Raw genomic sequence first — 144179 nt, forward strand, 5'->3', positions numbered from 1 at the left:
GTTAGCTCTATATGTTAGCTTTATATGTTAGCCCTATATGTTAGCTTTATATGTTAGCTCTATATGTTAGCTTTATATGTTAGCTTTATATGTTAGCTTTATATGTTAGCCCTATATGTTAGCTTTATATGTTAGCTTTATATGTTAGCTTTATATGTTAGCTTTATATGTTAGCCCTATATGTTAGCTTTTTATGTTAGCTTTATATGTTTTCCCTATATGTTAGCTTTACAGGTTAGCTTTATATGTTAGCTTTATATGTTAGCTTTATATGTTAACTTTATGTTAGCTTTATATGTTATCTTTATATGTTAGCTTTATATGTTAGCTTTATATGTTTGCTTTATATGTTAGCTTTATATGTTAGCTTTACATGTTAGCTTTACATGTTAGCTTTATATGTTGGCTTTATATGTTAGATTTATATGTTAGCTTTATATGTTAGCCCTATATGTTAGCTTTATATGTTAGCTTTATATGCTAGCTTTATATGTTAGCTTTACAAGTTAGCTTTATATGTTAGCTTTATATGTTAGCTTTATATGTTAGCTTTATATGTTAGCTTTACAGGTTAGCTTTACAGGTTAGCTTTATATGTTAGCTTTATATGTTAGCTTTATATGTTAGCTTTATATGTTAGCTTTTTATGTTAGCTTTATATGTTATCCCTATATGTTAGCTTTACAGGTTAGCTTTATATGTTAGCTTTATATGTTAACTTTATATGTTAGCTTTATATGTTAGCTTTATATGTTAGCTTTATATGTTAGCTTTATATGTTAGCTTTATATGTTTGCTTTATATGTTAGCTTTATATGTTAGCTTTATATGTTAGCTTTACAGGTTAGCTTTATATGTTAGCTTTATATGTTAGCTTTATATGTTAGCTTTATATGTTAGCCCTATATGTTAGCTTTATATGTTAGCTTTATATGTTAGCTTTATATGTTAGCTCTATATGTTAGCTCTATATGTTAGCTCTATATGTTAGCTTTATATGTTAGCTTTATATGTTAGCTCTATATGTTAGCTCTATATGTTAGCTTTATATGTTAGCTCTATATGTTAGCTCTATATGTTAGCTTTATATGTTAGCCCTATATGTTAGCTTTATATGTTAGCTCTATATGTTAGCTTTATATGTTAGCTTTATATGTTAGCTTTATATGTTAGCCCTATATGTTAGCTTTATATGTTAGCTTTATATGTTAGCTTTATATGTTAGCTTTATATGTTAGCCCTATATGTTAGCTTTTTATGTTAGCTTTATATGTTATCCCTATATGTTAGCTTTACAGGTTAGCTTTATATGTTAGCTTTATATGTTAGCTTTATATGTTAACTTTATGTTAGCTTTATATGTTATCTTTATATGTTAGCTTTATATGTTAGCTTTATATGTTTGCTTTATATGTTAGCTTTATATGTTAGCTTTACATGTTAGCTTTACATGTTAGCTTTATATGTTGGCTTTATATGTTAGATTTATATGTTAGCTTTATATGTTAGCCCTATATGTTAGCTTTATATGTTAGCTTTATATGCTAGCTTTATATGTTAGCTTTACAAGTTAGCTTTATATGTTAGCTTTATATGTTAGCTTTATATGTTAGCTTTATATGTTAGCTTTACAGGTTAGCTTTACAGGTTAGCTTTATATGTTAGCTTTATATGTTAGCTTTATATGTTAGCCCTATATGTTAGCTTTATATGTTAGCTTTATATGTTAGCTTTATATGTTATCCCTATATGTTAGCTTTATATGTTAGCTTCATATGTTAGCTTTATATGTTAGCTTTACAGGTTAGCTTTATATGTTAGCTTTATATGTTAGCTTTATATGTTAACTTTATATGTTAGCCCTATATGTTAGCTTTATATGTTAGCTTTATATGTTAGCCCTATATGTTAGCTTTATATGTTAGCCCTATATGTTAGCTTTATATGTTAGCTTTATATGTTAGCCCTATATGTTAGATTTATATGTTAGCTTTACATGTTAGCTTTATATGTTGGCTTTATATGTTAGATTTATATGTTAGCTTTATATGTTAGCTTTACAGGTTAGCTTTACAGGTTAGCTTTATATGTTAGCTTTATATGTTAGCTTTATATGTTAGCCCTATATGTTAGCTTTATATGTTAGCTTTATATGTTAGCTTTATATGTTATCCCTATATGTTAGCTTTATATGTTAGCTTCATATGTTAGCTTTATATGTTAGCTTTACAGGTTAGCTTTATATGTTAGCTTTATATGTTAGCTTTATATGTTAACTTTATATGTTAGCCCTATATGTTAGCTTTATATGTTAGCTTTATATGTTAGCCCTATATGTTAGCTTTATATTTTAGCCCTATATGTTAGCTTTATATGTTAGCTTTATATGTTAGCCCTATATGTTAGATTTATATGTTAGCTTTACATGTTAGCTTTATATGTTGGCTTTATATGTTAGATTTATATGTTTGCTTTATATGTTAGCTTTACAAGTTAGCTTTATATGTTAGCTTTATATGTTAGCTTTATATGTTAGCTTTACAGGTTATTTTTATATGTTAGCTTTATATGTTAGCTTTATATATTAGCTTTATATGTTAGCTCTATATGTTAGCTTTATATGTTAGCTTTATATGTTAGCTCTATATGTTAGCTTTATATGTTAGCTTTATATGTTAGCTTTATATGTTGGCTTTATATGTTAGCTCTATATGTTAGCTTTATATGTTAGCTTTATATGTTAGCTCTATATGTTAGCTTTATATGTTAGCTCTATATGTTAGCCCTATATGCTAGCTTTATATGTTAGCTCTATATGTTAGCTCTATATGTTAGCTTTATATGTTAGCTTTATATGTTAGCTTTATATGTTAGCTTTATATGTTAGCTCTATATGTTAGCTTTATATGTTAGCTCTATATGTTAGCTTTATATGTTAGCTTTATATGTTAGCTCTATATGTTAGCTTTATATGTTAGCTCTATATGTTAGCTTTATATGTTAGCTTTATATGTTGGCTTTATATGTTAGCTCTATATGTTAGCTTTATATGTTAGCTTTATATGTTAGCTCTATATGTTAGCTTTATATGTTAGCTCTATATGTTAGCCCTATATGTTAGCTTTATATGTTAGCTTTATATGTTAGCTCTATATGTTAGCTTTATATGTTAGCTTTATATGTTAGCTTTATATGTTAGCTTTATATGTTAGCTCTATATGTTAGCTTTATATGTTAGCTTTATATGTTGGCTTTATATGTTAGCTCTATATGTTAGCTTTATATGTTAGCTTTATATGTTAGCTCTATATGTTAGCTTTATATGTTAGCTCTATATGTTAGCCCTATATGTTAGCTTTATATGTTAGCTTTATATGTTAGCTCTATATGTTAGCTTTATATGTTAGCTTTATATGTTAGCTTTATATGTTAGCTCTATATGTTAGCTCTATATGTTAGCTTTATATGTTAGCTCTATATGTTAGCTTTATATGTTAGCTCTATATGTTAGCTTTATATGTTAGCTCTATATGTTAGCTTTATATGTTAGCTCTATATGTTAGCTTTATATGTTAGCTTTATATGTTAGCTTTATATGTTAGCTCTATATGTTAGCTTTATATGTTAGCTCTATATGTTAGCTTTATATGTTAGCTCTATATGTTAGCTTTATATGTTAGCTTTATATGTTAGCTCTATATGTTAGCTTTATATGTTAGCTTTATATGTTAGCTTTATATGTTGGCTTTATATGTTAGCTCTATATGTTAGCTTTATATGTTAGCTTTATATGTTAGCTCTATATGTTAGCTTTATATGTTAGCTCTATATGTTAGCCCTATATGTTAGCTTTATATGTTAGCTTTATATGTTAGCTCTATATGTTAGCTCTATATGTTAGCTTTATATGTTAGCTTTATATGTTAGCTTTATATGTTAGCTTTATATGTTAGCTCTATATGTTAGCTTTATATGTTAGCTCTATATGTTAGCTTTATATGTTAGCTTTATATGTTAGCTCTATATGTTAGCTTTATATGTTAGCTCTATATGTTAGCTTTATATGTTAGCTCTATATGTTAGCTTTATATGTTAGCCCTATATGTTAGCTTTATATGTTAGCTTTATATGTTAGCTTTATATGTTAGCTTTATATGTTAGCTTTATATGTTAGCTTTTTATGTTAGCTTTATATGTTATCCCTATATGTTAGCTTTACAGGTTAGCTTTATATGTTAGCTTTATATGTTAACTTTATATGTTAGCTTTATATGTTAGCTTCATATGTTAGCTTTATATGTTAGCTTTATATGTTAGCTTTATATGTTTGCTTTATATGTTAGCTTTATATGTTAGCTTTATATGTTAGCTTTACAGGTTAGCTTTATATGTTAGCTTTATATGTTAGCTTTATATGTTAGCTTTATATGTTAGCCCTATATGTTAGCTTTATATGTTAGCTTTATATGTTAGCTTTATATGTTAGCTCTATATGTTAGCTCTATATGTTAGCTCTATATGTTAGCTTTATATGTTAGCTTTATATGTTAGCTCTATATGTTAGGTCTATATGTTAGCTTTATATGTTAGCTCTATATGTTAGCTCTATATGTTAGCTTTATATGTTAGCCCTATATGTTAGCTTTATATGTTAGCTCTATATGTTAGCTTTATATGTTAGCTTTATATGTTAGCTTTATATGTTAGCCCTATATGTTAGCTTTATATGTTAGCTTTATATGTTAGCTTTATATGTTAGCTTTATATGTTAGCCCTATATGTTAGCTTTTTATGTTAGCTCTATATGTTAGCTTTATATGTTAGCTTTATATGTTAGCTCTATATGTTAGGTCTATATGTTAGCTTTATATGTTAGCTCTATATGTTAGCTCTATATGTTAGCTTTATATGTTAGCCCTATATGTTAGCTTTATATGTTAGCTCTATATGTTAGCTTTATATGTTAGCTTTATATGTTAGCTTTATATGTTAGCCCTATATGTTAGCTTTATATGTTAGCTTTATATGTTAGCTTTATATGTTAGCTTTATATGTTAGCCCTATATGTTAGCTTTTTATGTTAGCTTTATATGTTATCCCTATATGTTAGCTTTACAGGTTAGCTTTATATGTTAGCTTTATATGTTAGCTTTATATGTTAACTTTATGTTAGCTTTATATGTTATCTTTATATGTTAGCTTTATATGTTAGCTTTATATGTTAGCTTTATATGTTAGCTTTATATGTTAGCTTTATATGTTAGCTTTACAGGTTAGCTTTACAGGTTAGCTTTATATGTTAGCTTTATATGTTAGCTTTATATGTTAGCCCTATATGTTAGCTTTATATGTTAGCTTTATATGTTAGCTTTATATGTTATCCCTATATGTTAGCTTTATATGTTAGCTTCATATGTTAGCTTTATATGTTAGCTTTACAGGTTAGCTTTATATGTTAGCTTTATATGTTAGCTTTATATGTTAACTTTATATGTTAGCCCTATATGTTAGCTTTATATGTTAGCTTTATATGTTAGCCCTATATGTTAGCTTTATATGTTAGCCCTATATGTTAGCTTTATATGTTAGCTTTATATGTTAGCCCTATATGTTAGATTTATATGTTAGCTTTACATGTTAGCTTTATATGTTGGCTTTATATGTTAGATTTATATGTTAGCTTTATATGTTAGCTTTACAGGTTAGCTTTACAGGTTAGCTTTATATGTTAGCTTTATATGTTAGCTTTATATGTTAGCCCTATATGTTAGCTTTATATGTTAGCTTTATATGTTAGCTTTATATGTTATCCCTATATGTTAGCTTTATATGTTAGCTTCATATGTTAGCTTTATATGTTAGCTTTACAGGTTAGCTTTATATGTTAGCTTTATATGTTAGCTTTATATGTTAACTTTATATGTTAGCCCTATATGTTAGCTTTATATGTTAGCTTTATATGTTAGCCCTATATGTTAGCTTTATATTTTAGCCCTATATGTTAGCTTTATATGTTAGCTTTATATGTTAGCCCTATATGTTAGATTTATATGTTAGCTTTACATGTTAGCTTTATATGTTGGCTTTATATGTTAGATTTATATGTTAGCTTTATATGTTAGCTTTACAAGTTAGCTTTATATGTTAGCTTTATATGTTAGCTTTATATGTTAGCTTTACAGGTTATTTTTATATGTTAGCTTTATATGTTAGCTTTATATATTAGCTTTATATGTTAGCTTTATATGTTAACTTTATATGTTAGCTTCATATGTTAGCTTTATATGTTAGCTTTATATGTTAGCTTTACAGGTTAGCTTTATATGTTAGCTTTATATGTTAGCTTTATATGTTAGCTTTATATGTTAGCTTAATATGTTAGCTTTATATGTTAGCTTTACATGTTAGCTTTATATGTTAGCTTCATATGTTAGCTTTATATGTTAGCTTTATATGTTAGCTTTACAGGTTAGCTTTATATGTTAGCTTTATATGTTAGCTTTATATGTTAGCTTTATATGTTAGCTTTATATGTTAGCTTTACAGGTTAGCTTTATATGTTAGCTTTATATGTTAGCTTTACATGTTAGCTTTATATGTTAGCTTTATATGTTGGCTTTATATGTTAGCTTTATATGTTAGCTTTATATGTTAGCTTTATTTGTTAGCTTTACAGGTTAGCTTTATATGTTAGCTTTATATGTTAGCTTTACAGGTTAGCTTTATATGCTAGCTTTATATGTTAGCTTTATATGTTAGCTTGTAGATGCTCTCACATTTCACGCGGCTGTTGTCAAATATAAAGCTACAGTCGTCACAAAACTTAGTGTCGGTGTAACTTTGTTGTGCTGTTGCATTAGCCGCTGCAGCTACGAAGTAAAAGCAGTAAAAGTTCACTTGTCGTAATATAAAGGTGTAACTTTGACCTCAGCATCAGCGCGATGTCTCATGCGGGTCATGGCCCTCAGTGGCGTCTGTCGGAGCGGGGTTAGCGAGCAGACGAGCTACAGTCAGTCTGCGGGTGTGGGCGGCTGTAGCTCTGCCCAGGTGAAGCGAGAGGGCCCCCCCCCCCCTGAGCTCCTGATCCAGAACCTTCTTAACATGGATCACACCGAAGTATTTAACGTCCTCAACATCTATGATCACAAAACTATCCACGGAGGTGTTTTGTTTGAGCGTTTTCTCCGTGTTCAGCTCGATGGCTTTGTTCTTCTCCACAGACGGTTTAGCATCGGAGCCGTGAGTCTATAAAAGCGTGTGGTCAGCGAACATCAAGACCTCCACGTCACCACAGATGGAAGGCGGGTCACTGATGTACGAACTGAAGAGCTGCGGCCCCAGAACAGGGCCTTGAGGTACGCCTGTGGTACAGTGAGTTTATCGTTTATTCTTACGCACTGGAAACGTCTGTCAGGCACGACTGAAACCGAATGACAGTGTTTGAGGAGAGATGTCCAGACTGGATTTGAAATAACAACAGACCAGAACAAAGATGTTCACATTTGTTTATTTATTTCCTTCGTCCGTCACATCAACACTTTATGAACCTTTACATGATGGGTTTCAATAACTGACAGTTCCTTTTTTAACCTCGTACCACCTGCCAAAACCAAATCCATCCTCTCCTCTGTGCCATTGTCGTCACTTTTTGTTTCCCTCATGTGTTTTTGTCACTTTTTTATTACTTTTTTGCTGGAATTTTGTCATTTTTTTGTTGAGTTTTTGTCATTTTTGTCGCTTCTTTTGGCGTTAGGTCACATGGGAGAGAGCGTTAGGTCACATGGGAGAGAGCGTTAGGTCACATGGGAGAGAGCGTTAGGTCACATGGGGGAGAGCGTTAGGTCACATGAGGGAGAGCGTTAGGTCACATGGGAGAGAGCGTTAGGTCACATGGGAGAGAGCGTTAGGTCACATGGGGGAGAGCGTTAGGTCACATGGGAGAGAGCGTTAGGTCACATGAGAGAGAGCGTTAGGTCACATGGGAGAGAGCGTTAGGTCACATGGGAGAGAGCGTTAGGTCACATGGGAGAGAGCGTTAGGTCACATGAGGGAGAGCGTTAGGTCACATGGGAGAGAGCGTTAGGTCACATGGGAGAGAGCGTTAGGTCACATGAGGGAGAGCGTTAGGTCACATGGGGGAGAGCGTTAGGTCACATGGGAGAGAGCGTTAGGTCACATGGGGAGAGCGTTAGGTCACATGAGGGAGAGCGTTAGGTCACATGGGAGAGAGCGTTAGGTCACATGGGAGAGAGCGTTAGGTCACATGGGGGAGAGCGTTAGGTCACATGGGGGAGAGCGTTAAGTCACATGGGAGAGAGCGTTAGGTCACATGGGAGAGAGCGTTAGGTCACATGGGGGAGAGCGTTAGGTCACATGAGGGAGAGCGTTAGGTCACATGGGAGAGAGCGTTAGGTCACATGGGAGAGAGCGTTAGGTCACATGGGGGAGAGCGTTAGGTCACATGGGAGAGAGCGTTAGGTCACATGGGAGAGAGCGTTAGGTCACATGGGAGAGAGCGTTAGGTCACATGGGGGAGAGCGTTAGGTCACATGGGGGAGAGCGTTAGGTCACATGGGAGAGAGCGTTAGGTCACATGGGGGAGAGCGTTAGGTCACATGGGGGAGAGCGTTAGGTCACATGGGAGAGAGCGTTAGGTCACATGGGAGAGAGCGTTAGGTCACATGGGAGAGAGCGTTAGGTCACATGGGAGAGAGCGTTAGGTCACATGGGGGAGAGCGTTAGGTCACATGAGGGAGAGCGTTAGGTCACATGGGGGAGAGCGTTAGGTCACATGGGGGAGAGCGTTAGGTCACATGGGAGAGAGCGTTAGGTCACATGGGAGAGAGCGTTAGGTCACATGGGGGAGAGCGTTAGGTCACATGGGGGAGAGCGTTAGGTCACATGGGGGAGAGCGTTAGGTCACATGGGGGAGAGCGTTAGGTCACATGGGGGAGAGCGTTAGGTCACATGGGGGAGAGCGTTAGGTCACATGGGAGAGAGCGTTAGGTCACATGGGGGAGAGCGTTAGGTCACATGGGGGAGAGCGTTAGGTCACATGGGGGAGAGCGTTAGGTCACATGGGGGAGAGCGTTAGGTCACATGGGGGAGAGCGTTAGGTCACATGGGAGAGAGCGTTAGGTCACATGGGAGAGAGCGTTAGGTCACATGGGGGAGAGCGTTAGGTCACATGAGGGAGAGCGTTAGGTCACATGAGAGAGAGCGTTAGGTCACATGGGAGAGAGCGTTAGGTCACATGAGAGAGAGCGTTAGGTCACATGGGGGAGAGCGTTAGGTCACATGGGAGAGAGCGTTAGGTCACATGGGGGAGAGCAGGAAGCCGCAGAAGTTGGTCTGGAATTTCTTGTGACCGGAGGAACTTCTCTGATCCGCCGGCATCACGTACACGGTGTCTCCCGCCTCCAGAGTTACCACGGCGACGGCGGTGGAGGTGTCCCGTATGGCGGGGTTGTTGGTCATCCCATAAACATAGGCCAGACCCCTGTTGTTAATCATCAGCCTCAGATGGATTAATTCGGTGTTGCCATTGGTGAACACGAAAATGTTGAAGACGTACAGGCCTTTGAGCGGCGCCGTGAAGTTTCCTGGAACACACAGGAACATCTCAGGATCTTCAGGACGTTCTCCATAACGACCATGAAGCCAGAGTTTAACAAACATCAGAAAAATGTGCAGCAAACATCGACAGTTACATCGGTTTGTCGTTAAAAAGAGAATTCTCCTGAACAGACGACAAAATGTAGAAACAAAAATGTTTTCCCGATTTTTCATTTTTCTTAATTTTTTGTTTTTTTAACAACTTTTTCTTTGCAACTTTTACACTTTTTTTTCTCAGAATGTTTCCCAATTTTTAAATATTTTCTCCCCATTTGAAAATATTTTTTCAAATTTTTCCTTATTTATTAATTAATATTTTCCTATTTTTTTCTGTGTTTCTTGACATTGGAAATAAACTCGATTTTGTAAGTTTCCATCACTTTGTCGCTCCAGCCTAATTCTGTTTAACATTTTGAGTTTAACCTCTTCACCCCCAGTTTGGCTTTACCCAAATCTAAAAGCCTCTGGAAAAAACGAGGATGAAAACACCCCAAGTGGCAAAAATGTGAGAAAAAAAATCAATAAAAAATATCAAAAAGTGACGACAACGGAAGGAAAAAGATCAATTTTTGCAGTTCTTAGTTTCCAAATGAGGCGTTAGTCTGGCCTATAGGCTGTGAACTTTCCAGTCATGGAGCTTTTAGATTTGGACAAAGGCGAGGGTTCAAAGGTCAACCTGATATTCTCACCTGTGTCAGCGCTGTAAGCCCCGCCCACGTTGGTCACAACCTGATCGTATTTGATCGGCTCGTTGAGTCTTAACGTGAAGTCAGTCACGGTGAAATGAACGTAGAACGCCACGGGAGAACCAGCTGAAGAACAAACACAGGCTTTATGTCAGATGCCCTCCCATCATGTGACCATAAACCAGCCCCAACACGACGCTTAAAGGCCCAGCTTTGAACCAAACATTCATTTCAGTTATAACGAGGTCACAAAATTAAACCTGACTCTGTCCAAAAGTTTTATTTCGCAGCTGAAAACTTATTTTTATATGAAAATATAAAATGACAGATACGATACATTTGTCTCATATTTACTTCATGTTCTTCTGATGATACTCACTCTGCAGCTGAGCCTGGCTGATCTCCAGGGCTTGGATTTGGTTCTTGAGGGCCTGGTCTTGGTTCTCCAGGTCTTGGACTCTGGTCTGGAGTTTGGTGACCATGGAGAGCAGGTCTGGGGTGTCCTGGCCCTCAGCCCCGTGGAGCCCACACAGGAACCCCCCCAGCAGCAGCAGCAGAGCAGTCTTCATCCTTCAGACCTGGTTAGACCGGCTTTGGGACTGAACTCTGCTGGGATTTGTTTTATACGAAAATCCGCCCAGGATGAACCCAAAGGAGGCAAAGGTTTATTGACCGATTGCTTCATTACAAACACTGGACTCATTTACTGTAAAAGCTCCGTCATGTTGTTGATCCACAGATTTTAAGTTTATGTTCGGTGTCGTGGACCCAGTAAAAGGCAGGGACAAAGGTGTTTAAAAAAAGGAAAGTTACTAAATTTAATGCTCAAAATATTAATAAAGGCTTACAAAAATAAGCAACAGACAAACTTACAAAAATTTGGGCCCAACTTAACAGTAACTGAACTCAAAACCAACTGACTGTAACAAAGGACCACAGTGCGTAAATAGGGGTGGAGTAAACCATAAAACCAACATAAGAGGGAGGTATAACACAAAGAAAACACAAACGTACTAAACTTAGCAAAACTTATCATAACAACCAAGTAAAGCAAACATAACTATAACTTAGCTCAAAATGATACGTGCAGATAAAGTAAGTTCAACCAACAGAATAACTGAATAAAACGTGTGACCCTTAGTGTTCCCCCTCCGTTCACTGTTATGGTACACTCCAAGGTTTCAAAATGGCCTCCAACCCCTCCAGCCAGTCTTTGTCTGCAGCACCTAAAAACAAAGACAAGTGTAAGTAAACAATTCAAACCAAATTAACTGAAGCCTCAAAATAAAGAAATGAATCAAATTAACATAATGTGTTGTCCTTTGTAACTAAGGTAAATTATAAACAAACAATACTAACACAAAATGGTGGCGGTAGAGGCATCCACCACATTCGGGCTAAACTGATGTTTTTCTGACAAATCGAGACTCTGCAGGTCAAAGTATTGATTTTACTCACAGTGGTCGAAGTGGAGATTTGGAGTGGAGTTAGGGCTGACCGGCCGTGACGTTAATGATCGGATAAGAGATTATAACAAGGAAGGTTCAAGAAGCGTTTGTATGTGAGCCTCCTCACAAAAATGATAGAAAAACAGCCTGAAAGTTCATGAACATGATATTGTTATACCAGGAGTAATTTGGCATCCGCACAGTAAAGGGAAGATTACTGCGCAGTAAAGTGAAGATTACTGCGCAGTAAAGTGAAGATTACTGCGCAGATTTCGAACTACTCCTGGTATTATTACGCCTTACAATATAGTCCCCCCTTTTATCCGCTTAGAAAATCCACATGGTTTAATTTAGTGTAATTATACTTTGTAGTGGAACACTTCACGTAACCATATTTAAATAGGGAAAACGTGGAAGAGCTTGGTAGCTTCTATCTTGACCTGTTTTGGAGCAACAAAAAAGTGACAAAAATTAAACAAAAATGTGACAAAAAATCAACAAAAAAGTGACAAAAATTCAACAAAAAAGTGACAAAAATTCAACAAAAAAGTGAAAAAAATTCAACTAAAATGTGACAAAAAATCAACAAAAAAGTGACAAAAATTTAAGCAAAGTGTGACAACCAAAAAAAAAAAACATAAAAAAGGTGACACAACACAGCAACAACGTGAGGAAAAAGATCAGTTTTGTGGGTCTTAGCTTTCAAATGAGGTGTTACACAGGCCTATATAATGGCCAAAGAGGACAGAAGGCATTTGGTTCAGGCGGGTGGTAATTAAGTCACATCTCACTGAGAGAAAGCACTCAGTACAAACAGAACAGTCCTGCTCATCCGACCTCACTTGCTCTGCTGGAGTCCCCCAAGGCTCAGTATTGGGGCCACTATTATTCAGTCAATAATTTACCCATGGTTTGTAACGCAGTAAAGATGCAGTTATATGCTCATGATACAGTTCTCTAAACTCATGCAAAATGCCCTGTTCCACCTGATGATGTCACCACGTGGAGGCTCTGCTTCAGCCCAGGCCTAACCAGCGGCCTCTGATGGACCACAACGCGCTGTTCCACCTGATGATGTCACCACGTGGAGGTTCTGAGTCACTGTATGTTTCTCCACTGTGGAATCAATAAAGGTCCGTTTAAACTTCTGCTGCTGTTTGTCGCCTTATTGACGAGCAGAGTTTAGGACTCGCCGTGCACAGGTGTTAAACATCACAGAGCACGGGCGCCACTCTGACCACGACATGGCTGACCGCCACCTCGCTCCACACAAGGTCATTATAGAATAACGTTTATGTTTTCAGAGTTATAGCAGTAACACTACTTAGACTTGGCATTAAAAAAGTGCACGTGATGTTACCAACTTCTGTCATTTATTAGGCCCGAGCAGCGGACACGCAGGACGAAAACGCAAGAATTCACGTAGCAAACGTGAACCGATGCACAAGTGACAGGGGTCAGACAGTAGTGCTCCGCGAGCTCTAATTTTGGGGGGGTCCGCGAGAGAAAATAATAAAAGATGGCTCTGTGGCGCCCCCTCAAACAGGCAGTTTACATTGACTCAATGGAGGAGCGGTCGCTAAAAAAATCATCGTACAAAAGTGACATTGGCCAGGGACATAGACCACGTCAGGACATGTCAAAAAATGATATTTTGACCCCGCCCTAAATGCTACAGGAAGTCGGCCATCTTGGCCAACATGTCCCAAACCCATGTGGCTTTCAAAATCATCATTTCTATTTTTTTTTTTTATTATTGGCCGTGGTCATGACAAGGCCGCAACTGAGAGGCCATTTTCAGCAAATTTCAAAGCCTCATATCTTTCACAGACTTTGTCAGATTGGAACGAACCCAATCCGGTGCACGTGCACATTCCCCACCTGGACCTAATGGTGTGCACACGCAGCCGCTGTCGCCAAAAATGACTTTTAAGTGGCTTCTAGGTGGCTTGTAAGTGGCTTGTAAGTGGCTTGTAAGTGGCTTGTAAGTGGCTTGTAAGTGGCTTGTAAGTGGCCCGCCCATCCTCCGTGAAAATAGCCAGAGTTCTTTGCCTTGCAGCATGTTGGACTCAGTTTCTCCTGAGATTCGTCAATTTTCCAAATTTCCCCCTTTATTCACAAAAGCCACAGGTTTAGACTCTCACAGACTTATACTAACCCTCTGTCAGCGACAGAAGTTTTAATTTGGACGTTTTTGGACTGTACAATCACAGGAAGTTCAGTCCGGCTGTTTCCTGTCCGCCTCTCTGTGTGTTCCTCGTACTATACGGTCTCACGAAAATATTGCTTCACATATCGAGGGAGCACCTCTCAACAAATCTTTGGGCAACCAGGGGAATTTACTCTAATTACAAAATGATTCAGTATATTATTGCCCAAACTGTAAACCCATTTTTGCAAATACACAACTGCGCTCTTTCATAAGATTAATGCAAAATCCGCTATATTGTTCACTCAGCCTGTGTGGCATCATTGGTAGAGTGCTGTCTCTCATGTCTCTCTCTTTTTTTCTTCTTTTTTTTCTTTTGGACTCTGCACTTACTGGGAAGAACAAAAATGTGACAAAAAATGACAAAAATGTGACAAAAATGACAAAAATGTGATGAAAAAATGACAAAAATTTGACAAAAATGTGACGAAAAAATGACAAAAATGTGACGAAAAAATTACAAAAAAGTGACAATAAAAAGGTTAAAAAAGTGACAAAAATTAGTTGAATTCCCAACAAAAAATGATGGAAAAAAAATCTGATGACGTGAGGAAAAAGATCTCTCGGTTGAGGCGGGAGTTAAGAGATTAACAAATTTTCCCACTTTAAAAAATTACGTTTGGTAAAGACTTTACAGTAAAGATAAGAATTGTTCTTTTTATCTAGTGTTTTTACTGCCTGCTTATAAAGTCTTTCTACAGGCACAGTGTGGTCTCGTTGGCCTGAGACCAGCTCGTCAAACAGTCATTAATATGCGAGAGAAATGTGGCATTTAGGTACAATTTTGAAGCATCAGTCGTTAAGTTATTTCTAGTTTTGTTCCTCAATTTCTTAACATGCTTTTTAAATGATAATTGGGAATCCACGGTGATGCCTAAATACTTGTATTCTTGCACCACTTGGAGTGCTTGCCCATCCACCAGAACTATTGGCTCGCTCTCTGTGGTTGCCAGGTTTGACAAACACAGACTCAGTTAGAGCCGACCGGCTGTGACACCAAGGTTTGTTTGGCCTGAGACGACACAACACGCAAAGAGCTCCTGATCCAGAACCTTTTTAACATGGATCACACCGAAGTATTTAACGTCCTCAACATCTATGATCACAAAACTATCCACGGAGGTGTTTTGTTTGAGCGTTTTCTCCGTGTTCAGCTCGATGGCTTTGTTCTTCTCCACAGACGGTTTAGCATCGGAGCCGTGAGTCTATAAAAGCGTGTGGTCAGCGAACATCAAGACCTCCACGTCACCACAGATGGAAGGCGGGTCACTGATGTACGAACTGAAGAGCTGCGGCCCCAGAACAGGGCCTTGAGGTACGCCTGTGGTACAGTGAGTTTATCGTTTATTCTTACGCACTGGAAACGTCTGTGAGGCACGACTGAAACCGAATGACAGTGTTTGAGGAGAGATGTCCAGACTGGATTTGAAATAACAACAGACCAGAACAAAGATGTTCACATTTGTTTATTTATTTCCTTCGTCCGTCACATCAACACTTTATGAACCTTTACATGATGGGTTTCAATAACTGACAGTTCCTTTTTTAACCTCTTACCACCCGCCAAAACCAAATCCATCCTCTCCTCTGTGCCATTGTCGTCCCTTTGTTTCCCTTATGTGTTTTTGTCACTTTTTTATTACTTTTTTGCTGGAATTTTGTTTGATTTTTGGAGAGCGTTTGGTCACATGGGAGAGAGCGTTAGGTCACATGGGAGAGAGCGTTAGGTCACATGGGAGAGAGCGTTAGGTCACATGGGAGAGAGCGTTAGGTCACATGGGGGAGAGCGTTAGGTCACATGTGGGAGAGCGTTAGGTCACATGGGAGAGAGCGTTAGGTCACATGGGAGAGAGCGTTAGGTCACATGGGGGAGAGCGTTAGGTCACATGGGAGAGAGCGTTAGGTCACATGGGAGAGAGCGTTAGGTCACATGGGGGAGAGCGTTAGGTCACATGGGAGAGAGCGTTAGGTCACATGGGGGAGAGCGTTAGGTCACATGGGGGAGAGCGTTAGGTCACATGGGGGAGAGCGTTAGGTCACATGGGGGAGAGCGTTAGGTCACATGGGGGAGAGCGTTAGGTCACATGGGAGAGAGCTAGGTCACATGGGGGAGAGCGTTAGGTCAAATGGGGGAGAGCGTTAGGTCACATGGGGGAGAGCGTTAGGTCAAATGGGAGAGAGCTAGGTCACATGGGGGAGAGCGTTAGGTCACATGGGGGAGAGCGTTAGGTCACATGGGAGAGAGCTAGGTCACATGGGGGAGAGCGTTAGGTCACATGGGAGAGAGCTAGGTCACATGGGGGAGAGCGTTAGGTCAAATGGGGGAGAGCGTTAGGTCACATGGGGGAGAGCGTTAGGTCACATGGGAGAGAGCTAGGTCACATGGGGGAGAGCGTTAGGTCACATGGGGGAGAGCGTTAGGTCACATGGGGGAGAGCGTTAGGTCACATGAGAGAGAGCGTTAGGTCACATGGGGGAGAGCGTTAGGTCACACTGGAGAGCGTTAGGTCACATGGGGGAGAGCGTTAGGTCACATGGGGGAGAGCGTTAGGTCACATGGGAGAGAGCGTTAGGTCACATGGGGGAGAGCGTTAGGTCACATGGGGGAGAGCAGGAAGCCGCAGAAGATGGTCTGGAATTCCTTGTGACCAGAGGAACTTTTCTGCTCCGCCGGCATCACGTACACGGTGTCTCCCGCCTCCAGAGTGTCCACGGCGACGGCAGTGGAGGTTTCCCGTATGTCGGGGTTGTTGGTCATCCCATAAACATAGGCCAGATACCTGTTGTTAACCATCAGCCTCAGATCGATTAATTCGGTGTTGCCAGTGGTGAACACGAAAATGGAGAAGACGTACAGGCCTTTGAGCGGCGCCGTGAAGTTTCCTGGAACACACAGGAACATCTCAGGATCTTCAGGACGTTCTCCATAACGACCATGACGCCAGAGGTTAACAAACGTCAGAAAAATGTGCAGCAAACATCGACAGTTACATCGGTTTGTTGTCAAAAAGAGAATTGTCCTGAACAGACGACAAAATGTAGAAAGAAACAAAAATGTTTTCCCAATTTTCCATTTTGAATTTTTTGTTTTTTAACAATTTTTTCTTTGCAACTTTTACACTTTTTTTTCTCCGAATTTTTCTGATTTTTAAAATATTTTCTCCCCATTTTAAAATATTTTTTTCACATTTTTCCTTAAATATTCATAATATTATCTATTATTCTGTATTTCTTGACATTGGAAATAAACTCGATTTTGTAAGTTTCCATCACTTTGTCGCTCCAGCCTAATTCTGTTTAACATTTTGACTAAACCCCCGGTTTGGCTTTACCCAAATCTAAAAGCCTCTGGAAAAAACGAGGATGAAAACGCCCCAAGTGGCAAAAATGTGACAAAAAAAATCAATAAAAAAGATCAAAAAGTGACGACAACGGAAGGAAAAAGATCAATTTTTGTAGTTCTTAGTTTTCAAATGAGACGTTAGTCTGGCCTATAGGCTGTGAACTTTCCAGTCATGGAGCTTTTAGATTTGGACAAAGGCGAGGGTTCAGAGGTCAACCTGATATTCTCACCTGTGTCAGTGCTGTAAGCCCCGCCCACGTTGGTCACAACCTGATCGTATTTGATCGGCTCGTTGAGTGTTAACGTGAAGCCATCCACGGTCAAATGAACGTAGAACGCCACGGGAGAACCAGCTGAAGAACAAACACAGGCTTTATGTCAGATGCCCTCCCATCATGTGACCATAAACCAGCCCCAACACGACGCTGAAAGGCCCAGCTTTGCACCAAACATTCATTTCAGTTATAACGAGGTCAAAATATAAAATGACAGATACGATACATTTGTCTCATATTTACTTCATGTTCTTCTGATGATACTCACTCTGCAGCTGAGCCTGGCTGATCTCCAGGGATTGGATTTGGTTCTTGAGGGCCTGGACTTCGCTCTGGTGGGTCTGGTCTTTCGTCTCCAGGTCTTGGGTCTGGTTCTTGAGGGCCTGGACTTCGGTCTGGTGGGTCTGGTCTTTCGTCTCCAGGTCTTGGATTTGGTTCTTGAGGGCCTGGACTTCGGTCTGGTGGGTCTGGTCTTTCGTCTCCAGGTCTTGGATTTGGGTCTTGAGGGCCTGGACTTCGGTCTGGTGGGTTTGGTCTTTCGTCTCCAGGGTTTGGATCTGGTTCTTGAGGGCCTGGTCTTGGGTCTTGAGGGACTGGACTTCGTTCTGCAGGGACTGAGCTTCGGTCTGGTTGAACTGGTCTTTCGTCTCCAGGGTTTGGACTCTGGTCTGGAGTTGGGTGATCATGGAGAGCAGGTCTGGGTCCTGGCCCTCAGCCCCGTGGAGCCCACACAGGAACCCCCCCAGCAGCAGCAGCAGAGCAGTCTTCATCCTTCAGACCTGGTTAGACCGGCTTTGGGACTGAACTCTGCTGGGGTTTGATTTATACGAAAATCCGCCCAGGATGAACCCAAAGGAGGCAAAGGTTTATTGACCGATTGCATCATTTCAAACACTGGACTCGTTTACCGTAAAAGCTCTGTCATGTTGTTGATTCACAGATTAAAAGTTTATGTTCGGGCTGAACTGATGTTTTTCTGACAAATCGAGGTCAAAGTATTGATTTGACTCACAGTGGTCGAAGTGGAGATTTTTAGCTCGTCTTCTCCTTAACCTCTAAAAGCTTGAAACAAAGCAACGAAATAGTGACGAAACCTAGACGAAAAAAAGTAAATAATGTAAAAAAAAAAAACCTCACAGAAGCTTTTCCTATAGAAATAAGCCTATATCTGACATTAAAGGGATACGTCAGGATGTTTGACATAGGGCCTCATTTCCTCGTTATCCAGAGTGATTTGAAGAGTTTCGTGGCGCTAGGCTAGTGCATGTCTATGGTATCAGCTAGCCTGCATTAAAAACAGTTTGACCCTGAGGCAAATCACTTATAACACCAGACTGACCATATAAATGTCTGTTTGGAAAATAACTGACCTGCATCACATGAACGATCGCATTTTGAGGGACTATTTTCTAGCAGATCACTCCGCCGCCGCGTAGCTTAAACAATCACGAAGCTGATGCTGCTCAAATATAAGTTATTTTAAATGATTCTATGGACACAGACATGTATATGGTTAGAGCCAGAAATTGGTATAGTAATACCAGGAGTAATTTGGCATCCGCACAGTAAAGTGAAGATTACTGCGCGGATTTCGAACTGCTCCTGGTATTATTACTCCACCACAGGCCTTGAGCCCGACTACTCCATCTAAACCCTCCAGAGACTTTTCTGAATCGTTCCCATCCCCAGAGTCACTGATGGGATTTTCCAACCATCTTGAAAAGTTGATCAAACATGGGATTAAAATGACTCCCCTCACTCCAGTTGCATCAAGACCAAGACCTTCATCCCCAAAGAAGCATCATGCTCCTCTCCCACCTCCGCCTTTTTCACAAACCAAGGTCTCCCCAGCTCGGCCCCCACCACCGGCGCCCACAGCTGTTATCTCCAGCAGCTTCACTGCTGCTGTCTAGGACATTAGGGGCCTCTGCGTTGCTACCATACATAGCAAACTCAAAACCAACCAGAGGTCCATAGAGGGAGTGTGTTCTTACAAGACAATTAGTACCGTCAAACAACATAGATTAGATAAGAGAGCGACATTCAGACCGTCCAATCAAAGAAGTCTAATTATATCCCCTGCAAAAAGATTCCACCCACTCAAACAGATACATCTCAAACATGCTGTACTCAATGTCAGATCGCTAAAAAAACAAGTCTAGTTTTATCTCCTCTTATAATCTAGATTTTATGTTTTTAACTGAAACATGGCTAGACAAAAACACTGGTAATGCAGTTTTGATTGAGTGTAGTCCATCTCACTTCAATAAACTCGCCAAAACCAGAGGGGTGGGGGTGTTTGTGCCATATTCAGGGACAATTTACTCCTGCAAAAATTGTCATTTGGGGTTTTTCCATCGTTTGAGTATGTGTCATTCAAAATGGAGATAAAACAATCTTCCATACTTTATATGACTATTTACAAACCACCACAGAACTGTTTTATTGAAGATTTTACTCAATTACTGTCATTTATATGCATTGATTTTGATTGTTTAGTGATTTCAGGTGATTTTAATGTGCATGTGGATGTGACCAACGACAGGCATGCAAAAGAACTCAGTGCTGTCCTTGAAATGTTTGGTTTAACTCAGCATGTGAGTGAGGCGACTCACAACAAAGGCCACACTCTAGATCTAGTTATTACAAAAGGTGTTAATATATCAAATGTGAATGTTGTTGATGTTGCTTTATCTGATCATTTTTGTGTCTTCTTTGACCTGTGTGTTGCACCTAAACCAGTGGTTGGGCCTGGAGTTATTCAAAGAAGACACATAAATGATACAACAGGGACACAGTTCATGGAGATGATCAGATTTGAAAATGCCCCATGTTCTAATGTTGATAATCTGTTGGACTCTTACACATCAAGGGTCTTAAATGTTTTGGATACTATTGCTCCTGTCAAGGTTAAAATGGTTAACAATAGTCTCAAATAGTCAAACTCTCTAAAACCAAAAAATCACGTTAAAAATCTAGGAGTAATCATGGACTCAGACCTGAACTTAAACAGCCACATCAAGGCAATAACATCAGCAGCTTTTTACCATCTGAAAAACATTAAGACCAGAGGAATAGTGTCAAAACCAGACTTACAGAGACTTATCCATGCGTTTGTCTCCAGCAGGTTAGACGACTGTACCGGCTGCTCACTGGCCTCTCTAAACGAGCTGTCAGAGCTGCAGAACATCCAGAACGCTGCTGCTCCAGTCCTGACAAGAACCAGGAAACACGACCATATTAGTCCAGTGCTCCGGTCTCTGCACTGGCTTCCTGTCACTCAGAGAATAGACTTTAAAACAGCTCTGCTTGTGTACAAGTCTTTTCATGGTTTAGCACCAAAGTCCATCTCTGACATGTTACAGCCGTATGAACCATCTCTGAGAACTTCAGGGAGGGGCCTCCTGGTGGCTCCAGAGTCAGGACTAAACACGGTGAGGCTAAAGCTAAAATCTGGAACAGTCTTCATGAGGATGTGAGACAGGCCTCAACTCTGACAATGTTCAAATCCAGGCTGAAAACAGTTCTTTTTACCGATGCATATGACTGAAAGTATTTTGCCTTTTACTGTAATTGATTAATTTTATGTTGATGTTTTTATTGATTTTATCTGTTTTCTTGTATTTATGCAACTGTGAAGCACTTTGAATTGCCTTGTGTATGAATTGTGCTCTACAAATAAACTTGCCTTGCCTTACAATATAGTTCCCCCTTTTATCCGCTTAGAAAATCCACGTTGTTTAATTTTGTGTAATTATACTTTGTAGTGGAACACTTCACGTAACCATATTTAAATAGGGTAAACGTGGAAGAGCTTGGTAGCTTCTATCTTGACCTGTTTTGGAGCTATAGAGGAGAGAGGGAGAGGCTAAATGCTAACGCCGTCTGCGCTGTGTTTACGTGACTGAAGGCACGGGGGAAGATCAGACAGGTCCTAAAGAACTCGTCAAAGCTCAGGTAAGAACATATCTCAGTATGTAAAAACGGTGGCCTGTTCCTTTAAGGACAGTGGAGTTTACGAACTAAAGCTAACCTTACCTTAGCCCTAAACTTAAGGATAGTAGAGTTTGTGAACTAAAGCTAACCTTACCTTAGCCCTAAACTTAAGGATAGTAGAGTTTGTGAACTAAAGCTAACCTTACCTTAGCCCTAACCTTAAGGATAGTAGAGTTTGTGAACTAAAGCTAACCTTACCTTAGCCCTAAACTTAAGGATAGTGGAGTTTACGAGCTAAAGCTAACCTTACCTTAGCCCTAACCTTAAGGATAGTGGAGTTTACGAGCTAAAGCTAACCTTACCTTAGCCCTAAACTTAAGGATAGTGGAGTTTACGAGCTAAAGCTAACCTTACCTTAGCCCTAAACTTAAGGATAGTGGAGTTTATGAACTAAAGCTAACCTTACCTTAGCCCTAAACTTAAGGATAGTGGAGTTTACGAGCTAAAGCTAACCTTACCTTAGCCCTAACCTTAAGGATAGTGGAGTTTACGAGCTAAAGCTAACCTTACCTTAGCCCTAAACTTAAGGATAGTGGAGTTTACGAGCTAAAGCTAACCTTACCTTAGCCCTAAACTTAAGGATAGTGGAGTTTACGAGCTAAAGCTAACCTTACCTTAGCCCTAAACTTAAGGATAGTGGAGTTTACGAGCTAAAGCTAACCTTACCTTAGCCGTAAACTTAAGGATAGTGGAGTTTACGAGCTAAAGCTAACCTTACCTTAGCCCTAACCTTAAGGATAGTGGAGTTTACGAGCTAAAGCTAACCTTACCTTAGCCGTAAACTTAAGGATAGTGGAGTTTACGAGCTAAAGCTAACCTTACCTTAGCCCTAACCTTAAGGATAGTGGAGTTTACGAGCTAAAGCTAACCTTACCTTAGCCCTAACCTTAAGGATAGTGGAGTTTATGAACTAAAGCTAACCTTACCTTAGCCCTAACCTTAAGGATAGTAGAGTTAATGAACTAAAGCTAACCTTACCTTAGCCCTAACCTTAAGGATAGTAGAGTTAATGAACTAAAGCTAACCTTACCTTAGCATAGCCCTAACCTTAAGGATAGTGGAGTTTACGAGCTAAAGCTAACCTTACCTTAGCCGTAAACTTAAGGATAGTGGAGTTTACGAGCTAAAGCTAACCTTACCTTAGCCCTAACCTTAAGGATAGTGGAGTTTACGAGCTAAAGCTAACCTTACCTTAGCCCTAAACTTAAGGATAGTGGAGTTTACGAGCTAAAGCTAACCTTACCTTAGCCGTAAACTTAAGGATAGTGGAGTTTACGAACTAAAGCTAACCTTACCTTAGCCCTAACCTTAAGGATAGTAGAGTTAATGAACTAAAGCTAACCTTACCTTAGCATAGCCCTAACCTTAAGGACAGTGGAGTTTACGAGCTAAAGCTAACCTTACCTTAGCCCTAACCTTAAGGACAGTGGAGTTTACGAGCTAAAGCTAACCTTACCTTAGCCGTAAACTTAAGGATAGTGGAGTTTACGAACTAAAGCTAACCTTACCTTAGCCCTAAACTTAAGGATAGTGGAGTTTATGAACTAAAGCTAACCTTACCTTAGCCCTAACCTTAAGGATAGTGGAGTTTACGAGCTAAAGCTAACCTTACCTTAGCCGTAAACTTAAGGATAGTGGAGTTTACGAGCTAAAGCTAACCTTACCTTAGCCCTAACCTTAAGGATAGTGGAGTTTACGAGCTAAAGCTAACCTTACCTTAGCCCTAACCTTAAGGATAGTGGAGTTTATGAACTAAAGCTAACCTTACCTTAGCCCTAACCTTAAGGATAGTAGAGTTAATGAACTAAAGCTAACCTTACCTTAGCCCTAACCTTAAGGATAGTAGAGTTAATGAACTAAAGCTAACCTTACCTTAGCATAGCCCTAACCTTAAGGATAGTGGAGTTTACGAGCTAAAGCTAACCTTACCTTAGCCCTAACCTTAAGGATAGTAGAGTTAATGAACTAAAGCTAACCTTACCTTAGCCCTAACCTTAAGGATAGTGGAGTTTACGAGCTAAAGCTAACCTTACCTTAGCCGTAAACTTAAGGATAGTGGAGTTTACGAGCTAAAGCTAACCTTACCTTAGCCCTAAACTTAAGGATAGTGGAGTTTACGAGCTAAAGCTAACCTTACCTTAGCCCTAACCTTAAGGATAGTGGAGTTTATGAACTAAAGCTAACCTTACCTTAGCCCTAAACTTAAGGATAGTGGAGTTTATGAACTAAAGCTAACCTTACCTTAGCCCTAAACTTAAGGATAGTGGAGTTTATGAACTAAAGCTAACCTTACCTTAGCCCTAACCTTAAGGATAGTAGAGTTAATGAACTAAAGCTAACCTTACCTTAGCATAGCCCTAACCTTAAGGACAGTGGAGTTTACGAGCTAAAGCTAACCTTACCTTAGCCCTAACCTTAAGGACAGTGGAGTTTACGAGCTAGAGCTAACCTTACCTTAGCCGTAAACTTAAGGATAGTGGAGTTTACGAACTAAAGCTAACCTTACCTTAGCCCTAACCTTAAGGATAGTAGAGTTAATGAACTAAAGCTAACCTTACCTTAGCCCTAACCTTAAGGATAGTAGAGTTAATGAACTAAAGCTAACCTTACCTTAGCCCTAACCTTAAGGATAGTAGAGTTAATGAACTAAAGCTAACCTTACCTTAGCCCTAACCTTAAGGATAGTGGAGTTTACGAGCTAAAGCTAACCTTACCTTAGCCGTAAACTTAAGGATAGTGGAGTTTACGAGCTAAAGCTAACCTTACCTTAGCCCTAAACTTAAGGATAGTGGAGTTTACGAGCTAAAGCTAACCTTACCTTAGCCCTAAACTTAAGGATAGTGGAGTTTATGAACTAAAGCTAACCTTACCTTAGCCCTAACCTTAAGGATAGTAGAGTTAATGAACTAAAGCTAACCTTACCTTAGCATAGCCCTAACCTTAAGGACAGTGGAGTTTACGAGCTAAAGCTAACCTTACCTTAGCCCTAACCTTAAGGACAGTGGAGTTTACGAGCTAGAGCTAACCTTACCTTAGCCGTAAACTTAAGGATAGTGGAGTTTACGAACTAAAGCTAACCTTACCTTAGCCCTAACCTTAAGGATAGTAGAGTTAATGAACTAAAGCTAACCTTACCTTAGCCCTAACCTTAAGGATAGTAGAGTTAATGAACTAAAGCTAACCTTACCTTAGCCCTAACCTTAAGGACAGTGGAGTTTACGAGCTAAAGCTAACCTTACCTTAGCCCTAACCTTAAGGACAGTGGAGTTTATGAGCTAAAGCTAACCTTACCTTAGCCCTAACCTTAAGGATAGTGGAGTTTACGAGCTAAAGCTAACCTTACCTTAGCCCTAAACTTAAGGATAGTGGAGTTTATGAACTAAAGCTAACCTTACCTTAGCCCTAAACTTAAGGATAGTGGAGTTTACGAGCTAAAGCTATGCATTGCATTTAAGGAAGAGATCATGAGGTTTCTCTGATTTGGCTGGAGACCTGTCTGCATTAGATGTACTTTACCCTTCGTTAGATACTTTAATGTCTTGAATATCTCCCTCTGCTGCGCACTGCGATCCCTTTGGCCTCGATTTGGAGGAAATCATGCAGGTACTTTGCTCCAATAAGTCACTAAAACGAGTCCCAGCAGCATCGCATCAGAAGGTTTGACGGATGTAGCAACAGTAACTTCTGTGAAAGGTCAATAAACCCCTTAACTCCCACCTGGACCGAGCACATTTTCTCCAGTTTGGCTTTACCCCAATCCAAAAGCTTCTGGAAAAAAGCAACAAAACTGAGATGAACTGTAAAGCGCTTTGAGTGCCTAATGTAGGTGGAAAAGCGCTATATAAGTTCAGACCATTTACCATTTTACCATGAAAACAATGATGGAAATGTGACAAAAAAGTGACGAAAATGTGACAAAAAAATGACAAAAATGTGACAAAAAATGACAAAAATGTGACAAAAATGTGACAAAAATGTGACAAAAAAATGACAAAAATGTGACAAAAAAGAAAAAAAATGACAAAAAAATGACAAAAATGTGACAAAAAAATGACAAAAAAATGACAAAAATGTGACAAAAAAATGACAAAAAAATGACAAAAATGTGACAAAAATGTGACAAAAAAATGACAAAAAAATGACAAAAATGAGACAAAAATGTGACAAAAAAATGACAAAAAAATGACAAAAATGTGACAAAAATGTGACAAAAAAATGACAAAAATGTGACAAAAAAATGATAAAAATGTGACAAAAATGTGACAAAAAAATGACAAAAAAATGACAAAAAAATGACAAAAATGTGACAAAAAAATGACAAAAATGTGACAAAAATGTGACAAAAAAATGACAAAAAAATGACAAAAATGTGACAAAAATGTGACAAAAAAATGACAAAAAAATGACAAAAAAATGACAAAAATGTGACAAAAAAATGACAAAAATGTGACAAAAAAATGATAAAAATGTGACAAAAATGTGACAAAAAAATGACAAAAAAATGACAAAAAAATGACAAAAATGTGACAAAAAAATGACAAAAATGTGACAAAAAAGAAAAAAAATGACAAAAAAAATGACAAAAATGTGACAAAAAAATAACAAAAAAATGACAAAAATGTGACAAAAGAATGACAAAAATGTGACAAAAAAATGACAAAAAAATGACAAAAATGTGACAAAAATGTGACAAAAAAATGACAAAAATGTGACAAAAATGTGACAAAAAAATGACAAAAATGTGACAAAAAAATGATAAAAATGTGACAAAAAAATGACAAAAAAATGACAAAAAAATGACAAAAATGTGACAAAAAAATGACAAAAATGTGACAAAAAAATGATAAAAATGTGACAAAAAAATGACAAAAAAATGACAAAAAAATGACAAAAATGTGACAAAAAAATGACAAAAAAATGACAAAAAATGACAAAAATGTGACAAAAAAATGACAAAAATGTGACAAAAAAAATGACAAAAATATGACAAAAATGTGACAAAAAATTACAAAAATGTGACAAAAAAATGACAAAAATGTGACAAAAAAATGACAAAAATGTGACAAAAATGTGACAAAAAAATTACAAAAATGTGACAAAAAAATGATAAAAATGTGACAAAAAAATGACAAAAAAATGACAAAAATGTGACAAAAAAATGACAAAAAAATGACAAAAATGTGACAAAAAAATGACGAAAATGTGACAAAAAAAATGACAAAAATATGACAAAAATGTGACAAAAAAATGACAAAAATGTGACAAAAAAAATGACAAAAATGTGACAAAATTGATTTAAAAAAAAAATGATGAAAAAATGACAGGCCTTGTGGAGAAAATTAATCTTGTACGAAGTTATAAACCTTCGCCGAGGTCACCTAATGTCTTATCATGGTCAAATGAGTTGTTTGTGTAAAAGGGTCCTTGTCCTCGAACGCCTGCCATGACTAAGCAAACTTGCTGTGTCCCGAATTGCCCGTACTATCAGTGTTTAAGGCCAAGAGGCGTCTGGTTTAGGGGGCAGGACATCCGAAGTTATAAAATGGAAACATAAGCTGTATTATACAGACTTGCGTGGAAAGACGTCCGTTGGAATGCATATTGAGCTGTAAGTTGTTTTTTGAATAAAAGACCTCTTCGAAAGAAGTTATTCTCCTGAGTGTCATTTTGAAGTCTCGGACTGGAGCAGATATTTATCTTGAGAACCCCTTTCTCTTTAGCCTCGTGTTAGACCCAGGACACGCTGGTGGGACAATGTCTCCGAGCTGGCCTGGTGTGGCCTCGGGGTCAGAACAGCTGGAGGAGGTGTGTGTGGACCGGGAAGTCTGGGCATCTCTGCTGAGACTGCTGCCCCCGCGACCCGGCCCCGGATAAAGAGGAAGAAAATGGATGGATGAAAAAATGACAAAAATGTGACAAAATGTGACAAAAATGTGATAAAAAATTGACAAAAAAAATTGACAAAAAATGACAAAAATGTGACAAAAAAATGACAAAAAAGTTATAAAAACGAGTTAAATACCCAACAAAAAAATGATGGAAAAAAAAAAAATCTGATGACGTGAGTAAAAAGATCCTCTCGGTTCAGGCGGGAGTTAAGAGGTTAAAGCCCTCGATTAAAACACATTAAAATGCACGATTAAAATCAGATGAAACACAGTGCCACTCATGCCGGGGCACAAAGGTTTCCATAACGGAGCCAGACTCGGAGCCGGACTCGGTGTGAGCTGAGGACGTGGATCTCCCTCAGGACTTTCTGGAGCGGGAGCTGGTTCAGGTCCAAAGCCGCTGTAAAATGAAGAGGTTTAGGACTTGGCCCGGACTCGCTGTCGTCCGGCCAAGAGTCTGGAGCTGATTAGTCCTCGATTCAGTCCTCTGGAACCGCGGGAATGTTCGGGCTCTTTGGGTTTCACCGGGAAACTGAACCAGGCCTGAACTCGGACTGACCCCGGACTCAGAACCTGCCCCAGAGTCAAACCCCCTGAGGGAAAACCAGATCTAAGCCTGGATCCGTCTCACTCGTCTCTAAAGACAAACTTCTTTTCTCAAATCACTTTATTCTCGGCTCAAACTCTGGATCAAAAACACAGACGTTCACAGTTTAAGAACAAACATTTCTCTGTAAAAAAAAAAACATTTCGAACAGTTAAACGAGACGGGTTTGTCCAGTTTCAAACAGGTTTAGAGGCAGCTTTAAAAAACATGTTCACATAAAAGTCCCTTTGGTTCAGTCAAAAACACACACACACAATCTTGTACTTCTATATTAGTGAGGACACTCATAGACATAAAGCATTACCTTTAACCCTAACTCTAATCTAAACCCAATTCTGACCCTGAAACCACATCTTGCTCCTCAAACAGTCCTTCTGGTCCTCACAATGTCAAGTATAAGAACACACACACACACACACACACACACACACACACACGGGCGGGTCCACAGGTGTGCACGCTGTGGTCTTGTTCCTCAGAGCAGCTTCTCTCGTCCTCGTTGTTCATGTTATTCTGTCACTCCCTCATTAAAAACATGGCTGAAGTGTTGCCTTGGCACATTCACGTATTTCTGAGTAATCTGTAAAAACTCTGATGGCGGCCATTTTAGGGATAGGTTTGCCCGAGTCCTCCTAGGAACGCCCCCACCTCCTGGAGACGCCTCCGAGGTTCTTAACCCCTTAACCCGCACCTGAACCGAGCACATTCTCTCCAGTTTGGCTTTACCCCAATCCGAAAGCTTCTGGGAAAAAAGGTGTGAAAATAGCGACAGAACTGAGATGAAAACAATGATGAAGATGTGAGAAAAAAGTGAGAAAACTTTGACAAAAAAGTGACAAAAAAGACAAAAAATTGATTAAAAAAGACAAAAAATGTGAAAAACAATGTGACAAAAAATGACAAAAAAAGACTAAAAATGTGACAAAAAATTACAAAAAATGTGACAAAAAATTGATTAAAAAAACAAAAAATGTAACAAAATAATGCCAAAAATGTGACAAAAAAGACAAAACATTGACAAATAAATGATTAAAAAAGACAAAAAAATGTGACAAAAAAGACAAAAAATTACACAAAAAAAGACAAAAAATGGATTAAAAAAAAATGACCAAAAAGCTACAAAATGAGTTGAAACTCCCCCCAAAAAAAGATGGAAAAAAATCTGATGACGTGAGGAAAAAGATCCATTTAGATGAGTTTTGTAGATCTTAGCTTTCAAATGAGGCGTTACACTGGCCCACAGGATTCGGGCAAAGCTGAACTGGAGAAAATGCTCTCGGTTCAGGCGGGAGTTAAGGGGTTAAAGAGACAGAGGCCGATTTCAAGACATTCACGGCAGCCATTTTGAGAGAGACATTTTATACAAGGCAGTTATTCTGATTTACTGCATTTTCTGGGACAGTCATGTGACCTGAAAGAGGAGACGCTGGACTTCGGGACAGTCTTTGTTTTCCGGGTCCAGCATCTCGTTGCCACGGTGACCACACGAGGACCTCACCGCGATGTCGTGACGTCTGCTGCACTTTCAGAAGTTCAGCGCGGTGTGGGCGTGGCCTTCCTCCCGGACTCCGCCCCCGCCCCCGGGCTCGGCCGAAGCCCCGCCCTCCTCCACGAGCCGCGTGAGAGCGTGCACGAGGCGCTGGTGCACGTCTCTCCGACCTACGAAACAACGACACACATCACGTTAACCTCTGAACTCCCGCCTGAACCGAGAGCATTTTCTGCAGTTCAGCTTTACCCAAATCCTGTAGGCCAGTGTAGCACCTCATTAGAAAGACCTACAAAACTCATTTAAATGGATCTTTTTCCTCACGTCATCAGATTTTTTTTTCCATCATGTTTTGGGGGGGTTTTCAACTCATTTTTGTAACTTTTTATTAAAAAAACACTTATTTTTTTACTTTTTGCCACTTTTTCATAAATTGTTTGTCAGTTTATTGTCATTTTTTGTCAATTTTTTATCAATTTTTTATCACATTTTTGGTCAATTTTTCATTTTTTTGTCATTTTTCGTAATTTTTTTCGTACATTTTTTCGTACATTTTTTCGTACAGTTTTTCGTACATTTTTTCGTACATTTTTTCGTACATTTTGACCTTTTTTTTTTTTGTCCTTTTGGTCCTCCTGCCACCGTGTGGCGCTGTGTGTGTGTTTATGTAATTACCTGCCCTATATAAGGGGTGAGGAAGGCGCACTCAGGTGTTGCAGTATGGAGGCAAACATCTTTTTGACCGTGTCTATGGAGTCGGAAATCTGTGTACTTGTTGATGGCTGTGAGGAACGCCAAATAAACCTTTGAAAATACAGTATTTTACGACGATTTGTTTTGGAAGACACGCGTCCAAGACGCCTAATTACTGTAGCCAGAGCGGAACTTTGCCTAAGGCAAATCCTGGCCGCTACATTTGTCTTTGTTGTCATTGTTGTCAAATTTTTATCACATTTTTGTCAATTTTTTATGACTTTTTGCGACGTTTTTGCCACTTTTCATCAATTTTTGTCAATTTTTTTGGTCAATTTTTTGTCAAATTTTTGTCATTTTTTCGTCATTTTTTTGTAAATTTTTCGTCAATTTTTCGTCAATTTTTCGTCATTTTTTTGTTGAAGTTTTCTCACTTTTTTGTCACATTTTCATCATTGTTTTCGTCTCAGTTCTGTTGCTATTTTCACACAGAAGCTTTTGGATTGGGGTAAAGCCAAACTGGAGAAAATGTGCTGGGTTCAGGCGGGAGTTAAGGGGTTAATAACGCTTTAGTCCGGGCTTCAGCGTTGGCGTCGGGCGCGTTACTTTGAGGGGCGGGGCTCTGGTCCGGGTGGGCGTGGGTCTCTGCGCACTCCTGCACGGCGCGCTGCAGCTCCACCTGCAGGGGGCGCCGCGCCTCGGCCCCGAGCAGAGACGGAGAAAACCAGGGTCTGAAGATCTTCTCACACACGGCCTGAAACACAAGATGGACAACTCCTGTACGACTGAGAGCCATCAGACACAGCAGGGGCGGACTGGGGCGGACTGGGGCGGACTGGCCAGATGTCCAGTCCCGCCTCAACCGAGCTTTACCCAAATCTAAAAGCTAAAAAGAAAAGCATCAAAATAGCGACGAAAAAGAGGATGAAAAGTCAACCAAAACATGAGAAAAACAAGAAATGATAGAAAAAATCATTAACCTCTTACCACCCGCCTCTGTCCTCTTTGGCCATTATAGAGGCCTGTGTAACACCTCATTTGAAAGCTAAGACCCACAAAACTGATCTTTTTCCTCGCGTTGTTGCTGTGTTGTGTCACCTTTTGTCACATTTTTGTTGAGTTTTTGTCACATTTTGGTTGAGTTTTTGTCACATTTTGGTTGAGTTTTTGTCACATTTTGGTTGAATTTTTGTCACATTTTGGTTGAATTTTTGTCACATTTTTGTTGAGTTTTTGTCACATTTTGGTTGTGTTTTTGTCACATTTTTGTTGAGTTTTTGTCACATTTTAGTTGAGTTTTTGTCAAATTTTTGTTGAGTTTTTGTGACATTTTTGTTGAGTTTTTGTCAAATTTTTGTTGAGTTTTTGTGACATTTTTGTTGAGTTTTTGTCACATTTTTGTTGAGTTTTTGTCACATTTTTGTTGAATTTTTGCCACATTTTTGTTGAGTTTTTGTCACATTTTTGTTGAGTTTTTGTCACATTTTTGTTGAATTTTTGTCTGAAACGTTCTGCGCCTCGTGTCCGTCTCCTCCTAAAGGAAACGTCTGAAACGTTCTGTCCTCGGGGAATAATTATGGCCGATCCCGGAGTGAAACTCGAGCCGCCTGGATGAATCGCCGCTGATTTTATCTGGAATATTCCACATTCTTCCTCAGCGTCGGGTAATTGTCGGGAAACACGCGGAGCTTTGTGGTTCAGACGACGACGCCACGAGAAACAACTGAAGCCGGAGGATTAGAGACTATTGACTTATTGATTTATTTACAGTGCGGGTCAAACGTTTGGAGACACTTTTTTATGTGTTTCATTTCAAAACCGTTCCTTTGGTGGATTCTCTCTGAAGCCGTTCATTCACGAGTGAACACGGACGAACTGTGTTAAACAGAAAAATGTGGACAGAAATGATTCCAAATCACCGCCTGTCGCTTTGATTACTTTGATTATTTTGATTACTTTGATTACTTTGATTACTTTGATTACTTTGATTACTTTGATTATATTGATTATTTTAATTACTTTGATTATTTTGATTACTTTGATTACTTTGATTATTTTGATTACTTTGATTACTTTGATTACTTTGATTACTTTGATTACTTTGATTATTTTGATTACTTTGATTATTTGGATTATTTTGACTATTTTGATTACTTTGATTATTTTGATTATTTTGATTACTTTGATTACTTTGATTACTTTGATTATTTTGATTACTTTGATTACTTTGATTATTTTGATTACTTTGATTACTTTGATTACTTTGATTACTTTGATTATTTTGATTACTTTGATTATTTTGATTACTTTGATTATTTTGATTACTTTGATTACTTTGATTACTTTGATTACTTTGATTATTTTGATTACTTTGATTATTTGGATTATTTTGACTATTTTGATTACTTTGATTATTTTGATTATTTTGATTACTTTGATTACTTTGATTACTTTGATTATTTTGATTACTTTGATTACTTTGATTATTTTGATTACTTTGATTATTTTGATTACTTTGATTATTTTGATTATTTTGATTATTTTTACTATTTTGATTACTTTGATTATTTTTATTATTTTGATTACTTTGATTATTTTGATTATTTTGATTACTTTGATTATTTTGACTATTTTGATTATTTTGATTATTTTGATTACTTTGATTACTTTGATTACTTTGATTACTTTGATTACTTTGATTACTTTGATTACTTTGATTATTTTGACTATTTTGATTATTTTGATTATTTTGATTACTTTGATTACTTTGACTATTTTGATTACTTTGATTATTTTGATTACTTTGATTACTTTGATTATTTTGACTATTTTTATTATTTTGATTAATTTGATTATTTTGATTATTTTGATTACTTTGATTACTTTGATTACTTTGATTATTTATTGATTTATTTACAGTGCGGGCCAAACGTTTGGAGACACTTTTTATGTGTTTCATTTCAAAACCGTTCCTTTGGTGGATTCTCTCTGAAGCCGTTCATTCACGAGTGAACACGGACGAACTGTGTTAAACAGAAAAATGTGGACAGAAATGATTCCAAATCACCGCCTGTCGCTTTGATTATTTTAATTACTTTGATTATTTTGATTACTTTGATTATTTTGATTATTTTGATTACTTTGATTATTTTGATTATTTTGATTACTTTGATTATTTTGATTACTTTGATTACTTTGATTATTTTGATTACTTTGATTATTTTGATTATTTTGATTTCTTTGATTATTTTGATTACTTTGATTATTTTGATTACTTTGATTTCTTTGATTATTTTGATTATTTTGATTATTTTGATTACTTTGATTATTTTGATTACTTTGATTATTTTGATTACTTTGATTACTTTGATTACTTTGATTACTTTGATTATTTTGATTATTTTGATTACTTTGAATATTTTGATTACTTTGATTACTTTGATTATTTTGATTACTTTGATTATTTTGATTATTTTGATTATTTTGATTACTTTGAATATTTTGATTACTTTGATTATTTTGATTACTTTGATTACTTTGATTATTTTGATTACTTTGATTACTTTGATTACTTTGATTACTTTGATTACTTTGATTATTTTGATTACTTTGATTATTTTGATTATTTTGATTATTTTGATTACTTTGAATATTTTGATTACTTTGATTATTTTGATTACTTTGATTACTTTGATTATTTTGATTACTTTGATTATTTTGATTACTTTGATTACTTTGATTATTTTGATTACTTTGATTATTTTGATTACTTTGATTACTTTGATTATTTTGATTATTTTGATTATTTTGATTACTTTGATTACTTTGATTACTTTGATTATTTTGATTATTTTGATTACTTTGATTACTTTGATTATTTTGATTATTTTGATTGCTCCTGTAGGGGGAGCAGGTTGCTGTTGCTCCTGTAGGGGGAGCTCACCTGCAGGTTACTGTTGCTCCTGTAGGGGGAGCAGGTTACTGTTGCTCCTGTAGGGGGAGCAGGTTACTGTTGCTCCTGTAGGGGGAGCTCACCTGCAGGTTGCTGTTGCTCCTGTAGGGGGAGCTCACCTGCAGGTTGCTGTTGCTCCTGTAGGGGGAGCTCACCTGCAGGTTACTGTTGCTCCTGTAGGGGGAGCAGGTTACTGTTGCTCCTGTAGGGGGAGCAGGTTACTGTTGCTCCTGTAGGGGGCGCTCACCTGCAGGTTGCTGTTGCTCCTGTAGGGGGAGCTCACATGCAGGTTACTGTTGCTCCTGTAGGAGGCGCTCACCTGCAGGTTGCTGTTGCTCCTGTAGGAGGAGCTCACCTGCAGTTTACTGTTGCTCCTGTAGGGGGCGCTCACCTGCAGGTTACTGTTGCTCCTGTAGGGGGCGCTCACCTGCAGGTTACTGTTGCTCCTGTAGGAGTAGCTCACCTGCAGGTTACTGTTGCTCCTGTAGGGGGAGCTCACCTGCAGGTTGCTGTTGCTCCTGTAGGGGGAGCTCACCTGCAGGTTACTGTTGCTCCTGTAGGGGGAGCTCACCTGCAGGTTGCTGTTGCTCCTGTAGGGGGAGCTCACCTGCAGGTTACTGTTGCTCCTGTAGGGGGAGCTCACCTGCAGGTTGCTGTTGCTCCTGTAGGGGGAGCTCACCTGCAGGTTACTGTTGCTCCTGTAGGGGGAGCTCACATGCAGGTTACTGTTGCTCCTGTAGGGGGAGCTCACCTGCAGGTTGCTGTTGCTCCTCTAGGGGGAGCTCACCTGCAGGTTACTGTTGCTCCTGTAGGAGGCGCTCACCTGCAGGTTACTGTTGCTCCTGTAGGAGGAGCTCACCTGCAGGTTGCTGTTGCTCCTGTAGGGGGAGCTCACCTGCAGGTTGCTGTTGCTCCTGTAGGGGGAGCAGGTTACTGTTGCTCCTGTAGGGGGAGCAGGTTACTGTTGCTCCTGTAGGGGGAGCTCACCTGCAGGTTGCTGTTGCTCCTGTAGGGGGCGCTCACCTGCAGGTTGCTGTTGCTCCTGTAGGGGGCGCTCACCTGCAGGTTGCTGTTGCTCCTGTAGGGGGAGCTCACCTGCAGGTTACTGTTGCTCCTGTAGGGGGAGCTCACCTGCAGGTTACTGTTGCTCCTGTAGGGGGCGCTCACCTGCAGGTTGCTGTTGCTCCTGTAGGGGGAGCTCACCTGCAGGTTACTGTTGCTCCTGTAGGGGGAGCTCACCTGCAGGTTACTGTTGCTCCTGTAGGGGGAGCTCACCTGCAGGTTACTGTTGCTCCTGTAGGGGGAGCAGGTTACTGTTGCTCCTGTAGGAGGAGCTCACCTGCAGGTTACTGTTGCTCCTGTAGGAGGAGCTCACCTGCAGGTAACTGTTGCTCCTGTAGGGGGAGCAGGTTGCTGTTGCTCCTGTAGGGGGAGCTCACCTGCAGGTTACTGTTGCTCCTGTAGGAGGCGCTCACCTGCAGGTTACTGTTGCTCCTGTAGGGGGAGCTCACCTGCAGGTTGCTGTTGCTCCTGTAGGGGGAGCTCACCTGCAGGTTGCTGTTGCTCCTGTAGGGGGAGCTCACCTGCAGGTTGCTGTTGCTCCTGTAGGGGGAGCTCACCTGCAGGTTACTGTTGCTCCTGTAGGAGGAGCTCACCTGCAGGTTGCTGTTGCTCCTGTAGGGGGAGCTCACCTGCAGGTTGCTGTTGCTCCTGTAGGGGGAGCTCACCTGCAGGTTGCTGTTGCTCCTGTAGGGGGAGCAGCGCAGCGTGTGGGGGTCACAGTGAGACCAACAGTCGAAGAAGGTGCAGTCGTCGTCGCAGCTGCAGTTCTGCTCCAGCACTGCACGAAGCCTGGGCTCGAAGAACGCCATGTCCACGTCGATCGCCACCACCTGAAGAAGAAGTGAGAGAGAAGGAAATCAGAACTGTTGATCGAGGTCGTCCCTGATTTATTTATTCATTTGAAAAGGAGGGACAATACATATTAATGAACCTTAGGCTAATGTCCATCTGCAGACGCCCAGGCAGGTCCACAATGTTCTTTCAGAAAATTACCCAAATTGTCAAAATAAAATTCTAACACAACTTTTCCTCAAATTTTCAAAACGTTTAAAAACATTTTTTTTTCTTCAAATTTTTCAATAAGAAAATTTAAAAAAAATCAAACATTTCCCCCCCCAAAAATGCAAAAAATGTAAAACTTTTTCCCAAGAAATTAAAAATGTTCAAAAAAGATTTAAAAACTCTCAGAAAGTTTTGAAATCATTTCCAAATGAACTTTTGAATATTTTACTGAAACTTTTTCATTCAAATATTCAAAATTTTCACAAAAAAATTCAAAAATGTTCCAAATTGAAAGTTTTTCAAAAAACATCACAAATTTACAAAACTTCTCAGAAAATTTCCCAAATTGTCCCAAACAATTCTAAAATAACTTTTCCCCAAATTTTCAAAACGTTTACATTTTTTTTTCAAAAAGAAAATTATATATATATATATTTTTCCATACATTTTCCAAAATTTTAAAAACTTTTTCAGAAACTTATTTCCAAATGTTTTTTTTAATATTTACTGAAACTTTTTCATTTAAATAATTTCATTTTTTTTTTTTCATTTTAACTCTATCCCAAAATTTTCTGAACTTTTTTTTTTCCAAAACGTTTTTAGAAAAATGTCAAAAATTCAAACAATTTAATCACGTTCGTCATTGATGAGGTCGTCCCTGAACTCACCGTGAGGTCGTCCACATTTTTGTTGATTTTTTGTCACTTTTTTGTTGAATTTTTGTTGAATTTTTGTCACATTTTTTGTTGAATTTTTGAATCCCTGAACTCACCGTGAGCTCGTCCTTGAACTCACAGCGAGCTTGTCCCTGAACTCACCGTGAGCTCGTCCCTGAACTCACCGCGAGCTCGTCCCTGAACTCACCTCAAACTCGTCCCTGAACTCACCTCGAGCTCGTCCCTGAACTCACCTCGAACTCGTCCCTGAACTCACCTCGAGCTCGTCCCTGAACTCACCTCGAACTCGTCCCTGAACTCACCGCGAGCTCGTCCCTGAACTCAGCGCGAGCTCGTCCCTGAACTCACCGTGAGGTCGTCCCTGAACTCACCGTGAGGTCGTCCCTGATGCCGAAGTTCTCCGCCTTCACGTCGCACAGGTGGAGGCTGTGGCTGAAGTCGTGCTCGAAGCGAAGCACCAGGTCCAGGAAGCTGAGCGCGATCCTGTGGTCCCGCCCCCACCGCGGCGCACGGTCCAATGAGGAGGAGAAGAGGTTCTGGTCCCAGGCGTGTCCGGCAGACAGGAACTCCACCGCGTAGAAGTGACCGCAGGATCCGAGAACCCGAGGAACGTGAGGAGACAGGTCCTGCAGGAGGCTGAGGAGGAGGTTAGTGATGAGAACGTGAGGAGACAGGTCCTGCAGGAGGCTGAGGAGGAGGTTAGTGATGAGAACGTGAGGAGACAGGTCCTGCAGGAGGCTGAGGAGGAGGTTAACGATGAGAACGTGAGGAGACAGGTCCTGCAGGAGGCTGAGGAGGAGGTTAACGATGAGAACGTGAGGAGACAGGTCCTGCAGGAGGCTGAGGAGGAGGTTAACGATGAGAACGTGAGGAGACAGGTCCTGCAGGAGGCTGAGGAGGAGGTTAACGATGAGAACGTGAGGAGACAGGTCCTGCAGGAGGCTGAGGAGGAGGTTAGTGATGAGAACGTGAGGAGACAGGTCCTGCAGGAGGCTGAGGAGAAGGTTAACGATGAGAACGTGAGGAGACAGGTCCTGCAGGAGGCTGAGGAGGAGGTTAGTGATGAGAACGTGAGGAGACAGGTCCTGCAGGAGGCTGAGGAGGAGGTTAACGATGAGAACGTGAGGAGACAGGTCCTGCTGGAGGCTGAGGAGGAGGTTAACGATGAGAACGTGAGGAGACAGGTCCTGCAGGAGGCTGAGGAGGAGGTTAGTGATGAGAACGTAAGGAGACAGGTCCTGCAGGAGGCTGAGGAGGAGGTTAGTGATGAGAACGTGAGGAGACAGGTCCTGCAGGAGGCTGAGGAGGAGGTTAGTGATGAGAACGTGAGGAGACAGGTCCTGCAGGAGGCTGAGGAGGAGGTTAACGATGAGATTTTTTTTCTTGATTTTTTTGTTGAATTTTTGTCATTTTTTTGATGATTTTTTGTCATTTTTTTGATGGTTTTTTGTCATTTTTTTGTCATTTTTTTGTTGAATTTTTAACATTTTTTTATTGAATTTTTGTCGTTTTTTTGTTGAATTTTTTATCATTTTTTCGTTGAATTTTATGTCATTTTTTGTTGAATTTTTGTAAATTTTTTGTTGAATTTTTGTAATTTTTTGTTGAATTTTTATCATTTTTTTGTCATTTTTTTTGTCACATTTTTGTTGAATTTTTGTCATTTTTTTTTTGAATTTTATAATTTTTTTGTTGATTTTTTATCATTTTTTTGTTGAATTTTTGTCATTTTTTGTTGATTTTTTGTCATTTTTTTGTTGAATTTTTGTCATTTTTTGTTGATTTTTTGTCATTTTTTGTCATTTTTTTGTCATTTTTTTGTCATTTTTTTGTAAATTTTTTGTTGAATTTTTTAAATTTTTTGTTGAATTTTTATCATTTTTTTGTCATTTTTTTGTAGAATTTTATGATTTTTTTGTTGATTTTTTATCATTTTTTTGTTGAATTTTTGTCATTTTTTTGTAGAATTTTATAATTTTTTTGTTGATTTTTTATCATTTTTTTGTTGATTTTTTGTCATTTTTTGTTGAATTTTTTATCATTTTTTTGGTCATTTTTTTGTAGAATTTTTGTAAATTTTTTGTTGAATTTTTATCATTTTTTAATTTAATTTTTGTCATTTTTTTGTTGAATTTTATGTCATTTTTTGTTGAATTTTGACATGAGGCTGAGGAGAAGGTTAATGATGAGAACGTGAGGAGACAGGTCCTGCAGGAGGCTGAGGAGGAGGTTAGTGATGAGAACGTGAGGAGACATTTTTGTTGAATTTTTGTCAATTTTTGTTGAATTTTTATAATTTTTTTGTTGATTTTTTGTCATTTTTCTGTCTTTTTTTTATTTATTTTTTTGTCATTTTTTGTTGAATTTTTATCATTTTTTTGTTGAATTTTGGTCAATTTTTTTGTCATTTTTTTGTCATTTTTTTGTCATTTTTTTGTCATTTTTTGTCATTTTTTTGTTGAATTTTTGTCATTTTTTGGATGATTTTTTGTCATTTTTTTGTAATTTTTTTGTCATTTTTTTGTCATTTTTTTGTTGGATTTTTGTCATTTTTTTGATGATTTTTTGTCATTTTTTTGTCATTTTTTTGTCATTTTTTGTCATTTTTTTGTTGAATTTTATATATTTTTTGTTGAATTTTTGTCAATTTTTTGTTGAATTTTTATCATTTTTTTGTTGAATTTTATGTCATTTTTTGTTGAATTTTTGACAGGAGGCTGAGGAGAAGGTTAGTGATGAGAACGTGAGGAGACAGGTCCTGCAGGAGGCTGAGGAGGAGGTTAACGATGAGAACGTGAGGAGACAGGTCCTGCAGGAGGCTGAGGAGGAGGTTAGTGATGAGAACGTGAGGAGACATTTTTGTTGAATTTTTGTAATTTTTTTGTTGAATTTTTGTAATTTTTTTGATGATTTTTTGTCATTTTTTTGTCGTTTTTTTGTCATTTTTTTGTCATTTTTTTGTTGAATTTTATAATTTTTTTGATGATTTTTTGATGATTTTTTGTCATTTTTTTGTCCTTTTTTTGTCCTTTTTTTGTCATTTTTTTGTTGAATTTTTATCATTTCTTTGTTGATTTTTTATCATTTTTTGTTGAATTTTTGACATGAGGCTGAGGAGGAGGTTAGTGATGAGAACATGAGGAGACATTTTTGTTTAATTTTTGTCAATTTTTTGTTGAATTTTTGTCATTTTTTTGTTCAATTTTTGTAATTTTTTTGTTGAATTTTTATCATTTTTTTGTTCAATTTTTATCATTTTTTTGTTGAATTTTTATCATTTTTTTGTTGAATTTTTGTAATTTTTTTGTTGAATTTTATAATTTTTTTGTTGAATTTTTGTCATTTTTTTGTTGAATTTTTGTCATTTTTTTGTTGAATTTTTGACATGAGGCTGAGGAGAAGGTTAGTGATGAGAACGTGAGGAGACAGGTCCTGCAGGAGGCTGAGGAGGAGGTTAGTGATGAGAACATGAGGAGACATTTTTGTTTAATTTTTGTCAATTTTTTGTTGAATTTTTGTCATTTTTTTGTTCAATTTTTGTAATTTTTTTGTTCAATTTTTATCATTTTTTTGTTGAATTTTTAATCATTTTTTTGTTGAATTTTTGACATGAGGCTGAGGAGAAGGTTAGTGATGAGAACGTGAGGAGACAGGTCCTGCAGGAGGCTGAGGAGGAGGTTAGTGATGAGAACGTGAGGAGACAGGTCCTGCAGGAGGCTGAGGAGAAGGTTAGTGATGAGAACGTGAGGAGACAGGTCCTGCAGGAGGCTGAGGAGAAGGTTAGTGATGAGAACGTGAGGAGACAGGTCCTGCAGGAGGCTGAGGAGGAGGTTAGTGATGAGAACGTGAGGAGACAGGTCCTGCAGGAGGCTGAGGAGGAGGTTAACGATGAGAACGTGAGGAGACAGGTCCTGCTGGAGGCTGAGGAGAAGGTTAGTGATGAGAACGTGAGGAGACAGGTCCTGCAGGAGGCTGAGGAGGAGGTTAGTGATGAGAACGTGAGGAGACAGGTCCTGCAGGAGGCTGAGGAGGAGGTTAGTGATGAGAACGTGTGGAGACAGGTCCTGCAGGAGGCTGAGGAGGAGGTTAGTGATGAGAACGTGAGGAGACAGGTCCTGCAGGAGGCTGAGGAGGAGGTTAACGATGAGAACGTGAGGAGACAGGTCCTGCAGGAGGCTGAGGAGGAGGTTAGTGATGAGAACGTGAGGAGACAGGTCCTGCTGGAGGCTGAGGAGGAGGTTAGTGATGAGAACGTGAGGAGACAGGTCCTGCAGGAGGCTGAGGAGGAGGTTAGTGATGAGAACGTGAGGAGACAGGTCCTGCAGGAGGCTGAGGAGGAGGTTAGTGATGAGAACGTGAGGAGACAGGTCCTGCTGGAGGCTGAGGAGGAGGTTAGTGATGAGAACGTGAGGAGACAGGTCCTGCTGGAGGCTGAGGAGGAGGTTAGTGATGAGAACGTGAGGAGACAGGTCCTGCAGGAGGCTGAGGAGGAGGTTAGTGATGAGAACGTGAGGAGACAGGTCCTGCAGGAGGCTGAGGAGGAGGTTAGTGATGAGAACGTGAGGAGACAGGTCCTGCTGGAGGCTGAGGAGGAGGTTAGTGATGAGAACGTGAGGAGACAGGTCCTGCAGGAGGCTGAGGAGGAGGTTAGTGATGAGAACGTGAGGAGACAGGTCCTGCAGGAGGCTGAGGAGGAGGTTAGTGATGAGAACGTGAGGAGACAGGTCCTGCAGGAGGCTGAGGAGGAGGTTAGTGATGAGAACGTGAGGAGACAGGTCCTGCAGGAGGCTGAGGAGGAGGTTAACGATGAGAACGTGAGGAGACAGGTCCTGCAGGAGGCTGAGGAGGAGGTTAGTGATGAGAACGTGAGGAGACAGGTTCAAAGCCGTGGGAAGATATTTTAGTTAGGGCTGAGGGACAAAATTTCCCCCCAAAATACTTTTTCTGCATAAATCCTATTGATTAACCTCTTAACTCCCGCCTGAACCGAGAGCATTTTCTCCAGTTCGGCTTTACCCAAATCCTGTAGGCCAGAGTAACGCCTCATGTGAAAGACCTACAAAACTAAATGGATCTTTTTCCTCACAGCAGATTTTTATTCATCACTTTTTTTGTTGGGCAGCCGACTCATTTTTGTCAAATTTTCGTGATTTTTTTGTCACTTTTTCGTCCATTTTTTCCTCAATTTTTCGTCAAATTTTCTCTTTTTTTTTTTCATTTTTTTGTCAATTTTTCGTCAAATTTTTCTCACTTTTTTGTCAATTTTTTGTCCATTTTTTGTCATTTTTTCTTAATTTTTTGTCACTTTTTTGTCCAAATTTTTGTCAAATTTTTCGTTCATTTTTTTTCATTTTTTTGTCAATTTTTTGTCACATTTTTGTCAAATTTTCTCAGTTTTTTGTCAATTTTGTCTTAATTTTTTGTCACCTTTTTGTCAAAATTTTCTCAATTTTTCGTTCATTTTTTTTCCAGTTTTTTGTCAAATTTTTGTCCATTTTTTCCTCAATGTTTTCTCACTTTTTTCCACATTTTCCTCCTTGTTTTCGTCTCAGTTTTGTCGCTATTTTCACACTTTTTTCCAGAAGCTTTTGGATTGGGGTAAAGCTGGAGAAAATGTGCTCGGTTCAGGTGGGAGTTAAGAGGTTAATGTTGCCTTCAGTTCACAAACTATCCACCAGGGGGGGCTGCAGCGCCCTCAGCACCCTGGGTTCCCACGGCCTTGGAAACGGGTCCTGCAGGAGGCTGAGGAGAAGGTTCATGAGGAGAACCAGTGACCAGACTCAGCTCTGGACAGTGTGGCCTCAGTGTGGCCTCAGTGTGGCCTCAGTGTGGCCTCAGCGTGGCCTCAGCGTGGCCTCAGTGTGGCCTCAGTGTGGGCTCAGTGTGGCCTCAGTGTGGCCTCAGCGTGGCCTCAGCGTGGCCTCAGCGTGGCCTCAGTGTGGCCTCAGTGTGGGCTCAGTGTGGCCTCAGTGTGGCCTCAGTGTGGCCTCAGTGTGGCCTCAGTGTGGCCTCAGTGTGGCCTCAGCGTGGCCTCAGTGTGGCCTCAGTGTGGCCTCAGCGTGGCCTCAGCGTGGCCTCAGCGTGGCCTCAGCGTGGCCTCAGCGTGGCCTCAGTGTGGCCTCAGTGTGGCCTCAGCGTGGCCTCAGTGTGGCCTCAGCGTGGCCTCAGCGTGGCCTCAGCGTGGCCTCAGTGTGGCCTCAGCGTGGCCTCAGTGTGGCCTCAGCGTGGCCTCAGCGTGGCCTCAGCGTGGCCTCAGCGTGGCCTCAGCGTGGCCTCAGTGTGGCCTCAGTGTGGCCTCAGCGTGGCCTCAGTGTGGCCTCAGTGTGGCCTCAGTGTGGCCTCAGTGTGGGCTCAGCGTGGCCTCAGTGTGGCCTCAGTGTGGCCTCAGCGTGGCCTCAGCGTGGCCTCAGTAAACAGGCTGCAGACGTCTGGGCCTCGGCCACATTTCCCTGAACAAACACTGGAGTCTTGTTTGGGAAAAACCGCTGAATGATCCGGATCTGCTGCGTCTGAGCCAAGTGTAAACCACAGACTTTTCCACTGGAGCCGCTCAGAAACAAACGAGAACAACAAACAGCACAGGCCCAGACGGACACAGACACAGACACACAGACACACACAGACACACACACACACACACACACAGACACAGACACACACACAGACACACACACACACACACACACACACACACACACACACACACAGCTTTAAAGGCGAGACGTGTGGCCTTAGAAGGAGCTGAATGTGGAGACATCAGGGTCAAACTTCACATTAATGATCCAAATGTGTTGCAGAACTGGTGCTTTTGTTTTGTGACGTGTTCGTTGTTTAGTTTCTCGCGGTTTATTCAGGCAGAAGAACGTCCACTGTGATGCTTTAACCTCTCACCACTCGCCCAAACCACATCTGTCCTCTTTGGCTATAGGCCTGTGTAGCAGCTCATTTGAAAGATAAGATAAGATAAGATAAGATAAGATAAGATAAGATAAGATAAGATAAGATAAGATAAGATAAGATGATACTTTATTGATCTCACAGATGGAGACATTGATATTGATATTTTTCCTCGCGTTGTTGCTGTGTTGTGTCACCTTTTACCTTTTTATGTTGTTGTTTTTGTCTTCAAATTTTTATCACATTTTTGTTGAATTTTTGTCATTTTTTTGTCGTTTTTTTGTCCCATTTTTGTTGAATTTTTGTCAAATTTTTGTCAAATTTTTGTCATTTTTTGTCCCATTTTTGTTGAATTTTTGTCACATTTTTGTTGAGTTTTTGTCATTTTTTTGTCCCATTTTTGTTGAATTTTTGTCACATTTTTGTCATTTTTTTGTTGTTTTTTTGTCACATTTTTGTCACATTTTTGTCACATTTTTGTCATTTTTTTTGTCACATTTTTGTTGAATTTTTGTCATTTTTTTGTCATTTTTTTGTCACATTTTTGTCACATTTTTTTTTAAATTTTTGTCACATTTTTGTCACATTTTTGTTGTTTTTTTGTCACATTTTTGTCACATTTTTGTCACATTTTTGTTGAATTTTTGTCATTTTTTTTGTCATTTTTTTGTCATTTTTTTGTCAAATTTTTGTCATTTTTTTGTCATTTTTTGTCACATTTTTGTCACATTTTTTTTGAATTTTTGTCACATTTTTGTCACATTTTTGTCATTTTTTTGTCAAATTTTTGTCCCATTTTTGTTGAATTTTTGTCACATATTTGTTCAGTTTTTGTCACATTTTTGTTGCGTTTACATCCTTGTTTTCGTCTCATATTTTTGCCGTTGCTTCGGTGCTTTTTGATTCGGGTAAAGCCAAACTGGAGACAATGGGATCCGTTCAGGTGGGGGTTAAGAGGTCAAAGTCATAAACGCAGATTAAATTTACAAACAAAAAGAACTGGACGTAAAGGGTCCATTTTCATCCAAAGCTTCAGCTGAACATGATCCAGACCACGATGACGCTGTGATGCCAGTTTGAATCTGATTTTTTTGAATGACATTTAAAGATGCACTACAAAAAAAACCTTCTTTCAGCCTCAGTGGCTTTAAGAGTCTTCGCTCTCCCTCACAGTGGCCTTTCTGAAGCTCCAGGATCAGTTGCTTTTAGGGGTTTGCATCAGAAACGTGCCAGAAACCCCAAAACAAACTGCCCCTGGAGCTTCATGACGGCCCCCGTGAGGGAAAGCGAAGCCTCCTCACGTTCTTCTGCCTGATCTTTGCTTCCGTTACCGGAGGAAGGTGTACTCCTCCTGCTGAAGGAGCGCCCACAGCGACGCCAGCTCCGCCCGCGAGTACGTCCGGTTCCGGTCCGGGCTCTGGTCCCACAGCCTCCACAGGGAGCCGTTCCCCGGAGCCTCGCCCTCGCCATCGCCAACGCCGTCGTCCTCCTCCATCACCAAACCCAGAGAGCTGCGCACCTGGAGAGCAGACACTTTCAGCACAGGTTTGATCCTCCTCATTCTTCTAGACCACCACACCCTCCTCGTTCTTCTAGACCACCACACCCTCCTCATTCTTCTAGACCACCACACCCTCCTCCTTCTTCTAGACCACCACACCCTCCTCCTTCTACTAGACCACCACACCCTCCTCATTCTACTAGACCACCACACCCTCCTCATTCTACTAGACCACCACACCCTCCTCCTTCTACTAGACCACCACACCCTCCTCCTTCTACTAGACCACCACACCCTCCTCATTCTTCTAGACCACCACACCCTCCTCATTCTTCTAGACCACCACACCCTCCTCCTTCTTCTAGACCACCACACCCTCCTCCTTCTACTAGACCACCACACCCTCCTCATTCTACTAGACCACCACACCCTCCTCATTCTACTAGACCACCACACCCTCCTCCTTCTACTAGACCACCACACCCTCCTCCTTCTACTAGACCACCACACCCTCCTCATTCTTCTAGACCACCACACCCTCCTCCTTCTTCTAGACCACCACACCCTCCTCCTTCTACTAGACCACCACACCCTCCTCATTCTACTAGACCACCACACCCTCCTCCTTCTTCTAGACCACCACATCCCCCTCATTCTACTAGACCACCACACCCTCCTCCTTCTACTAGACCACCACACCCTCCTCATTCTACTAGACCACCACACCCTCCTCATTCTACTAGACCACCACACCCTCCTCCTTCTTCTAAACCACCACACCCTCCTCCTTCTTCTAGACCACCACACCCTCCTCATTCTACTAGACCACCACACCCTCCTCATTCTACTAGACCACCACACCCTCCTCATTCTACTAGACCACCACACCCTCCTCCTTCTACTAGACCACCACACCCTCCTCATTCTACTAGACCACCACACCCTCCTCATTCTTCTAGACCACCACACCCTCCTCCTTCTTCTAAACCACCACACCCTCCTCCTTCTTCTAGACCACCACACCCTCCTCATTCTACTAGACCACCACACCCTCCTCATTCTACTAGACCACCACACCCTCCTCATTCTACTAGACCACCACACCCTCCTCATTCTACTAGACCACCACACCCTCCTCATTCTACTAGACCACCACACCCTCCTCATTCTTCTAGACCACCACACCCTCCTCATTCTACTAGACCACCACACCCTCCTCATTCTACTAGACCACCACACCCTCCTCATTCTACTAGACCACCACACCCTCCTCATTCTACTAGACCACCACACCCTCCTCATTCTTCTAGACCACCACACCCTCCTCATTCTTCTAGACCACCACACCCTCCTCCTTCTTCTAGACCACCACTTCCTCCTCATTCTACTAGACCACCACACCCTCCTCATTCTACTAGACCACCACACCCTCCTCCTTCTTCTAGACCACCACACCCTCCTCGTTCTTCTAGACCACCACACCCTCCTCATTCTACTAGACCACCACATCCTCCTCCTTCTTGTGGACCACCACACCCTCCTCATTCTTCTAGACCACCACACCCTCCTCCTTCTTCTAGACCACCACATCCTCCTCCTTCTTCTAGACCACCACATCCTCCTCCTTCTTCTAGACCACCACATCCTCCTTCTTCTAGACCACCACATCCTCCTCCTTCTTCTAGACCACCACATCCTCCTCATTCTTCTAGACCACCACTTCCTCCTCATTCTACTAGACCACCACATCCCCCTCCTTCTTCTAGACCACCACACCCTCCTCATTCTACTAGACCACCACACCCTCCTCATTCTTCTAGACCACCACACCCTCCTCATTCTACTAGACCACCACACCCTCCTCGTTCTTCTAGACCACCACACCCTCCTCCTTCTTCTAGACCACCACACCCTCCTCCTTCTTCTAGACCACCACATCCTCCTCCTTCTTGTGGACCACCACACCCTCCTCATTCTTCTAGACCACCACACCCTCCTCATTCTACTAGACCACCACATCCTCCTCCTTCTTGTGGACCACCACACCCTCCTCATTCTTCTAGACCACCACACCCTCCTCATTCTACTAGACCACCACACCCTCCTCCTTCTTCTAGACCACCACACCCTCCTCATTCTACTAGACCACCACATCCTCCTCCTTCTTGTGGACCACCACACCCTCCTCATTCTTCTAGACCACCACACCCTCCTCATTCTACTAGACCACCACATCCTCCTCCTTCTTGTGGACCACCACATCCTCCTCGTTCTTCTAGACCTCCACACCCTCCTCCTGGAGAAAATGTGCTCGGCTCAGGCGGCAAACGCTAATGCTAGTTGATCAAATGCTAAGCTAACAGAGAGGCTAAAACCCTTCCAGGTCCACCATGTCAGGGTGGTCGCTCACCTCGCAGACTTTAGTGAATATCGAGTAAATGTCGTAGAGACGTACCTTTTATTGCGTTGGGAAGAAAAGGGGCGGGGCTTTAAAACGAGCCCATCCCTGCCCTGCTAAGCCTCTGGGGAGCCATGTAAGGTTGCGTTGAAAATGATTGCCGTTGCCGTGACAAACTCGCAATTGTTAATATATAGAGTATTTGTCCACGATTTGTATATCATAATTATGTGATCATGTGACTACAGTTTGAACAAGCCCATTGGATTCCTAGGCACCAAAATGACTTGTCTAGGATGAATAATAAAGGAGGATCTCGCCACCCTCTTGGACGCCATCTTGAAAACGAGACCTTTCCAGTGGTCAGATTTTGGTCGACTTTTCGTATGTTAAGCTCACCTGACACTACAGAAAACCACAGAAAAACCTTTAGTAGCAATTTTTTTGTCATTTTTTCATCATTTATTTTAATCAAATTTTTGTCATATTTTTGTCACATTTTAGTAATTTTTTCGTCAATTTTTTATCACATTTTTTTCACTTTTTTGAATATTTTTTGTCAATTTTTTGTCAATTTTTTGGTCTTTTTTTTAAATCTTTTTTTGTCATTTTTTTCAATATTTTGTAATTTTTTTGTCACATTTTTTGTCAAATTTTTGACACATTTTTGAAAAAAGTTTTGTCAATTTTTTGTCATTTTTTGTCAATTTTTTATCACATTTTAGATTTTTTTTTGTCAATTTTTTGTCACATTTTTGTCATTTTTTGTCATTTTTTGTCAAATTTTTATCACATTTTAGATTTTTTTTTGTCAATTTTTTGTCACATTTTTGTCATTTTTTGTCGTTTTTTGTCACATTTAAAAAAAAAAATCATCAATTTTTTATTACATTTTTGTCACATTTTGTCACATTTTTGTAATTTTTTTTGTCCATTTTTTTTTCAATTTTTTGTCAATTTTTTGTAATTTTTTCGTCAATTTTTTGTCATTTTTTGTCATTTTTTGTGTGTCTTTTTTGGTCTTTTTTTGTCCATTTTTTGTCATTTTTTTGTTGCTATTTTCATGTGTGCCGTTGCCATTTGTCCACGATTTCTATCATACAATTATGTGATCATGTGACTACCATGTGAACAAGCCCATTGGATTCCTAGGCACCAAAAAGACTTGTCTAGGATGAATAATAAAGGAGGATCTCACCACCCTCTTGGACGCCATCTTGAAAATGAGACCTTTCCAGTGGTCAGATTTTGGTAGACTTTTAGTATGTTAATAAGCTCACCTGATACTACAGAAAACCATTGAAAAACCTTTAGTAGCAATTCTTTTTAATCATTTTTTCATCATTTATTTTAATCAAATTTTTGTCATATTTTTGTCAAATTTTTGTAATTTTTTTGCTAATTTTTTATCACATTTTTGTCACTTTTTTGAATTTTTTTTTGTCAATTTTTTTGTCATTTTTTTGTCACATTTTTTTGTCCATTTTAATCACATTTTTGTCATATTTTTGAATTTTTTTGTAAATTTTTTTGTCATTTTTTTGTCAAATTTTTGTCACATTTTTTGTCATTTTTTTGTCATTTTTTTGTCAATTTTTTGTCATTTTTTTGTCATTTTTTGTCCATTTTTTGTCGTTTCTTTTGTCAATTTTTTGTCATTTTTTGTCATTTTTTTTAATTAATTTTTTTGTCATTTTTTTTGTCTTTTTTGTCATTTTTTGTCATTTTTTTGTCAATTTTTTTTATCACATTTTAGATTTTTTTTTGTCAATTTTTTGTCACATTTTTGTCATTTTTTCGTCGTTTTTTGTCACATTTAAAAAAAATTCTTTCCATTTTTTATTACATTTTGTCACATTTTGTCATATTTTTGTAATTTTTTCATAAATTTTTTATCACATTTTTATCACTTTTTTGTATTTTTTTTGTCAATTTTTTTTCCATTTTTTGTCACATTTTTTGTCATTTTTTCGTCAATTTTTTAATCACATTTTTTGTCATTTTTTCGTCGATTTTTTAATCACATTTTTTTGGTTATTTTTTTTTGGTCATTTTTTTTTGGTCATTTTTTTTTTGTCTTTGTCACATTTTTTGTCATTTTTTGTCCATTTTTTGTCATTTTTTGTTGCTATTTTCATGTGTGCCGTTGCCATTTGTCCACGATTTCTATGATACAATTATGTGATCATGTGACTTCCATTTGAACAAGCCCATTGGACTCCCAGACACCAAAAAGACTTGTCTAGGATGAATAATAAAGGAGGATCTCGCCACCCTCTTGGACGCCATCTTGAAAATGAGACCTTTCCAGTGGTCAGATTTTGGTCGACTTTTAGTATGTTAATAAGCTCACCTGATACTACAGAAAACCACTGAAAAACCTTTAGTAGCAATTTTTTTGTCATTTTTTCATCATTTATTTTAATCAAATTTTTGTCACATTTTTGTCACATTTTTGTAATTTTTTCATCAATTTTTTATCACATTTTTGTCACTTTTTTGTCACTTTTTTTGTCAATTTTTTGGTCTTTATTTTTGGTCTTTATTTTTGGTCTTTTTTTGGTCTTTTTTTTAAATCTTTTTTAGTCATTTTTTTCAATATTTTGTCACTTTTTTGTCACATTTTTGAATTTTTTTTGTCAATTTTTTTGTCATTTTTTTTGTTTGTTTTTTGTCTTTTTTGTCATTTTTTGTCCATTTTTTATTAGCCTGGCTAACACCAGACTAAAATCACAAGTGATATTTAGTCTGGGGACACCAATTCATTTTCTCGTAGGAGAGGTGTGGTTTACGATCGTCCATACTCGTTTATTGGGCGATACGAAAAAAAAAAAAAAAAGTCTATCATGCGTCTGCACGAGGCCACAGCCAATCATATCATCGTATGAGATGACGTATGACGCACCCGCTGTAAACTTTTGAGCTAAATTATTTAGAACAAGGTCTAAAGCTTGATCAAAAAATACCATCGTGTCTGCTGCTGTCATGTTGGATCCGTAAATAAACTTTTTTTTAAATTATCCGTAAATAAACTACAAGCTTCCATATATCGAATAGCGCGTCATCGTCTTGCCGTCCCTCCTCGCTCTGTGATTGGTTCCCAAATCCACCGGAGATTTGGCCATGGTCCCCAGGCTGTTGTGCAGTTCGAAATAATTCGAGCGCACACAGCAGCCTGGTGTTAGCCAGGTTAATTTTTTATCCCATTTTAGATTTTTTTTGTCGTTTTTTGTCACATTTTTAAAAAAAATTCATAAATTTTTTATTACATTTTTGTTCCATTTTGTCACATTTTTGTAATTTTTTGGTCAATGTTTTATCTCATTTGTTGCCGCCTGGTGTGGACCAGCGCTGGCCCTGACCGCGGCGCTCACCTCCATGGTGGCGTAGTAAACCACGTCGAGCGGGGACAGGTCGTCGGCCGCGTCCTGCGTGGCCGTCAGAGGTTCGTAGTGGGAGAAGTTCTCGTGCTTGGACTTGAGGATGACGGTGCGGTCTCTCCAGCGGACCTCCAGGACCTTCTTCCCGTTCTCGTAGTAAAGACAGCGCCGGTACTGGACCGTCTTCAGGACGCACAGGTCCAGGCACAGGTCGCCGGAGACTCGCCCCGCGGAGAAGTCCACGCACTGGGGGGGGGGAACAGGGTCAGAGCAGAGCTGGAGCTAAACATCCAAATATCTGTGGACGTTCTCGATCACACGGATGAAGCCTTTCTTCTGAACATCTCAGCGCTCATTTTTTTGTCAAATTTTTATCACATTTTTGTAATTTTTTGGTGATTTTTAATCAAATTTTTGTCATTTTTTGTCACATTTTCGTCATTTTTTCATCCATTTTGTGTCAATTTTTTGTAATTTTTTTTTCTTCATTTTTTGTCAATTTTTTGTAATTTTTTGTCAATTTTTTGTCATTTTTTCTCAAAATTTTTGTCTCATTTTTGTATTTTTTTGTCATATTTTTGTCATTTTTTTGTCCAATTTTTGTCACATTTTCGTCATTTTTTCATTCATTTTTAATCCATTTTTTGTAATTTTTTGTCAAATTTTTATCACATTTTTGTATTTTTTTTGTCACATTTTTGTCATTTTTTGTCAAATTTTTATCACATTTTTCGTCCATTTTGTGTCATTTTTTTGTAATTTTTTGTCATTTTTTTGTAATTTTTTTTTTCATTTTTTGTTAAATTTTTGTCATTTTTTGTCAAATTTTTGTCACATTTTTGTCATTTTTTTGTCACATTTTTGTCATTTTTTTTTTCTCATTTTTGTCATTTTTTTGTCACATTTTTGTCATTTTTTCGTCAATTTCTTGTGACATTTTTGTGCAGGAACATCTCATCGCTCAGAGAGAATGATAATCCTAAACTGACCATCTCCTCTCCTCTATTTGTTCCCAATCATCCTTTCATTTTTCCAACCCCCCCTAATATTTCCCCTTATTTCCCCCCCTTAATTTCTAATACTTTCATGCCATTTTCTCCAATATATCCCCCTTTTTTAATATATTTCCCACATTTTTTTTTCAAATTTGTTCCCATATTTCCCCCCAGTTTCCCCCAATATTCCATAATTCTTCGCCCAATTTTTCCCTTATGTTTTCTAATAATTTCCCCTGATTTTTTCCTCAATATTCCCAGAATTTTTTTTCCAGCACCTGCTCAATTTACCCAATTTTTTGTCAAATTTTTCTCAATTTTTTTTCATTTTTTGGTCACATTTTTGTAATTTTTTATTAATTTTTATCACATTTTTTGTCATTTTTTCGTCAATTTTTTGTCCATTTCTTGTGACATTTTTGTGACATTTTTGCCACTTTTTCATAAATTTTTCGTCACTTTTTTGTCACATTTCCGTCATTGTTTTCGTCTCAGTTCTGTCTCTATTTTCACAGCTTTTTTCCAGAAGCTTTTGGATTGGGGTAAAGCCAAACTGGAGAAAATGTGCTCGGTTCAGGCGGGAGTTAAGGGGTTAATATTTCCCCCAATTTTCCTTCAAATGTTTTCTATATTTTCCATGTTTATTTTCAGTATTTCCTGTGTTTTTTTTCCAACACCTGCTCAATTTTCCCTATTTTTTTTTAAATATTTCCCCGATATGTTCCCTAAATGATGTTCCTTCATATCCCCAAATTTTTCTCAATATTTCCCCATTTTTTTTCATTCCCCAATTTTCTTCTAAAATTTTCATCCCATTTTCTCCAATATTTCCCCCAATTTTCCCCAATATTCCTTCTAATTTTTCACCCAATGTTTCCTTTATATTTTCCATGTTTATTCTCAGTATTTCCTGTTTTTTTTTTTTCCAGCCACTGCTCAATTTTCCCTATTTTTTAAATAAATGTTCCCTAAATGATGTTCCTTCATTTTCACAAATGTTTCTCCTGTTTTCAAAATATGTTCCGTATATTTTTGTTCTCAATATTTACTTGATTGTTTTAAGGAAATATAAAAATATGTGTTGACGTTGGAGAAGAACCAGCCTTTAGAAAGTGACTCCACATCGACCACAGAGCCGTGAACTGAGGCTGTTTGATTATTGATTATTATTTAAAGGGGGGGTGTTATGCAAAATGGACTTTTTCAAGCTTTCCATCATGTTATTCTGTCACTCCCTCATTAAAAACATGGCTGAAGTGTTGCCTTGGCACATTCACGTATTTCTGAGTAATCTGTAAAAACTGTGATGGCGGCCATTTTAGGGATAGGTTTGCCTGAGGGTTAGCGCTAGATAGGAGGGACGGTCTGTTTGTATAGATCTATGAGTTGGTTTGTCTAAAAATACAAATAATCCTAATCCGTAAGGTTGACCCCTTAACTCCCACCTGAACCGAGCACATTTTCTCCAGTTTGGCTTTACCCCCAGTCCAAAAGCTTCTGGAAAAAAGCTGTGAAAATAGCGATAAAACAATGATGGAAATGTGACAAAAAAGTGAGAAAACATTGACAAAAAAAGTGACGAAACATTTATGAAAAAGTGGCAAAAATGTCACAAAAATGTCACAAAAAATGGACAAAAAATGGATAAAAAATGGATAAAAAATGTAAAAAATGTGACAAAAAAATTGACGAAAAATTTACGAAAAAATGTCAAAAATGTGACAATTTGTGACAAAAAAAGTGACAAAAAAAGTGACAAAAAATTGATTAAAAATGGACTAAAAATGGACGAAAAAATGTCAAAAATTGACGAAAAAATGACAAAAATGTGATAAAACATTACAAAAATGTGACAAAAAATTACAAAAAATCTATTTTAAAAAATGTCAAAAATGTGACAAAAAATGTATTAAAAATGGACGGAAAAATGACAAAAATGTGATAAAAAATTACTAAAAAGTTACTAAAATGAGTTCAACACCCAACAAAAAAATGTTGGGAAAAAAATCTGATGACGTGGGGAAAAAGATCCTCTGGGTTCAGGCGGGAGTTAAGAGGTTAACCATTTCCCTGGCCCTAACTTTCATTTGTGTCATGATATCTCACGTTTTCACAGCAGACCGTCCCTCCGGAGCAGACCATCTAGCACTAACCTTGCCTGAGTTCTCGCTGCAGCCATTTTGAGAGAGACATTTTATACAAGGCAGTTATTCTGATTTACTGCATTTACAGACCAATAGAAGGTTTGTCATCATTGTAGTGTGATATAGACTGGTGCTATGGGACTGAGAAAAGCAGAACACCCCCTCTTTAAAGCCGAGTCGTCAGACACAGGTCCCTGAGTCCAGACCAGGACACGTCCCGGGACAGAGACCAGGACCGGACCTGGAGGTCTGGGTCAGTCCGGATTATGGGATTACAGAGATAATCCTGTTGGAGACATTCCTCAAACACAAGTGGCTGTGATCCCGACTGACAGACGTGAGAAAGTCTCCACATGAAACAGAACCTGTCCAGGTCTGCTCTCAGAGGTCACATGATCTCAGAGGTCACATGACACTCGTGAAGGTGTCACAATTCACATTTCTCTCCTGTTGAGTCGAATAATTGGACTTTTCTACTTTAACCTCTGAGCTCCCACCTGAACGGAGCACATTTCCTCCAGTTTGGCTTTACCCGAATCAAAAAGCTTCTTGGGGAAAAAAGCACCAAAACAGCCACAAAAAATGAGAAGAAAAGAAGGATGTAAACGCAGCAAAAAAGTGACAAAAATGTGATTAAAAACTCAACAAAAAATGACAAAAATTCAACAAAAATGTGACAAAAATTCAACAAAATGTGACAAAAATGGGTAAAAAAAAGGAAAAAAAACCTACATAAGGTGACACAACACGGCAACAACGCGAGGAAAAAGGTCAGTTTTGTGGGTCTTAGCTTTCAAATGAGGTGCTACACAGGCAGAAGAGGACAGAATGCATTTGGTTCAGGCGGGGGGTCAGAGGTTAACGTGTGTCACATTAATCTGAAGGACTCACATGACAAGATCTGATCATCACAAATGTCCTCATCATTTCATAAACTGTGGGTCTGTGTTTCAGCCCTTTGTTCTAAAGCATTGGTTCCCAAAGTGGGGTCCGAGGCTCTACAGGGGCCCCTAAAGGAGGAAATGTCCATTCATCTGCTTAGTTTAAACCTCTCGAGCCTAAAGTTTTGGCTTGATGTTGTTTCAGCTGCAAAATAATGTAAAATTCCTTTGAATTAATTGGATTAATAACTATTATTTTTTGTGAATGATCAGGGTCCTGTTTGTAGAGCCCCTGACCTCCTCTGGCCTGAACCTCTGAGCTCCCACCTGAACCGAGCACATTTCCTCCAGTTTGGCTTTACCCAAATCAAAAAGATTCTTGGGAAAAAAAGCACCAAAACAGCCACAAAAAATGAGAAGAAAACAAGGATGTGAACGCAACAAAAGTTACAAAAATTCAACAAAAACTGACAAAAATTCATCAAAAACTGACAAAAATTAAAACAAAAAGTGACAAAAATTAAAACAAAAAGTGACAAAAATCAACAAAAACTGACAAAAATTAAAACAAAAAGTGACAAAAATTCAACAAAAACTGACAAAAATTAAAACAAAAAGTGACAAAAATTCAACAAAAACTGACAAAAATTAAAACAAAAAGTGACAAAAATTCAACAAAAACTGACAAAAATTCAACAAAAACTGACAAAAATTCAACAAAAACTGACAAAATTTTTAAAAAAAGTGACAAAATTTTAACAAAAAAGCAACAAAAATGCAACAATAAAATTACAAAAACTCCAAAAAAAAACACCACAAAATAAACCATACAAAAGGTGACACAACACAGCAACAACGCAAGGAAAAAGATCAGTTTTGTGGGTCTTAGCTTTCAAATGAGGTGTTACACAGGCATTCGGTTTAGGCGGGGGGTAAGAGGTTAAACACAGTGAAGGCTTATTTTAAACACAAACATACATCATTGTGATTAACACTTGTTGGTCTTTTGTCTGTTTTAGATTCAGGTAAAGTTGTGTTGTTTGTGTTGTTTGTGGAGCAGTTTGAGCTGAAGAAGCTCCTCGTGTGTAAACTGTATTTCCCTGAGGTTTAAAGCAGGAGACAAACGTTTATGAAGTTCTCAGCTCTGGACCGGTGAGTTCAGGACTTCAGGAAAAGTACATTTATATATAAATGTTTTTAACTCACGCCTGAACCGAGAGCATTTTCTCCAGTTTGGCTTTACCCCAATCCAAAAGCTTCTGGAAAAAAGGTGTGAAAATAGCAACAAAACTGAGACGAAAACAATGATGGAAATGAGACAAAAAATTTGAATTTTGAAAAAGTGGCAAAAATGTCACGAGAAATTGACGAAAAAATGACAAAAAATGTGACAAAAATTTAAAAAATTTGATTAAAAAATTTATGAAAAAAAGAAAAAAAAATGTGACAAAAAAATGAAAAAATGACAAAAAAAAAGATACAAAAAATTGACAAAAAAATGACAAAATGTGAAAAAAAATTACAAAAAATGATAAAAATGTGACAAAAAATGTGATAAATGGACGAAAAAATTACAAAAATATGACAAAAAATAAAATAAAAATAAAATTTAAAAAATTTGATGAAAAAATTGATGAAAAAAAGAAAAAAAAAAGTGTCAAAAAAAATGAAAAAAATGTGATAAAATTGACAAAAAATTACAAAAATGACAAAAAAAAAGATAAAAAATTGACGAAAAAATGACAAAAAAAAAGTGACAAAAAAATGACAAAATGTGAAAAAAAATTACAAACATTTGATAAAAAAATGTTACAAAAAATGACAAAAATGTTACAAAAAATGTGATAAAAAATGGACGAAAAAATTACAAAAATATGACAAAAAAAAAAAAGACAAAACAATGAAAAAAAAGTGACTAAAAATTACAAAAATGTGACAAAAAAAATCTAATAAAAATTTGACAACAAACATAAAAAAAATTGACAAAAAATTTGACAAAAAATTAAAAAAAAAAACCACAAAAAAAAAAACAATGTGACAAAAAATTGACGAAAAATTGACGAAAAATTGACAAAAAAGTGACAAAAATGAGTTGAATACCCAACAAAAAAATGCTGTAAAAAACATCTGATGACGTGAGGAAAAAGCTCCTCTCGGTTCAGGCGGGAGTTAAGAGGTTAAACATACTGCTCATAACTGTACGTTTGTTCCGCTCTGTAAATAAAGTTTATTTGATCACAGTGGGGCGTGCAGATGCCGTCCCCCAGTTCCCACATGAGCCTCTGGAGAAACTGGACCAAACCCAGGCCTGAAGCCGGACTCTGCGGCAGCTGGGCCTCGAGACAAAGGGCCTTCAGTGAAACCGGATCACAGCTGTTACCGCGGCGACGGATCGTGTGAGCGTGAAACAGGAAGTGGCGGGGGCGGGACCGGTCTGTCGTCGGGTCCGGCCCGGGACACTTAGTCCGGGACCGTAACCGGGCTTTTATCAGGAGCTCGGGTTTAATGGGCCGCTGACGGGCCGGTGACGGGCCGCTGACGGGACCGGGCCCGGGGCCAGGTCCAGGCCTGGCCTCGGACTCAGGAATCCAGGCCTAAACCGGGACAGGCCCCGACTCTGGAGGCCGCGAGAAAATACACAGAATACACAGAGAATACACAGAAAATACACAGAGAATACACAGAGAAAACTCAGAGAAAACTCAGAGAAAACACAGAGAAAACACAGAGAAAACACGGAGAATACACGGAGAATACACGGAGAATACACGGAGAATACACAGAGAATACACGAAGAATACACGGAGAATACACGGAGAATACACAGAGAATACACGAAGAATACACGGAGAATACACGGAGAATACACAGAGAATACACAGAGAATACACAGAGAAAACACAGAGAATACACAGAGAAAACAGAGAGAATACACGGAGAATACACAGAGAATACACAGAGAATACACAGAGAATACACAGAGAAAACACAGAAAGTACACAGAGAATACACAGAGAATACACGGAGAATACACAGAGAATACACAGAGAATACACAGAGAATACACAGAGAAAACACGGAGAAAACACAGAGAATACACAGAGAATACACAGAGAATACACAGAGAATACACAGAGAATACACAGAGAAAACACAGAAAGTACACAGAGAATACACAGAGAATACACGGAGAATACACAGAGAATACACAGAGAAAACACAGAAAGTACAGAGAGAATACACAGAGAATACACGGAGAATACACAGAGAATACACAGAGAATACACAGAGAATACACAGAGAAAACACAGAAAGTACAGAGAGAATACACAGAGAATACACGGAGAATACACAGAGAATACACAGAGAATACACAGAGAATACACAGAGAATACACGGAGAAAACACAGAGAATACACAGAGAATACACGGAGAATACACGGAGAATACACAGAGAATACACAGAGAATACACGGAGAATACACAGAGAATACACAGAGAATACACGGAGAATACACGGAGAATACACAGAGAATACACAGAGAATACACAGAGAATACACAGAGAATACACAGAGAATACACAGAGAAAACACGGAGAAAACACAGAGAATACACAGAGAATACACAGAGAAAACACAGAGAATACACAGAGAACACACAGAGAAAACACAGAAAACCTGCGGGGCCCCTGGGCATGGCCCTCGTCAGCCCCTGCTTGACTCCAGCCCTGGTCTGGGGTGTTTCAGAGAGGGAGGGTTTGTGGGACAATAAGAAAACTTCTGACTCTGAACTGGTAGATCTGGGAGTTGGACGATTGAAAAGTAGATTTTGGGTCAAAAAAGGCAAAGTTTAACCCCTTAACTCCCGCCTGAACCGAGCACGTTTTCTCCAGTTTGGCTTTACCCCAATCCAAAAGCTTCTGGAAAAAAGGTGAGAAAATAGCAACAAAACTGAGACGAAAACAATGATGGAAATGTGACAAAAAAGTGAGAAAACACTGATGAAAAAGTGGCAAAAATGTCACAAGAAATTGACAAAAAATGGACGAAAAAATGACAAAAAATTGACGAAAAAATGACAAAAAATTGAAAAGAAAATGACAAAAAAATGACAAAAAAATGTCAATTTGATAAAAAATGAACGAAAAAAATTACAAAAATTTGACAAAAAAATGACAAAAATGATGAAAATTTGATAAAAAATGGATGAAAAAAATACAAAAAAATGACAAAAAATGTGATACAAATTTGACAAAAAAATGATGAAAATTTGATAAAAAAAAGTGACAAAAATGTGACAAAATGTGAAAAAAAATACGAAAATTTTATACAAAATTGACCAAAAAAATGACAGATTTGTGACAAAAAATGACAAAAATGTATCAAAAAATTGAGAAAATTTGATAAAAAAATGTATGAAAAAAATTACCAAAAAATTACAAAAAATGTGATACAAATTTGACAAAAAAATGATGAAAATTTGATAAAAAAAAGTGACAAAAATGTGACAAAATGTGAAAAAAAATACGAAAATTTTATACAAAATTGACCAAAAAAATGACAGATTTGTGACAAAAAATGACAAAAATGTATCAAAAAATTGAGAAAATTTGATAAAAAATGTATGAAAAAAATTACCAAAAAATTACAAATAAATTACAAAATGTGACAAAAAATGACAAAAATTTGATAAAAAATTGATGAAAAAAATACCAACAAATGTATTTTTGCAACTTTTTTGTTACAAAAATGTGACATAATGTGATGAAAATCTGACCAAAAAATGACAAAAAAATGACAAAAAATGACAAAAAAATGACAAGAAAATGACAAAAATGTGACAAACAATTGAGAAAAATAATGACAAAAAAATGATGAAAATTTGATAAAAAATTGACAAAAATGTGACAAAATGTGAAAAAAATTACGAAAATTTGATACAAAATTGACAAAAAAAGATTACAAAAAAATTGACAAGAAAATGACAAAAATGTGTCAAAAAATTGAGAAAATTTGACAAAAAATGTATGAAAAAAATTACTAAAAAATTACTAAAAAATTACAAAAAATGGCAAAAATTTGACAAAAAATGGATGAAAAAAATTGTATTTTTGCAACTTTTTTGTTACAAAAATGTGACAAAATGTGATGAAAATCTGACAAAAAAATGACAAAAAAATGACAAAAAATGATGTGCGGAAAAAGATCCTCTTGGTTCAGGTGGGAGTTAAGAGGTTAAAGTTTGGAAAAGTTTAAAAAAAAACTCTTAAAACGTCAGAACTCTTCAGAAACAGAGTGTACTGTATATATTCCCCAGTATCGGCTCCGATATCGGGGCGTCCGTGTCCTAAAGACTCATCTGTTTAAAGCAGAGTTTGGAAATAACCGGTAACACGCACGGTGCGAATCCTCCAGGACGTGACGACCATATTTGGACGCCTGGAACATAAACTGTGAAAGTGTTTCCTCTGTGATTTCACGGTGTTTCTGGAGCCGCTCGTCGGACAAAGCGCCGCGCTGTTCCAAAAACACAAGGAGCAAAGTCTGAAGAAGTGTGGAGGAGGAAGAACGGACGCTTTCACCCCGATGCCCTTCCTCCCCCCCACACTGTCCAGTCAGGTTCCCTTCCAAAGAGGAGACCGTCCGCCGTGCTGAACCTCTCAATAAACCCGCTATTGTCAAACCTCGGTCCTGGACTCGGGTCTCGGTCTGAATCCGGGCTTTGTCTCGGTGACAGTGATGGATGTTTGGGGTTAGAGGTCAAAGCTCTGAGTCTGAGGAGCCGAGTCTGAGGAGCCGAGTCTGAGGAGCCGAGTCTGAGGAGCCGAGTCTGAGGAGCTGAGTCTGAGGAGCCGAGTCTGAGGAGCCGAGTCTGAGGAGCCGAGTCTGAGGAGCTGAGTCTGAGGAGCTGAGTCTGAGGAGCCGAGTCTGAGGAGCTGAGTCTGAGGAGCCGAGTCTGAGGAGCTGAGTCTGAGGAGCTGAGTCTGAGGAGCCGAGTCTGAGGAGCCGAGTCTGAGGAGCTGAGTCTGAGGAGCTGAGTCTGAGGAGCCGAGTCTGAGTCTGAGTCTGAGTCTGAGGAGCCGAGTCTGAGTCTGAGGAGCTGAGTCTGAGTCTGAGTCTGAGGAGCTGAGTCTGAGTCTGAGTCTGAGGAGCTGAGTCTGAGGAGCTGAGTCTGAGTCTGAGTCTGAGGAGCTGAGTCTGAGTCTGAGTCTGAGGAGCTGAGTCTGAGGAGCTGAGTCTGAGGAGCTGAGTCTGAGGAGCTGAGTCTGAGGAGCTGAGTCTGAGGAGCTGAGTCTGAGGAGCTGAGTCTGAGGAGCTGAGTCTGAGGAGCCGAGTCTGAGGAGCCGAGTCTGAGGAGCTGAGTCTGAGTCTGAGTCTGAGTCTGAGTCTGAGTCTGAGGAGCTGAGTCTGAGGAGCTGAGTCTGAGGAGCTGAGTCTGAGGAGCTGAGTCTGAGGAGCTGAGTCTGAGGAGCTGAGTCTGAGGAGCTGAGTCTGAGGAGCCGAGTCTGAGGAGCTGAGTCTGAGTCTGAGGAGCTGAGTCTGAGGAGCTGAGTCTGAGTCTGAGGAGCTGAGTCTGAGGAGCTGAGTCTGAGGAGCCGAGTCTGAGGAGCTGAGTCTGAGGAGCTGAGTCTGAGTCTGAGTCTGAGGAGCTGAGTCTGAGGAGCTGAGTCTGAGTCTGAGTCGACCCAGGACTGACCCAGGACTGACCGTCTGAAAGCCTCCTTACAAAGCGACACGTGCGCCGCTGTTCCCGTAAACCCAGGCCCGAGATAAGGCCGGGCCCCGGAGCATCGTGGGTAATCTGCCGCGGCATCCTGGGTAATGCGGTCTTATCTGCGCGTCGCCGTGGGAACCAGATAAGGCCCTTCCTGTTTGTGCCGGACTCCACTGACGGAGATCAGAGCTGCTCCGAGTGAGAGCGAGGACGTGTTCGGTATCCACGTGTAGCAGGAAAGGCTGTGCCCGAGGTGAGGCTGTCATGGTTTAACCTCTGAACTCCCGCCTGAACCGAGAGGAGCTTTTTCATCACGTCATCATTTTTTTTCCATCATTTTTTTGTTGGGTATTTGGGTATTGGGTACATTTTTGTAACTTCTTTGTCATTTTTTTTGTCATTTTTTATCAAATTTTTGTCATTTTTCCATCAATTTTTTGTCATTTTTTCATCAATTTTTTGTCATTTTTTGTCACATTTTTTATCAAATTTTTGTCATTTTTTCATCAATTTTTGTCATTTTTTGTCACATTTTTTGTCATTTTTTGTCACATTTTTGTCATTTTTTGTCACATTTTTTATCAAATTTTTGTCATTTTTTCATCAATTTTTTGTCATTTTTTATCAATTTTTTGTCATTTTTTCATCAATTTTTTGTCATTTTTTGTCACATTTTTAATCAAATTTTTGTCACTTTTTGTCACATTTTTAATCAAATTTTTGTCATTTTTTGTCATTTTTTGTCACATTTTTGTCATTTTTTGTCACATTTTTTATCAATTTTTTGTCATTTTTTCATCAATTTTTTGTCATTTTTTATCAATTTTTTGTCATTTTTTGTCACATTTTTAATCAAATTTTTGTCATTTTTTGTCATTTTTTGTCACATTTTTAATCAAATTTTTGTCATTTTTTTGTCATTTTTTCATCAATTTTTTGTCATTTTTTGTCACATTTTTAATCAAATTTTTGTCATTTTTTGTCACATTTTTAGATTTTTTGTCACATTTTTAATCACATTTTTGTCACTTTTTTGTCATTTTTTAATCCATTTTTTGTCATTTTTTTGTCAATTTCTTATGACATTTTTGACACTTTTTCATCAATTTTTCACTTTTTTGTCTAAGTTTTCTCACTTTTTTGTCTCATTTCCATCATTGTTTTCGTCTCAGTTTTGTCGCTATTTTCACACCTTTTTTCCAGAAGCTTTTGGATTGGGGTAAAGCCAAACTGGAGAAAATGTGCTCGGTTCAGGAGGGAGAAAAAAAAATTGGGGGAAAAAAATCGATTATGCTAATTATGTAATCGTTCAGTGTAATAATCGAAATCGTAATCGAATTTCGATTAATTGCACAGCCGTACCAAACAGTCAGTATTTGTGAGTGAATAAACGTGGGAAAGACCAGACTCAGACATGATGGAGGATGTTTTATAAACTGCTTCAAACATTTTCCCAAAATTTCCCAAAAGTTTCCCAAACAATTTTCAAAACTTTTTCAAAAATTTTTTAATTTCTTAATTTTCCAAAACGTTTTAAAATGTTTCTAACTTTTCTTAGCTTTTCCGAGTTGTTTATCAAACTCTTCCAAAATGTAAAAAAAAAAAATCTATTTTTTGAAAATTAAAAAAAATGTAAAAAAAAAAAAAAAAAAAAGGAAATAATAAAAATTAAAATTTAAAAAATATATACATCTCAATTTGTTTTTTTTTATTCCAATATTTTTAGCAACTTTTCTACAATTTTTTAAACTTTTCCAAACTGTCCCAATTTTTGTTTCAAACTTCCAAACTTTTCATTGTTTTCAAAAACTTTTTAAAACTGTTCCAAACTGTCTCCCTCAAAGGAAATGACCATATTTGGATCACAGCCTTTCCTGCTACACGTGGATACCAAACATATCAGTATTAATGGAGTGAATAAACGTGGGAAAGACCAGAGACTCAGACATGATGGAGGACGTTTTACAAACTGCTTCAAACATTTTCCTAACATTTCCCAAAGGTTTCCCAAACAAATTTCAAAACTTTTTCCAAAATTGTTTTATTTATTTTTCCTTAATTTTCCAAAAGGTTTTAAAATGTTTCAAACTTTTCTTAGCTGTTCCGAGTTTTTTTTCAAACTCTTCCAAAATGTAAAAAAAAAATCTATTTTTTGAAAATTAAAATATATGTCAAAAAAATAATAATTAAAAAGCAAATAATAAAAAAACAAAAAACAAATAAACAATTTTAATTAAATTTAAAAAGTATATATTTCTTCTTTTTTTCAATTCCAATATTTTTAGCAACTTTTCTACAATTTTTTTTAACTTTTCCAAACCGTCACAATTTTTGTTTCAAACTTTTCATTGTTTTCAAAAACTTTTTAAAACTGTTCCAAATTGTCTCCCACACAGGAAATGACCATATTTGGATCACAGCCTATTGTGCTACACGTGGATACCAAACATATCAGTATTTGTGAATGAATAAACGTGTCACGGTTTAAAGTAAAAATGAAGAAAGAAATGGCCCAAAATGCAGACTGCAACGGAACTAGATTTAATATGTGCAAAAATCAAGAAACAAGAAACAAAAAACAAAAATAAAGCAGGAGCAACTGAAAACGGACATGAAGACAATGAACTGACAAAGAACAAGGGAAACACGGGGGTAGAAATACATGAGGAAACGGGGCACAGGTGAAACACATCAGGGCGGGGCCGGCAATAACGAGAGGGACGTCAAACAGAAAATCACAACAGACCAAAAAGACATGTCAAAATAAAACACCAAGGACATAAACACAAGAAAACAAACTAAAACAGGGCAACAGAAAGCAGACCATGACAAAACGTGGGAAAGACCAGGGAGACACAGACATGATGGAGGACGTTTTACAAACTGCTTCAAACATTTTCCCAAAATTTCCCAAAAGTTTATCAAAAAATGTTCAAAACTTTTTCCAATTTTTTTTATTTTTTTATTCTAAATTTTCCAAAACGTTTTAAAATCTTTGAAACTGTCAAACTCTTCCAAAATGTAAAAATAAAAATCTGTTTTTTGAAAATTAAAAAAAAAATGTAGAAAAAAAAAATTAAAAAAAGGAAATAATAAAAAAAAAATTACAATTGTAATTAAATTAAAAAATATATATGTTTCAATTTTTCTTTTAAAATTCCAATATTTTTAACTTTTCTACAATTTTTTAAACTTTTCCAAACCGTCCCAATTTTTGCTTCAAACTTCCAAACTTCATTGTTTTCAAAAACTTTCCAAACTGTCTCCCTCAAAGGAAATGACCATATTTGGATCACAGCCTTTCCTGCTACACGTGGATACCAAACATGTCAGTATTTGTGAATGAATAAACGTGGGAAAGACCAGACTCAGACATGATGGAGTCACTTCCTGGATAAATCTCAGAGAATAAACATGGTAAAAAAAAAAGATAAAAATGGCGGAGACTCACCAGGCGGCGCAGGATGTCGCTGCTGCGAGCGTCGGAGCAGAAGTCCGTGGAGATCCGGGTCTGGACCAGGACCAGGCCGTTGAGGAGCAGCCACGAGCCGAACCACACGAGCGCGAAGAGCACGGAGCCGCCGCGAGTGCACAGCCGGGCCCTCAGCCACCGGAGGGCGCCGCCGCGGGGCCGGGAGCCCGAGGGAGGAGCGCCGTCCCCCAGAGGGACCCACACGCCGTCCGACATCGAGGGGGGGGCGGGGACTGTCCAGGTAAAGGCGTGCGGGGGGAAAAGGGACCAAAAATGGGGGAAAAAATTCAGGGAAAAATGGATTAACGTGGGAAATGCAAACAAGCACGAGAAAAAAATGTGTGACAAAAATGCGAGAAAAATTTGAAAAAAGAAAACGTTCAAATGCAGGAAAAAAGCTGGATAAAAATGTGAAAAAATGCAAGACAAAAGTGCAACAAAACTACGGGAAAAATGTGTGACAGAAATCAATGAAAAAAAATTGAAATTTGGGGGGAAAAGCGTGAGAAAACAGAGAAACAGTGTGACAAAAACGTGAGAGAAATGTTTGGAAAAGCTTAAGAAAATGTGACAAAAATCAAAAGATTAATGTAAAAAAAAAAAGCTTGAGAAAATGCAGGAAAAAATGGATTAACGCCAGAAATGCAAAGAAAATGCTAAAAATGTGTGACAAAAATGCAAGAATAAAAAAAAGTGTTAAAATGCTAAAAAAAAATCAAGAAAAAAATGCAGGAAATAATGAATTAACGAGGGAAAAGCATGAGATAAAATGCAAACAAGCACGAGAAAAAAATGCGTGACAAAAATGCGAGAAAAATTTGAAAAAAGAAAACGTTCAAATGCAGGAAAAAAGCTGGATAAAAATGTGAAAAAGTGCAAGAAAAAAGTGCAACAAAACTACGGGAAAAATGTGTGACAGAAATCAAAGAAAAAAAATTGAAATTTGGGGGGAAAAGCGTGAGAAAACCGAGAAACAGTGAGACAAAAACGTGAGAGAAATGTTTGGAAAAGGCTTAAGAAAATGTGACAAAAATCAAAAGATTAATGTAAAAAAAAAGGTTGAGAAAATGCAGGAAAAAATGGATTAACGCGAGAAATGCAAACAAGCACGAGAAAAAAATGCGTGACAAAAATGCGAGAAAGATTTGAAAAAAGAAAACGTTCAAATGCAGGAAAAAAGCTGGATAAAAATGTGAAAAACTGCAAGAAAAAAGTGCAACAAAACTACGGGGAAAATGTGTGACAGAAAAATTGAAATATGCTAAACTTGGGGGGAAAAGCGTGAGAAAACAGAGAAACAGTGTGACATAAAAGTGGGAGAAATGTTTGGAAAAGGCTTGAGAAAATGTGACAAAAATCAAAAGATTAATGTAAAAAAAAAGCTTGAGAAAATGTGGAAAAAGTGCAACAAAAAAAGCAAAAAAAAAGCACAAGATGAAACAGAAATAAACAAAAGAGAAACGTGTGAGAAAATGTCAGAGTCTCAGGGGAAGAGACGGCAGCAAATATCCCAAAGGCTTCTAGTAAAAGTAAATCTACTCCAGTCCCGTACTTGAGTGAAGTATTTGAGTAACTTTACTCGAGTAGGATCTGTGTGGAGGACTTCCTCCTTTCACTCGGCTCCATTTGAAAGACGAAGACGTTTCTTTAAAGGCTCCACAGTCAGAAGAACATTCTCTCTGTGAACAGCAGGTGGCGCTGTGGAGGCACCGTACGGTCACTGAGGCGCGTCCTCGTCGTGTTGAACATTTACTTTCTCCATTTTAGCCTCGTTTGCTGAAGGAAGCGGATCACGGTGTGTTTAAATCCAGAGGAACGTTTCAGACAAATATCACAAAACCGCGAGAAAATATGAAAAAGAAAAATGTTTGTGGGAAAAAGAGGAAAATATCCCTGAACGACAACGAGTTTCTCCAAGAAATGGTTCCACTTTGGTCCTAAGAAAAAGATCTCGTCAAAAAAGCGTGAGAAAAATACGAGAAAAATGTGAGACAAAAGGGAAATGAGCAAAAAAATCAGGAGGAAGTTTGATTCAAAGGCTTAGACAGAAAAAGCGTGAGAAAAATGCGAGACAAATGTTAAATTAAACGGAGAAAAATCGAGAGGAAGCTCCACGGAAGAGATGGTCCGGCTTTGGTCCTGGCTTGGATCAGGTTTAGACGGGAGTTTGTAGAAAAAAATCTAAAAAAGATCTCGTCAAAAAAGCGTGAGAAAAATGCAAAAAATGTGTGAGAAAAATGTGAAATAAGCAAATGGAAAGAACTCAGGAGGGAGTTTGATTCAAAGATGGTCCTGGTTTTGGTCCTGGCTTGGTTCGGGTTTCAAGTGGTGTTTTATTGTGAAAATTTAGAAAAAGATTTTGTTGAAAAAGCGTGAGAAAAATACGGTAAAAGGAGGGGAGAAAAACGCAAAAACAAAAGTGTGACAAAAATACAAGAAAAATGTGGAATTAAAGCAAATGAATTTTGGTCCTGGTTTTCTTTATGAAAAAGAAGAATGTGAGAAAAATGCGTGATGATTTGAAATTTGAAATGAAATCAGGAGAAAGTTCCTCTCAAAGATGGACTAGGTTTAGGCCCTGAAGGTCCTGGCTTGGTTCGGGTTTAGACCGGTGTTTACAGACAAAATTATGAAAAAGATCTTGTGGAAAAAGCGTGAGAGAAACACTGAAAAAGCGTGAGAAAATCGCAAAAACAAAAGTGTGACAAAAATACAAGTAAAATGTGGAATTAAAGCAAATGAAACGGGAAAAAAAAAAGTTCCTCTCAGAGATGGTCCTGGTTTTGGTCCTGGTTTTGGTCCTGACTTGGTTCAAGTTTAGACCGGTGTTTACAGACAAAATTATGAACAAGATCTCGACAAAAAGCGTGGGAAAAATACTAGAAAAATGTGTGACAAAAGAGAAATGAGCAAATGGAAAGAACTCAAGAGGGAGTTTTGATTCAAAGATGGTCCTGGTTTTGGTCCTGACTTGGTTCGGGTTTCAAGTGGTGTTTTATTGTAAAAATGTAGAAAAAGATTTTGTTGAAAAAGCGTGAGAAAAATACGGTAAAAGGAGGGGAGAAAAACGCAAAAAATTAAAGTGGAATTAAAGCAATTGAAATGGGGGAAAAAATCAATAGGAATAGAGATGGTCCTGGTTTTGGTTCGGGTTTAGACCGGTGTTTACAGACAAAATTATGAAAAAGATCTTGTCGAAAAAGCGTGAGAGAAACACTGAAAAAGCGTGAGAAAATCGCAAACCAAGTGTGACTAAAATACAAGAAAAATGTGGAATTAAAGCAATTGAAATGGGGGAAAAAACTCAATAGAAAGTTCCTCTCAGAGATGGTCCTGGTTTTGGTCCTGGTTTTGGTCCCGGCTTTCTTTATGAAAAAGAACAACGTGAGAAAAATGCGTGATGATTTGAAATTTGAAATGAAATGGAAAAAAATCAGGAGAAAGTTCCTCTCAAAGATGGACCAGGTTTATGCCCTGAAGGTCCTGGTTTGGTTTGGGTTTAGACCAGTGTTTTATTGTTAGAATTTTGAAAAAGATTTTGTCAAAAAAGTGTGAGAAAAATACAAGTAAAATGTGGAATTAAAGCAAATGAAATGGGGGGAAAAAAAACAAGAGAAAGTTCCTCTCAGAGATGGTCCTGGTTTTGGTCCCGGTTTTGGTCCTGATGGTCCTGGTTTGGTTCGGGTTTAGACCGGTGTTTACAGACAAAATTATGAACAAGATCTTGTGGAAAAAGCGTGAGAGAAACACTGAAAAATCGTGAGAAAATCGCAAACCAAGTGTGACTAAAATACAAGAAAAATGTGGAATAAAAGCAATTGAAACGGGAAAAAAAAAAACTCAATAGAAAGTTCCTCTCAGAGATGGTCCTGGTTTTGGACCTGGTTTTGGTCCTGGTTTTGGTCCTGGTTTTGGTCCTGGTTTTGGTCCTAGTTTTGGTCTCGACAAAAAGCGTGAGAAAAATACTAGAAAAATGTGTGACAAAACGGAAATGAGCAAAAAAATCAGGAGGAAGTTTTGATTCAAAGATGGTCCTGGTTTTGGTCCTGGCTTGGTTCGGGTTTAGACCGGTGTTTACAGACAAAATTATGAAAAAGATCTCGTCAAAAAGCGTGAGAAAAATACTAGAAAAATGTGTGACAAAAGAGAAATGAGCAAATGGAAAAAAATCAGGAAGAAGTTCTCATGCAAAGATGGTCCTGGTTTTGGTCCTGGCTTGGTTCGGGTTTCAAGTGGTGTTTTATTGTTAAAATTTAGAAAAAGATTTTGTCTAAAATGCGTGAGAAAAATACGGTTAAAGGAGGGGAGAAAAATGCAAAAACAAAAGTGTGACAAAAATACAAGAAAAATGTGGAATTAAAGCAAATGAAACAGGGACATAAACTCAAGACAGAGTTTTGGTCCTGACTTGGAGTTTATAGACAAAATGATTAAGGAGACCTCGTCAAAAAAGCGTGAGAAAAATGGGAAAAATGCGTGATGATTTGTGATGAAAGTTCCTCTCAGAGATGGTCCTGGTTTAGGTCCTGATGGTCCTGGTTTGGTTTGGGTTTAGAACCGGTGTTTACAGACAAAATTATGAAAGAAATCGTGAGAAAAACGTGAGAAATGTGTGAGAAAAATGCGAGACAAATGCGAAAGATAAAAGAAAGACGGTCCCGGGTTTTGGTCCTGACTCGGTTCAGGTTTCCAGCACCATCGTGAACAAGACCTCGACAAAACGGCCTAAAAGTTTAGCTCCAGGGCATCAAAATAAGCCCGTGTGAGTTCCAGGCGCGTCGGAGAAAACGAGCTGAAGGTCAAAGTTGAAGAACGTCTCCGCGTTTCCCGCCTCCGCCTTCGCTCTCGGACGTTTTGGTTCGTGGGAAATCCGTCGCTGAGGCTTTGAACAAACAAACTGTGGCTGCGTCTCCGGAGACTGGAGAGCCCGGTCCGGGACCCAGAAGATCCATGAAGTCTGAAACCAGAGGAGAGGAACGTCAGGAGGAACATCTGACCGAGACGTGAGGCCAATTCATGTCAAACAAAAATATAAACAAACTCCTGAAATACAACAAAGAGTTTCTGACAATGAGCTTAGTTTAGTCCTGGTTCAGTCTCGGGTTAGACCTGCTTTGATACAGGTTTAGCCCTGGTTTAGTCTATGGTTTTGCGACTAGTTTAGATAAAAGTGAACTCCTAGTTTCGTCCATCTTCAGTCCGGGTTAAGACCTGGTTTAGTCCTTGTTTAGTCCCAGTTCAGCTCCTAGTTTAGTGCAAGTTTAGTCCATCTTTAGTCCGGGGTAAGACCTGGTTTAGTGCAGGTTCAGCTCCTAGTTTAGACTAAATTTAGCCCTTGTTTAGTCCTTTTTTAGTCCCAGTTCAGCTCCTAGTTTAGTGCAAGTTTAGTCCATCTTTAGTCCATCTTTAGTCCGGGTTCAGATATGGTTTATTGCAGGTTTAGCTCCCAGTTTAGTGCAAGTTTAGTCCACCTTTAGTCCGGGTTTAGTCCTGGTTTATTGCAGGTTTAGCTCCCAGTTTAGTGCAAGTTTAGTCCATCTTTAGTCCATCTTTAGTCCAGGGTAAGACCTGGTTTAGTCCAGGTTCAGCTCCCAGTTTAGTGCAGGTTTAGTCCATCTTTAGTCCAGGGTAAGACCTGGTTTAGTGCAGGTTCAGCTCCTAGTTTAGACTAAATTTAGCCCTTGTTTAGTCCTTTTTTAGTCCCAGTTCAGCTCCTAGTTTAGTGCAAGTTTAGTCCATCTTTAGTCCGGGTTAAGACCTGGTTTAGTGCAAGTTTAGTCCATCTTTAGTCCGGGTTTAGTCCTGGTTTAGTGCAGGTTTAGTCCATCTTTAGTCCGGGTTCAGACCTGGTTTAGTGCAAGTTTAGTCCATCTTTAGTCCGGGTTAAGACCTGGTTTAGTGCAGGTTTAGTCCATCTTTAGTCCGGGGTAAGACCTGGTTTAGTGCAGGTTTAGTCCATCTTTAGTCCGGGGTAAGACCTGGTTTAGTGCAGGTTTAGTCCATCTTTAGTCCGGGGTAAGACCTGGTTTAGTGCAGGTTTAGTCCATCTTTAGTCCGGGTTAAGACCTGGTTTAGTGCAAGTTTAGTCCATCTTTAGTCCGGGTTAAGACCTGGTTTAGTGCAAGTTTAGTCCATCTTTAGTCCGGGGTAAGACCTGGTTTAGTGCAGGTTTAGTCCATCTTTAGTCCGGGTTAAGACCTGGTTTAGTGCAGGTTTAGTCCATCTTTAGTCCGGGTTAAGACCTGGTTTAGTGCAGGTTTAGTCCATCTTTAGTCCAGGGTAAGACCTGGTTTAGTGCAGGTTTAGTCCATCTTTAGTCCGGGGTAAGACCTGGTTTAGTGCAGGTTTAGTCCATCTTTAGTCCAGGGTAAGACCTGGTTTAGTGCAGGTTTAGTCCATCTTTAGTCCGGGGTAAGACCTGGTTTAGTGCAAGTTTAGTCCATCTTTAGTCCGGGGTAAGACCTGGTTTAGTGCAAGTTTAGTCCATCTTTAGTCCAGGGTAAGACCTGGTTTAGTGCAGGTTTAGTCCATCTTTAGTCCGGGGTAAGACCTGGTTTAGTCCATCTTTAGTCCGGGTTAAGACCTGGTTTAGTGCAGGTTTAGTCCATCTTTAGTCCGGGGTAAGACCTGGTTTAGTGCAGGTTTAGTCCATCTTTAGTCCGGGTTAAGACCTGGTTTAGTGCAGGTTTAGTCCATCTTTAGTCCGGGGTAAGACCTGGTTTAGTGCAAGTTTAGTCCATCTTTAGTCCGGGTTAAGACCTGGTTTAGTCCATCTTTAGACCGGGTTAAGACCTGGTTTAGTGCAAGTTTAGTCCATCTTTAGACCGGGTTAAGACCTGGTTTAGTGCAGGTTTAGTCCATCTTTAGTCCGGGGTAAGACCTGGTTTAGTGCAAGTTTAGTCCATCTTTAGTCCAGGGTAAGACCTGGTTTAGTGCAGGTTTAGTCCATCTTTAGTCCGGGGTAAGACCTGGTTTAGTGCAGGTTTAGTCCATCTTTAGTCCGGGTTAAGACCTGGTTTAGTGCAGGTTTAGTCCATCTTTAGTCCGGGTTAAGACCTGGTTTAGTGCAGGTTTAGTCCATCTTTAGTCCGGGTTAAGACCTGGTTTAGTGCAGGTTTAGTCCATCTTTAGTCCGGGTTTAGTCCTGGTTTAGTGCAAGTTTAGTCCATCTTTAGTCCGGGTTAAGACCTGGTTTAGTGCAGGTTTAGTCCATCTTTAGTCCGGGTTAAGACCTGGTTTAGTGCAGGTTTAGTCCATCTTTAGTCCGGGGTAAGACCTGGTTTAGTGCAAGTTTAGTCCATCTTTAGTCCAGGGTAAGACCTGGTTTAGTGCAGGTTTAGTCCATCTTTAGTCCGGGGTAAGACCTAGTTTAGTGCAAGTTTAGTCCATCTTTAGTCCGGGTTTAGTCCTGGTTTATTACAGGTTTAGCTCCCAGTTTAGTGCAAGTTTAGTCCATCTTTAGTCCGGGGTAAGACCTGGTTTAGTGCAGGTTTAGTCCATCTTTAGTCCGGGGTAAGACCTGGTTTAGTGCAGGTTTAGTCCATCTTTAGTCCGGGGTAAGACCTGGTTTAGTGCAGGTTTAGCTCCTAGTTAAGTCTAAGTTTAGCCCTGGTTTAATCCAGGTTAAGTCCTGGTAGAAACCTGGTTCAGCTCCTCCAGCGCTTCGTGCAGAGGCTTGTCTTCATTCCTCCTTCGCTCCTCACTCTCGTCTGCAGACGCTCTCGCTCTCTGCTCCGCTCAGCTCCCCCTCTCTCTCTCTCTTAACTCGCCCTCTCCTCTCTCTCTCTCTCTTAACTCGCCCTCTCCTCTCTCTCTCTCTCTCTCTCTCTCTCCTGTCCTCCCCTTTCCTCTCTCGCCCCTTGCTCTCTCTCTCCTAAATGTATATATACAGAGCCTCTCGAAAGTATTCATACACCTTGAACTTTTGCACATTTTGTCATGTTTACAACCCTAAACATAAAGACTTTATTTTTATTTTTTTACTGAACGTTCACACACAAGTAACAGACAACTGTGAAGTGAAAGCAAAATGATACATGATTCTGTTATTCTTCAAAAAACTCCAGCTCTGTCACATTAGAAGGAGAGCGTTTGTGAACAGCAGTTTTCAGATTATTCCACAGATTTTCAATAGGATTTAGGTCAGGACTTTGACTGGGCCATTCTAACACATTAATATGTTTTTATTGAACCATTCCATTGTAGATTTATCTTTGTGTTTAGGGTCATTGTCCTGCTGAAGGTGAATCTCCGCCCCAGCCTCAGTTCTCTTGTGACTCCAGCAGGTTTTCCTCCAAAATTTCCCCGTATTTGGCTCCATCCATGTTCCCAACTATTCTTACAGTCTCCCCAGTCCCCGCTGAGGAAAAGCAGCCCCACAGCATGATGCTCCCCCCCGTATATTTGACACTGGGGATGGTGCACTCAGGACAATGAGCAGTGTCAGGTTTGCTCCACACATAACGTTTGTCTCATCTGACCAAAGCTCCTTCTTCCACATGGAGCTGTGTCCTCCATATGACTTCTACAAACTTCAAACGGGATTTCTTATGGCCTCCTTTCAATAATGGCTTTCTTCTTCCACTCGTCCATGAAGGCCAGATTTGTGTAGATACGACTTATAGTTGTCCCATGTACAGATTCCCCCAGCTCAGCGGCAGGACTTCACAGCTCCTCCAGAGTTATCATGGGGCACTTGGTTGTATTTCTGACCAGTGTCTCCTTGTTCAGTTTGTTAGTTTAGGTGAACAGCCGTGTCTTGGTAAGTTGGCAGTGGTGCTTTACTCTTTCCATTTCTGAATGATGGATTGAACAGTTGCTCCGGGAGATGTTTAAATCTTGGGAAATCTTTGTATAACTTAACGCTGCTTTAAACTTCTCCACAGCTTTATCCCTGACCTCTCTGCTGCTCCTTGACCTTCATGATGTTGTTTAGTGACCACAGCTCTGAGGGCCTGAAAGAACAGCTGTGATTATACTGAGAGTAGATTACACACAGGTGCCTCTATTTAACCATTAGGGTGAGCTGTGAACATTCTGGAGTCATTAGGAATGTTTTAAAGGCAATTTAATGCACTCAGAAAATGCTGTATGAATACTTGTATCATTTCGCTTTCACTTCACAGTCGTCTGTTACTTGTGTGTGAACGTTCAGTAAAAAAATCAAAATAAAATCTTCATGTTTAGGGCTGTAAACATGACAAAATGTGCAAAAGTTCAAGGTGTATGAATACTTTCGAGAGGCTCTGTATATCTCTTCCCCCTCTCTCTCTCCCCCTCCTCATTGTGGCTGAACAGCTTTATTCCTTCCATGTGTCGGTCCCGTCTCTCCGCCTGCTTTGGGACACACAGAGCAGCGACGCCACAGTTCATCTAAACGTTATTATATTTTTGATTGAACGTCTGAGTCGAGCGACGTCAGCGTTTCCCTCCACGCTGATCAGCCTGAAGCTCTCGCCCACAGAAGGTTTTTCACACCCGGTTCCTGCAGATCCACAGTAAATCCCTCACACGTTCACTGAGCTTTCACTCCAGATGTTTTCACTAATAACGAGCTCAGTCAAAAACTAAACAAGATCCAAAATCCCTCCGAGCAAATCTGTCACAAATCCATCCATTTCACATTGTTTCTCATGATGTGCGTGACGTGTGATGTAATTCTACGTCTGGATCGTCTGCTGCCTCGTGTCCAGGACTCCCTTGAACAACACGTTTAATCTCAATGGTACGACCTCCTCCTGATGTTCTGGAGGGACCTGACCTCCTCCTGATGTTCTGGAGGGACCCGACCTCCTCCTGATGTTCTAGAGGGACCCGACCTCCTCCTGATGTTCTGGGAGGATCCTGACCTCCTCCTGATGTTCTGGGAGGACCCGACCTCCTCCTGATGACTGATCTCTTTCCTCTCGTAGTTGCTGTGCTGTGTCACCTTTTGTATGTTTTATTTTGTGTTTTTTGGGGGGAGTTTTTGTCAAATTTTTGTTGAGTTTTTGTCAAATTTTGTTGAATTTTTGTTGAATTTTTGTTGAATTTTTGTTGAATTTTTGTCATATTTTTGTCACATTTTTGTTGAATTTTTGTCACATTTTTGTTGAATTTTTGTCACTTTTTTGTTGAATTTTTGTTGAATTTTTGTCACTTTTTTGTTGAATTTTTGTCACTTTTTTGTTGAATTTTTGTCACTTTTTTGTTGAATTTTTGTCACTTTTTTGTTGAATTTTTGTTGAATTTTTGTTGAATTTTTGTCACTTTTTTGTTGAATTTTTGTTGAATTTTTGTTGATTTTTTGTTGAATTTTTGTCATATTTTTGTCATATTTTTGTTGAATTTTTGTCACTTTTTTGTTGAATTTTTGTTGAATTTTTGTCACTTTTTTGTTGAATTTTTGTCACTTTTTTGTTGAATTTTTGTTGAATTTTTGTCACTTTTTTGTTGAATTTTTGTTGAATTTTTGTTGAATTTTTGTTGAATTTTTGTTGAATTTTTGTCATATTTTTGTTGAATTTTTGTCATATTTTTGTCACTTTTTTGTTGAATTTTTGTCACTTTTTTGTTGAATTTTTGTCACTTTTTTGTTGAATTTTTGTTGAATTTTTGTTGAATTTTTGTCACATTTTTGTTGAATTTTTGTTGAGTTTTTGTCACTTTTTTGTAGAATTTTTGTCACTTTTTTGTTGAATTTTTGTCACTTTTTTGTTGAATTTTTGTTGAATTTTTGTCACTTTTTTGTTGAATTTTTGTTGAATTTTTGTTGAATTTTTGTTGAATTTTTGTTGAATTTTTGTTGAATTTTTGTTGAATTTTTGTTGAATTTTTGTTGAATTTTTGTTGAATTTTTGTTGAATTTTTGTCACTTTTTTGTTGAATTTTTGTTGAATTTTTGTTGAATTTTTGTCACTTTTTTGTTGAGTTTTTGTCATATTTTTGTTGAATTTTTGTCACTTTTTTGTTGAATTTTTGTCACTTTTTAGTTGAATTTTTGTTGAATTTTTGTTGAATTTTTGTAGAATTTTTGTTGAATTTTTGTCACATTTTTGTTGAATTTTTGTCACTTTTTTGTTGAGTTTTTGTCACTTTTTAGTTGAATTTTTGTTGAATTTTTGTCACTTTTTTGTTGAGTTTTTGTCATATTTTTGTTGAATTTTTGTCACTTTTTTGTTGAATTTTTGTCACTTTTTAGTTGAATTTTTGTTGAATTTTTGTTGAATTTTTGTCACATTTTTGTCACATTTTTGTCACATTTTTGTTGAATTTTTGTCACTTTTTTGTTGAATTTTTGTCTCTTTTTAGTTGAATTTTTGTCACTTTTTAGTTGAATTTTTGTCACTTTTTAGTTGAATTTTTGTTGAATTTTTGTAGAATTTTTGTTGAATTTTTGTTGAATTTTTGTCACATTTTTGTTGAATTTTTGTCACTTTTTTGTTGAGTTTTTGTCATATTTTTGTTGAATTTTTGTCACTTTTTTGTTGAATTTTTGTCACTTTTTAGTTGAATTTTTGTTGAATTTTTGTTGAATTTTTGTAGAATTTTTGTTGAATTTTTGTTGAATTTTTGTTGAATTTTTGTTGAATTTTTGTTGAATTTTTGTTGAATTTTTGTCACTTTTTTGTTGAATTTTTGTTGAATTTTTGTTGAATTTTTGTTGAATTTTTGTTGAATTTTTGTTGAATTTTTGTTGAATTTTTGTTGAATTTTTGTTGAATTTTTGTTGAATTTTTGTTGAATTTTTGTCACTTTTTTGTTGAATTTTTGTTGAATTTTTGTCACTTTTTTGTTGAGTTTTTGTCATATTTTTGTTGAATTTTTGTCACTTTTTTGTTGAATTTTTGTCACTTTTTAGTTGAATTTTTGTTGAATTTTTGTTGAATTTTTGTAGAATTTTTGTTGAATTTTTGTCACATTTTTGTTGAATTTTTGTCACTTTTTTGTTGAGTTTTTGTCACTTTTTAGTTGAATTTTTGTTGAATTTTTGTCACTTTTTTGTTGAGTTTTTGTCATATTTTTGTTGAATTTTTGTCACTTTTTTGTTGAATTTTTGTCACTTTTTAGTTGAATTTTTGTTGAATTTTTGTCACATTTTTGTCACATTTTTGTCACATTTTTGTCACATTTTTGTCACATTTTTGTCACTTTTTTGTTGAATTTTTGTCACTTTTTAGTTGAATTTTTGTTGAATTTTTGTAGAATTTTTGTCACATTTTTGTTGAATTTTTGTCACTTTTTTGTTGAGTTTTTGTCACTTTTTAGTTGAATTTTTGTTGAATTTTTGTTGAATTTTTGTCACATTTTTGTCACATTTTTGTCACATTTTTGTCACATTTTTGTCACTTTTTTGTTGAATTTTTGTCACTTTTTTGTTGAATTTTTGTTGAATTTTTGTTGAATTTTTGTTGAATTTTTGTTGAATTTTTGTCACATTTTTGTTGAATTTTTGTCACTTTTTTGTTGAATTTTTGTCACTTTTTAGTTGAATTTTTGTTGAATTTTTGTCACTTTTTTGTTGAGTTTTTGTCATATTTTTGTTGAATTTTTGTCACTTTTTTGTTGAATTTTTGTCACTTTTTAGTTGAATTTTTGTTGAATTTTTGTTGAATTTTTGTCACATTTTTGTCACATTTTTGTCACATTTTTGTTGAATTTTTGTCACTTTTTTGTTGAATTTTTGTCACTTTTTAGTTGAATTTTTGTCACTTTTTAGTTGAATTTTTGTTGAATTTTTGTAGAATTTTTGTTGAATTTTTGTTGAATTTTTGTCACATTTTTGTTGAATTTTTGTCACTTTTTTGTTGAATTTTTGTCACTTTTTTGTTGAATTTTTGTTGAATTTTTGTTGAATTTTTGTTGAATTTTTGTTGAATTTTTGTTGAATTTTTGTTGAATTTTTGTTGAATTTTTGTTGAATTTTTGTTGAATTTTTGTCACTTTTTTGTTGAATTTTTGTTGAATTTTTGTTGAATTTTTGTCACTTTTTTGTTGAGTTTTTGTCATATTTTTGTTGAATTTTTGTCACTTTTTTGTTGAATTTTTGTCACTTTTTAGTTGAATTTTTGTTGAATTTTTGTTGAATTTTTGTAGAATTTTTGTTGAATTTTTGTCACATTTTTGTTGAATTTTTGTCACTTTTTTGTTGAGTTTTTGTCACTTTTTAGTTGAATTTTTGTTGAATTTTTGTCACTTTTTTGTTGAGTTTTTGTCATATTTTTGTTGAATTTTTGTCACTTTTTTGTTGAATTTTTGTCACTTTTTTGTTGAATTTTTGTTGAATTTTTGTTGAATTTTTGTCACATTTTTGTCACATTTTTGTCACATTTTTGTTGAATTTTTGTCACTTTTTTGTTGAATTTTTGTCTCTTTTTAGTTGAATTTTTGTCACTTTTTAGTTGAATTTTTGTCACTTTTTAGTTGAATTTTTGTTGAATTTTTGTAGAATTTTTGTTGAATTTTTGTTGAATTTTTGTCACATTTTTGTTGAATTTTTGTCACTTTTTTGTTGAATTTTTGTCACTTTTTTGTTGAATTTTTGTTGAATTTTTGTTGAATTTTTGTTGAATTTTTGTTGAATTTTTGTTGAATTTTTGTTGAATTTTTGTTGAATTTTTGTCACATTTTTGTCACATTTTTGTTGAATTTTTGTCACTTTTTTGTTGAATTTTTGTCACTTTTTTGTTGAATTTTTGTTGAATTTTTGTTGAATTTTTGTTGAATTTTTGTTGAATTTTTGTCACATTTTTGTTGAATTTTTGTCACTTTTTTGTTGAATTTTTGTCACTTTTTAGTTGAATTTTTGTTGAATTTTTGTCACTTTTTTGTTGAGTTTTTGTCATATTTTTGTTGAATTTTTGTCACTTTTTTGTTGAATTTTTGTCACTTTTTAGTTGAATTTTTGTTGAATTTTTGTTGAATTTTTGTCACATTTTTGTCACATTTTTGTCACATTTTTGTTGAATTTTTGTCACTTTTTTGTTGAATTTTTGTCACTTTTTAGTTGAATTTTTGTCACTTTTTAGTTGAATTTTTGTTGAATTTTTGTAGAATTTTTGTTGAATTTTTGTAGAATTTTTGTCACATTTTTGTTGAATTTTTGTCACTTTTTTGTTGAATTTTTGTCACTTTTTTGTTGAATTTTTGTTGAATTTTTGTTGAATTTTTGTTGAATTTTTGTTGAATTTTTGTTGAATTTTTGTTGAATTTTTGTTGAATTTTTGTTGAATTTTTGTTGAATTTTTGTCACTTTTTTGTTGAATTTTTGTTGAATTTTTGTTGAATTTTTGTCACTTTTTTGTTGAGTTTTTGTCATATTTTTGTTGAATTTTTGTCACTTTTTTGTTGAATTTTTGTCACTTTTTAGTTGAATTTTTGTTGAATTTTTGTTGAATTTTTGTAGAATTTTTGTTGAATTTTTGTCACATTTTTGTTGAATTTTTGTCACTTTTTTGTTGAGTTTTTGTCACTTTTTAGTTGAATTTTTGTTGAATTTTTGTCACTTTTTTGTTGAGTTTTTGTCATATTTTTGTTGAATTTTTGTCACTTTTTTGTTGAATTTTTGTCACTTTTTAGTTGAATTTTTGTTGAATTTTTGTTGAATTTTTGTCACATTTTTGTCACATTTTTGTCACATTTTTGTTGAATTTTTGTCACTTTTTTGTTGAATTTTTGTCTCTTTTTAGTTGAATTTTTGTCACTTTTTAGTTGAATTTTTGTCACTTTTTAGTTGAATTTTTGTTGAATTTTTGTAGAATTTTTGTTGAATTTTTGTTGAATTTTTGTCACATTTTTGTTGAATTTTTGTCACTTTTTTGTTGAATTTTTGTCACTTTTTTGTTGAATTTTTGTTGAATTTTTGTTGAATTTTTGTTGAATTTTTGTTGAATTTTTGTTGAATTTTTGTTGAATTTTTGTTGAATTTTTGTTGAATTTTTGTTGAATTTTTGTCACTTTTTTGTTGAATTTTTGTTGAATTTTTGTTGAATTTTTGTCACTTTTTTGTTGAGTTTTTGTCATATTTTTGTTGAATTTTTGTCACTTTTTTGTTGAATTTTTGTCACTTTTTAGTTGAATTTTTGTTGAATTTTTGTTGAATTTTTGTAGAATTTTTGTTGAATTTTTGTCACATTTTTGTTGAATTTTTGTCACTTTTTTGTTGAGTTTTTGTCACTTTTTAGTTGAATTTTTGTTGAATTTTTGTCACTTTTTTGTTGAGTTTTTGTCATATTTTTGTTGAATTTTTGTCACTTTTTTGTTGAATTTTTGTCACTTTTTAGTTGAATTTTTGTTGAATTTTTGTCACATTTTTGTCACATTTTTGTCACATTTTTGTCACATTTTTGTCACATTTTTGTCACTTTTTTGTTGAATTTTTGTCACTTTTTAGTTGAATTTTTGTAGAATTTTTGTCACATTTTTGTTGAATTTTTGTCACTTTTTTGTTGAGTTTTTGTCACTTTTTAGTTGAATTTTTGTTGAATTTTTGTTGAATTTTTGTCACATTTTTGTCACATTTTTGTCACATTTTTGTTGAATTTTTGTCACTTTTTTGTTGAATTTTTGTCACTTTTTTGTTGAATTTTTGTTGAATTTTTGTTGAATTTTTGTTGAATTTTTGTTGAATTTTTGTCACATTTTTGTTGAATTTTTGTCACTTTTTTGTTGAATTTTTGTCACTTTTTTGTTGAATTTTTGTCACTTTTTTGTTGAATTTTTGTCACTTTTTTGTTGAATTTCTGGCACTTTTTGTTGAATTTCTGGCACTTTTTGTTCTGGGGGACCCGACCTCCTCCAGCTGTTCTGACCCCGAGGCCACACCTCCTCCAGCTGTTCTGACCCCGAGGCCACACCTCCTCCAGCTGTTCTGACCCCGAGGCGACACCAGGCCAGCTCGGAGACATAGTCCCACCAGCGTGTCCTGGGCCTTCCACGAGGCCTCTTCCCACTAGGACATGCCTGGAACACCTCCCGCGGGACCAGGAGGTATCCGGAACAGATGCTCTAGCCTCCTCAGCTGCTCCTTTCGACGTGAAGGAGCAGCGACTCCACTCCGAGCTCCTCACCCCCAGCCCCCCTTGTCCTCTCAGTCATTACCCAGATCACATGACCGTAGGTGAGGGCGGGAACGTGGACTCAGGTTCCTCTTCACCACCACAGACCGATACAGCGACAGTGGATAAAACAGTAACAACGCATGAAGAGGAACCTGTTTATATCAGATCTGTAGGCCTTAGCTTTCAAATGAGGCTTTGTACCGACCTACAGGCTGTGAACTCCAGTCAAGAAGCTTTTAGATTTGGGTAAAGACAATGAGCTCGGTTAAAGGAACATGTTCTTACCTGAGCTTAGACGAGTTGATCCGGTCACTTCAAAACCACCTCGTTTGGAGCCATAGGAACACACTGGGAGAGGCCAAATGCTAACAACATCTTTGGTCGTTTTGCGTGACTGAGGGCACGCACACAGACCAGACAAGTCCACATCAACTCGTCTAAGCTCAGGCAAGAACAGATCCCAGTCTGGAAAAACACTGGCCCGTTCCTTTAACCTCTTAACTCCCGCCTGAACTGAGAGGATCTTTTCACTCACGTCATCAGATTTTGTTTCCAGCATTTTTTTGTTGGGTATTCAACTCATTTTTGTGATTTTTTTGTCACATTTTTCAATCAAATTTTTGTAATTTCTTTCATCACATTTTTTTTAAAATCACATATGTGTCATTTTTTGCCACATTTTGTAATCACATTTTTGTAATTTTCTGGGTCAAATTTTTGTCATATTTTTGGCATTTTTCGTCAATTTTTCATCACTTTTTTGTCAATTTTTTGTCATTTTTTTCATCAATTTTTTATCACATTTTTGTCCGTTTTTTATGACATTTTTTTTTTTTTGTCACATTTTGGTCATTTTTTGGTCAAATTTTTGTCATTTTTTTCATCAATTTTTTGTCACATTTTTGTAATTTCTTTCATCACATTTTTTTTTTTTAATCACATATGTGTCATTTTTTGCCACATTTTGTAATCACATTTTTGTAATTTTCTGGGTCAAATTTTTGTCAATTTTTCGTCACTTTTTCATCAATTTTTGTCACTTTTTTGTCAATGCTTTTTTATCACATTTTTGTCATTTTTTGGTCCATTATTTGTCACATTTTTGGCATTTTCCGTAATTTTTTTGTAAATTTCTTGTGACATTTTTTGCCACTTTTTCATCAATTTTTCGTCACTTTTTTGTCACATTTTCATCCTTGTTTTCGTCTCAGTTTTGTTGCTATTTTCACGCCTTTTTTCCAGAAGCTTTTGGATTGGGGTAAAGCCAAACTGGAGAGAATGTGCTCGGTTCAGGCGGGAGTTAAGGGGTTAAGGCTGAGGGTAAGAGTTGAACATGATGATGCTGAGGAGCAGCTCCAGAGCAGAGTCGGTGAGTCTGAGCTGCTCCATGTGCGGCTGCTCATAAACCCACCTCTACCATGTACTCCTGTGTTTAATCATGTACTCCTGTGTTTAATCATGTACTCCTGTGTTTAATCGTGTACTTCTGTGTTTAATCATGTACTCCTGTGTTTAATCATGTACTCCTGTGTTTAATCATGTACTCCTGTGTTTAATCATGTACTCCTGTGTTTAATCATGTACTCCTGTGTTTAATCATGTACTCCTGTGTTTAATCATGTACTCCTGTGTTTAATCATGTACTCCTGTGTTTAATCGTGTACTTCTGTGTTTAATCATGTACTCCTGTGTTTAATCATGTACTCCTGTGTTTAATCATGTACTCCTGTGTTTAATCATGTACTCCTGTGTTTAATCGTGTACTCCTGTGTTTAATCATGTACTCCTGTGTTTAATCATGTACTCCTGTGTTTAATCATGTACTCCTGTGTTTAATCATGTACTCCTGTGTTTAATCATGTACTCCTGTGTTTAATCATGTACTCCTGTGTTTAATCGTGTACTCCTGTGTTTAATCGTGTACTCCTGTGTTTAATCGTGTACTCCTGTGTTTAATCATGTACTCCTGTGTTTAATCATGTACTCCTGTGTTTAATCGTGTACTCCTGTGTTTAATCATGTACTCCTGTGTTTAATCATGTACTCCTGTGTTTAATCATGTACTCCTGTGTTTAATCATGTACTCCTGTGTTTAATCATGTACTCCTGTGTTTAATCGTGTACTCCTGTGTTTAATCGTGTACTCCTGTGTTTAATCATGTACTCCTGTGTTTAATCATGTACTCCTGTGTTTAATCATGTACTCCTGTGTTTAATCATGTACTCCTGTGTTTAATCATGTACTCCTGTGTTTAATCATGTACTCCTGTGTTTAATCATGTACTCCTGTGTTTAATCATGTACTCCTGTGTTTAATCATGTACTCCTGTGTTTAATCATGTACTCCTGTGTTTAATCATGTACTCCTGTGTCACAGAGCACAAACCTGGGCGGGTCATGTGAGAGAAAAACATACCAGAAACATCATCTGTCTTTTATGGCAGGAGTTTCACAGGACATAAGAACCCCACCTGTGAGACAGCGCCCCCGTGTGGCGGAACAGAGGAGCTGCGACTACACCAGAACCATCAACCTCCTGTTGGTCTGTAACTGCAGTAAATCAGAAGAACTGCCTTGTGTAAAATGGCTGCAGTGAATGTCTTGAAAAAGGCGTCTGTCTCTTTAACCTCTTAACTCCCGCCTGAACCGAGAGCATTTTCTCCAGTTCAGCTTTACCCAAATCCTGTAGGCCAGTGTAACGCCGCATTTGAAAGCTAAGATCTACAAAACTCATCTGAATGGATCTTTTTCCTCACGTCATCAGATTTTTTTCCATCTTTTTGGGGGGTTTTCAACTCATTTTGTAGCTTTTTAGTCATTTTTTGGTCACATTTTTTGTCATTTTTTTGTCTTTCTTTGTCTTTTTTAATCAATTTTTTTTTTTAAATAATTTTTTTGTCATTTATTTTGTCAATTTGAGTCAAACGTACGTGGTGATAGGCTCATATCGGCGTCACGTGACTGGCAACCGCAATGGCGACTCTGCTTTTTTTAGGCCGATTTTTGTCTTTTTTGCTGGATTTTTGTCTTTTTTTTGCTTCTTTTTTTTTGCTGGATTTTTGTATTTTTTTTGCTTATTTTTGCTGTTTTTTGTCTTTTTGCTGTTTTTTTTTGCTGTTTTTTGCTGGGTTTTTTTTGTCTTTTTTTGCTGAATTTTTGTCCCTTTTTTTGCTTTTTTTTTGCTGGATCTTTTTCATTTTTTTGCTGGATTTTTGTCTTTTTTCTGGATTTTTGTCTTTTTTCTGGATTTTTGTCTTTTTCTTGCTGCCCTTTTGTCATCTTTTTGTTGAGTTTTTGTCATTTTTGTCGCTTTTTTGGTCACTTTTTACCGCTTTTTTGTTGTGTTTACATCCTCATTTTCTTTTTTATCGCTGTTTTGAAGAAGCTTTTGTCTTTGGAGAACAGGAGAAAACATGTTCAGGTGGGAGTAAAGAGGTTAAATCATAAACATTTTCAGACGATAAATGCATGCGCATGCGCAGTTGTGTTTTTTCCTGTAATCGTGCTTCTGCCCATAATCGTGCGGCCACTGCGCCTTTGACAGCGACGCGTTACCGCCCCCTGCTGGGGTTACTATGGTTACAGCCAGTGTTAGGGAGTAACTATATACATGTATTTAGAGCAGGGGCAGGACTGGCCATATGTCCTGTATTCTGGAAGAGCACAGAAGGGCCACTGGCTCTAGGGCCCCCGGTCTGGCCTCTCACTTTACCCTCACCCCCGGGCGTGACCGAGCTTTACCCAAATCTAAAAGCTTAACCTCTGAACTCCCGCCTGAACCGAGAGGAGCTTTTTCCTCACGTCATCAGATTTTTTTTCCATAATTTTTTTGTCGGATATTCAACTCATTTTTGGAACTTTATTTGTCATATTTTTGTCATTTTTTGGTCAATTTTTTATCAAATTTTTGTCATTTTTTTGTCACATTTTTGCCACTTTTTCATCCATTTTTACGTTTTTTGTCACATTTCCATCATTGTTTTTCGTCTCAGTTTTGTTGCTATTTTCACACCTTTTTTCCAGAAGCTTTTGGATTGGGGTAAAGCCAAACTGGAGAAAATGTGCTCGGTTCAGGTGGGAGTTAAGGGGTTAAAAGAAAAGCATCCAAAAACAAAAATGTGCTGGAAAAGCAAGTGACAAAAAAGGGACAAAAACACAACAAAACGTGACGACAAAGCGATGAAAAAAAAAGCGATGAAAAAACAACAATAACATGAAAAAACCCCCGAAAAACAAGAGACGAAAACACAACGAAAAAGTGACAAAAACATGACAAAAATGCGGCGACAACGTGACAAAAAGTTACCATCACTTTTCTAGATTTTATCTTTTAAATGAGGCGTTACAGAGTCGCTCTCCAGTCAAGAAGCTTCTAGATTTGGGTAAAGCCGAACTGGAGAAAATGCTCTCGGTTAAGGCGGGGGGTCAGAGGTTAAAACATGTATTTGTGGAAGTGTCACATTTATGCTAGTTTGGGCCAGGCTGACCAGAGTCCAGGGCTGGTTTTCAGTCCCAGTCCAGCCCCTGATTTAGAGTACTCATTTTCAGAAACTGCATTCTGGGAAAGTGATACTTTCTTTTGAGAGTATTTAGATACAGTTACTTTCCAAATATCAAGTAAAAACATCCAGTATCGTCACATGAAGCTCCACATTCAGAACTTTTAATGTTGACCTGGTTTTTTCTCCATGAATAAAATAAAGATTTAAACTCCTTGTGCCACAGTAACACGTGTCACATGATGCTGCATCTGCCGTTCTATTGGCCGACAGTTAAAGAGGTCATATTTATACATTAACAAACACTGAATTATGAATATAGTTTTAAACTAAATAAAGATACAAAGACATGGAGAGGAGCAAAGTGGTTCAACAGCCCATAAATACATTAAAAAAACACAATGCTAACATGATGCTACATGTTAGCACTGTGCTTATGCTAGCGCTAGCTACGACTGCTGTGAGTAAACATAATAATATAATAATAATAATATAATAGATCCATGGTAAACATCCATATGGACCCGATTTAGACCTAACTTTATTTGAATGTGAAAAATAAGTTTCCAAAAGATGATATTTCCCTCGGTGAGGCCACGCCCCCTTCTATGACGAGATGCGTCTGTCTCTATAGCAGTGGTTCTCAACCTGGGGGTCGCGAGACAAATTTGGGAGGTCACCAGATCATTTTGATAAAATATACATATTTTCATCAGCATATCATCTTTTTATTGTAGCTGCTATTTTACCAGAGGGCCATTATTTGTTTGTAGTTTGATGAATTTTATTTCAGCCATTTGTTTATTTTTTTAAGAATTATGTCGGCTAATGTTCCTATTTCTCACGGTGTGACCCGGGCGGGGGGTCACGAACCCCTTTACCTGTTATAATGGGGGTCGCGGCTCCAAAAGGCTGAGAACCACTGCTCTAAAGGAACAGGCCAGTGTTAGCACGTTAGCATTTAGCCTCTCCTCCTCTATAGCTCCAAACCAAGATAGAAGCTACCGAGCTCTTCCACGTTTTCCCGATTTAAATATGGTTACGTGACAAAGTATAATGACACAAAATAAAACATGTGGATTTTCTAAGCGGATAAAAAGGAACTATATTGTGAGGCGTAATAATACCAGGAGTAGTTCCACATCCGCGCAGTAATATCTTGACTTTACTGTGCGGATGTGGAAGCTAAATGCTAACGGCGTCTGTGTTTACGTGACTGAGGACACGCGTGACGACCAGGCAGGTCCACATGAACTCGTCTAAGCTCAGGTAAGAACAGATCTCAGTTTATTTAAAACGTGGATGAGCTTGGTATTGATGGTTTTTTTTATTGCTGTTTGAGAATCTGAAACAAAAATGTTTAGAAAAAGATTAAGAAAAATGTGTTTTTATTGTGACTCTTTGACAAACAAACTTCAGTTTTATACAAAAATAATTTATATTGCAGAACATTACACGACGTCTTCAGCGGTCCTCGGGCCTTGCGGTCCCCGGGCCTCGCGGTCCCCGGGCCGCAGGTTGAGAAGCGCTAGGCCACAGCGGGGATGAAATACTGCAGAGACACGTCCTCATGGAGCAGGATGAGGTGGAGCAGGCGGTGATGGACCAGGTCTGAAACCAAGACCGAGACTTAGACCAGAGACCGAGACTTAGACCAGATAGTTAGCACCACTATCATAGCCACTTTAGCATAGGGACCTCTGGTGCTAACTATCATAGCCACTTTAGCATAGGGACCTCTGATGCTAACTATCATAACCACTTTAGCATAGGGACCTCTGATGCTAACTATCATAACCACTTTAGCATAGGGACCTCTGATGCTAACTATCATAGCCACTTTAGCATAGGGACCTCTGATGCTAACTATCATAGCCACTTTAGCATAGGGACCTCTGGTGCTAACTATCATAGCCACTTTAGCATAGGGACCTCTGATGCTAACTATCATAGCCACTTTAGCATAGGGACCTCTGATGCTAACTATCATAGCCACTTTAGCATAGAGACCTCTGATGCTAACTATCATAGCCACTTTAGCATAGAGACCTCTGATGCTAACTATCATAGCCACTTTAGCATAGGGACCTCTGATGCTAACTATCATAGCCACTTTAGCATAGGGACCTCTGATGCTAACTATCATAGCCACTTTAGCATACGGACCTCTGATGCTAACTATCATAGCCACTTTAGCATAGGGACCTCTGATGCTAACTATCATAGCCACTTTAGCATAGGGACCTCTGATGCTAACTATCATAGCCACTTTAGCATAGGGACCTCTGGTGCTAACTATCATAGCCACTTTAGCATACGGACCTCTGATGCTAACTATCATAGCCACTTTAGCATAGGGACCTCTGATGCTATCTATCATAGCCACTTTAGCATAGGGACCTCTGATGCTATCTATCATAGCCACTTTAGCATAGGGACCTCTGATGCTAACTATCATAGCCACTTTAGCATAGGGACCTCTGATGCTAACTATCATAGCCACTTTAGCATAGGGACCTCTGATGCTAACTATCATAGCCACTTTAGCATAGGGACCTCTGATGCTAACTATCATGGCCACTTTAGCATAGGGACCTCTGATGCTAACTATCATAGCCACTTTAGCATAGGGACCTCTGATGCTAACTATCATAGCCACTTTAGCATAGGGACCTCTGATGCTAACTATCATAGCCACTTTAGCATAGGGACCTCTGATGCTAACTATCATAGCCACTTTAGCATAGGGACCTCTGATGCTAACTATCATAGCCACTTTAGCATAGGGACCTCTGATGCTAACTATCATAGCCACTTTAGCATAGGGACCTCTGATGCTAACTATCATAGCCACTTTAGCATAGGGACCTCTGATGCTAACTAACCGGTGATTAGAAGCTATGTGCCGTCCCATAAGCCACTGCGCCTTTATTTTTCTTAAAAACTAGAAAAAGTGGTTAAAAATGGGAATAAATTGGAATAAAATTGGAAGGAAAATAGTAAAAAAAAAAATTGAAGTGGGAAGTACTGAGACAAAAATTAAGGGGAAAAGATGAGAAAATGGCAAACATGAGGGAAAATGATACAATTGGGAAAAATAGGGGAAAAAAGTAGTAAATTGGGGGGAAAAGGTAGAAAAGTAGGGGGGAAACTGGGTTAAAATCGGGGGATAAAACTGGGAAAAATCAAGACAAAAAATCCGGGAAAGTGGGGCAGGGCGATGTGGCCTAAAATCACTATCACAATATAAAAAAGAAATATCACGATAACGATATATTTCACGATATCACTGACAACGTACACAATCCCAGCCTTACGCCTTTTGTGATATTTTATTATTATTATGTTTTATTAAATGATTGACCTCCTGGAGCCCCTGTCCCGGTGCTTCTGCTGCTCTCGTGGAGTTTATTCAGTCCTTTTTGTCGCCTGTTCCGGACAATCCTCTTTCGGAGCGACAGATTTGCATTTGTTTAAGTTTAAGTTTAACCCCTTAACTCCCGCCTGAACCGAGCACATTTTCTCCAGTTTGGCTTTACCCCAATCCAAAAGCTTCTGGGAAAAAGGTGTGAAAATAGCGACAAAACTGAGACGAAAACAATGATGGAAATGTGACAAAAAAGTGACGAAAAATTTATGAAAAAGTGGCAAAAATGTCACAAAAAAATGACAAGAAATTGACGAAAAAATTGATAAAAATTTGACAAAAAAATGGACAAAAATTTGATAAAAAATTGATGAAAAACATTACAAAAAATTGACAAAAAATGACAAAAATGTGACAAAAATGTGACAAAAATGTGACAAAAAAATGACAAAAAATTGACAAAAAATGACAAAAATGTGACAAAAATGTGACAAAAATGTGACAAAAAAATGACAAAAAATTGACAAAAATGTGACAAAAATGTGACAAAAATGTGACATAAAAAATGACAAAAACGTGATAAAAAATGACAAAAATGTGACAAAATGTGACAAAAATGTGACAAAAATGTGACAAAAATGTGACAAAAATGTGACAAAAATGTGACATAAAAAATGACAAAAACGTGATAAAAAATGACAAAAATGTGACAAAATGTGACATAAAAAATGACAAAAATGTGACAAAATGTGACAAAAACGTGATAAAAAATGACAAAAATGTGACAAAATGTGACAAAAATGTGACAAAAATGTGACAAAAATGTGACAAAAATGTGACAAAAATGTGACATAAAAAATGACAAAAATGTGACAAAATGTGACAAAAATGTGACAAAAATGTGACAAAATGTGACAAAAACGTGATAAAAAATGACAAAAATGTGACAAAATGTGACAAAAATGTGACAAAAATGTGACAAAAATGTGACAAAAATGTGACAAAATGTGACATAAAAAATGACAAAAATGTGACAAAATGTGACAAAAATGTGACAAAAAAAATGACAAAAATGTGACAAAATGTGACAAAAATGTGACATAAAAAATGACAAAAATGTGACAAAATGTGACCAAATGTGACAAAAATGAGTTTAAAACCCAACAAAAAAATGATGGAAAAAAAAATGTGATGACGTGAGGAAAAAGATCCTCTCGGTTCAGGCGGGAGTTCAGAGGTTAAGTTTAATGTCAGATATGTGTGTTATTAGGACACTCACTGCACAGGGCTTTGCTGGGGTTTAAGTATAAGTTAGAGGAGACTCACTGCACAGGGCTTTGCTGGGGTTTAAGTATAAGTTAGAGGAGACTCACTGCACAGGGCTTTGCTGGGGTTTAAGTATAAGTTAGAGGAGACTCACTGCACAGGGCTTTGCTGGGGTTTAAGTATAAGTTCGGACACTCACTGCACAGGGCTTTGCTGGGGTTTAAGTATAAGTTAGGAGACTCACTGCACAGGGCTTTGCTGGGGTTTAAGTATAAGTTCGGACACTCACTGCACAGGGCTTTGCTGGGGTTTAAGTATAAGTTAGGAGACTCACTGCACAGGGCTTTGCTGGGGTTTAAGTATAAGTTAGGAGACTCACTGCACAGGGCTTTGCTGGGGTTTAAGTATAAGTTAGGAGACTCACTGCACAGGGCTTTGCTGGGGTTTAAGTATAAGTTAGAGGAGACTCACTGCACAGGGCTTTGCTGGGGTTTAGGTATAAGTTAGAGGAGACTCACTGCACAGGGCTTTGCTGGGGTTTAAGTATAAGTTAGAGGAGACTCACTGCACAGGGCTTTGCTGGGGTTTAAGTATAAGTTCGGACACTCACTGCACAGGGCTTTGCTGGGGTTTAAGTATAAGTTTAAGTATAAGTTGGGGACTCACTGCACAGGGCTTTGCTGGGGTTTAAGTATAAGTTTAAGTATAAGTTAGGACACTCACTGCACAGGGCTTTGCTGGGGTTTAGGTATAAGTTAGGACACTCACTGCACAGGGCTTTGCTGGGGTTTAAGTATAAGTTAGGACACTCACTGCACAGGGCTTTGCTGGGGTTTAAGTATAAGTTAGGACACTCACTGCACAGGGCTTTGCTGGGGTTTAGGTATAAGTTAGGACACTCACTGCACAGGGCTTTGCTGGGGTTTAAGTATAAGTTTAGGTATAAGTTCGGACACTCACTGCACAGGGCTTTGCTGGGGTTTAAGTATAAGTTAGGGGAGACTCACTGCACAGGGCTTTGCTGGGGTTTAAGTGTAAGTTAGGAGACTCACTGCAAAATGTGATAAAAATTTGACAAAAAATTACAAAAAAATTGACTAAAAAATGACAAAAATGTGAGAAAATGTGAGAAAAATATGACAAAAAATTGATGAAAAAAAGACAAAAAAATGACAAAAAATTGACAAAAAAATGACAAAAAAATGTGACAAAAATGTGACAAAAAATTGACAAAAAATTGACAAAAAAATGTGACAAAAATGTGACAAAAAATGACAAAAATGTGACAAAAAATGACAAAAATGTGACAAAAAAAGGACAAAAATTTGATAAAAAAAAATTACAAAAAAAATGACAAAAAAGTTAATAAAATGAGTTGAAAACCCAACAAAAAATGATGAGAAAAAAAAATGTGATGACGTGAAGAAAAAGATCCTCTCGGTTCAGGCGGGAGTTCAGAGGTTAAGTTTAATATGTGTGTGATTAAGCGACTCACTGCACAGGGCTTTGCTGGGGTTTAAGTATAAGTTTAAGTATAAGTTAGGGACTCACTGCACAGGGCTTTGCTGGGGTTTAAGTATAAGTTTAAGTATAAGTTAGGGACTCACTGCACAGGGCTTTGCTGGGGTTTAAGTATAAGTTTAAGTATAAGTTAGGGACTCACTGCACAGGGCTTTGCTGGGGTTTAAGTATAAGTTTAAGTATAAGTTAGGGACTCACTGCACAGGGCTTTGCTGGGGTTTAAGTATAAGTTGGACACTCACTGCACAGGGCTTTGCTGGGGTTTAAGTATAAGTTTAAGTATAAGTCGGACACTCACTGCACAGGGCTTTGCTGGGGTTTAAGTATAAGTTTAAGTATAAGTTGGAGACTCACTGCACAGGGCTTTGCTGGGGTTTAAGTATAAGTTAGAGACTCACTGCACAGGGCTTTGCTGGGGTTTAAGTATAAGTTAGAGGAGACTCACTGCACAGGGCTTTGCTGGGGTTTAAGTATAAGTTTAAGTGTAAGTTCGGACACTCACTGCACAGGGCTTTGCTGGGGTTTAAGTATAAGTTTAGGTATAAGTTCGGACACTCACTGCACAGGGCTTTGCTGGGGTTTAGGTATAAGTTGGGGACTCACTGCACAGGGCTTTGCTGGGGTTGACCTGCTGTCCCGTGAGGAACTGCTGCAGGCGGCGGATGTCGAGTCGAGCCTGAGCCATGGCGTCCGCGTCCCTCTGAGAGCCGCCGTCTGCAACACATTCCACACACATGTACTACCTCCACACTGTAATCCAGGGGGGGGGGTCCAGGAGGAGGGGGGGGGGGCGAGCTTTACCCCAGGGCGGGTTCCCCAGGTCTTTGAAATGCGTGGTGACTGAGACCAGGTCCGTCTCGATCTTCAGGTTCATCTCTCCGCTCATGTTGGCCTCCAGAACCTGCAGATCCAAAACAAACAACAGTCAGAGATTAAAGATGGACCAGGATGAAGCCGGGGAGGAAGCACCAGGAAGATGGACAAAAATGTGATAAAGAGTGACGAAAAAATGACAAAAATGTGACAAAAAAATGACCAAGAAAATGACCAAAAAAAATGACCAAAATGTGACAAAAATGTGACAAAAAATTACAAAAAATGTACGAAAAAAATACAAAAAAATGACAAAAATGTGATACAAATTTTACGAAAAAATGACAAAAATGTGACAAAAATGTGATAAAAATTTGACCAAAAAATTAGCAAAAATTGACAAAAAAATCACAAAAATTTGACATAAAAATGACAAAAAATGATTAAAATTTGTCCAAAAAAATGACAAAAAATGTACGAAACAATTACAAAAAAGTGAAAAAAATTGACGAAAAAAAATGACGGAAAATGGACAAAAAATTGACATAAAATTGGCAAAAATGTGACAAAAAAATGACCAAAAAAATGATAAAAATGTGACAAAAAACTGACAAAAAATTGAAAAAAATTGACGAAAAAATGTGACAAAAAATGGACAAAAAAAAATCACAAAAAATTGACATAAGAATGACAAAAATGTGATTAAAATTTGTCCAAAAAATGACAAAAAAATGACAAAAAAAATTACACAAAATTGACAAAAAATTACAAAAAAATTACAAAAAATTTGATAAAAATGTGATAAAAAAAATAGACGAAAATTTGATGAAAAAAATGATGAAAAAAATGACAAAAATGTGACAGATCCAAAACAAACAACAGTCAGGGATTAAAGAAGAACCAGGATGAAGCCGGGGAGGAAGCACCAGGAAGATGGACAAAAATGTGATAAAGAGTGACGAAAAAATGACCAAAAAAATGACCAAAAAAATGACCAAAATGTGCCAAAATATGACAAAAAATTTACAAAAAATTTACAAAAAATTTACGAAAAAATGACAAAAATGTGACAAAAAAATGACAAAAATGTGACAAAAAATCACAAAAAAATCACAAAATATCGACAAAAAAATGACAAAAAATTGATTACATTTTTTCCAAAATATGACAAAAAATTAACGAAAAAATAACAAAAATGTGACAAAAAATTTACACAAAAATTTGATTCAAATTTGTCCCAAAAAATTGACAAAAAATTACCAAAATAATACAAAAATGTGAAAAAAATTGACGGAAAACTGACAAAAAAATGACAAAACATTGACCAATAAATTTACAAAAAATCGACCAAAAAATGACAAAAAATTGATTAAAAGTTTTCCAAAATATGACAAAAAATTTACGAAAAAATTACAAAAAAATGACAAAAATGTGACAAAAATGTGACAAAAAATGTGACAAAAAATTGACATAAAAACCACAAACATTTGATTAAAATTTGTCCAAAAAATGACAAAAAATTGACAAAAATGTGGAAAAAAAATGACAAAAAAATGACAAAAAATTTGATAAAAAAATGTGGGAAAAAAAAATTACAATTTTTTTTTACAAAAATGTGATAAAAAATTGACGGAAATTTTATTTAAAAAAATGACAAAATGTGACAGATCCAAAACAAACAACAGTCAGAGACTAAAGATGAACCAGGATGAAGCCGGGGCCGGCGCACCAGGAAGTTGGACAAGTTCTTCATCCGGTCCACCACGTTTTTGATGGTCTTCAGCGGCGGCAGGTAAATACTGACCTGAAACACAGAGAGACCGTTAAGCTTCACCGACCGGGACTGGACCGAGACCCAGGACCGGACCGGGACTGGACCGGGACGGGACCAGGACTGGACTGGACCAGGACTGGACTGGACCGGGACTGGACCGGGACTGGACCGGGACTGGACCGGGACGAGGCTTCACTCACGTCGAAGTCCGGCATGTGCGGCTCCTTGAACTCGTGCCACAGTTTCCTGGGGATGACGTCGACCGGGACGTCGTGGGTCACCACTCGACTCACGGCGGAGAGGGTCGGCTGCAGGGGAGAAAACCAGGAGTTAAAGAGGAGGAAACCAGGAGGAAACCAGGAGGAAACCAGGAGTAAACCCGGAGTAAACCAGGAGTAAACCAGGAGAAAACCAGGAGTAAACCAGGAGTAAAACAAGAGTATAACAGGAGCATTAATCCGGTGTATGAAAGGAGAGGCCCCGTTTCTCCCTCTCACCAGGTCTGCTGCGAGCGTCAGGCAGGGACAGTGTTTCTTGGTGAGTTTGAGCTTCAGAGCTTTGGCGTTTTGGACGGTCTTCAAGGCTCGGGAAAGGTTCTCCGGCGCCACCTCCAGGCAGATCTCGTTATCCTCCGGCGTCACGCCCTCCATCTGGTACTCGTCGAAGAAGTTAGCCTGAGGGCACGGGGAGGACTCGTCACACATCCACACTCAGATATTTGTCATACAGAAGAATAAAACACATTAATATGTTCATTTATTCCTTTTCCTTTGGGATTTGTGTCGTTTGTTTGAGGTGAAACAACCAAGAAACTTCCTCTAACGACAAAAAGGCAGAAAAACACTTCACAAGTTTGTATTTCTTATTTCCCCCACACAAATTTTCCATGTTTTCCCTAAATTTCCCCCAAATTTCCCCTTTTTATTTATGTTTTTTCCCCCAATGTGCCCAAAATAAAAATAAAAAATTTATTGAAACTTTTCAACTTGTTTTTCCACTTTTTTTTCATATTTCTTTTCAACTTTTCCCCCGAAATTTCCTCCAATTTTGTCCACATCCCCCCCAAATATCTGTACATGAATACAAAAACTTTCACCCCGCCAATATTTCTCAAATGTATACACATTTTTCCACTTCTTTTTCATTGTCACTTTATTACGTTTTTGCTGCTCTTCTGTCACTTTTTTGCTGGATTTTTGTCATTTCTTGCTGGATTTTTGTCTTTTTTTTGCTGGATTTTTGTCAGTTTTTCTGCTGGATTTTTGTCTTTTTTTGCTGGATTTTTGTCACTTTTTTTGCCGGATTTTTGTCACTTTTTTGCTGGATTTTTGTCACTTTTTTGCTGGATTTTTGTCACTTTTTTGCTGGATTTTTGTCACTTTTTTTGCTGGATTTTTGTCACTTTTTTTGCTGGATTTTTGTCACTTTTTTTGCTGGATTTTTGTCACTTTTTTGCTGGATTTTTGTCACTTTTTTGCTGGATTTTTGTCACTTTTTTGCTGGATTTTTGTCACTTTTTTGCTGGATTTTTGTCACTTTTTTTGCTGGATTTTTGTCACTTTTTTGCTGGATTTTTGTCACTTTTTTTGCTGAATTTTTGTCATTTTTTTGCTGGATTTTGTCATTTTTTCTGCTGGATTTTTGTCTTTTTTTGCTGAATTTTTGTCTTTTTTTGCTGAATTTTTGTCATTTTTTTGCTGGATTTTTGTCATTTTTTCTGCTGGATTTTTGTCATTTTTTTGCTGGATTTTTGTCACTTTTTTTGCTGGATTTTTGTCACTTTTTTTGCTGGATTTTTGTCACTTTTTTGCTGGATTTTTGTCTTTTTTTGCTGAATTTTTGTCACTTTTTTTGCTGGATTTTTGTCCTTTTTTTGCTGGATTTTTGTCACTTTTTTGCTGGATTTTTGTCATTTTTTGCTGGATTTTTGTCAGTTTTTCTGCTGGATTTTTGTCTTTTTTTGCTGGATTTTTGTCACTTTTTTTGCCGGATTTTTGTCACTTTTTTGCTGGATTTTTGTCACTTTTTTGCTGGATTTTTGTCACTTTTTTGCTGGATTTTTGTCACTTTTTTGCTGGATTTTTGTCACTTTTTTGCTGGATTTTTGTCACTTTTTTGCTGGATTTTTGTCACTTTTTTTGCTGGATTTTTGTCACTTTTTTTGCTGGATTTTTGTCACTTTTTTTGCTGGATTTTTGTCACTTTTTTGCTGGATTTTTGTCACTTTTTTGCTGGATTTTTGTCACTTTTTTGCTGGATTTTTGTCACTTTTTTGCTGGATTTTTGTCACTTTTTTTGCTGGATTTTTGTCACTTTTTTGCTGGATTTTTGTCACTTTTTTGCTGAATTTTTGTCTTTTTTTTGCTGGATTTTTGTCATTTTTTCTGCTGGATTTTTGTCTTTTTTTGCTGAATTTTTGTCTTTTTTTGCTGAATTTTTGTCATTTTTTTGCTGGATTTTTGTCATTTTTTCTGCTGGATTTTTGTCATTTTTTTGCTGGATTTTTGTTACTTTTTTTGCTGGATTTTGTCACTTTTTTTGCTGGATTTTTGTCATTTTTTCTGCTGGATTTTTGTCATTTTTTTGCTGGATTTTTGTTACTTTTTTTGCTGGATTTTTGTCACTTTTTTTGCCGGATTTTTGTCACTTTTTGCTGGATTTTTGTCACTTTTTTGCCGGATTTTTGTCACTTTTTTGCTGGATTTTTGTCAGTTTTTCTGCCGGATTTTTGTCACTTTTTTGCTGGATTTTTGTCACTTTTTTTGCCGGATTTTTGTCACTTTTTTTCCTGGATTTTTGTCACTTTTTTGCTGGATTTTTGTCACTTTTTTGCTGGATTTTTGTCACTTTTTTGCTGGATTTTTGTCACTTTTTTTGCTGGATTTTTGTCACTTTTTTGCTGGATTTTTGTCACTTTTTTTGCTGAGTTTTTGTCATTTTTGTCACTTCTTTTAGTCACTTTTTAGCTTTTTTGTTGCGTTTACATCCTCATTTTCTTCTCGTTTTTTGCCTCTGTTTTGAAGAAGCTTTTCGATTTGGAGAATTTGGAGAAAACATGTTCAGGTGGGAGTTAAGAGGTTAAATGTTGATGACAGACAAGCATAAAAACTTGAATATACAGATTTTATATTTCTTTTATACCAGTAGAACCTAAACCTTATATTTTCGATACCAGACTGGTATAACTTAAAGGAACAGGCCAACAATGATGGAAAAATGACAAAAATGTGACAAAAAATTGACAAAAATGTGACAAAAAAATTGACGGAAAAAATGACAAAAATGTGATAAAAAAATTGACAAAAATGTGACAAAATAATGACAAAAATGTGACAAAAAATTGACAAAAATGTGACAAAAAATTGACGGACAAATTGACAAAAAATTGACAAAAATGTGACAAAAAATTGACAAAAATGTGCCGAAAAAATGACAAAAATGTGACGAAAAATTGACGAAAAAATGACAAAAATGTGACAAAAAATTGACAAAAATGTGACGAAAAAATAACAAAAATGTGACAAAAAATTGACAAAAATGTGACAAAAAAATTGACGGAAAAAATGACAAAAATGTGATAAAAAAATTGACAAAAATGTGACAAAATAATGACAAAAATGTGACAAAAAATTGACAAAAATGTGACAAAAAATTGACGGACAAATTGACAAAAAATTGACAAAAATGTGACAAAAAATTGACAAAAATGTGCCGAAAAAATGACAAAAATGTGACGAAAAATTGACGAAAAAATGACAAAAATGTGACAAGAAATTGACAAAAATGTGACGAAAAAATAACAAAAATGTGACAAAAAATTGACAAAAATCTGACAAAAAATTGACGGAAAAAATGACAAAAATGTGATAAAAAAATTGACAAAAATGTGACAAAATAATGACAAAAATGTGACAAAAAATTGACAAAAATGTGACAAAAAATTGACGGACAAATTGACAAAAAATTGACAAAAATGTGACAAAAAATTGACAAAAATGTGCCGAAAAAATGACAAAAATGTGACGAAAAATTGACGAAAAAATGACAAAAATGTGACAAGAAATTGACAAAAATGTGACAAAAAATTGACAAAAATGTGATAAAAAAATTGACAAAAATGTGACAAAAAATTGACAAAAATGTGACAAAAAATTGACGGAAAAAATGACAAAAATGTGACAAAAAATTGACAAAAATGTGACGAAAAATTGACGAAAAAATGACAAAAATGTGACAAAAAATTGACAAAAATGTGACGAAAAAATGACAAAAATGTGACAAAAAATTGACGGAAAAATTGACAAAAATGTGACGAAAAAATAACAAAAATGTGACAAAAAATTGACAAAAATGTGACGAAAAATTGACGAAAAAATGACAAAAATGTGGCAAAAAATTGACAAAAATGTGATAAAAAAATGACAAAAAAATGACAAAAAATGACAAAAAAGTTACAAAAAAGTTACAAAAATGAGTTGAATACCTAACAGAAAAAAATGATGGAAAAAAAATGTGCTGACGTGAGGAAAAAGCTCCTCTCGGTTCAGGCTCAGTAAGAGGTTACCAGAACACGGCCTCAGGACTTCAGACCGGACTGAACCGGGACACAGGGACGTCCTCAGACACACTGACCTGGGACAGCTCGCACCACATGCTGACGCCGCCGTTCGCCACTTTCTCCGACAGGATGAAGAACAGATTATCGGGAGTGAGGCGCAGCACGCAGGTCTTCGTCAGCTTCGAGATGGTCGTGATCACGCCTGAAACAAAACTCACTCACTGTCAACACCTTCATGCTTTGGGAACACAATATTATGTCCAAAGAAGCGCTACAAGTTTGATTTATTATTATTATAGTTTTTATACTTTGGGTCTGTAGTGTTTTGTTCAGTGTAAATTTCATAAATATCCGTCTGTGTCTCGTCCAATCAGAAGCAGAGTCAGCGCCAAGAGCCTCAATAAACATTTACTTTAAGTTTCCTCCATCATCATCTACAGCGCTCACAGCAAAGCGACTGATCGTAAGAATAACCGAGAGATTAATCCATTACAAAATAATCATTAGCTGCATTAACCTGCACCAGGTACAGTGTGTCACACCTAAAGTCTTCCTGAAAGAACCCTTTGGACCATTTTGAAAACAAGAAGATTTAATGAATAGAAGAAGTTTGAATTCAGGAACCACAGCGAACATTTTCATTTAGTTGCTTTTACTCTCATTGTTTTGTAAGTAATAAATCAGGTATTGGGCTTTTAACCTTAACTCCCGCCTGAACCGAGAGGATCTTTTTCCTCACGTCATCATTTTTTTGTTGGGTGTTCAACTCATTTTTGTTCATTTTTTGTCACATTTTTGACTTTTTTTCGTCAATTTTTTGTCAATTTTTTTGTCAAATTTTTATCACATTTTTGTCATTTTTGTGTGATATTTTTGGAATTTTTTCGTCAATTTTTTCGTCAATTTCTTGCGACATTTGTGCCACTTTTTCATAAATTCTTCGTCGCTTTTTTGTCACATTTCCATCATTGTTTTCGTCTCAGTTCTGTCACTCTTTTCACACCTTTTCTCCAGAAACTTTTGGATTGGGGTAAAGCCAAACTGGAGAAAATGTGCTCGGTTCAGGCGGGAGTTCAGGGGTTAAGTATTGTCCACCTCTGGAAATAAACATGTCAAAGTTTGTGTATTATTCTACATGAACCCCAGGAAGAATAGTTATAGTTATAGTTACAGCTCTGGTTATTAAAACTTATGGAAACTTTCCCTCCATCTATGTCACTGACTCAAAATTAAATATTCTTCCTCCCAACTTTTCTTCATTAACTGCTTCATTGAAACAAAACTCTGATTATTACAGCAGTTTTTCTCCATCAAACTAAGTAATTTAACTTCTTAACTCCCGCCTGAACCGAGAGCATTTTCTCCAGTTCAGCTTTACCCAAATCCTGTAGGTCAGTGTAACGCCTCATTTGAAAGCTAAGATCTACAAAACTCATCTAAATGGATCTTTTCCCTCACGTCATCAGATTTTTTTTCCATCATTGTTTTTTGGGGGGTTTTCAACTCATTTTTGTAACTGTTTTGTAATTTTTTTGTGACATTTTTGGCACTTTTTAATCAAATTTGTCATTTTTTGGTCACATTTTTTGTCATTTTTTCATCACTTTTTTGTCACATTTTTTCATCTTTTTTTAATCAAATTTTTGTTAGATTTTTTCATCATTTTTTAGGAACTTTTTTGTCAATTTTTGTCAATTTTTTGTCAGATTTTGGTCATTTTTTTGTCAAATTTTTGTCAGATTTTGGTCACATTTTTTGTCATTTTTTCATCACTTTTTTGTCACATTTTTTCATCATTTTTTCATCAAATTTTTTCATCATTTTTGTAATTTTTTTGTCAATTTTGTGTCATTTTTTGTCACATTTTTGTCATTTTTTCGTCAATTTTTTGTCATTTTTTCATCACTTTTTTGTCAATTTTTATCAAATTTTCATCATTTCTTATTCAAATTTTTGTCAATTTTTTATCAATTTTTTTCATTTTTTCATCATTTTTTAATCAAATTTTTCATCATTTTTGTAATTTTTTTGTCAATTTTGTGTCATTTTTTGTCACATTTTTGTCATTTTTTCATCATTTTTTTGTCACTTTTTTTGTCACATTTCCATCATTGTTTTCGTCTCAGTTTTGTCTCTATTTTCACACCTTGTTTCCAGACCCTTTTGGATTGGGGTAAAGCCAAACTGGAGAGAATGTGCTCGGTTCAGGCGGGAGTTAAAGGAATAGGCCACCGTTTTTACATGCTAAGATATGTTCTTAGCTCACTTTAGTCGAGTTAATATATCCCCGTCTGGTCTTTGTCCGTGCGCTCACACATACGCAGCCTCTCCCACATGTCACATAGCTCCAAAAAAGCTCACGATAGAAGCTACCAAGCTCTTCCACGTGTTCCCTATTTAAATAAAGTTACGTGAAGTGTTTTCATGCGAAGTATATTTACCCAGAAATGTAGCATGTCGATTTTATAAGCAAATAAAAAGGGGGACTATATTGTGAGGCGTAATGATACGAGGAGCACAGCGTCCGCGCAGTAACTCCTAAAGACTTCCCCCGCTCACTTCCGTCAATAACCTTTAGGAGTTACTGCGCGGACGTTTTACTCCTCGTATCATTACGCCTCACAATATAGTCCCCGTTTTTATTTGCTTATAAAATCGACATGCTACATTTCTGGGTAAATATACTTCGCATGAAAACACTTCACGTAACTTTATTTAAATAGGGAACACGTGGAAGAGCTTGGTAGCTTCTATCGTGAGCTTTTTTGGAGCTATATGACATGTGGGAGAGGCTGCGTATGTGCTCCGTTTGCCTGGCAGAGCGCACGGAGAAAGACCAGACGGGGATATATTAACACGTCTAAAGTGAGGTAAGAACATATCTTAGCATTTAAAAACGGTGGCCAATTCCTTTAAGGGGTTAAAGTAATGGTAAAACCTGTAGCTACTTATAATAATAATAACTATATGTAACTCGTGGCTTTGGCTGCTGCGGAGTTCAGGACGCCGTTAGCATGTTAGCCGGTTAGCATGTTAGCTTGTTGCTCTCTTCATATTCTCGACAGAACAAAAGGAGACATTTGTGAGCTCACGTGTGAAGTGGTTGAGGCAGGCGATGTCGATGATCTTCCCGCGGAACTTCATGTTTTATTCACTTAAACTTGAGGAGAAAATCGTGGGACAGTTTTGAAGCTCGCGCCGCCTTTGGTTTGTTTATGTCCCGCGACGCAAAGGTTCCGGGGGAAACGAGAGCAGCAGACTTTAGTTCCGTCACAGAAACATCATATCATCAAAAATAGGTTTTATCATACATTTTTATCATTTATTTAATAACATTACATCACTATTACATTAACACAGGGCACTGGATCCCAGAGTCAGATCAGTTTTAGATTAATTATACATTATGTTTCTATAACATGACGGACTAAACAAGGACTTAACAAGGACTAAACCAGGACTAAACCAGGGCTAAACCATGACTAAACCAGGACTAAACCAGGTCTAAACCAGGACTAAACCAGGACTAAACCAGGGCTAAACCATGACTAAACCAGGACTAAACCAGGACTAAACCAGGGCTAAACCATGACTAAACCAGGACTAAACCAGGACTAAACAAGGACTGAACAAGGACTAAACCAGGACTAAACACAGGACTAAACCAGGACTAAACCAGGACTAAACCAGGGCTAAACCAGGACTAAACCAGGACTAAACCAGGACTAAACCAGGACTAAACCATGACTAAACCAGGACTGAACCAGGACTGAACCAGGACTGAACAAGGACTGAACAAGGGCTAAACCAGGACTAAACCAGGGCTAAACCAGGGCTAAACCAGGACTAAACCAGGACTAAACTAGGGCTAAACCAGGGCTAAACCAGGACTAAACACAGGACTAAACCAGGACTAAACCAGGACTAAACCAGGGCTAAACCATGACTAAACCATGACTAAACCAGGACTAAACCAGGACTAAACCAGGACTAAACCAGGACTAAACCAGGACTAAACCAGGACTAAACCAGGTCTAAACCAGGACTAAACCAGGACTAAACAAGGTCTAAACCAGGGCTAAACCATGACTAAACAAGGTCTAAACCAGGGCTAAACCAGGACTAAACAAGGACTGAACAAGGACTAAACCAGGGCTAAACCATGACTAAACCATGACTAAACCAGGACTAAACCAGGACTAAACCAGGACTAAACCAGGACTAAACCAGGACTAAACCAGGACTAAACCAGGTCTAAACCAGGACTAAACCAGGACTAAACAAGGTCTAAACCAGGGCTAAACCATGACTAAACAAGGTCTAAACCAGGACTGAACCAGGACTAAACCAGGCCTAAACCAGGACTAAACAAGGACTGAACAAGGACTAAACCAGGACTAAACCAGGACTAAACCAGGACTAAAGAAGGACTAAACCAGGACTAAACCAGGACTAAACCAGGACTGAACCAGGACTAAACAAGGTCTAAACCAGGACTAAACCAGGACTAAACCAGGACTAAACAAGGTCTAAACCAGGGCTAAACCATGACTAAACCAGGACTAAACCAGGGCTAAACCAGGACTAAACCAGGACTAAACCAGGACTAAACCAGGACTAAACAAGGACTAAACAAGGACTGAACAAGGACTAAACCAGGACTAAACCAGGACTAAACCAGGGCTAAACCAGGACTAAACCAGGACTAAACCAGGACTAAACCAGGACTAAACCAGGACTAAACAAGGACTGAACAAGGACTAAACCAGGACTAAACCAGGACTAAACCAGGACTAAAGAAGGACTAAACCAGGCCTAAACAAGGACTAAACCAGGACTAAACCAGGACTAAACAAGGTCTAAACCAGGGCTAAACCATGACTAAACCAGGACTAAACCAGGTCTAAACCAGGCCTAAACAAGGACTAAACCAGGACTAAACCAGGACTAAACAAGGTCTAAACCAGGACTAAACCAGGGCTAAACCAGGACTAAACCAGGACTAAACCAGGGCTAAACCAGGGCTAAACCATGACTAAACCAGGACTAAACCAGGGCTAAACCAGGACTAAACCAGGGCTAAACCAGGACTAAACCAGGACTAAACCAGGACTAAACCAGGGCTAAACCAGGACTAAACCAGGGCTAAACCAGGACTAAACCAGGACTAAACCAGGACTAAACCAGGGCTAAACCAGGTCTAAACCAGGACTAAACCAGGACTAAACCAGGGCTAAACCAGGACTAAACCAGGGCTAAACCAGGACTAAACCAGGACTAAACCAGGACTAAACCAGGGCTAAACCAGGACTAAACCAGGGCTAAACCAGGACTAAACCAGGGCTAAACCAGGGCTAAACCATGACTAAACCAGGACTAAACCAGGGCTAAACCAGGTCTAAACCAGGACTAAACCAGGACTAAACCAGGGCTAAACCAGGACTAAACCAGGACTAAACCAGGGCTAAACCAGGACTAAACCAGGACTGAACCAGGACTAAACCAGGACTGAACCAGGACTAAACCAGGACTGAACCAGGGCTAAACCAGGGCTAAACCAGGGCTAAACCAGGTCTAAACCAGGACTAAACCAGGACTAAACCAGGACTAAACCAGGACTAAACCAGGACTAAACCAGGGCTAAACCAGGACTAAACCAGGACTGAACCAGGGCTAAACCAGGGCTAAACCAGGGCTAAACCAGGACTGAACTATCAGTGTCAGATGTTCCTGATTCTGATCCTGGTAGTTATAAAATAAACTTTCGGCCATGTTTAAATGTTCGATTAAAACACAAAAACAGGAGCTGGTGTTTTTCTCTCTCTCTCTCGCTCTCAAATCGCCTCCACTCAGCGACGTCTCCAAATGAATCCAGCCCAGTTACAGCAAATCACCTTTATTTCTTCTTGCACATTAAAAGCCAAACAAATTAAAAAACCTCCACGAGGGAAAAAAACAAACAAAACGCATTCACCGAATCCTGCAGAACGGCGCCCTCTGGTGGAAGTGGCTCCGAACGCACAAAACCCCCTTTAAATACAAATAAATGACACTTTTTTTTCCTGCTTTCGTCCGTTTACACCAGTGCTTCCGACAGTTCAATTCAACTCAAACAAGAACAACATATTCAAAGTAGCAAAGACGAGAAACTAGGCACAAAAATCGTTACACAATTTTCTTTCTTTCAGCAAATCTGCGTTTCTGTCCCGTTCGGACCAGGGAGGCACCGATACCAGTACTTTGATCTAAGTACTTACCGATACCGATACCAGTACTTTGATCTAAGTACTTACCGATACCGATACCAGTACTTTGATCTAAGTACTTACCGATACCGATACGAGTACAAGGCATTTTCTTCAACAGATTAGTTAATTCACTCGTTTGCATTTCCTTAACCTCGTACCACCCTGGCTGTTATATAGGTCTGTGTAACACCTCATTTGAAAGCTAAGACCCACAAAACTGATCTTTTTCCCTTGCGTTGTTGCTGTGTTGTGTCATCTTTTGTAAGTTTCTTTTCTTTCTTTTCCCATTTTTGTCACTTTTTGGTTGAGTTTGTGACAAAAATTCAACAAAAAGTGACATTTTTGTTGAATTTTTGTCATATTTTTATTGAATTTTTGTCGAATTTTTGTCGAACTTTTGTCTTTTTTATTGAATTTTTGTCTCATTTTTATTGAATTTTTGTCACATTTTTATTTAATTTTTTGTCTCAGTTTTGTTGAATTTTTGTCTCATTTTTATTGAATTTTTGTCACATTTTTGTTGAATTTTTGTCAAACTTTTGTCTCATTTTTATTGAATTTTTGTCAAATTTTTGTCGAATTTTTATTGAATTTTTGTCACATTTGTCGAATTTGTCACATTTTTGTTGAATTTTTATTGATTTGTCGAATTTTTGTCTCATTTTTATTGAATTTTTGTCACATTTTTGTTGAATTTTTGTCATATTTTTGTTGAATTTTTGTCACATTTTTGTTGAATTTTTGTCACATTTTTGTTGAATTTTTGTCACATTTTTGTTGAATTTTTTGTCGAATTTTTGTCGAATTTTTGTCACATTTTTGTCGAATTTGTATTGAATTTTTGTCACATTTTTGTTGCGTTCACCTCCTTGTTTTCTTCTCACTTTTTGTGGCTGTTTTAGTGCTTTTTCCCCAAGAATCTTTCTGATTCGGGTAAAGCCAAACTGGAGAAAATGGGATCCGTTCCGGTGGGAGTTAAGTAAAGGTTAAGTAAAGTCGGCGACACTTTTAATAGAAGTTATATCAGAATTTAACAGATGACATTTTATTCATGTGTCTGTCCATCACAGACAGAACAGCTCGTGTCCTAAAGCTCCTCAGTGCTTGTGCTTTATTCATGTATGTGTTTGTATTTAACAATAGTATTGAGATGTTACTTATTACTGCAGATAAACGGTTCTTTTCTCCTTTACTTCAGCTCCGTGTGGATTTTCTCCTGTGTTTATAGAAACTTATCCAGGAGCTTCAGCATTTTGGCTCAATATAAACATGTGTATCTCTTTATTTTGGGTTTTCGCAGGACATTTTAGTCGCTGGGTTAGTTTTTCAGATGAATAAACCCCTGGGTAAAACTGCTAGCGGCTAGTTAGCATCATTAGCAACATTAGCCTGTATGTTGTAAACACTGCAGACGTGTAGCTCTGGTTTAGGGAGCGTCGTCTGTAATAAAGTCAGCTCTATGTGGATTATTGGATTTACACTAAACTATTCTCTCCTCAGTGCAGTGTTAATTTTGACAACATATTTTAGTTTTAGTCTTAGTCTCTTTTAGTCTAGTTTTAGTCGACTAAAATTGCATGTCAATTTAGCCGACTTTGCTTTTATAATATTCATGATAATCATATTTAATGTTGTTCCTCTGCTTCATGGAGCTGCTCCACATGAATAAAGCACAAACCTGATCCTTTGGCAGAGAATTTACATGATCTGAGGCTCTTTCAGACGCTCAATAGAAGTTTGGATGATTTTAGTCTCTCCTTTTCATTTTTACTTAGTCTTATTTTAGTTTAGACTAAAATATCTGGACATTTTAGTCATAGTTTTAGTCTCATGAGAAACTTTTAATTTTGTTGTCGATTTTGTTGCAGTTTTTCATCAATTTTTTATCAAATTTGTGTCATTTTTTGTTACATTTTGGTCATTTTTGTGTCATCTTTTGTTACATTTTCGTAATTGTTTCGTCCATTTTTTATCACATTTTTGTCACATTTATTGTCAATTTTTTTTCTTTTTTTTGGTCATTTTTTTGTCCATTTTTTATCACATTTTTGTCATTTTTTTGTCATAAAATATCTGGACATTTTAGTCACAGTTTTAGTCTCATGAGAAACTTTTAATTTAGTTTTAGTCCAATTTTAGTCGTCAAAAATATCACTTTGACTAAAATCAAGACTAAATATTTTAGTCGAGGAAATTAACCCTGCCTCGGTGGAGCTGCTCCTGTATCGGTTTCTGGTATCGGCCCGATACCTGACACTGGTATCGGTGCATCCCTAGTTAAGTGGCATGGGGGAGAAAATGTTTGGTGAAATTACTCATAAAAAAAAGTTCTCACAACTCGACGTTTTAAGTTTTAAGTTACTGATGTGAAGTCCGGGAGCCATTTTGATCTGATCAGCCCAACCTGCCAAACGCACTTAAAATGGAGAACTGTCGCCACAAACAAACACCCCACGTTCAGCTAATGTGAGTAAACCCGACCCCCAAAAACAAAAACACTTTCAAAGAGACACATTCGAGCCGCCTGAAAACAAAGTAGGAAAAGAGTCCATCAGTGCCCGCGGACGTCCTCCCGGGGCGGCGTTGGCGGTTCCCTCTGCGCTCGGCACTGGGTCAGAGTTCGGGAGGAGCGCTCGCTTTCGTGGCGCCCGCGCGGTGGCCGGGGGGGAGGGGGCGGAGTCACTCGTCGGAGCCCGCCGAGCGCTTCTGGTTTCGTTTCCGCGGAGACCGTCTCGGGGAGGCCTTGTCTGGGGAGAGAGAGGAGGAGTCGGGTGAATGAGGCTTCAGTCGGTCCTCGTCTGGTCCGGGGTTTAGTCTCTGAGTCAGAAGTGTTTTTATGATGTGAAAGGTTAGGTGGAGTTCCTCTGCTCGCCTGTGGGGGCGCTGTGGCGAAACCTTCTACAGGGGAAACAGTGAAGAAGAAACAGGCTCATCGGACTGATCCATTAACCTCTTAACCTCCACCTGAACTCCAGTTTGTCATTACTCAAAACAGAACAAACTTATGGGAAAAGAGACAAAAAACGAGACAAAAACAAGGAAAACGAAACAAAAACAGCTACAAAAAAACTGACAAAAATACGAGAAAAAAAGAGGGAAAAAATGATGAAAAAATGAGGGAAAAAATGAGAAAAAAAAGAGGGAAAAAATGAGAAAAGGGAAAAAATGAGAAAAGGGAAAAAAGAGGGAAAAAATGAGAAAAAGGAGGGAAAAAAGGGAAAAAATAGGGAAAAAATGAGAAAAAGGAGGGAAAAAATGAGAAAAAGGAGGGAAAAAAGGGAAAAAATAGGGAAGAAATGAGAAAGAGGGAAAAAATGAGAAAAAGGAGGGAAAAAATGAGAAAAAAAAGGGAAAAAGTGAGAAAAAATGAGAAAAAAAAGGAAAAAAAAGAAAAAATGAGAAAAAAATGAGGGAAAAAAATGAAAGAGAAAAAATTAGAAAAAAATGAGGGGAAAAATTGAGAGAAAAAATGAGGAAAAAGCAATGAAAAAGGGGGCAAAAATATGACAAAAATGCATAAAAAAAATAATGTTTTTTTTAAAAGATAAAAAAAAGCTATCAAAAAATGCCAAAAAAGTTGTAAAAATGCGCTAAATTTATCAACACAAAAGGATGATTTATTTCTTTGTTCTGAAAAAACAGTCACAACAGCAAAGGATTGAACTGAGCCGGGCTGATCGTTCTGGTTTAGGTTCTGTTTACAGTTAAAGTAATATCATTTTATAATTTTAATATAATTTTAATTGACCAGTTAATTATATAAAACAACCAGTTTTAGAAATGTATGTTCATTGAAATACATTCACCCATATGAAATGACCAGTATCGGTATCGACAAAAAAGACCCCAAAAGTATCGGTATCGTATCGATTCCAAAAAATGTGGTCTCGCCCGTCCCGAGTCAGATACATAAATGCATGTTATGGACATTAAACACGACCTTGTGATACATGATAAAGAAACCACAGAAAACATGTTCGTCTGTCACTGCCTTCACTTTACTGTAAGTTAGCGGCGTTAGCATGGTTAGCGGCGTTAGCATGGTTAGCGGCGTTAGCGTCGTTAGCGGCGTTAGCATCGTTAGCATTACTGTGGGATTTGAAGCAGGAGCTTTACAATGAACAAACACAACAGGGAATAACCTCTCACAGGTATGAACGATGATTTAAAGTTTATTTTGTTATTTTCTCACCATCAGATTTGGTTAATTTAACGTCAGTTTGTGTCGCTGGTTTATTCACTGATATATAAACAGAAAACATTGGTTATACTTAAATATAACATGAATCTACTGTTTGTATCGGTCAATTACAGGTCGATTACGGCCTGTTTCTATGAATACATCACAAAATACACAAACTGATGAGTAGCCGTCCTTAATCCTTAAGATCTCACCAGGCACCAGATCGAGTCTGACACTGACGTCTAAGATCTGCAGCTGTGTTTCATGAGCGTCGACAACGAGGGGATGAAGGAAGTGAAGGAGAAGGAAAATCTTTGACTAAACTTCTGCTCAGGGCGTTATTATTATTCTCAGTTTATGTGTTGACAAAAGTAACTCAAAGTAGTGTAACTGGGCAACATTTGGAGACAGTAATATGCAACACAAACATATTACAAAACTGCTCTGCTCTTTTCGGTTTGTTGACAGGTTGTAAACGAGCTCTCACTTCCAGCTAAGGGCAGGTTAAACAGTGAACATGGAGTAGAGGAAGCGGCCTCACCTCGGCGGCTCTGCACTGTGGACGCGGCGGCAGCGGAAAGAGAAAACACAAGAGCGAGAGAAAAAGAAGAGTTTAGACACCAAACCAGCAGGGGGCAGCAGGGAGAGGAGCACACATGCATTACAGAGGAGCAACAGGGCGTGGCGCAACAGGGCGGGGCTTAAAGCTGCAGCTGAGGCGCCACGAGGACCTGGTCAGGGAAGAGAAGCTTTGGAACACTGACCCGACGCTGCAGGTGGAAACTTTGTTCTCCCTGTGGTTAAACTCTGAACTCCCGCCTGAACCGAGAGGAGCTTTTTCCTCACGTCAGATTTTTTTTTGTTGGGTATTCAACTCATTTTTGTAACTTTGTCATTTTTTTTGTTCAAATTTTTTTAAATCAAATTTTTGTTATTTTTTTGTCACATTTGTCATTTTTTTCACATTTTTATTCACACTTGTCATTTTATCGTAAATTTTGTATCAAATCTTTGTCATTTTTTGTCACATATTTTTTCAAATTTTTTTCACATTTGTCACATTTTTGTAATTTTTTTTTATTTATAAAAATTGTGATTTTTTTTTATCAAATTTTTTTCCACATTTGTGTAAAAAAAAAAATCAAACGTATCACATTTTTGTCACATTTGCCATTTTTTCGTCAGATGTTTGAAACTTTTTTTCTTTTTGTAATTTTTTTTCTCATATTTTTGTATTTTTTTGTCACATTTGTCATTTTTTGTCAAATTTGTCATTTTATCATCAATTTTGTATCAATTTGTCATTTTGTCACATTTTTATAAAAAAAAATTCTCCACATTTTTATCGAATTTTTGTTATTTTTTTTGTCACATATTTGCCACTTTCATACATTTTTCGTCACTTTTTTGTCACATTTCCACCATTGTTTTCATTTCAGTTTTGTTGCCATTTTCACATCTTTTTTCCAGAAGCTTTCGGATTGGGGTAAAGCCAAACTGGAGAAAATGTGCTCGGTTCAGGTGGGAGTTAAGGGGTTAAAGGATAAATGATTTTTTTTTGAACATGCAGAAATAATTTCTTAAACATAGTACTAGTTTAAAAAAAAAAGATAAATGTGCGGAAAAATGGAGCTCTGTGGCCCTGGCGAAGAACCTTTGCTACTGCTGGGGGGTATTATGCAAAATGGACTTTTTCAAGCTTTCCATCATGTTATTCTGTCACTCCCTCATTAAAAACATGGCTGAAGTGTTGCCTTGGCACATTCACGTATTTCTGAGTAATCTGTAAAAACTCTGATGGCGGCCATTTTAGGGATAGGTTTGCCCGAGTCCTCCTAGGAACGTATTGTGAAAATCCTCCCCCGTCCCTGACCAGGTCCTCCTCAGGAACACCGAGCGCGCCTCACCCTCCCGTTGTACATGTTTTGCCTGGCCTGGGGGGTACTCACTGATCTGGTTGAGCGTCTCCTGTGGGATCCAGCTCAGGTCCACGTCGTTGTGGCTGGACGTTCCCATCTCCACTTTAGCGGCCGGACGTCTCCTCTGAGGAAACAGGTCAGAGTCAAGGCCTTCACGGGTTTGAAGGTTCACCTCATGAACCTCTTACCTCCCGCCTGAACCGAGAGGAGCTTTTTTTCTTCACAGCAGATTCTATTCCATCATTTTTTTTTGTTGGGTATTCAATTCATTTTTGCAACTTTGTCATTTTTTGTCACATTTGTCAATTTTTCATCAATTTTTCATCAATTTTTCATCAATTTTTCATCAATTTTTAATCAATTTTTAATCAAATGTGTGTCTTTTTTTGTCAAATTTTATTCACATTTTTGTTCATTTTTGGTCACATTTTTGTAATTTCTTGTCAAATTTTTTATCACATTTTTGTAATTTTTTTGGCCAAATTTGTCAATTTTTTATCGTCTTTTTTTTTTTTACATTTGTCATTTTCTTGTCAAATTTTTATCGTATTTTTGTCACATTTTTGTTCATATTTTTGTAATAAAAATGTGTCACTTTGTCACATTTGTCATTTTATTGTCTAATTTTTATCGCATTTTTGTTATATTTTTTTTATTTTTGGTCACATTTGTCATTTTTTCGTCAATTTTTTATCAAATGTGTCATTTTTTTGTTACATTTTGTTAATTTGTGGTCAAATTTTTATAATTTTTTTGTCACATTTATCATTTTTTTATGAAATGTTTGTCATTTTTTGTTACATTGGTCATTTTTTGTCAAATTATCGTATTTCTGTAATTTTTTTTAATTTTTTGTCCCATTTGTAATTTTTTCGTCAATTTTTAATCAAATGTTTGTCATTTGTCAAATTTTTATCGTATTTGTGTCACATTTTTGTTCATTTTTGGTCCCATTTTTGTAATTTCTTGTCAAATTTTTATCACATTTCTGTAATTTTTTTTGTCACTTTTTTTTGTTACATTTGTCATTTTTTTGGTCACATTTGTCATTTATTCGTCAATTTTTCATTAGTCTTTTTGTAATCTTTTTTGTCACTTTTTGTCAAATTTTTTATCACATTTTTGTAATTTTTTTGTCACATTTAGTAACATTTTTGTCATTTTTTTGGTCATTTGTCAATTTCTTGTGACATTTTTGCCACTTTTTCATCATTGTTTTCGTCTCAGTTTTGTTGCTATTTTCACAGCTTGTTTCCAGAAGCTTTTGGATTGGGGTAAAGCCAAACTGGAGAAAAATGTGCTCGGTTCAGGTGGGAGTTCAGGGCTTAACACTAAAACATCTGGACAGTGGCCGTGGAGACTCGTACCTTCCTGGACTCCAGAAGCTGATGCAGACCCACCACCACCAGCAGCCCCAGCCCCGAGAGGAACACGTACATGAAGATCCTGAAACAGAGGGAACGTCAGCCACGGCTTTCACACGGAAAAGGAGAAACCGCTGAAGCCTCACGTCTCTCCGTCCAGCCCGTCCTCCTTCTCCACGATGGTCACCGTTTGGTTGAAGACGGCGTCCTGGAAAACGTTCCCCTGAAACACAGAGAGGACTCGTCACGGCTGATGCAGATGCAGACGCAGACGCAGACGCAGATGCAGACGGAGGAGGAACCCCGGCGGCTGCCACTCACGTTGCCGTCCTTGTAGTTGAGGTTGACCACGAGTCCGAAAGGGCGCCCCCCCATGGGCTCCGCGGGGATGAACGAGTACTCGAACGTGGCCTGGCGACTGGCGGGGACCACGATGCCGAGCTGCAGCGCCGTGAAGTTCTGGATGTAGAACTGGTAATCCTGAACACAGAGGGTCAAAGGTCAGGCTGCAGGAGAGTAAGACACGTTTAACCTCTTAACTCCCGCCTGAACCGAGAGCGTTTTCTCCAGTTCAGCTTTACCCAAATCCTGTAGGCCAGTGTAACGCCTCATTTGAAAGACCTACAAAACTAAATTGATCTTTTTCCTCACATCGGGTTTTTTGTCAGCACTTTTTTTGTTGGGCAGTCGTCTCATTTTTGTAAAATTTTACGATATTTTTTGGTCAATTTTTTTGTAATTTTTTAATCACATTTTTGTGATTTGTCAATTTTTTGTGATTTTTTTGTCAAATTTTTATCACATTTTTGTATTTTGTTTTAACATTTTGTCACATTTGTCATTTTTTATCAATTTTTTTGTGTGACGCGTCTGACCAGCTGAAACACCAGCGTGACAGAACTGTAAATAATATCGTACTAATATTTTTTATTACCCAACTCTTGAGATAAAGCCACTGTTAAGAGCTCACCTTATGCTGAAGGAGAACAGCCGTTTAGGAGATAATCCTTTATTGATCTCCTTTATTGAAGCCTCCTTTGCCCAGACACTGGTTTTGTTTAGTAGAAAAGTCTGAAACTCTTCTTCAGGATCAGATCAACGGAGCTCAAACAAACTTATTATTTCATGCCACTGAGATGATTGTTTCTGTTCCTTCACATTCCACGAGCTAAAGGCTCAGGCTTTGGTTTGACATAAAAACATTAGTGCTGAGTGATGATGTCATCAGGCCGCGCGCTCTGTGGGACAGGTGTGAGGGCTGGCCAGCAGGGGGCAGGTATCTCTATAGGATTAGTTTTTATTGTCCAAAGAAAATGTAGTCCATAGTTGTTTTTTAAAAGAATAAAAAATAAATAAAATAAAGATTTTTTTTTAAGGGAACAAATAATCGTTTGAATAATCGTGATTTCAATGATGACTAAAATAATTGTGATTATTGCTAACGGTGTTTATTTTTGCGGAAAAGTGCAGAGAAAGTAAAGGCAGAGTCAGACCGGCTCATGACTCTGCGGTGCAGTGCGGGCGCTGATGTGTGGACGACGAGACGACGGGCTCGCTCTGCGACCACGACGGGCTCGCTCTGCGACCACGACGGGCTCGCTCTGCGACCACGACGGGCTCGCTCTGCGACCACGACGGGCTCGCTCTGCGACCACGACGGGCTCGCTCTGCGACCACGACGGGCTCGCTCTGCGACCACGACGGGCTCGCTCTGCGACCACGACGGGCTCGCTCTGCGACCACGACGGGCTCGCTCTGCAACCACGACGGGCTCGCTCTGTGACCAGCCAATCAGGACGCAGAACACAACGCTCGTATGGCGTTCACGGCTAAATTGTACCAAAAATAACCTCTTAACCCTCCAAGAAGTGACTTCCTGTTTCGATCCAGCTCGCCAAATTAAAAGCACCATCTTATTCATTAGTTCAGCTTTCTTCCTGCCCAACTATTAACAGACAGAACACTTAAATGTGTGTATGTGTGAACTTCTGCACAGACAGAAGCAGATGTTTCACCTGGGGGTATCTGAAGGAGGCGTCCAGCGACTCCACGATGAAGTTCTCCGAGCCTTTGTTGGTGAAGCCGAGCAGGAACTTCACGATGTTGTTGGCGGGAAAATCTACAGAGACACGAGAGACGAGTCAGAGTCTGAGAGAAGAACGTGAGTCTGAGAGAAGAACGAGAGTCTGAGAGAAGAACGTGAGTCTGAGAGAAGAACGTGAGTCTGAGAGAAGAACGTGAGTCAGAGTCTGAGAGAAGAACGTGAGTCTGAGAGAAGAACGTGAGTCTGAGAGAAGAACGTGAGTCAGAGTCTGAGAGAAGAACGTGAGTCTGAGAGAAGAACGTGAGTCTGAGAGAAGAACGTGAGTCAGAGTCTGAGAGAAGAACGTGAGTCTGAGAGAAGAACGAGAGTCTGAGAGAAGAACGAGAGTCTGAGAGAAGAACGAGAGTCTGAGAGAAGAACGAGAGTCAGAGTCTGAGAGAGGAACGTGAGTCTGAGAGAAGAACGTGAGTCTGAGAGAAGAACGAGAGTCTGAGAGAAGAACGAGAGTCTGAGAGAAGAACGAGAGTCAGAGTCTGAGAGAGGAACGTGAGTCTGAGAGAAGAACGTGAGTCTGAGAGAAGAACGAGAGTCTGAGAGAAGAACGAGAGTCTGAGAGAAGAACGAGAGTCTGAGAGAAGAACGAGAGTCTGAGAGAAGAACGAGAGTCTGAGAGAAGAACGAGAGTCTGAGAGAAGAACGAGAGTCTGAGAGAAGAACGTGAGTCTGAGAGAAGAACGTGAGTCTGAGAGAAGAACGTGAGTCAGAGTCTGAGAGAGGAACGTGAGTCTGAGAGAAGAACGTGAGTCTGAGAGAAGAACGAGAGTCTGAGAGAAGAACGTGAGTCAGAGAGAAGAACGAGAGTCTGAGAGAAGAACGTGAGTCAGAGTCTGAGAGAGGAACGTGAGTCTGAGAGAAGAACGAGAGTCTGAGAGAAGAACGAGAGTCTGAGAGAAGAACGAGAGTCTGAGAGAAGAACGAGAGTCTGAGTCTGAGAGAAGAACGTGAGTCTGAGTCAGAGAGAAGAACGTGAGTCTGAGAGAAGAACGCGAGTCTGAGAGAAGAACGAGAGTCTGAGAGAAGAACGTGAGTCTGAGAGAAGAACGTGAGTCTGAGAGAAGAACGTGAGTCTGAGAGAAGAACGCGAGTCTGAGAGAAGAACGCGAGTCTGAGAGAAGAACGAGAGTCAGAGAGAAGAACGAGAGTCTGAGAGAAGAACGAGAGTCAGAGTCTGAGAGAAGAACGTGAGTCTGAGAGAAGAACGCGAGTCTGAGAGAAGAACGAGAATCTGAGAGAAGAACGAGAGTCTGAGAGAAGAACGAGAATCTGAGAGAAGAACGAGAGTCTGAGAGAAGAACGAGAGTCTGAGAGAAGAACGAGAGTCTGAGAGAAGAACTTGAGTCTGAGAGAAGAACTTGAGTCAGAGTCTGAGAGAAGAACGTGAGTCTGAGAGAAGAACGTGAGTGAGAGAAGAACGAGAGTCTGAGAGAAGAACGTGAGTGAGAGAAGAACGTGAGTCTGAGAGAAGAACGAGAATCTGAGAGAAGAACGAGAGTCTGAGAGAAGAACGAGAGTCTGAGAGAAGAACTTGAGTCTGAGAGAAGAACTTGAGTCAGAGTCTGAGAGAAGAACGAGAATCTGAGAGAAGAACGAGAGTCTGAGAGAAGAACGAGAGTCTGAGAGAAGAACGAGAGTCTGAGAGAAGAACGAGAGTCTGAGAGAAGAACGTGAGTCTGAGAGAAGAACGTGAGTCTGAGAGAAGAACGAGAGTCTGAGAGAAGAACGAGAGTCTGAGAGAAGAACGAGAGTCTGAGAGAAGAACGTGAGTCTGAGAGAAGAACTTGAGTCTGAGAGAAGAACTTGAGTCAGAGTCTGAGAGAAGAACGTGAGTCTGAGAGAAGAACGTGAGTGAGAGAAGAACGCGAGTCTGAGAGAAGAACGCGAGTCAGAGTCAGAGAGAAGAACGTGAGTCAGAGTCTGAGAGAAGAACGTGAGAGTCTGAGTCTGAGAGAAGAACGAGAGTCTGAGAGAAGAACGAGAGTCTGAGAGAAGAACGTGAGTCTGAGAGAAGAACGTGAGTCAGAGTCAGAGAGAAGAACGTGAGTCAGAGTCAGAGAGAAGAACGTGAGTCAGAGTCAGAGAGAAGAACGTGAGTCAGAGTCTGAGAGAAGAACGCAAGTCTGAGTCTGAGAGAAGAACGTGAGTCTGAGAGAAGAACGCGAGTCAGAGAGAAGAACGCGAGTCTGAGTCTGAGAGAAGAACGAGAGTCTGAGAGAAGAACGAGAGTCTGAGAGAAGAACGAGAGTCTGAGAGAAGAACGAGAGTCTGAGAGAAGAACGAGAGTCTGAGAGAAGAACGTGAGTCAGAGTCTGAGAGAAGAACGCAAGTCTGAGTCTGAGAGAAGAACGAGAGTCTGAGAGAAGAACGAGAGTCTGAGAGAAGAACGAGAGTCTGAGAGAAGAACGAGAGTCTGAGTCTGAGAGAAGAACGAGAGTCAGAGTCTGAGAGAAGAACGTGAGTCTGAGAGAAGAACGTGAGTCTGAGAGAAGAACGTGAGTCTGAGAGAAGAACGTGAGTCAGAGTCAGAGAGAAGAACGTGAGTCAGAGTCTGAGAGAAGAACGTGAGTCAGAGTCTGAGAGAAGAACGTGAGTCAGAGTCCGAGAGAAGAACGTGAATCAGAGTCTGAGAGAAGAACGTGAATCAGAGTCTGAGAGAAGAACGTGAGTCAGAGTCCGAGAGAAGAACGTGAGTCAGAGTCTGAGAGAAGAACGCGAGTCAGAGTCTGAGAGAAGAACGCGAGTCAGAGTCTGAGAGAAGAACGTGAGTCAGAGTCCGAGAGAAGAACGTGAATCAGAGTCTGAGAGAAGAACGCGAGTCAGAGTCTGAGAGAAGAACGTGAGTCAGAGTCTGAGAGAAGAACGTGAGTCTGAGAGAAGAACGCGGGTCAGAGGCTGTACCTTCTCCTTTGACGAAGAGGATGGTGGTGTCAGCGTTTGGAGAAGCCTTCATCTCTCCCACCAGCGCCTCCTCCTCCTCATCCTCCTTCTCTTCAGTCTAAACAAAACACATCTTTATAACAACGTGTGGAATTACAGATTATGTCCAGACCTAAAGGCTCTGGGACGAGGTGTTAAAATCCACCACTTTAACCCCTTAACAGAACACATTTCACACAGTTCAGCTTTACCCAAATCTAAAAGCTTCTTGAAAAAGCCACACAAATTAGACGAAAACCAAGACGAAGACCAAGTTTGCCCCATTACTATTATTTTTACCTTAAGTTGACACTTTTATTACCAACATTTTCCCGTTTTGTCCCCAATTTTTATTTATTTATTTTTCTCCTACAAAACTATTCCCCATTTTTTACACATTTCTTGACCCCATTTTTAATGATTTATTTAAATTTAAATAATTGTTCAGTAAACAGATTTGGCTTTACCCAAATCTTAACGGTTAACCTCTTAACTCCCGCCTGAACCGAGAGGATCTTTTTCCTCGCGGCATCAGATTGTTTTCCATCATTTTATGTTGGGCATTCAACTCATTTTTGAAACTGTCACATTTTCGTCATTTTTGGTCACATTTGTCTTTTTTCCTTATTTTTTAATCACATTTTTGTAATTTTTTTGTCAATTTTTTTTCATTTTTTGTCCTTTTTTTGTCACATTTGTCCTCTTTTTCGTAACTTTTTAATCACATTTGTGATTTTTTTTTGGTCAAATTTTTATCACATTTTTGTATTTTTTGGTCAAATTTTTGTAATTTTTGTGTCAAATTTTTATCACATTTTCGTCATTTTTGGTCACATTTTGTCACATTTGTCATTTTTCGTGATTTTTTTTTATCACATTTTTGTCAATTTTTAATCAATGTGTCATTTGTCACATTTGTCAATTTTTTGTCAATTTATCATTTGTCATTTTTTTTGGTCATATTTCGTCATTTTTGGTCACATTTGTCTTTGTCCTTATTTTTTAAATCACATTTTAGTAATTTTTTGTAATTTTTTTTGTCAATTTTTTGTCACATTTTTGTAAAAAATGTTTTTAATTTTTTGTCAAATTTTTATCACATTTTCGTCATTTTTTTTTATCAATGTGTCATTTTTTTTGTCATATTTTGTCATTTTTGGTCATTTTTTTTCTGCCAATTTTTAATCAATTTTTTGTCATATTTTTGTATTTTTTTGTCAAACTTTTATCACATTTTTGATGTCATTTTTTCGTCAATTTTTTGTCACATTTCCATCATTGTTTTCGTCTGTTTTGTTGCCATTTTCACACCTTTTTTCCAGAAGCTTTTGGATTTGGGTAAAGCCAAACTGGAGAAAATGTGCTCAGTTCAGGCGGGAGTTAAGTGGTTAAAACCAGTAGAGCTGCTGGTTTATCGAGGTTTTGCAGGAACAGTGGATGAGCAGCTGGTTCAGGTTCGTCCACAGTAAAAACCGGTTCTCACCAGTTCCGCGTTCTCGTCGTCCTCGACCTCCGCCTCGTCGTCCTCCTCGTCGGCCGCCACGTCATCGGGAACATCGTCCACCACGTCTTCATCGATGGGTTCGGCGTCTTCGTCCTCGGTCAGGTCCTGAGCCGACACCGCCGGGTCTGAGGAGGAGAGGCACAGTGAGGCTGAAGCAGGAGTAAAGGAGGAATGGAGGAGTAAAGGAGGAGTAATGGAGGAGAGGCACAGTGAGGCTGAAGCAGGAGTAAAGGAGGAACAAAGGAGGAGAAGCACAGTGAGGCTGAAGCTGGAGGAATGGAGCAATGGAGGAACTAAAGCAGGAGGAATGGAGTAATGGAGGAGTAAAGGAGGAGTAAAGGAGGAGAGGCACAGTGAGGCTGAAGCAGGAGGAATGGAGGAGTAAAGGAGGAGAGGCACAGTGAGGCTGAAGCAGGAGTAAAGGAGGAGTAAAGGAGGAGAGGCACAGTGAGGCTGAAGCAGGAGGAATGGAGGAGTAAAGGAGGAGAGGCACAGTGAGGCTGAAGCAGGAGGAATGGAGTAGTAAAGGAGGAGAGGCACAGTGAGGCTGAAGCAGGAGGAATGGAGGAGTAAAGGAGGAGAGGCACAGTGAGGCTGAAGCAGGAGGAATGGAGGAGTAAAGGAGGAGAGGCACAGTGAGGCTGAAGCAGGAGTAAAGGAGGAGTAAAGGAGGAGTAAAGGAGGAGAGGCACAGTGAGGCTGAAGCAGGAGGAATGGAGTAGTAAAGGAGGAGAGGCACAGTGAGGCTGAAGCAGGAGGAATGGAGGAGTAAAGGAGGAGAGGCACAGTGAGGCTGAAGCAGGAGGAATGGAGGAGTAAAGGAGGAGAGGCACAGTGAGGCTGAAGCAGGAGGAATGGAGTAGTAAAGGAGGAGAGGCACAGTGAGGCTGAAGCAGGAGGAATGGAGGAGTAAAGGAGGAGAGGCACAGTGAGGCTGAAGCAGGAGGAATGGAGGAGTAAAGGAGGAGAGGCACAGTGAGGCTGAAGCAGGAGGAATGGAGGAGTAAAGGAGGAGAGGCACAGTGAGGCTGAAGCAGGAGGAATGGAGTAGTAAAGGAGGAGAGGCACAGTGAGGCTGAAGCAGGAGGAATGGAGGAGTAAAGGAGGAGAGGCACAGTGAGGCTGAAGCAGGAGGAATGGAGGAGTAAAGGAGGAGAGGCACAGTGAGGCTAAAGCAGGAGTAAAGGAGGAGTAAAGGAGGAGAGGCACAGTGAGGCTAAAGCAGGAGTAAAGGAGGAGTAAAGGAGGAGAGGCACAGTGAGGCTGAAGCAGGAGTAAAGGAGGAGTAAAGGAGGAGAGGCACAGTGAGGCTGAAGCAGGAGTAAAGGAGGAGTAAAGGAGGAGAGGCACAGTGAGGCTGAAGCAGGAGTAAAGGAGGAGTAAAGGAGGAGAGGCACAGTGAGGCTGAAGCTGGAGTAAAGGAGGAGTAAAGGAGGAGAGGCACAGTGAGGCTGAAGCAGGAGGAATGGAGGAGTAAAGGAGGAGAGGCACAGTGAGGCTGAAGCAGGAGGAATGGAGGAGTAAAGGAGGAGAGGCACAGTGAGGCTAAAGCAGGAGTAAAGGAGGAGTAAAGGAGGAGAGGCACAGTGAGGCTAAAGCAGGAGTAAAGGAGGAGTAAAGCAGGAGAGGCACAGTGAGGCTGAAGCAGGAGGAATGGAGGAATAATGGGGGAATAAAGCAGGAGTAATGGAGGAATAAAGCAGGAGTAATGGAGGAATAATGGGGGAATAAAGCAGGAGTAATGGAGGAATAAAGCAGGAATAAAGAAGGAATAAAGCAGGAGTAAAGCAGGAGTAATGGAGGAACAAAGAAGGAGTAATGGGGGAATAAAGCAGGAGTAAAGCAGGAATAAAGCAGGAGTAATGGAGGAATAAAGCAGGAATAAAGAAGGAATAAAGCAGGAGTAATGGAGGAATAAAGAAGGAGTAATGGGGGAATAAAGCAGGAGTAAAGCAGGAATAAAGCAGGAGTAATGGAGGAATAAAGCAGGAATAAAGAAGGAGTAATGGAGGAATAAAGCAGGAATAAAGAAGGAGTAATGGAGGAATAAAGCAGGAGTAATGCAGGAGTAATGGAGGAATAAAGCAGGAGTAATGCAGGAATAAAGCAGGAGTAATGGAGGAATAAAGCAGGAGTAATGCAGGAGTAATGGAGGAATAAAGCAGGAGTAATGGAGGAATAAAGCAGGAATAAAGAAGGAGTAATGCAGGAATAAAGCAGGAGTAATGGAGGAATAAAGCAGGAGTAATGCAGGAATAAAGCAGGAGTAATGCAGGAATAAAGCAGGAGTAATGGAGGAATAAAGCAGGAATAAAGCAGGAGTAATGGAGGAATAAAGCAGGAATAAAGAAGGAGTAATGGGGGAATAAAGCAGGAGTAATGGAGGAATAAAGCAGGAGTAATGGAGGAATAAAGCAGGAGTAATGGAGGAATAAAGCAGGAGTAATGGAGGAATAAAGCAGGAGTAATGGAGGAATAAAGCAGGAATAAAGCAGGAGTAAAGCAGGAGTAATGGAGGAATAAAGCAGGAGTAATGGAGGAATAAAGCAGGAATAAAGCAGGAGTAATGGAGGAATAAAGCAGGAGTAATGGAGGAATAAAGCAGGAATAAAGCAGGAGTAAAGCAGGAGTAAAGGAGGAATAAAGCAGGAGTAATGGAGGAATAAAGCAGGAGTAATGGAGGAATAAAGCAGGAGTAATGGAGGAATAAAGCAGGAATAAAGAAGGAGTAATGGAGGAATAAAGCAGGAGTAATGGAGGAATAAAGCAGGAGTAATGGAGGAATAAAGCAGGAGTAATGGAGGAATAAAGCAGGAATAAAGAAGGAGTAATGGGGGAATAAAGCAGGAATAAAGCAGGAGTAATGGAGGAATAAAGCAGGAATAAAGAAGGAGTAATGGAGGAATAAAGCAGGAGTAATGGAGGAATAAAGCAGGAGTAATGGAGGAATAAAGCAGGAATAAAGCAGGAGTAATGGGGGAATAAAGCAGGAATAAAGCAGGAGTAATGGAGGAATAAAGCAGGAATAAAGAAGGAGTAATGGAGGAATAAAGCAGGAGTAATGGAGGAATAAAGCAGGAGTAATGGAGGAATAAAGCAGGAGTAATGGAGGAATAAAGCAGGAATAAAGCAGGAGTAATGGGGGAATAAAGCAGGAATAAAGCAGGAGTAATGGAGGAATAAAGCAGGAATAAAGAAGGAGTAATGGAGGAATAAAGCAGGAGTAATGGAGGAATAAAGCAGGAGTAATGGAGGAATAAAGCAGGAGTAATGGAGGAATAAAGCAGGAATAAAGCAGGAGTAATGGAGGAATAAAGCAGGAATAAAGCAGGAGTAATGGAGGAATAAAGCAGGAATAAAGCAGGAGTAATGGAGGAATAAAGCAGGAGTAAAGCAGGAGTAATGGAGGAATAAAGCAGGAATAAAGCAGGAGTAATGGAGGAATAAAGCAGGAGTAATGGAGGAATAAAGCAGGAATAAAGCAGGAGTAATGGAGGAATAAAGCAGGAATAAAGCAGGAGTAATGGAGGAATAAAGGGGGAATAAAGCAGGAGTAATGGAGGAATAAAGCAGGAATAAAGCAGGAGTAATGGAGGAATAAAGCAGGAATAAAGAAGGAGTAATGGAGGAATAAAGCAGGAGTAATGGAGGAATAAAGCAGGAGTAATGGAGGAATAAAGCAGGAGTAATGGAGGAATAAAGCAGGAATAAAGCAGGAGTAATGGGGGAATAAAGCAGGAATAAAGCAGGAGTAATGGAGGAATAAAGCAGGAATAAAGAAGGAGTAATGGAGGAATAAAGCAGGAGTAATGGAGGAATAAAGCAGGAGTAATGGAGGAATAAAGCAGGAGTAATGGAGGAATAAAGCAGGAATAAAGCAGGAGTAATGGAGGAATAAAGCAGGAATAAAGCAGGAGTAATGGAGGAATAAAGCAGGAGTAAAGCAGGAGTAATGGAGGAATAAAGCAGGAATAAAGCAGGAGTAATGGAGGAATAATGGGGGAATAAAGCAGGAGTAATGGAGGAATAAAGCAGGAGTAATGGAGGAATAAAGCAGGAATAAAGCAGGAGTAATGGAGGAATAAAGGGGGAATAAAGCAGGAGTAATGGAGGAATAAAGCGGGAATAAAGCAGGAGTAATGGAGGAATAAAGGGGGAATAAAGCAGGAGTAATGGAGGAATAAAGCAGGAATAAAGCAGGAGTAATGGAGGAATAAAGCAGGAATAAAGCAGGAGTAATGGAGGAATAAAGCAGGAGTAATGGAGGAATAAAGCAGGAATAAAGAAGGAGTAATGGGGGAATAAAGCAGGAATAAAGCAGGAGTAATGGAGGAATAAAGCAGGAGTAATGGAGGAATAAAGCAGGAGTAATGGAGGAATAAAGCAGGAATAAAGCAGGAGTAATGGAGGAATAAAGCAGGAGTAATGGAGGAATAAAGCAGGAGTAATGGAGGAATAAAGCAGGAATAAAGAAGGAGTAATGGGGGAATAAAGCAGGAATAAAGCAGGAATAAAGCAGGAGTAATGGAGGAATAAAGCAGGAATAAAGCAGGAGTAATGGAGGAATAAAGGGGGAATAAAGCAGGAGTAATGGAGGAATAAAGCAGGAATAAAGCAGGAGTAATGGAGGAATAAAGCAGGAATAAAGCAGGAGTAATGGAGGAATAAAGCAGGAGTAATGGAGGAATAAAGCAGGAATAAAGAAGGAGTAATGGGGGAATAAAGCAGGAATAAAGCAGGAGTAATGGAGGAATAAAGCAGGAGTAATGGAGGAATAAAGCAGGAGTAATGGAGGAATAAAGCAGGAATAAAGCAGGAGTAATGGAGGAATAAAGCAGGAGTAATGGAGGAATAAAGCAGGAGTAATGGAGGAATAAAGCAGGAATAAAGAAGGAGTAATGGGGGAATAAAGCAGGAATAAAGCAGGAATAAAGCAGGAGTAATGGAGGAATAAAGCAGGAATAAAGCAGGAGTAATGGAGGAATAAAGCAGGAATAAAGCAGGAGTAATGGAGGAATAAAGCAGGAGTAAAGCAGGAGTAATGGAGGAATAAAGCAGGAGTAATGGAGGAATAATGGGGGAATAAAGCAGGAGTAATGGAGGAATAAAGCAGGAATAAAGCAGGAGTAATGGAGGAATAAAGCAGGAATAAAGCAGGAGTAATGGAGGAATAATGGGGGAATAAAGCAGGAGTAATGGAGGAATAAAGCAGGAGTAAAGCAGGAGTAATGGAGGAATAAAGCAGGAATAAAGCAGGAGTAATGGAGGAATAAAGCAGGAATAAAGCAGGAATAATGGGGGAATAAAGCAGGAGTAATGGAGGAATAATGGGGGAATAAAGCAGGAGTAATGGAGGAATAATGGGGGAATAAAGCAGGAGTAATGGAGGAATAAAGCAGGAATAAAGCAGGAGTAATGGAGGAATAAAGCAGGAATAAAGCAGGAGTAATGGAGGAATAAAGGGGGAATAAAGCAGGAGTAATGGAGGAATAAAGGGGGAATAAAGCAGGAGTAATGGAGGAATAAAGCAGGAATAAAGCAGGAGTAATGGAGGAATAAAGCAGGAGTAATGGAGGAATAATGGGGGAATAAAGCAGGAGTAATGGAGGAATAAAGCAGGAATAAAGCAGGAGTAATGGAGGAATAAAGCAGGAATAAAGCAGGAGTAATGGAGGAATAAAGGGGGAATAAAGCAGGAGTAATGGAGGAATAAAGCAGGAATAAAGCAGGAGTAATGGAGGAATAAAGCAGGAGTAAAGGAGGAACTGAAGCAGGAGTAAAGGAGGAACTGAAGCAGGAGTAATGGAGGAATAAAGCAGGAATAAAGCAGGAGTAAAGGAGGAATAAAGCAGGAGTAAAGGAGGAATAAAGCAGGAGTAATGGAGGAATAAAGCAGGAATAAAGCAGGAGTAAAGGAGGAACTGAAGCAGGAGTAATGGAGGAATAAAGCAGGAGTAATGGAGGAATAATGGGGGAATAAAGCAGGAGTAATGGAGGAATAAAGCAGGAATAAAGCAGGAGTAATGGAGGAATAAAGCAGGAATAAAGCAGGAGTAATGGAGGAATAATGGAGGAACTAAAGGAGGAACTGAAGCAGGAGGAATGGAGGAGTAAAGGAATAAAGCAGGAGTAATGGAGGAATAAAGCAGGAATAAAGCAGGAGTAAAGGAGGAACTGAAGCAGGAGTAATGGAGGAATAAAGCAGGAGTAATGGAGGAATAAAGCAGGAGTAATGGAGGAATAAAGCAGGAGTAATGGAGGAATAAAGCAGGAGTAATGGAGGAATAAAGCAGGAGTAATGGAGGAATAAAGCAGGAGTAATGGGGGAATAAAGCAGGAGTAATGGAGGAATAAAGCAGGAGTAATGGAGGAATAAAGCAGGAGTAATGGAGGAATAAAGCAGGAGTAATGGAGGAATAAAGCAGGAGTAATGGGGGAATAAAGCAGGAGTAATGGAGGAATAATGGAGGAATAAAGCAGGAGTAATGGAGGAATAAAGCAGGAGTAATGGAGGAATAAAGCAGGAGTAATGGAGGAATAATGGAGGAATAAAGCAGGAGTAATGGAGGAATAAAGCAGGAGTAATGGAGGAATAAAGCAGGAGTAATGGGGGAATAAAGCAGGAGTAATGGAGGAATAAAGCAGGAGTAATGGGGGAATAAAGCAGGAGTAATGGAGGAATAAAGCAGGAGTAATGGAGGAATAAAGCAGGAGTAATGGGGGAATAAAGCAGGAGTAATGGAGGAATAAAGCAGGAGTAATGGAGGAATAAAGCAGGAGTAATGGGGGAATAAAGCAGGAGTAATGGAGGAATAATGGAGGAATAAAGCAGGAGTAATGGAGGAATAAAGCAGGAGTAATGGAGGAATAAAGCAGGAGTAATGGAGGAATAATGGAGGAATAAAGCAGGAGTAATGGAGGAATAAAGCAGGAGTAATGGAGGAATAAAGCAGGAGTAATGGGGGAATAAAGCAGGAGTAATGGAGGAATAAAGCAGGAGTAATGGGGGAATAAAGCAGGAGTAATGGAGGAATAAAGCAGGAGTAATGGAGGAATAAAGCAGGAGTAATGGGGGAATAAAGCAGGAGTAATGGAGGAATAAAGCAGGAGTAATGGAGGAATAAAGCAGGAGTAATGGGGGAATAAAGCAGGAGTAATGGAGGAATAAAGCAGGAGTAATGGAGGAATAAAGCAGGAGTAATGGGGGAATAAAGCAGGAATAAAGCAGGAGTAATGGAGGAATAAAGCAGGAGTAATGGAGGAATAAAGCAGGAGTAATGGGGGAATAAAGCAGGAGTAATGGAGGAATAAAGCAGGAGTAATGGAGGAATAAAGCAGGAGTAATGGAGGAATAAAGCAGGAGTAATGGAGGAATAAAGCAGGAGTAATGGAGGAATAAAGCAGGAGTAATGGGGGAATAAAGCAGGAATAAAGCAGGAGTAATGGAGGAGCCGGATCAGACAAACAACATGATGACCTAGTGGTGGGCGAAACATCATCTACAACAGCACTTCTCAAATATTTCCTGCTCCGCCCCCTTAGGAAGGAGACGACCCGTGGCTGGAGATGGGACGATTATCTCGGCCAGAGTAATTGCGATGAACGGTATCATCACGATATGTGGTTTAAAAATGTCACTGAAACTTGAAAAATGACAGACATGATGGGGGTTCGGTAACGAAGCTTTCCTCTTCATCGTCTGCTGCCCAAGTAAAGACGACAAACTTTGAGAAAGCTTCTGACTGTCACGTCTGTCTGTAGGTCTTTTCCTCGACATGTTCCTCACTTGGGAGTTTCATGTTAAAGGGATATTTCATTTCCTTGTTATCCAGAGTGTTGCTGATTCCTTATATTGGAAGAGTTTGGTGATGCTAGGCTAGTGCATGTCTATGGTATCAGCTAGCCTGCATTAAAAACAGTGTGACCCACAGAGCACCTGAGGCAAATCACTTATAACACCAGACTAACCATATAAACGTCTGTGAATATAACTGACCTGCATCACATGAACGATCGCATTTTGAGGGACTATTTTCCTGCAGATCACTCCACCGCCGCGTAGCTTATACAACCACGAAGCTGATGCTGCTCAAATATAAGGTCTTTTAACCTCTTAACTCCCGCCTGAACCGAGCACATTTTCTCCAGTTTGACTTCACCCAAATTAAGCTTCTTGAAAAAAGTGTCAAAAGATCAACAGAAATGTGGCGGAAAAACAAAAAAAGGAACAAAAAAGTGACAAAAGAAGCGCTGAAACAATGAGAAAAAGGGCAACAAAATCCATTTCAATTTTGTATCTTTCAAATACGATAATCCCGGGCGTTACACTGGAATTAATTACTTCGGAATTACCTAAATCAACTTACAGACTATAGGCCAGGGTAACGCCTCATTTGAAAGCTAAGACCTACAAAACGCTGAAGCTTCTCTCTCATTATGATCGGTTTTGTTGCTTTTTTGACATGTTTTGGTCACATTTCTATGGCTTGATCAGTTACATTACACTAAATAAGCAATGGAAATGTGACAAAAAAAAGTGGGGAAAATGTTGTAAAAATGTGGCTAAAATGTGACAAAATTATGGCAAAAAATTGACAAATTTGACAAAAAAGTGGGAAAATTTGGACAAAGACGTGACAAAAATGTGGGGGAAAAAGTGACACAAATCTGGCAAAAAATTTACAAAAATGTGACAAAAAAGTGGTAAAAATGTGGCAAAAACGTGACACAAATATGGCAAAAAATTGACAAATTTGACAAAAATGTGGCAAAAAAGTGTCAAAACAGAAATGAAAACGTGACAAAAAAATGGCAAAAAAGTGGGAAAAAGTGGGAAATTTTTTTCAAAAAAGTGAGAAAAATATGGCAAAAATGTGGCAAAAATGTGACAAAGAAAGTGGGAAAAATCTGACAAAATTATGGCAAAAAATTGACAAATCTGACACAAATATGGCAAACATTTGGTAAAAATGTGACAAAAATATGGCAAAAACAGCAATGAAAACGTGATAAAAAAAAAAAGCACAGCAAAAACAACAAAAACCTGATAACAAACAAGGCAGAAGCTTAAAGGACAGCGCTTAGCTTTCAAATGAGCCGTTACGCTTTTAGATTTGGGTTAAACTGGAGACTTTGTGCTCGGTTAAGGCGGGGGTTAAGAGGTTAACACTGTATTATTGTGGCTTCTTGTGATGTGAGGCAACAAATGAAACTGAACAGATTTGATTTAAACCAACGTCTGCCTCTTTTTCAGGGAGAATTTGACAGAATTTCATTTTCCCGCGTCATGAATTTTTAAAGAACTGAGATAAAGATATGGCTTAATATTAGCATTGACTAAAATCAAATATAAATAACTAAAGCAATGGTACAAAGACAAAGCGCTTGGGAATGATCAACACAGACGTCTCTAGACATACATAGAACATGAATAAACCCTGTGGAGTGAAGAGTGGGGAGTTTAAGAGGCAGAACCGGCCGTTTTAATCAATGTTTTTGCAGAAGTTAGCATTAGCGGCTAATGCTAAGGACACGTCAGTCTAAACACGGCGCCGACATAAAGCCATTTAAGGCTCTGGTTTCGGCTTGGAGTGAATATACCAGGTGCATCAAGAGCCTGACACGTTAAATAAAGCATCTTATAGGTTTTTAAATCAGAGCAGCGAAAGATATGGAGTAAAATGAGCGTGATCTGAGCTAAAGGCACATGTCAAAGAGCGAGCGGCCCGAGCAGCTAACGGCTAACGGCGCTTCCCCCAAACATTACACACGTTTTTAAGTATTTTTATGTTAAAGTGACGAACCTCGGACCAGCAGCGCAGCGGGGAAGGCCAGCAGCACCAGCAGCAGGAGTCTGGGCAGGAATTTCCACATTTTGAGGAGGATTCAGTGCGTTTTCATTGAGCGAGGAGCAGACGGAGCTTCCGGGCTGGAGACGGTTCTTCTTCTCTGGTTTTATTGAGTGACGTTCCTCCGTAAAAACGCACTACCGCCCCCTGCAGGCCTCGGGAGACTGTGAACGGAAGAACGGACGGATTTGTATTTAGTTTTGAGTTGATTTATTCAGTAATTACATGTTTATTAGGCCTGTTTGTCACGATAGTAATTATTATAGCGACAATCGTTCAATAAATGACTGAACATTTGTTTACTTTTCCCTTTTTCATTTGTTTATTTATTTATTGTAATCTGTGTTATTCACCTTATTCCATGTTCTGCCCTTTTGCGAGTTTTATGAGTACGGTTTTATACGCAGCCCAACAGCGCCCTCTTGTGGTTGCTTCTGAAAAGTGTTTTGGTGACCTTTCCAAAACAAAAACATTAATGTAATAAACTAAAAAAAAAAGAAAAAAACACGTAAAAAAAATTGCGTTCACGTGACATCAAAACATTCTAAAAGACAAACCAAGCTGTGTTTCGTGCAGACAAAAATCCAGCAAAAAAGACAAAAATCCAGAAAAAAAGACAAAAATCCAGCAAAAAATGACAAAAATCTAACAAAAAAATGACAAAAATCCAGCAAAAAATGACAAAAATCCAACAAAAAAAGGACAAAAATCCAGCAAAAAAAAGACAAAAATCCAACAAAAAAATGACAAAAATCCAGTAAAAAAAAGACAAAAATCCAACAAAAAAATGACAAAAATCCAACAAAAAAAGACAAAAATCCAACAAAAAAAGGACAAAAATCGAGCAAAAAAAAAAAAAGACAAAAATCCAGCAAAAAAGGCAAAAATCCAACAAAAAAAAGGACAAAAATCCAACAAAAAAAAGACAAAAATCCGGAAAAAAAAAAGACAAAAATCCAGCAAAAAAAAAAAGGACAAAAATCCAAGAAAAAAAAAAAAAGGACAAAAATCCAGCAAAAAAAAGACAAAGTGACATCACCAACAGCTGTTTAAGTAAAAAAAATAAAAAACTACATTATGTCGAATAGCGCATCATGGTCATCCTGTGATTGGTCACCCTCGGTCCCCAGATGATCCAAATGAATGATGACTTTTATTCATTAAATATCAGCCATTATGTTTAATAAACCAAGGTCATTGGTCTGGCACTTTTCATGTACATGACTCATGAGCCTCAGCAGCACCACACACACAAACAGGATGAAAAGATACACATAAAATACATTTTTAAAAAAACAATAAAAAGACAATCAAATTATAATAAAAATACATAAAAAGAGGTCAGAGGTGAGGCCTGGAGGTCAGTGCAGAGACCAGAGCACTGGACTAACATGGTGGTGTTTCCTGGTTCAGGTCAGGACTAAACCAGGACTGACCTGGACCTGGAAGACCACATCATGTCACATCATCTACAGTAAACACATAATAAAGTTCCCAGGTTTGGCCTCAGGAAAGTCTCAGTTGAAGTTCAGTAAACCACGCTCTGGAGACACCTCCTCATCCTGCTGGAAAGCTCTGACTTTGGATCCAGTTTCTGGTGCTTTTTGATGAAATACTCGGCGGCTCTGGAGCTTTTTCTCTTGACCGTGTCGAACACGTCTCTGGCCTTGTCGACCCGGGGCTTCACTCGAGCTCGGTCCACTTCTTCTGGGTTCATGTACTTCCTCCTCACCAGTCTGTCCAGCAGCTGGTCCAGGACCGGGTCACTCACGCTCTCCACAAACTTAGGACGAACCAGCTCCATGTTCTGCACCAGGATCTTCCTCGCGTGAGTTCTGCGGACTTTACATGAAGGACCTGAGGAGAAGCAGATGCAGGTTAGTGTCGCCCTGAGCCCAGAGAGGGGGGAGAGGTCTGAGCCCAAAGAGGAGGGAGAGATCTGAGCCCAGAGAGGGGGGAGAGGAGAGGTCTGATCCCAGAGAGGGGGGAGAGATCTGATCCCAGAGAGGGGGGAGAGGTCTGAGCCCAGAGAGGGGGGAGAGATCTGAGCCCAGAGAGGGGGGAGAGATCTGAGCCCAGAGAGGGGGGAGAGATCTGATCCCAAAGAGGGGGGAGAGATCTGATCCCAGAGAGGGGGGAGAGATCTGATCCCAGAGAGGGGGGAGAGATCTGAGCCCAGAGAGGGGGGAGAGATCTGAGCCCAGAGAGGGAGGAGAGGTCTGAGCCCAGAGAGGGAGGAGAGGTCTGATCCCAGAGAGGGGGGAGAGATCTGATCCCAGAGAGGGGGGAGAGATCTGATCCCAGAGAGGGGGGAGAGGAGAGGTCTGATCCCAGAGAGGGGGGAGAGGTCTGAGCCCAGAGAGGGGGGAGAGATCTGAGCCCAGAGAGGGGGGAGAGGTCTGATCCCAGAGAGGGGGGAGAGGAGAGGTCTGATCCCAGAGAGGGGGGAGAGGTCTGATCCCAAAGAGGGGGGAGAGGTCTGAGCCCAAAGAGGGGGGAGAGGTCTGATCCCAAAGAGGAGGGAGAGGTCTGATCCCAGAGAGGGGGGAGAGATCTGAGCCCAGAGAGGGGGGAGAGGTCTGATCCCAGAGAGGGGGGAGAGGAGAGGTCTGATCCCAGAGAGGGGGGAGAGGTCTGATCCCAAAGAGGGGGGAGAGGTCTGAGCCCAAAGAGGGGGGAGAGGTCTGATCCCAAAGAGGAGGGAGAGGTCTGATCCCAGAGAGGGGGGAGAGATCTGAGCCCAGAGAGGGGGGAGAGGTCTGATCCCAGAGAGGGGGGAGAGGAGAGGTCTGATCCCAGAGAGGGGGGAGAGGTCTGATCCCAAAGAGGGGGGAGAGGTCTGAGCCCAAAGAGGGGGGAGAGGTCTGATCCCAAAGAGGAGGGAGAGGTCTGATCCCAGAGAGGGGGGAGAAGTCTGAGCCCAAAGAGAGAGGAGAGGTCTGATCCCAGAGAGGGGGGAGAGGAGAGGTCTGATCCCAGAGAGGGGGGAGAGGTCTGATCCCAAAGAGGGGGGAGAGGTCTGATCCCAAAGAGGGGGGAGAGGTCTGAGCCCAAAGAGGGGGGAGAGGTCTGATCCCAGAGAGGGGGGAGAGGTCTGAGCCCAGAGAGGGGGGAGAGGTCTGATCCCAGAGAGGGGGGAGAGGTCTGATCCCAAAGAGGAGGGAGAGGAGAGGTCTGAGCCCAAAGAGGGGGGAGAGGTCTGATCCCAAAGAGGGGGGAGAGGTCTGATCCCAGAGAGGGGGGAGAGGTCTGAGCCCAGAGAGGGGGGAGAGGTCTGATCCCAAAGAGGGGGGAGAGGAGAGGTCTGATCCCAAAGAGAGAGGAGAGGTCTGATCCCAGAGAGGGGGGAGAGATCTGAGCCCAAAGAGGAGGGAGAGGAGAGGTCTGAGCCCAAAGAGGGGGGAGAGGTCTGATCCCAAAGAGGAGGGAGAGATCTGAGCCCAAAGAGGAGGGAGAGGAGAGGTCTGAGCCCAAAGAGGGGGGAGAGGTCTGAGCCCAAAGAGGGGGGAGAGGTCTGAGCCCAGAGAGGAGGGAGAGATCTGAGCCCAAAGAGGAGGGAGAGGTCTGAGCCCAAAGAGGAGGGAGAGATCTGAGCCCAAAGAGGGGGGAGAGGTCTGATCCCAAAGAGGAGGGAGAGATCTGAGCCCAAAGAGGAGGGAGAGGTCTGATCCCAAAGAGGAGGGAGAGATCTGAGCCCAAAGAGGAGGGAGAGATCTGAGCCCAAAGAGGAGGGAGAGGTCTGAGCCCAGAGAGGAGGGAGAGATCTGAGCCCAAAGAGGAGGGAGAGATCTGAGCCCAAAGAGGAGGGAGAGGTCTGAGCCCAGAGAGGAGGGAGAGGTCTGAGCCCAAAGAGGGGGGAGAGGTCTGAGCCCAGAGAGGAGGGAGAGGTCTGAGCCCAAAGAGGGGGGAGAGGTCTGATCCCAGAGAGAGGGGAGAGATCTAAGCCCAGAGAGGAGGGAGAGGTCTGATCCCAGAGAGGGGGGAGAGGTCTGATCCCAGAGAGGGGGGAGAGATCTGAGCCCAGAGAGGGGGGAGAGATCTGAGCCCAGAGAGGGGGGAGAGGTCTGATCCCAAAGAGGGGGGAGAGGTCTGATCCCAAAGAGGGGGGAGAGGTCTGATCCCAAAGAGGGGGGAGAGGTCTGATCCCAAAGAGGGGGGAGAGGTCTGATCCTAGAAAGGGGGGAGAGATCTGATCCTAGAGAGGAGGGAGAGGTCTGATCCCAAAGAGGGGGGAGAGGTCTGATCCCAGAGAGGGAGGAGAGGTCTGATCCCAGAGAGGGAGGAGAGGTCTGATCCCAAAGAGGGGGGAGAGATCTGATCCCAAAGAGGGGGGAGAGGTCTGATCCCAAAGAGGAGGGAGAGGTCTGATCCCAAAGAGGGGGGAGAGATCTGATCCCAAAGAGGGGGGAGAGGTCTGATCCTAGAGAGGAGGGAGAGGTCTGATCCCAAAGAGGGGGGAGAGGTCTGATCCCAAAGAGGGAGGAGAGGTCTGATCCAGCTTTCCCTCATGTTATTCTGTCACTCCCTCATTAAAAACATGGCTGAAGTGTTGCCTTGGCACATTCACGTATTTCTGAGTAATCTGTAAAAACTCTGATGGCGGCCATTTTAGGGATAGGTTTGCCTGAGTCCTCCTAGGAACGCCCCCACCTCATGGAGACTGCGCACCGCTCTACACTGCCCCCCTGTGGTGGTGACGCTGCTGCACTAAAGCTGAATTCCAGACAGCGCTGCTCAGGATTCTTGTAAAGGTCAGAATATTGTGTCCACAGTAAACGCTGGGATCAGAAAGGTTGTTTCCTCATGGACTCACATAATGAAATGATCATTGTTTTCATACGGCCTGACCAGAGCAGGAGGAAGTGCTTATATGGACTGGAGTGATCCCTGTTTGTCTCTTTTACATGTTTCTTGTGGACCTTTTTGAGTCTGAAATAAAGATGGATTTAAAAAAAATGTGACAAAATTGTGTCAAAATTTGACAAAAAATTGAGGAAAAAGTGAAAAAAAAAAAAAAAAAAGACAAAAAATGATGAAAATTTGATAAAAAATTGACGAAGAAATTACAGAAATGTGACGAAAAATTTAGAAAAAAATGACAAAAAATTAGAAAAAAATGACAAAAATTTAGAAAAAATGACAAAAATGTCACAAAAAAATGACAAAAATGTCACAAAATTTGACAAAAAAATCGACGAAAAATTGACAAAAATGTGACAAAAAATTGACGAAAATTTGACAAAAAATTAAGAAAAAAAGGACAAAAATGTGACAAAAAAATTGACGAAAATGTGACAAAAAAATGACGAAAATTTGACAAAAAATTGAGAAAAAAAGGACGAAAAAGAGACAAAAAATTAGCAAAAAAATGACAAAAATTTGAACAAAAAAATTGAGAAAAAATTGAGATAAAATTACAAAAACACTACAAAAATGTGATGAAAAAAATTACGAAAATTTGATAAAAAATTACATAAATGTGACAAAAATGTGACAAAAAAATGACAAAAAGATGTGACAAAAAAATGACAAAAATGTGACAAAAATGTGATAAAAAAATGACAAAAATGTGATAAAAATTTGACACAAAAAAAGGTCGAATAGCGCCCCCTGGAGGAGGGAGAGAAAAGATTTACACATGTGTCAAACACAAGGAAGGCCTGAGATGATTTAATGTGGTCCTTTGAGTCTTGAGTCTAGCCCATTCCTGTGCGGAGTTATGAACTTTTGAAGAAGTAACCAGGATGCTCCGGCCACTAGGGGGCAGCTTAAAAGTGCGGGTGAGGGCAAACCTTTGGGGAACATAAATCTTTGAGAAGTGGACGTCTGCGTGACATCACTGTGGCGCCTCACCCGTCAGGTCCACCTCGTGCCCCCACACCTCCCTCTGCTTGGCGTCTGAAACCTCCTGCACCGTCAGAGAAGCCGAGCTCGTCTGTGCGGAGAAACGCAGCTCGAACAGCGGGTGGAAGTTGGGCTCGTGGTTCAGGTCGAACAGCGCCGCCTGGAGGAGGGAGAGAGTTCAGCAGTAAAGCGTTAACCCAGGTCGAACAGCGCCACCTGGAGGAGGGAGAGAGTTCAGCAGGTGCAGTAAAGCGTTAACCCCTTAACTCCCGCCTGAACCGAGCACATTCTCTCCAGTTTGGCTTTACCCCAATCCAAAAGCTTCTGGAAAAAAGCTGTGAAAAAAACAGAACTGGGACGAAAACAATGATGGAAATGTGACAAAAAGTGTTGAAAAATTGATGAAAAAATGATGAAAATGTGATAAAAATGTGACAAAAAACGACAAAAATTCGATTAAAAAATGACCAAAAAATTACAAAAATGTGACAAAAAAATGGACAAAAAAATGACAAAAAATTGACAAAAAACGACGAAAATTTGGTAAAAAATGTATTTAAAATGACATGTGATAAAAATGTGACAAAAAAATTACGGAAAAACTACAAAAAATGGAGAAAAAAACGACAAAAATGTGACAAAAAAACAACAAAAATTGTCCAAAAATTGATGAAAAAGTGACAAAAATGTAAAAAAAAAATTGTCCAAAAATTGAGAAAAAAATGACAAAAAAATGACAAAAATTTGATACAAAATTGATTTAAAATGACAGAAATGTGATAAAAAGTTACAAATAATTTGACCAAAAAATTACAAAAAAATTACAAAAAAATTACAAAAAAATTACAAAAAATGGAGAAAAAAACGACAAAAATTTGATAAAAATGGATGAAAAAATGACAGAAATGTGAAAAAAAAAAAAAAAAAAAAGACCAAAAATGACAAAAATGTAAAAAAAAAAAAAGACCAAAAATTGAGAAAAACATGACAAAAATGTAATAAAAATTGGACAAAAAAAAATGACCACAAAATTACAAAAATGTGAAATGAAAAAAAATGTGAAAAAAAACGTGCTGCCGTGAGGAAAAAGCTCCTCTCGGTTAATCCCTGGTGTAGGAACATTGGGCTGCACAGCACAGAGGCAGCTCGAGCAGCGGGTGGAAGTTGGGCTCGTGGTTCAGGTGGAACAGCGCCCCCTGGAGGAGGGAGAGAGAGAGTTCAGCAGTAAAGCGTTAACCCTGGCGTACGCACCTTGGGCTGCACGGAGGCGGCGCCGGGGCAGGTCACGCCGTACACCCGCCCCACGACCAGCTGACACTTAGACGGCGCGTCCACGTACTCCGTGGTGCTGCGCGGCTTGAACTTCACCTGGAACAAAGTCAGGCGGACGTGAATCACGGGGAACCCTCGTCTGTACCGGGGAGTGCGTGGGCCGTACCGTGTCCACCGGGACGTTCCCGGGCAGCAGGAACACGTTGAGTTTGATTCCCGCGCGGGTTTTGGGAGTGCGGAAGAGCAGCACCTGCCCGCTGATGGGGCGGTGCTCCTCAGACGGGGCGGTGAGGCCGTGCAGGGAGAGGCGGGACACTCGGACGATCACGTGACTGTCTGTGACCCGCACGGGCTCGAGGAACTCCAGGTCACGGTCAGAGAGGTGGGCCACGGACAGGCGGCTCTGGGAGGCGTCCACTGGAGACAGAGAGGTCACCAGAGGTCACCAGAGGTCACGAGAGGTCACGAGAGGTCACGAGAGGTCACGAGAGGTCACGAGAGCCAGGAGGAGCAGAGTCAGAGGAGCAGAGTCAGAGGAGCAGAGTCAGAGGAGCAGAGGAGCAGAGTCAGAGGAGCAGAGTCAGAGGAGCAGAGTCAGAGGAGCAGAGTCAGGAGGAGCAGAGTCAGAGGAGCAGAGGAGCAGAGTCAGAGGAGCAGAGGAGCAGAGGAGCAGAGTCAGAGGAGCAGAGTCAGAGGAGCAGAGTCAGAGGAGCAGAGTCAGAGGAGCAGAGTCAGAGGAGCAGAGTCAGAGGAGCAGAGTCAGAGGAGCAGAGTCAGAGGAGCAGAGTCAGAGGAGCAGAGTCAGAGGAGCAGAGTCAGAGGAGCAGAGTCAGAGGAGCAGAGTCAGAGGAGCAGAGCCAGAGGAGCAGAGTCAGAGGAGCAGAGTCAGAGGAGCAGAGTCAGAGGAGCAGAGTCAGAGGAGCAGAGTCAGAGGAGCAGAGTCAGAGGAGCAGAGTCAGAGGAGCAGAGTCAGAGGAGCAGAGGAGCAGAGTCAGAGGAGCAGAGTTAGAGGAGCAGAGTCAGAGGAGCAGAGTCAGAGGAGCAGAGTCAGAGGAGCAGAGTCAGAGGAGCAGAGGAGCAGAGTCAGAGGAGCAGAGTCAGAGGAGCAGAGTCAGAGGAGCAGAGTCAGAGGAGCAGAGTCAGAGGAGCAGAGTCAGAGGAGCAGAGGAGCAGAGTCAGAGGAGCAGAGTTAGAGGAGCAGAGTCAGAGGAGCAGAGTCAGAGGAGCAGAGTCAGAGGAGCAGAGTCAGAGGAGCAGAGGAGCAGAGTCAGAGGAGCAGAGTCAGAGGAGCAGAGTCAGAGGAGCAGAGTCAGAGGAGCAGAGTCAGAGGAGCAGAGTCAGAGGAGCAGAGGAGCAGAGTCAGAGGAGCAGAGTTAGAGGAGCAGAGTCAGAGGAGCAGAGTCAGAGGAGCAGAGTCAGAGGAGCAGAGCCAGAGGAGCAGAGTCAGAGGAGCAGAGTCAGAGGAGCAGAGTCAGAGGAGCAGAGTCAGAGGAGCAGAGTCAGAGGAGCAGAGGAGCAGAGTTAGAGGAGCAGAGTTAGAGGAGCAGAGTCAGAGGAGCAGAGTCAGAGGAGCAGAGTTAGAGGAGCAGAGTCAGAGGAGCAGAGTTAGAGGAGCAGAGTCAGAGGAGCAGAGTCAGAGGAGCAGAGTCAGAGGAGCAGAGGAGCAGAGTCAGAGGAGCAGAGTCAGAGGAGCAGAGTCAGAGGAGCAGAGTCAGAGGAGCAGAGTCAGAGGAGCAGAGTCAGAGGAGCAGAGGAGCAGAGCCAGAGGAGCAGAGTCAGAGGAGCAGAGCCAGAGGAGCAGAGTCAGAGGAGCAGAGTCAGAGGAGCAGAGTCAGAGGAGCAGAGTTAGAGGAGCAGAGTCAGAGGAGCAGAGTCAGAGGAGCAGAGTCAGAGGAGCAGAGTCAGAGGAGCAGAGTCAGAGGAGCAGAGTCAGAGGAGCAGAGTTAGAGGAGCAGAGTCAGAGGAGCAGAGTCAGAGGAGCAGAGGAGCAGAGTTAGAGGAGCAGAGTCAGAGGAGCAGAGTCAGAGGAGCAGAGTCAGAGGAGCAGAGTCAGAGGAGCAGAGTCAGAGGAGCAGAGTCAGAGGAGCAGAGGAGCAGAGCCAGAGGAGCAGAGTCAGAGGAGCAGAGCCAGAGGAGCAGAGGAGCAGAGTCAGAGGAGCAGAGTCAGAGGAGCAGAGCCAGAGGAGCAGAGTCAGAGGAGCAGAGCCAGAGGAGCAGAGCCAGAGGAGCAGAGGAGCAGAGTCAGAGGAGCAGAGTTAGAGGAGCAGAGTCAGAGGAGCAGAGGAGCAGAGTCAGAGGAGCAGAGTCAGAGGAGCAGAGCCAGAGGAGCAGAGGAGCAGAGTCAGAGGAGCAGAGTTAGAGGAGCAGAGTTAGAGGAGCAGAGTTAGAGGAGCAGAGTCAGAGGAGCAGAGCCAGAGGAGCAGAGGAGCAGAGTCAGAGGAGCAGAGTCAGAGGAGCAGAGCCAGAGGAGCAGAGCCAGAGGAGCAGAGCCAGAGGAGCAGAGTCAGAGGAGCAGAGTCAGAGGAGCAGAGTCAGAGGAGCAGAGGAGCAGAGTCAGAGGAGCAGAGTCAGAGGAGCAGAGTCAGAGGAGCAGAGTCAGAGGAGCAGAGTCAGAGGAGCAGAGTCAGAGGAGCAGAGGAGCAGAGTCAGGAGGAGCAGATGTTCATGAGGAGCCGATGTTCATGAGGAGCAGATGTTCGTGAGGAGCAGATGTTCCTGAAGGACTCGTACCGGTCTCGGGTTCACAGTGCGGCAGGTGCAGCTCACACACGGCTCTCTCTGGACACTCGATGTCGTACAGAGGTCCTGCAGGAGTTCTGCCCGACGACTGCAGCAGCGCCTCGTCCCATTGGACCGTCCTGTACTGAAGCTCCGCCTCCTGAGACACCACAAACACCAATCCGGTGGACGAGCAGCGGAAGGCTCCGGAGGAAGGGCATCTGAACCTGCAGGAGGTGAAGGAGGTTCACTTTACCATCAGAGATCACTGTGGGCGGGTCTCGGGGACGGGTCAGGCGCTCTGATTGGCCGGTCTCTGACATTAGCCAATGAAAAGAGGAGCTCAGACCATGACGTCGCGGACCGGGACTGAACAACAGCCCTGGACTCGGACCAGCCTGGCCCGCCGTAACGGAGAGCGTTTTCTCCAGCTCGGCTTTACCCAAATCTAAAAGCTTCTCGACTGGAGAGCGACAATGTAACGGCTCATTGAAAGACCTGAAAAAGTGATTGTACCATTTTGTCATGTTTTTGTTGTTTTTTCACTACTTTTTTGTGGCTTTTTATTGTGTTTTTGTCACTTTTTTTTATTGTGTTTTTGTCACTTTTTTATTGTGTTTTTATCATTTTTTATTGTGTTTTTGTCTCTTTTTATTGTGTTTTTGTCGCTTTTTTATCATTTTTTATTGTGTTTTTATTAGGGATGCACCGATACCACTTTTTCTAAAACCGATACGAGTACGAGTACTTGGATTTAAGTACTCGCCGATACCGAATACCGATACGAGTACAAGGCATTTTCTTCAACATTCTTACTTTTTCACAGCAGATTGGTTTGTAATTAGTAAATTTACTCATTTACATTTTAAATAAAGTCGGCGACACATTTAAGAGCAGTTATATTAGAATTGTGCTGATGCCATTTATTTATTTGTTTTTATTTTCATTCAATAATTTTTAATTTTTATTGCACTGTCCATCATAGACAGAAAAGCCCATGTCCAAAAGCTCCCAATGCCTGAGCTTTATTAATTTATATATTTTTATTTAACAATAGTATTGAGATGATGCTTCAGCTCCGTGTGGATTTTCTCGTGTGTTTTGTAGCAACTTAGCGAGAAGCTACAGCGTTTTCATTGTTCTGCTGCAGCTCATTTTCACTCAATATAAACATGCTGTATGTCTTTAATCTGGATTTTCTGAGGACTTTTTAGTCGCTGGGTTAGTTTTTCAGATGAATAAACCCCTGGGCATAAAACGGCTTCAGAATGGCCAAAACTGCGCTAGCCGCGAGTTAGCATCGTTAGCCTGTATGTTGTAAACACTGCAGACGCTGCAGCGAGTTAGCATCGTTAGCCTGTATGTTGTAAACACTGCAGACGCTGCAGCGAGTTAGCGACGTTAGCCTGTATGTTGTAAACACTGCAGACGTTTAGCTCTGGTTAAATCCAGCTCAGACTCTGGTTTAGAGAGCGCAGTCTGTAATAAAGTCAGCTCTATGTGGATTATTGTATTTACACTAAACTATTCTCAAGTTTGTTGCATCTTCTCTCCTCAGCTGAGAGCTGCGCCTCGTAGCTGCGCCTCGTAGCTGCGCCTCGTAGCTGCGCCTCGTAGCTGCGCCTCGTAGCTGCGCTGGCCGCACGTCAAATGGTATCGGTTTCTGGTATCGGGACCTCATGAATGAGTACGAGTATGAGTACGAGCCTGTGGTATCGGCCCGATACCCGATACTGGTATCGGTATCGGTGCATCCCTAGTTTTTATCATTTTTTAATTGTGTTTTTATCATTTTTTATTGTGTTTTTGTCGCTTTTTTATCATTTTTTATTGTGTTTTTATCATTTATTGTGTTTTTATCATTTTTTTATTGTGTTATCATTTTTTATCATTTTTTATTGTGTTTTTATCATTTTTTTATTGTGTTTTTATCATTTTTTATCATTTTTTATTGTGTTTTTATCATTTTTTATCATTTTTTATTGTGTTTTTATCATTTTTTATCATTTTTTATTGTGTTTTTATCATTTTTTATTGTGTTTTTATCATTTTTTATCATTTTTTATTGTGTTTTTATCATTTTTTATTGTGTTTTTATCATTTTTTATCATTTTTTATTGTGTTTTTATCATTTTTTATCATTTTTTATTGTGTTTTTATCATTTTTTATTGTGTTTTTATCATTTTTTATCATTTTTTATTGTGTTTTTATCATTTTTTATCATTTTTTATTGTGTTTTTATCATTTTTTATCATTTTTTATTGTGTTTTTATCATTTTTATTGTGTTTTTATCATTTTTTATTGTGTTTTTGTCATTTTTTATTGTGTTTTTGTCGCTTTTTTATCATTTTTTATTGTGTTTTTGTCGCTTTTTTATCATTTTTTATTGTGTTTTTGTCGCTTTTTTATCATTTTTTATTGTGTTTTTGTCGCTTTTTTGTCACGTTTTTGTTGCTTTTTTCGTTGCTTTGTCGTCGTGTTTTTGTCGACTTTTCCATCACATTTTTCGTCACTTTTCGAGTTGCTTTTCCGGCACATTTTTGTTTTCTTTTCATCCTCTTTTTTCGTCGCTATTTTGATGCTTTTCTTTGTAGCTTTTAGATTTGGGTAAAGCTGGGTTAAGGCGGGACCAGAGGGTCAGCGAGAGGCCGTGAGCGTTACCTGTACAACACGCTCCCAGACAGAGGGATCTTCTCCGGCGTGAACCCAAACCTCCGTCTCATCACAGTGAAAGGATCTGAGTGAAGATGGAAGGTCCTGAACTCCTGAAGATCTGACTCTGCTTCATCAGCAACTCTGTCAGACACGTCACAGGACATGAGTCAGTGAGTGTCAGTCCTGATGGAGCTGCTCACTCACCTGCAGCAGGAGATGGAAGACTCTGAAGACTCTGGAGACTCTGGAGACTCTGGAGACTCTGGGGACTCTGAAGACTCTGGGGACTCTGAAGACTCTGGAGACTCTGGAGACTCTCCTCCGTTGGTCAGAGCTTCCTGCAGACATGAGGGAAGAGGAAACATCAGAAAAATAAAGTTATAAAGTTGATCTGTTTGAAATATGAACGACTGAACACGAGCTTCTCTTTGATGAACTTAGGGTTTAACCTCTTAACTCCCGCCTGAACCGAGAGGAACTTTTTCCTCACGTCATAACATTCTTTTCCATCATTTTTTTGTTGGGTTTTAAACTCATTTTGTAACTTTTTGTCATTTTTTTGTCACATTTTTGTCAATTTCTTGTGACATTTTTGTGACTTTTTAGTCAAATTTTTGGCATTTTTTGTCACTATTTTGTCCTTTTTTGTCACATTTTTGTCATTTTTTGTCACATTTTTGCCACTTTTTCATCAATTTTTCGTCACTTTTTTGTCACATTTCCATCATTGTTTTCGTCTCAGTTTTGTTGTTATTTTCCCACCTTTTTTCCAGAAGCTTTTGGATTGGGGTAAAGCCAAACTGTAGAAAATGTGCTCAGTTCAGGCGGGAGTTAAGGGGTTAAAGATGTGCTTCATGTTTGTCCTTCATCTTCTTTAATGTTCCTCTAATGTTCCTTTAACTGTTTTGGAGGTGATTTAATTTAATTTAATTCAAACTCCCTCAGGTTTGTCACAGATCAGATCAGGATTATAAAAAAACACCAGTGATGTGTCAGTGTATACACAGCTGGCCCCGCCCACTTCCTGACCCGCTTTTTCAGGAGTAAAAAAGCACCACCCCCAGACCCCACCCAGCTCCGTCCTGGGCTGCCCCTGGACTCTGTGGAGGAGGTGAGGGACAGGAGGGTGTTAGCCAAGCTCACCTCCATCATGAACAACACCTCCCACCCACTGCACGGGACTGTAGAAGAGCTGAGCAGCTCTCTCAGTGGCAGACTGAGACACCCTCAGTGCAGGACGGAGCGCTACCGCAAAGCCTTCATCCCCACTGCTGTCAGACTGTGCAATAAGACTGTGAAGTAACATGTGCAATAATCTCTGTATCAGCTGCACTTTATTCCCTGTACCAGCATCACTTATTGACATCCTGCACTAGGACAGTAACTTTACACCCTGATATTTTACTTATATGACCTGTTATCCTATTTTTATTATTATTATTCCCCTATTGTTATAATTCTGCTTTACTTATTGTACACAAGATACCTCGTTTTTATACCATTTTACTGGTTGCACATTTCCCGTCTGTTTTTGCACAACTCTGAGTGATCTTCTTGAACGCCGACTGTAACAAGTGAATTTCTCCATTGTGAGATCAATAAAGGATTATCTTATCTTAGATTCAGATTCAGATTCATTTTTTGGCCATTTGCAGTTTGAGAAACCACATTGGAAAAAAAGGTGCAAAGAGCTCAAAGTGCGATATGCAAAACACGTAAAAAGACACAATACAACAAACAGAACAAACAAACACTGTCACAGCTTGAGGAAAGAAACTGTTAATATGTCGATCAGTAGAACATATGATGGAGCGATACCTTCTCCCTGAAGGAAGCATCTCAGAAAAGACCTTAGCCGGGCGGCCTGAGGCGTCATTTATAAGTTTTAAAGCTCGATTCAGTTCGAGCTTTATATGTGGCCTCCAGGAGCAGCAAAGTGCAGCCGATGGACCTGAGGCTGAGAGAACCACTTTGTTCAAAGCCTTCTTCTCTTTCAGAGTGAGACCAAACCACACTGTGATACAACTGGTCACTCTCAATTACACAATAATAAAAGTTCAAAAGAATCCTAGTATTTTGGGTAAACTCTGGAAGCCTGCGTAAAAAGAAGAGGCGCTGTCTCGCTTTCTTAGCAGAGTTCATCCTATGAGAGCTCCAGTTCAAGTCATGAGAAAGAGTCACAGCCAAGAATTTACATTTCTCAACAATCTGCACGTCAGAATCTTGGATATTACAGGAAACTGATTCCTATTGTGACAGGAATCAGATGTTTGTGTTTCCTGGGTTCCAGATGTTTGTGTGCTCAGACTGACCCTGTGCAGACGTTCTTCACACTCGTCTCTCAGGATCACAGAAGCTGCTGGTCCAGATCTGACTCTGAGGAAACAACGTCACAAATGACTTTCACAAACTCTCACTCGTTTCCCAGCGGATTATGAAGAAGC

General features: G+C 39.2%; 3 protein-coding genes and 1 long non-coding RNA gene across 5 annotated transcripts; 1 reads left to right on the top strand and 3 right to left on the bottom strand.

The window, feature by feature from the left end:
• Nucleotides 1–10698: 10698 nt before the first annotated feature.
• Nucleotides 10699–18409, top strand: LOC306978051. Its single transcript, XR_013793877.1, has 3 exons — nt 10699–10750; nt 17873–18061; nt 18146–18409. It is a non-coding gene; the product is annotated as an uncharacterized lncRNA (long non-coding RNA).
• An 11174-nt stretch (nt 18410–29583) lies between these two features.
• On the bottom strand, nt 29584–65542 carry dipk1c (divergent protein kinase domain 1C; the record flags this gene model as incomplete). The annotated part of the gene is made up of 7 exons (XM_079576630.1): nt 29584–29726; nt 30856–31003; nt 35929–36093; nt 37314–37578; nt 45171–45358; nt 51113–51364; nt 65306–65542. 7 exons carry the CDS (start codon nt 65540–65542, stop codon nt 29593–29595), a joined length of 1389 nt encoding a protein of 462 aa, XP_079432756.1. The 3' UTR covers nt 29584–29592.
• Nucleotides 65543–87356: 21814 nt separating this feature from the next.
• Nucleotides 87357–102388, bottom strand: hus1 (HUS1 checkpoint clamp component). Its single transcript, XM_079576003.1, has 8 exons — nt 102254–102388; nt 99236–99363; nt 95101–95277; nt 94804–94911; nt 94559–94633; nt 92818–92917; nt 92620–92730; nt 87357–87473 (listed from the first exon to the last, which is right to left on the bottom strand). The coding sequence occupies exons 1-8, from the start codon at nt 102303–102305 to the stop codon at nt 87391–87393; spliced, it is 834 nt and encodes a 277-aa protein (XP_079432129.1). The 5' UTR covers nt 102306–102388; the 3' UTR covers nt 87357–87390.
• Nucleotides 102389–107963: 5575 nt separating this feature from the next.
• Nucleotides 107964–129339, bottom strand: ssr1 (signal sequence receptor, alpha). 2 transcript variants are annotated; one of them, XM_079576377.1, is made up of 10 exons: nt 129200–129339; nt 119376–119521; nt 117875–117971; nt 114891–114994; nt 113197–113355; nt 113022–113098; nt 112879–112957; nt 111542–111635; nt 110134–110148; nt 107964–108156 (listed from the first exon to the last, which is right to left on the bottom strand). In XM_079576377.1, exons 1-10 carry the CDS (start codon nt 129267–129269, stop codon nt 108089–108091), a joined length of 909 nt encoding a protein of 302 aa, XP_079432503.1. In that variant the 5' UTR covers nt 129270–129339; the 3' UTR covers nt 107964–108088. The 2 variants fall into 2 exon arrangements, with proteins under 2 accessions (XP_079432503.1, XP_079432504.1); XM_079576378.1 differs by lacking the exon at nt 110134–110148.
• Nucleotides 129340–144179: the final 14840 nt, after the last annotated feature.

Source organism: Gobius niger, assembly GCF_951799975.1.
Source record: "Gobius niger genome assembly, chromosome: 18".
NCBI classification, from domain to species: Eukaryota; Metazoa; Chordata; class Actinopteri; order Gobiiformes; family Gobiidae; genus Gobius; species Gobius niger.

Bases quoted from the DNA above. Each gene is read 5' to 3' on its own strand.
- hus1 (XM_079576003.1), bottom strand. From the start codon at position 102,305: ATGAAGTTCCGCGGGAAGATCATCGACATCGCCTGCCTCAACCACTTC. The intron at 95,278-99,235 runs GTCAGTGTGTCT...CCGTGCCCTCAG, and splicing joins TGTGGTGCGAGCTGTCCCAG to GCTAACTTCTTCGACGAGTA. The intron at 94,912-95,100 runs GTGAGAGGGAGA...TCTCCCCTGCAG, and splicing joins TGACGCTCGCAGCAGACCTG to CCGACCCTCTCCGCCGTGAG.
- ssr1 (XM_079576377.1), bottom strand. From the start codon at position 129,269: ATGTGGAAATTCCTGCCCAGACTCCTGCTGCTGGTGCTGCTGGCCTTC. The intron at 119,522-129,199 runs GTTCGTCACTTT...TCTCCTCCTCAG, and splicing joins CGCTGCGCTGCTGGTCCGAG to ACCCGGCGGTGTCGGCTCAG. The intron at 117,972-119,375 runs GTGAGAACCGGT...TGTTTTGTTTAG, and splicing joins ACGACGAGAACGCGGAACTG to ACTGAAGAGAAGGAGGATGA.